Source organism: Molothrus ater (genome assembly GCF_012460135.2).
Source record: "Molothrus ater isolate BHLD 08-10-18 breed brown headed cowbird chromosome Z unlocalized genomic scaffold, BPBGC_Mater_1.1 matZ_random_MA36, whole genome shotgun sequence".
Lineage (NCBI taxonomy): Eukaryota > Metazoa > Chordata > Aves > Passeriformes > Icteridae > Molothrus > Molothrus ater.
The window spans coordinates 120,076-264,254 of NW_026530821.1; the positions used below are offsets into that span (position 1 = coordinate 120,076).

The 144,179-nt window shown below is 43.8% G+C and overlaps 2 protein-coding genes, 1 long non-coding RNA gene and 1 pseudogene across 3 annotated transcripts; 1 reads left to right on the forward strand and 3 right to left on the reverse strand.

Annotated features, from left to right (window-relative positions):
* Positions 1-341: 341 nt before the first annotated feature.
* LOC118699387 (uncharacterized) lies at positions 342-1,836 on the reverse strand. The gene is made up of 3 exons (XR_004982065.2): positions 1,240-1,836; positions 1,046-1,125; positions 342-605 (listed from the first exon to the last, which is right to left on the reverse strand). It is a non-coding gene; the product is annotated as an uncharacterized LOC118699387 (long non-coding RNA).
* A 22,078-nt stretch (positions 1,837-23,914) lies between these two features.
* Positions 23,915-31,865, reverse strand: LOC118699159 (uncharacterized). Its single transcript, XM_036402937.2, has 8 exons — positions 31,739-31,865; positions 30,539-31,213; positions 29,501-29,848; positions 28,491-28,657; positions 27,446-27,566; positions 25,632-26,350; positions 25,158-25,274; positions 23,915-24,909 (listed from the first exon to the last, which is right to left on the reverse strand). The coding sequence occupies exons 1-6, from the start codon at positions 31,863-31,865 to the stop codon at positions 26,280-26,282; spliced, it is 1,509 nt and encodes a 502-aa protein (XP_036258830.2). The 3' UTR covers positions 23,915-24,909; positions 25,158-25,274; positions 25,632-26,279.
* Positions 31,866-36,688: 4,823 nt separating this feature from the next.
* On the forward strand, positions 36,689-46,699 carry LOC118699158 (E3 ubiquitin-protein ligase BRE1A-like; annotated as a pseudogene).
* Positions 46,700-50,004: 3,305 nt separating this feature from the next.
* GRIN3A (glutamate ionotropic receptor NMDA type subunit 3A) lies at positions 50,005-117,884 on the reverse strand. Its single transcript, XM_036403364.1, has 9 exons — positions 117,119-117,884; positions 92,324-92,928; positions 85,532-86,579; positions 70,680-70,825; positions 68,773-68,888; positions 66,484-66,635; positions 55,586-55,750; positions 54,761-54,834; positions 50,005-51,440 (listed from the first exon to the last, which is right to left on the reverse strand). Exons 1-9 carry the CDS (start codon positions 117,818-117,820, stop codon positions 51,104-51,106), a joined length of 3,345 nt encoding a protein of 1,114 aa, XP_036259257.1. The 5' UTR covers positions 117,821-117,884; the 3' UTR covers positions 50,005-51,103.
* Between the last annotated feature and the right edge of the window lie 26,295 nt (positions 117,885-144,179).

Consider the following 144,179-nt stretch of genomic DNA (forward strand, 5'->3'; position numbering starts at 1 on the left):
TCATCATCAAGCTCTGAGCTCCATCTCATGGGTGCTGGCCACCAGCAGTGGCCACTGGCCAAGGGGGCTCTTGCTGCTGGCCTTCAGCTTCTCCCTGCTGGCTCCCGTCAGTCTCCGGCTGTCCTCAAGGTCTTCCTTGCAGCTGTGGCCAAAGTGGAGGCTCTGGAATTGCTTGCAAGGCCTGGCACAGCTGCAGTCCCGGAGCCCTCTGTGCTCCCTGCTGGTCCCCTCCATCCCCTCAGCCCCGCCATGCTCTCGGTGAAGCCCCAGCCCCCTTCAGTTTCTTCAGCCCCTCACAGTCCTCTCACCCCCCTCAGTTCCTTCTTACCCATCCCGTCCCCTGAGACCCGCCAGCCCCTCAGCCTGTGCCACTTCCCTGTCACCTCAGTGCCACCATGGCCCTCGGCTGCCCCACAGCCCTCAGCCCCAGCAGCAGCTCAGGGTCACCGTCCCTTCGGCGCCACCGCCCTCAGCACCCTCAGCCCCCTCTGTCTCACCGTCCTTCAGCAGCTCCTCAGGGGACAGTGCCTGGGGCCAGCGGCAGCTCCCACCGCTCCAGGGACAGCCGGGGCTGGAAGTGCTGCTCTGCCCGGCCCGGCCGCCAGCTGGGACCCAGCACAGGGACAGGGGACACAGGGGGCACCGGGGGAAAAGCAAGAGGTGAAAAAGGCAGCCGAGGCGGGAAAGAGCTAAAAATGCAGCCTAGGCCTACACAAACAGCAATCTATCCATCAATCTCTCCATCTAAACATTCCTATTCCTCTTACTCTATAACTATACACATTCATAAATGTAACGTCATACATATCTATATTTTTTACTCTACACATATAAAAATCTAACTCTGAAAATCTATAAATGTAAATTTATAATAAAATATAATTATATCACATCTATAACTATATACATATCCACATTTAACTATACAGATCTATCAATATATGCCCATATAAATACAACACTATCATCTATAAATGGAACTATAACCACTAATAAATAGAACCACAGAAATCTATAAACATATCTACAAACAGAGGAATTCTACCTGCCCGATGGCCACAGGCTCTCCCCTGTCTCTTCCTGCCATGCAGGGCAGCCCTCCTGGAGATGTTGGTCAGATGGCATCTGGGAAGCAAATGGAACGCTCAGTCAATATTGGGCCTTGTGCACCTTTCCCTTGGGCAGCAACTGTCCTTCTACCAGGGGCTGTCAAAGATGGCCTGAAAGGCAGACTCTCACTTGGCAATTTGAAGCAATCTGCCCCTTAAAGAACAGGGACCATTCCAAGTGTTCAAAAGTGTGTTTCAAAGCATTGAAGTATCTTGATAAAGTCTCAGCCCCCGCAGTGCAAAGGGCACCCAGGAGAGCTTGAAACACAGCCAGTCCCAGCTGCCACAAGGAAGCCCAGCCTTGTTCTTTCTCTGAGCTGACAGAGAGACCTCAGTCCTCGCTGAAATGGCTGAAGCCGAAGGTGTTGGGAGCTGAGTGAATGAACCAGCTCCATTACCTGGCATCTACAAACTGCCCTCTGCAGTGAGCAGCAGCTGCTCCACCTCGACCATCAGCTCTGGCAGAAGGGCTGGGAGGGACAGAGCTCCCTACGAGGCCTGCAGGCTGCACCAGCTCTGCTAAGGAATGGATCCAAAGTGCTCCTTCTCTCCTCTTAGGTCTCACTAATCAGGGGTCATTCAAGCTTTTCCTTTTGTTACTGGAGTTACTGTGATTTTTCAATTGGTTGACCTCTGCTGTTGTGCTCCTTGTTTTTCTTGTGGGTCAGGACCAATACCAGCAGACTGGTATTACATTTAGTCAGTGATTTGGACTTCTACCCTGACTTTTTGCTCTTTTTTTCCCCTGTTCCTTCAAGAGTTGCTCAACCTGGCCTCCCCTGGCACCCTGCAGCAAATTTATCCACCAACTTCAGCACAAAACTGGGACACTCGAGTTGGTGACACAAGTCCCACAAGGTCAGGTTTACTCCCTGCTCTCTTGCCCCAGCAGAGGACTCAGTGTCAGAGCCTCTGGAGAAGCGTGGAGGGCAGGGCTCAGGCAGGTTGTGCCCATGCAGGATTTGAACTCAAGGCACCAGGAAGCACCAAGCCTGCTCAGAGCAGCCATCTCACAGCTCTCTGAACCAGTGGGGGCTCTGTCCTTATCAGGCTCCTCGGACTCCTGGGAACTGTTCCTGCAGCTCTCCGTGCCAGATGAAGCTTCCTCTGCTGCAGCTCTGTTCACAGGCTCCCCTCCTGAAGAATCAGGGGCAACACCAACATTGCCCTGAGCTGAAAAACAGAAAAAAAGGAACCCAAAGATCACTCACTAATTTGCTGGAATCGTATCAGGGATACAGTAACTCTCCTTCTCCACTCCCAAAGGACATGGAGCACGGAGGAGGGAACGCTGCCCACACAGTTCACATGACAAGCCTTTTAAATTCAGGATTCAGGGGGCCAAGGTGAAACTGAAGCTCTTTCAAAATGACCTTTGAGACAAAAGGGGAACACAGAAAACCAGAAGACACAGAGTGAGGGGACGTGCATGGGACACTTGGCCTTCAGTGCCAGTTCTCCAAACACTCTTCTCTGCTTTCCCAGCAAGTAAAACATCTTCTTCAGTTCTTCATTTCCTCTTTCAGAAATCTTTCTTTACCAAGAATAATTCAATAACTAAATAATGATTAAATAAGTTCAATTAAAGAAGCCTTTGCTTCTCAGCCATGTAACAAGGTTCAAAAGCTCAGTCCAGCCCCTTTTATCCCCATCCAATGGAATTACCTGAGCAGAGGGAGATCTTTTAGACAGGGACCTCCTGATCTCCTGAATCATTTTCTCTACGGCAAGGCCCAGATCTGCTGGTGGCCATTCCTCCTCCCCAGCTGTGTTCTGTGCTGAGCTGGAGGCTGTCCATGCTGCACAGGCTGCACTGACGGCAGGAGCGCTGGGCCCTGAAGTGCCCGGGGTGGCTGCAAGAATCCAAATGCACTGGTCAGGCTCCCCAACGTTGCTGTGGGACACAGCTCTAGAGCTGCTGTGGATCAAACATCACGGGAAGCACACAGGGAAACCAGGCAGAGAACCACAGGGAACTTTGGCAGCATTGCTTGCATACTTTCTCTCTCCCAGGCTCATGATCTTGGATGTGTTGTTTCCAGAAGCCAACTCCGGGTACACGGGTGCTATAGCTATCTGCATACCTGTATCATGGAATGAATCAGTCTAATAAAACAAGGAATTAGACATGGGAGAAATAGGATTCCTGCTACTGAACACAGCACAAAGAATATTGTTTTGTTCCACCAGGCCCCATCAAATAATCTGTCCCACCAGGATGATTGTAAAATTGAATTCCATTTTTGGACTGGGACATGGACCACCTTCTTAATTTAGGCTGCCAATCCTCTTATGGTTTCCCCATAATCATCAATTTTGATACAACACTCTGATTCATTGAATTTTCCACACACTCCCCCTTCTTTGGCCAGCAAATAGTCTAAAGATTCTGGTACACAAACGCTTGTACCTGGGTCCACTGCTGACTTAGTAAATCCAGGGCCTCTGAAGTGTGATTTGACACAATTTCCACCACTGCCTGCAACCTGATCAGCTGGTTCAGTAGATAAATTGGAGTCCTATATCCATAGCTCCCATCTTGAGCCCATATGGCTGCCCCATAATAATCAATTATTCTTGCTACTGGCCACTCTTCCTCCCCCCAAGTTTACCTACCACTTATGACAGGTATAATTTTCTTCAGGCTTCTTTGCTCCCTCCTCAGGGTCTCATACAGAGGAACCCCTAGTAAGTTACTCTGTTTGGGGGAGAGTGAAGAAGACTGGCCAGATCATGCCCAAAGTGCATGATCCCTTCCATCTTGGAGGCAACTCACTGTATGCTTTCTTTTTGCAGATCAAATAAATTCCATCTGGGGCTTTCCATCTAATGTTCCTTTTCCCTGGGTCTCCCCAGTATTCTCTCAGACCCTCCAAGGATTGGTAAGGATTGGCTCCAGGACTTTTGACCCAGCAAAGTCCTATTTGTCTGTTCCATTCACAATTTGTTTCATTTCTCCAGCTCCAGTACCCTGTAGGAGGTTCCGGTTGCCAGACTTTGCCCTTATTGTTTGAATTTACCGTCAGGGTAGTTATACACGGAGTGTATCCCACCATTTCCGTGTATCCTTTCCCCCCTTGACTGATGCAGATCGTTCCGATCACCCTTTGATCCAACACAATCTTTCCCACTCCACTCTTTTCTTCCTAAGTTCTGACTCCCTCCTTTTCAACTCCTGAGTAATTTCCCTTATCTTTCCCTCAGGATTCGTTCTGTCTTTGTTTCTTGCAAAACAGACAACCCTATCATATTGCAGGCAGACTCTATCATTGTTTGCCTGTGCTAAATCCAATATGATCGGTTCCCTGCTTAGGGTGAATTTGGTGTCAAATTTCATATTTCTTCCCACCCAGTACATCTTTCTGTTCATCACACACATCCCCAGTTTCGAATTGTCATAACACAATGGATTCACCTGGTGATATGCTACAAAAATTGATTCAGTCTTTCCTCCAACCCACATTGTCCAATTATATTGATTGCAAACAGGGATTGACATTATTTCCACATTCCTTTTCCATATCTGATGTTGGTGCTTGCTTGACTGTCCGTTCCGTGTCCGCACCTCCGGATCTATACAGAAGATCTCTTCGCCCAATTAACATAATCAGACCCTTGTGCCGTTCACCCAACAGTACCTACCAGGCTCCCTGATGCACTCCTCCGGGGCTTGGTATGCTGAGGTTCCCCCATCCCTTCATTCGATTGCGACCATCTGAGTGCACTTATTGCACTTGTCCACGGAGCTCTCATTGCCGTCATTGATCGGGATCTCAATGTGCAGACTCTGCATCCTGCACATGGCTAGGCTCAGGCTAATCAGGATTCCCACCAGGCGTACTCCTCTACCTTTGCCTCCACCTCTGGGGTGCCACCAGCAGCGAGGAAGACCATCTTCGTGGCAGCAGGAGTATTCTTCAGGGAATACATTCTCAGACCTTGCCGCATACCTCCTCTTAAAGGCGTCCCACCATGAGACCTTGACAGCATCTGAGCTGCACGGTACTTTGATTGACTTCCAACACTCCACATCCAAAATCTCTGCCTTAGACCTAAGTTTTCCACGCACCCCGTTCTGAAAAATGTGAAATCAGTCCTGTGAGTCTCATTCAATGATTCTTAAGTTTGTGGCTAGGGTTAGAATACAGTCAGTCAGTTCAAGCTCCTCTTCCAGACACTGAGCGCACAATCCCTTTGGCCTCTGTCCCCTTCTGCAATGTATAACAAAAGTTCCCTGACAATATTCACACTTGAAGTGTACAAATGGATAGCATACAGAATCAGACAGTATACAACCTATCCATTCACTGTCGGTCATTTATGAGGTCGTTGGAGTTTGATTTTCAAGTCGCCTGGGGAAGAAGTGACTCTCCACTTGGGTGCTTCTACCTGGTGTTCGACCTTCTTCACCCTGGACACGTGTCCAACCTTTCTCTGCCATCCGAATGGCTGTGTCTGTTGTCAGAAGGACAAGAAAGGGGCCTTCCCAGTGAGGGGAGAGGGGTACATCTTTCCACACTTTCACAAGCACCCTGTCACCCGGTTGAATTTTGTGGACAGCAAATCCCAGAGGGGTGCTCTGAGATACTATCCCTTGTTTTCTCAGTTCCTGTAAATTTCTGTTTATTGCAACCAAGTATGGTTGAATTTGGCTGTCCTCCAATCTGGGGTGTCCCACCGGCATCCTGTGCTTATATGGCATCCCATATACCATCTCGAAGGGTGAGAGCCCCGTTTCTGAATGAGGCATCATCCTGATATTAAGCAAGGCCAGAGGTAGGCATTTTAGCCAGGATCCGAGTTTCTAAAATTAATTTAGACAACTGCACTTTCAAGGTCTGATTCATCCTTTCAACCTGTCCTGAGCTCTGGGGATGCCATGGAGTGTGGTATTCCCACCAAATGCCTAGCACCTCCGCCATCTGCTTAATAATTTTTGAAGTAAAATGAGTCTATTGATCAATGCAATTCAATGTAATTCACCACCCCATATTGGGACACAATTTCTTCCAGCAATTTCCGGGACACTGTCTGAGCCATTGCCCTTGGACTGGGGAAAGCCAATTCATAAATTCCTCCGCACCTGAAAATTTTCAAAAATTGTTCAGCAAGGTCCTGGGCCCCCCAGTGTGCTCACTGGTGCAGCTTCCTCAAAATCCTCCTGGTAAAACCTTTAGAGACTAGTTCTCTCCCATCTGGTAGTTTCCACTTACCTTCCTCCAGTTTTCCTCTAATCTTTGGGAGGGTTGAGGAGGGTCATCTGGACCTTGATCCCTTTGATCTCCGGGGTACTTACCGTCATCAGTGCTGCGGTCTTGGCTTCCTGGTCTGCCAAATTGTTTCCCTGGGTTCAGAACTGCATCCCTGCCTGGTGTCCTTTCACATGGACAACTGAAATTTCTTCTGGCTCCCTTATTGCTTCCAAAATTTGCCGGATCAATTCCCCGTGCATCAGTCCCTGTCCCCATGTGTTGATCAACCCCCTTTCTTCCCAGACTTTCCCAAAGGTGTGAACCACCCCAAAGGCATACCTAGAGTCTGTAAAAATTGTTCCCTTCTTTCCCTTCAATCCTTTCAAGGCTCTCAGGACTGCATACAGTTCGCAAGCCTGTGCTGACCATTCTGTGTTCAGGAGGCTCGCTTCTATCACTTTTCCTGTTTGCCCGTCCATGACTGCATATCCTGACTTTCTCTTTCTATCAGTCACCCTGCTTGAACCATCTACAAACCATTTCCCCCCCTTATCTAATTCCTCTTCTTCCAAATCCTCCCTAATCTTTGTCTGCAATTCAACCACTTCCACACAATCATGAACAAGTTCCTCCGAGGCTTCCCCAAAGAACTGCACTGGGTCTTGCTGCAATTCCAAATCTTGTGAATGAATCAAAATGGGTTCATACTTCAGCAATCTAGCATCCGTGAGCCACTTATCTACTTTCTGTTGTAGTATGCCCCACACATTGTGTGGTGCAAATACTACCAAAGGTGCTTCAAAAGTTACTTTCTTGGCTTCTTCCACCAACAATGCCACAGCTATGATAACTTGCAAGCAGGTGGGCCAGCCCCTGCTAACTGGGTCCAAAAGCCTAGACAAGTAACCCACTGGTTTCCTGACCCCTTCCCAGTCCTGTGTCAGCACACCATGTGCCGTGTGATTGCTCACATCCACGAACAACTGGAATGTCCGTTTCACATCAGGGAGGCTCATCACTGGTGCTGCTGTGAGTTCTTCTTTGACTGCCCTGAAATTGTCCTTATCTTTTTCTGTCCATTTGATCCAGTCCGTGATGAGTTTCTCATACAAAAACTTCACCTTCTCGCTGTATCCTTCAATCCACTGCCGGCAATACCCCAACAGACCCAAAAGTTGCCTAACTTCTCTTTTTGTCCGTGGGGGTGGTAAGGCAATAATCCCTGCCACCCCTTCCGGATCCAACTTCTTTTTCCCTCTCGTTAACCAATATCCCAAGTACCTGACCTTGGGCTCTGTGAATTGCAACTTTGACTTTGACACCTTTAATCCCTTTTCCCCTAGAAAGTTCAAAAGTTCAATGGTACTTGTCCTCACAACCTCCTCCCTTGGACCTGCAATCAACAAATCATCTACGTATTGTAGGAATTTTGTTCCCTCCATTGGTACAAAGTGACTCAGCACCTGCTCGAGTGCTTGCCCAAAAAGGTCTGGGGAATCCACGAAGCCCTGAGGCAACGATGTCATCTGAGTTGTTCCTTTCTGTTCGTCTCTGTGTCTTCTGTGCAGAGAGAAGTAATCTCTGTTGTCCTCTGCTAAAGGACAGGTCCAAAAAGCATCCTTCAAATCAATCACGCTGTACCACATGTCCTTGGGAGAGATGTTATTCAGCAGGGTGTACGGATTCGAGACTGTGGGGAACAGTGTCTTAGTCCTTTGAATCACAGCCCTAAAATCTTGCACTAGACTGTAGCTACCGTCCATCTTTTTCACTGCCAAAATTGGGGTGTTTTGCTGGGACATGCACAGCTCCAATGTTCCTTTCTTTAGTAATTCATCAATCACTGGTTTCAGTCCTTTCCTCCCTGCCATGGGGATGGTGTACTGTTTGACCCAAATAGGGTCCCCTGGTCTTTCAATTTCAATGTGGATTGGCTTTATGTCCAGCCTCTTGGCCTCCCCTTGGACATACCAAACCTTTGGATCAATTTTCTCCTCATCCTGGGTGGTGAGTTGATACAACCTCACCCTCAGCTGGGAATTCTCCACTGCTAAACCGATTTCCAATGCCACCATCAAATCCCATCCCAGCAAATTAAAGCCTGCATCTTTTATTAATGACATATTTCCTATACACTTTTTAGTTTCTGTCTCTATTTCAACATCCTTTATGATTGGAACCTTGAAGGGTTTCCCTTTGCCCCAATTACCATCATTGTGTCATCGCTCAGAGAGCTCCCTCGTGGTAACTGCTGCACCATGGTTTGTTCTGCCCCGGAATCTACTAAAAACCAAATTTCCTGCCTGTGGGGTCCCACTCTCAATCAAGGGCTCCCTCGGTGTTCCGGACCCCAAACTGAAAAGCCCCTGACACCCCTAATCCTCCTGAAACATCGCTTGATCCTTGACCTTGTTGGGACAATTCTTTTGAATGTGTCCCTTTTGCTTGCAGTAGTAGCACTCAAAGTGCTTTTTCTGGTTGTTTGAACCTTTTCCTTGGGAAGGATTTTGCTTCTTTGCCTGTGCCATTTTCACTGAGTCTCTGACCTGTTCCTGTTTCTGTGCTTCCCTTACTGCACCACCAGTACCTTCGCTTGAATCTTCTGCTTTTCTTCATCTCTCCTCATGTAGACCTTCTGGGCTTCCTGGAGCAAATCCTGCAATTCCCTGTCTTGCCATCCATCTATCTTTTCTTTTTCCTTATGTCTTCCCACGATTTTGCCACAAACTGAGTTTTCAGCAAAACCGGCCCAATTGAAGAATTGGGGTCCGCCCGGGAATACATCCTCAGGCTTTTCCGGAGCCTTTCGAGCCATTCCGTGGGGGTTTTGTCCTTTCCCTGACATTCCCTGAGTACCTTACTCATATTTTGCCCCTTCGACACCACGTCCCTGATCCCTTGGATTATCATGTTTCTCAAATTTATCATTTTCTGCCTCCTTTCCTCCATCTGGGCACTCCAAGACGACTTTTGGTTCATCCACCTCTGGTCTTCCCACTCCCCCTGGGGATTCCTGTGCTCCCAATCCCTGATCGCGGCTTGTCTGATCATTTCCCTCTCCTTGTTGTTGAACAGTGACCTCAGGATTGCATTGCGACCCTTGTACGTGTAGGTGCTGGTTCCTAGGAATTCACCTAGTCTTTCTTCCACCCCCAATGGATCATCCATCAATTTCTCCATCTCTTTCTCGAAAGCCCTCACATCTCCGGTATCAATCGGCACATGTATGAAGCCGATAATTCCCAGAGCTGTCAGCACCTCCCATAAAGGAAGGATGCCTGGGCTTCTCTTTCTCATCCTCACTGTCTCCAGTGGTCGCCCTCCTCGTTCACTGCCACGTCTGATGGGCCAGAGGAGAGCTAACTTTCTTGGGGAAAATTACCTGTTTTTCTTTGGTCTTGGGAAGGGTCAGTGGCTGGGGCTGCTTGCATGGGAGCGGAGGTGCCGCCACCTGCCCACATGGGAGAGAAGGCGCTGCAGCCAGCCCTGGTGGGAGCGGCGGCACTGAGACTGACCCTGCGGGATCACTGCCTCAGGAGGCAATACAGGCACCAGAGGTGCTTGGGCTGGTGCGGGCTGGGGTGGAGGGACAAGGTAGGGAGGTAGAAGGTTGTCCAGTGGTTCCCACTCCTTGCCCCGGTTTGCGGCGTGTCTGAGAGCTCGGATCGGGTATAAACCCATACAAGTGTATCTCCACATCTAGGCATATTCAATTTCCTCAAAGTCCTGCGGGTGGCGATCAACTACATGGTCATACAGGGACTTGCATGTGCGGAACACTGGCCAAACCACGTATTTTGCAATCTCCTTCCCTCCCCACTTTTCCATGTAAAACTGTATCATCTTTTTCTTGGATTTTCCCATTCTCCTGGGGCTGTCATCCCAATGTTCTAACATCCATCCCAACGGGCCTTCCCTCAGGATTTCAGGCAGAACCTTCCCAGGATCTTGGGCAGGTTTTTCTTGGGGCTTTTTCTGGAACCTACTTATTCCCAACTCCATTTTTCCAAAAAACCCGCTTGCAAATTTTCTCACCTTGTCTCCTTCGGTTGGGACTCTTGATGTGAGTCCCCAGTTTCTGTCCAATGTAGATTTCCTGAATTTGTGAAATGCCGCTGGTCTTACTCAGCCACGCGGAGAACCATTCTGCAGGTCTTTCGACTGGTCTCGAGTTTTCTTACCTGTTCCTCCGGATGAGAAGGCAGGGCGGCTCCCAAAATATTCCGGGAACATCTTTTCCCCTTCCTGACCCAACCGTGACTGATTCCCCGAACTCCCTATGAGTCCCGGGTCCCATGTGGGAAAAGAAAAAGCGCTCGCTTCCCCCTTGACCAACCAAGTCCTTTGCGGGAAAGTGGAACTGTGATCGTGGGGTCCACACTTGCTTCGTGATAGAATCACGTCTCACACACATGCTTGATCACACCCCACTCAACCACGCAATACTCACGGTTCCTTTTCCCATGTGGATTCTTCGTGCACGTTGATTTCCGAGTGGAAAAAGCACCTCAGTCTCGGGGATCCTTCTTTGGATCATTCCAAGTTTCTGAGAGCTGGGCCTGTTTTTATTCCTCTTTGGCTGTGGTTCTGGTTTCGGTTAGGTGTTTTGATTGGTTTCGCTGACTCCCAATCCCGTCAGACTGCTGAAATCAGTGGGGCACCTGCTGACTGGGAAGGGGTCCCCGAACCCCAAATTCAAATCATGTCAGGATGTCAACAGAATTGTTATAAATGATCAATCAAAAGCAAAATTATCAAAAATGCGAAAAGATTTATTTATCTTTTTGCACAACCAAAATATGGTCCTCAAAACCACCACAGCCAAAGAGACAGCGTCAAGCCTGGGATCAACGCTGGGTAAACCTGGATCCGACCTCTATCACATCGAAACCTCCCCCTGTCCATGCAAGCCACTTCTAGCGACGAGGTTTTATACAGTTTATTGTGCCTGAGGCAAAGGAGTCCCAATTTCTTTTGTAATTCTTCACATTCATAGTGGGTTCTTTCACTGTGCAGAGCTGGACAAAGGCCGTCTCCTGGTTGATAGCCAGCATTGATTGAGTTTGGGGAAGTCATGTATTCACGTGTATGTTCCTGGCATCCCTGGCTATCTTGATTGATGTCATCCGCAGGACAATGATCGCTCTTCGGTTTCCGATGACTCGAGATACTGGTGATCATTGTGCTAGTAGCATCTGTTCTTCCACTAAAGTGTCAATCTTTATCTAGCCGTCTCCGGGAATCTCAGAGTTTGAATAGACATCTGCTCTCAGGCCGTGTCTGGTCAGAGACACGTTTGTATTTCACAATCTTTATAAAATACATTCTTTGATAGCATGAATTATTTCTAACATATATTGCAGTGGAGAAGGTGCCGGCGCTGAGCCCAGCGGGCAGCGGCAGCTCCGCCATGGCGTCGATCGCCGACTGTGCCCACAACGCCCGCAGCGCAACGGCTGCGGCTGCACCAGCGGCGCGCGGCCTGAGGGGGGCGCTGCGCTTGGGCCCGCGCGCGCCCAGCGCGGCCCCGGCGCGGGCCGGACTTGGCGGGGACGAGCGCGGCAGAGCCGGGGCTGCGGGCACAGCGCGGGCGGGGCGGCTCGGCAGGGCCAGGTGCGAGCCCCCTCTTTCTCTGGCTGCAGTCATCCTTCTGCATTGGCTTTGCGGCACAACCCCAAAGCACCAAGGCAAGGAAAATATAAAAGCCGCTTCCCAGCCCCTCTTGATGCCTGGGGTTATTCCTGCCCAGGTGTAAGACTTTTCGTTTCCTTTCCTTTAACTCCATCAGATTCCCCTCAGGCCAATTCTTTAGCTTTCCAAGGTCCCTCTGAATGGCACAAACATTTGGGCTGTCAGCTGCTCCTGCCAGCTTTGTATTGTCTGCAGACTTGCTGAGGGTGAACTGCTCCTCCAGCCCGGCCATGAATGAAGACATTAAAGAGCATCTGCCCCAGCATCAGCCCCTGGGGGTCAGAGCACCTGTGACTTGCCTCCAGCTCTACTTTGTGCCACTGATGACAGTCCTCATCCATTTTCAGCCTTCCTCACTGGGCATTTTGGCAGTTTGTGTTTAAGGGTGCTGTAGGAGACTGTCTCAAAGGCTTGGGTAAAGCTGGAGTAGACATCATCCATTGCTCCACCCATATCCATCCATTTGACTGTCCTATCATGGGCATCAGGTAGGTTAACCATTACTCCCAATCAACTTCTCCATTTCTTTGGAATGGTTTCCAGGATTAGTTATTCCATCACCTGTCAGGGGATGGAGGCAAGGCTGACTGACCTGTATTTTCCTGTCCTTCTTACTCTCTTGGAAGAAATCAGTCTATTAGAGCAATTCTGGCTGTTTCTAGCTAGGCAATTCCAGCAAAAATAACCAGTAAGAAAAATGAAACTCTAAATAAAGTCTATTAAATTCTTCTTTCTGCAACCATTCTAGGCCACAAGAAAGATCTTGTTTTCTTTCCAGTACTGGACAGATGATTAAAAAAAAAAAAACAAGACAAACGTCTCCTTAATAGAATATAATTATATCTATTTCTCAGAAGACACATAACTTAGATTTTCTTTCAGGATTAGACTGAGATGAAAGGACTTGAGAGCTTCCAGAACTTTGATATTTTCTTGTCTCCAGCTGTTTGGAAAACTGTTAGAACATGTGAAAACACAGTGCTTTTGAAAATGCCATTCTGAAGTTTTGTATGCTTGTATTACATATAAAAGTACCTGCAAGAATTTTAGCAAACCTGTAGCACAGATTCCTTACTTTCAAAATGAGGAAATGCCAGAATTTGTTTGATCTTCGGTTTTTTATGTTGTGTTTCTGATTCCCATATTTTTATATGCATATATATCTTTTTTTAGTATCATGGTTACATACTCCAGTTTCCGTCAGATCCCAAAATCATCAGTGCTCAGAATAGCCAATGAACAACTAATCAATATTCTTTTTCATCTCTTTTATTTCATAATAAACTCAGACACCACTGATCTTTTGGGAATCCAGGACAATACTTGTATGCAAAATTTGCAGGGAAGATTCAGCTCTCAAGCCCTGTGAATTTTCTCTTCTCTCCTTTCCCATTCCCCTTTTCTTTCATCTCTTGCCTGACCTCAGGGCCCTTTCCCCTCCTTTCAGGCCCTCTGTTTGCTGCACTCCAGGGAAGCTCTCAGCTGTGGGTTCCCCAGCGTGGCAGCTCCAGGCTTGGAGCAGCAGAACCCAGCTGTGGCTGAGAGCTCAGACACCCCCTGGGCCAGCTCAGCTTTCAGCTGCCAGGGCAGCACAGAGGGAAAGGGGCAAGAGAGAGCTGAGGATGCTGCCAGAGCAGCCCTTGGGCAGTGCAGGGTGAGAGTGGCTTAAAGTGCTGCTGAGCCCCACTGCAGGGGTACAGGAGGCTGCGCTGGTATGGCTGGGGCTGTGCCACCCATCCAGACAGAAAGGCAGAGCTAGCAGGCTCTGATGGGGGAGAGCAGGCTCCATCCCTACCAAAACTTGGTCAGTCCTGCTAAAACCTCTCTTTGTCCTTCTGTCTGAACACTGATACTGCTTTGGAAAACAGAATGCAGGTGACACAAGACAATCTATCATAACTTGTAAACAAATTTCCGTGGGTTTTTTGTTTGCATGGGGGTTTTTTGGTTTGTTGTGGTGCTTAGTTTGGTTCGGGTTTTTTGCATGTGTGTGAGGCTTAAATGTGTCCTAAAGTTCTTGTGCATCCATGAGGCCTCCACAGGGATCTCCTTCGCTCTGCACAAGCCCAGAGAGCAGCACTGGCACCTCAGGCTGAGCACAAAGGAGCACAGGATGATCTGCAGGGTGGTCTGTGACAACAGGCACTTGGAGCTGTTGTCCAGTGTGTAAGAACTACATCCCCTCTTCTTCAGATTCTCCTAAAAATGCCCACTAATATTGTTTTGTATGATGCAGCTCTCTTAAGCCCCTATTACACTGTATCTGCATGAGCATTCACACAGATGTTTGCTAAAACAATTCTGCTCCAGCTGAAAAGCACTGGGGACCCTGAGCAATAACAGTAGATAAATGGACATAGAGAGACTTCAGGAGCAGAAGCAGCATTGATGTGAAAATACAGAAATCCACCAATGGTAGCACAGCCCACACATCTCCACTGGGTTCTGCAGAATGGCAGCACATAATGCACAGGTGTGGAGACCATGAACTGGTTGGTGCTGCACTTATTTGTCAGTGGGCAGAGCTGTGGGAGGCAGGGATTAAGGGTGATTTTGGAACAGGAAGAAGAAAGGTGTTGGAATCTATAAAGTTAGAGGGTTTTGAGAAAATGGTAAAAAAGCAGGCTCCAAAAGGCCAGCAAGGACAGAGAAACGCTACGATAGCAGAAAGAGTTTTAGGCTGCAGCTTAGACATGAAAAATAGACCAATAAGCCTATGTGGTTTGTCCTTTTTAGTTGCAACAAATTTACTTAATGTATATTTTAGAAGGCTAACATGAACGAGCCATTGTGTTAGAAAGCAAAACACTAAGTGGAGGGCTCTTAACCCATTTAATTTTTTACTAAAATTCAGTAAAAGATACTGTTTTAGCATGTAAAAACTTTAATGTTGAAAACATGAATGTGCTGAGAGATTTTGAAGTCTGGACCAATGACAATTCACTGTTGAAAATCCAAATCTAAAACTTTTCAAATTAAATGACCCAGGATGAAGTAGGAAACACAAGTCCTTCCCTTGAACCTTGACTTGCCTCTTCTAGCTCATTCCTGAAAGTGGTAGGCAAAGAGGATCCCACAGAAATCAGAGAAGCATCAGGGTCTATCCCTAAAAGGCAACTGTAGATGTGAAATAACTTGGGAATTAGAGGGACATCAATGAGCCACTTGTGAGTCCAACTGTTAGTGAAGAGCCCTTTTCTAAAGAAATGCCAGCTTCTCTCAAGGAAGCTGAGCAGCAGGACATTATGGCTCATGTAGCTGGCAGGTATAAAGCAGATAAAGCAGGAAATTTGTGGAAATGAACCCTGGTATTCACTGGTCAGAGCAGGATGAAGAACTCATTTTATCAGACTCTGGCTCTTAGTAAGAAAGGAAGAAAGCTCTATTTATTATATCAGGCCCAGCTGTTCATGGTCAGAGGTGGTATCAGCTGCTCAGCAGAAGGCACAGCTTTAACTCCAGCTCATCATGCCTGGAGGCAGCCCTGGAAGTGCTCCTGCACCTCAGCTGGTGCCAGAGCACAGGGACACCTGCACACCCTCCTTAGACCCCTGTGTGCCATAAAACTAAAGGCATCTCCCCAGCCAACCATCCAATCCAGCACTTAGCACAGAGCATGCCACTGCCAGTGACATCTGAGTGAAAAAATACAGAGAAAAGTGCAATTACAAAACATATTGGGGGCTCAATATAATACAGGAAAAATTCAGATTTTGGTACTTACCTTCATAAATGAGCATACCTACTAGCTCTTTCTCCTAAATCGTGGTTAAACATGTGCAGTTTCCATGGCAGTGTCCTAAAATTCTTCCATTCATGCATTCCCAGCTAGCAGAGCTCTCACACAGCTCTGTTTTTTCTCTTAAGTGTAAGTTCAGATGAACTGTGCTGCTTCCTCTGAAAGCTATAAAATTATGGAAATAATATCTGCAAAGTCATGGATTCTTTAAGGCAGGCCTCTGGTATGTAAAATAGGGAGTGTTTACATTTAGCATCATGTGCACATAAGATAACAATCAAACCGTTTTCTTACCTTCATGAAAAATAGTTTTTGTGCTCCCAGAAGTGGCACAGCCAAATAAGGCCGAACTCAGACACAAATGCGTTCCTCACCATACAAATGGCCAAACCAATGACAACTGCCGGTGACACTTTTCCTGCGGTCCCGAGTGCCCCAAGCGCGGATCCAAGCGGCGTCTCACCTGCCCAGCTCATTCCGGCCCGCGGATCCGAGCCCGTCGCGGAGCGTCAGCAGCAGGGATGGGAGCTCAGCAGCTCGGGCTTGATGCCGTGTGCTCCGATCGAGGCTCCCGAGAGCTCCTGCGGGGCTGGAGCAGCCCCGGGCAGCGGGAGCAGCTCCTGCTGCAGCAGCCGGGCAGCCTCGGGGGCTGCGAGGGCACGGCCCGGGCAGGGCGCGGCTTGGCCCCGGCAGCGCCGCGCCCTCAGCAAAGCTCCGGGCCGGGCGTGGAGAAGGGCGGGATCTGCTCCAGGGATCCCTGCCGTGCCCGAATCCAGAGCCCGCGGGAAAGGTCGCCTGGGGCACAGCGACCTTCCCGTTCGTCCTCCGGCCTTTTGGGAACGCTGCCAAAGGGGCCCGGGTCTTTCCTCGCCGCCTGCGGGCATCGGCTCATTGCAGGGACTTGTCAGTCGGAGCAGGGCTCGTCCAGGCTGGAGACTGCTGCAAACAGGCCGTCAAAACATCCGATCCCCAATTCCTCTGTGCCAGCGCCTGTGCCGGACAGGAGGAGTCCTATGTTATAATTTGTGGTGAGGAACCAGTCACCGACAAGTGAGTCCAAATGAAATGTAATTTATTAATTGGCAGAGCAAGCGATAATAGGCAAATTACAGCGCTGGGTGCAGCCGGGCAGTCTCCGCTCCACCAACGGCTCGCACCCACCTGGCGGTTCAGGCCTCTCTTTGATCTGTCCTGGTTGCGTATTTTCCGGTGTTTTCTGCGTCTGCGCCGATAGTTGCTAGGGGGTCTTTTTCTGCCTTTTGGTGGTCGTTTGGAGGAAGGCTCCCGTCCTCTCTCTCAGAGTTTTGATGACCCTGCAATAGCTTTTACCATATATAGGCGTGTGGCTGCATGCATATTGCATATTCAGCTTTTCAACATATTAGCTTGTGACATATTGCGGTTTAAGCCTTATGACATTTTGCAACATATTAGCCCGTTTTTATAGACTTGATGAACAAACTTGAGAAATTAACCCATTACATCCTACCCCTGAGAAAAACGCCTGCACATTCACAGCAGCCTCAGCAGCCGTGGTTGTACACCATTGCAGAGCAGTGTGCTTGTGAATTCTCAGCCAGCCTGACAAGCATTTTAAAGGTTTCTGCAGTCAATCAGTAAATCGATCATTGATTTTAAGGTCTAAAAATTTAAAAATTAGAGTAAGAATTTAAAACAGTTACATTACAAAAACTTACCTATATCCCAAATGAATTTTTGCATTGGAATTTTTGAGGAGACAAACCTCTCACAAACTAGGATAGCTGTCTTTTTTTCTCTATAGGGAAACACCTTACGAGTAATGTTACAACAGAATTAGTAATCCATGTTTTCTCTGCAGGTTCCATTAAACACAGACTAAAAATATATAAGAGGAAATAGTTGTAAGCTGAGTTGTTAAGTTACAAAATGCAGCAAAGGCCTGTTGTACCTGTCTGTGTACATAAACACATTTGCTCTCTCATCTCACAACTCATTCTGCAAGTTGCCATAAACAGCTGAATGCTCTCAGTAGCTCCAAGTCCTTCCTCTTACCATCCTGAATGGACGGGCAAAAGTAGCAATAGACAATATAAACAACTCTTCAGTTCTATTAAAGCTTAACTCTTAAAAGATCAGTTTTTATTTTGTGTCTTCCAGGGGAAGCAGACATACCAAACACAGAGGAGAACATGACTTTACACAGTGCTGTTTGCTCTGGCAGGTGGTGTGGTCAAGAGCTGCTTTCCTCAGGAACTGGTGGAGAATCCCTCTCTAAGCTTCAAGAGCTGCAAAATGAGTAAAGCCTGAAGGGACCAACTTGCATTTCATGTGTTAGATGGTAATCCTTCCATACTCTGAGCAGTGTTTAATAAAGCAGTTAAGGGATACTGGAAAAACGTCCTCTCCTGACTTGATCTATGATTTGCAGGTAAGAAAAAATGTTGGTTTTCCAAAGAGAAAAAGAATATTTACATTGAGGAATTCCCTAGACCTGCCACAGGATGTTGTACTTCAGAGGAGGCAATGAAGCAATATAGGGATCAACAAAAAACTTAGCTTAGAGCTGAGAATAAAAACACAGAAACACATATTACAAATATTAACCCATTTGATACACTGAATGGCTATGACTCTGTAACTTTTATTTCAAGTTGTACACATTTTCATGTATATTTTCCTCACCTTTATTTTTAAGTAAGACTGTACAAAGAAAGTAAGGAAAAGCATGAAGTACAGTTAATACTGTCCAAAGAGTGATGTTAGATACCGACAGAATCAAATCATGTCAAACCATGTCAAGCAATTTCTGAAGGCATCTGAAGTCTGCTGGTTAGTCGCTGACTGAAAGGAATTATAGAAAAACCAGAAATATATGTAAAAAATACAAGACTGGCTATCACATCTTTAATAAATATCCATGCATAAGTACCTTTTATTATGATAGACAGTTTGTCCTGTTCAGGTCAGTGAAAGGATTCTTGCTGACATGCAGTGGGTTGGAAACTGCATGCTTTGTGAAAAGATGACAGAGAAAACATTAAACTGGTAGCATATCCTTTGTAATCAGTCTTTGTTTTCTCCAATTAAAGTGAGATATATGCTTATAAATCACAATCATTCCTCTGCTCTCTGTAAGTCTTATTTTGTATTTCACACCACTCTTAAAATTGAATTTGCTGTTCTGCTTTCTATTCTTTTAGCTGTCACATGAATAGGGACAAAAATGCTGACAGCTGTGGGAATCCATAAAATCAGAAGGTTTTGGGAAAACTGCAGAAGACAGGCCTCAGTTACAGCAGAATACTGAACACTGCTAAAGCAGCAGAAAAGATATCTAAGCTGTAGCGAAGACACGGGAAATAGAACGATAGAGCTGTGTAGTTTGGCTTTCTAAGTTGCAACAAGTTTATTTAGTAGATATTTAGAAGGTTATGCTTATGAATAGAGCTTTATTCGTTGTCTCTTATAAACGAGCCGTTGTGTTTGAGAATAGGTCACTATTGTTTTAACCAAAGCTACGTGTGCTTAAGGTGATTGGATAGAACTACTGTCAGTATGCTTTTGCTCTATGTAATTGGCTGAGACACATTTATGGTATGTTGTAACATTAAGTTTCTTTGCCCTGCTGCCTGACCAGCAAGCTGTTAGCATCTCTTCATTGCCATAACCCTGTAATGAGATTGATGCTGAAAATAAATAGCTCAGGATGCTGATCCCAGTGGCCCCATCCCATTTGTGTCTGTATATAAACTGCCAGTGCACAACAGCTCACAGCGAAGAGTCAGAAAGTGCATCCCACTTGTGTGGGTTTTTTGGTTTTTTATTGCTACGTCACATACATGTGTCACCCTCTCCTTAAGTGAGTTTCAGCATAACCATTCATACCTGCCAAATATCACAGTGATTCAGCAAAGGATTAATTTGTTTCAAAAGTCAGACTCCTAAAGTCAGTGCCCTCTGTGAAGCTGTGTTCCCATCAAAGGAGACCTCCTCAACAAAGCCTCCTGGTTTTACCCTGGGAGTTACAAGCAGAAGTGCCAGCTGAGCACATCTGCAGCTGCCAAAATCTCCTGCAGCCCCTCACGCCTCCGAGCTGAGCTAGATTTTCATCTATATATCTATATCATCTATATATATTCTATATCTATATTTATACCTATAAATATCTATATCTATACCTATCTATACCTATATATCTATATCTATCTATATCTATATCTATCTAAAGAAGATGAGTGTACCTTCCACCTCAGCAGCTTGTCTCCTGTACCTGAGACCCATGCCCTGCACCCCATGTCTGTAGGGTCTATGTGTGTATGGGAGACCCTTTTTCTTCTGGAGCAGCAGAAAGGCACAACAGATCCCACAGGTTGATTAAATTGATCAAGATGCCCTCTTGAAGGCACCTGAACCAAGGATGAGATCTCCACCAGCTTTACAGGCAGTTTGGACATGCAGCTCCCATGGAGGCACAGGTACATGGGACAAAATACAACTAAAGTACAGCCTGAAATTATTAAATATCAACTGTAATACACCTCATTTTTACTGGGGGAAGTAATGACTGCAACGAACATGCAGTCCTACTACAGAAACTTTATGTAGCTGCATAAGAGTGTTTGAGAGCATTTTTAAGGGGAGATGCCATTTTTATTTGCCTGTCCCAAAGGTCTTGGGTGGTATCTGTAGGCTCTTTATGGAGATTTTGCATTTGAAACAGTATTAGATGGTTGTGCTGAGACCACAGAACTAAATTCTAGATACCTGGTTGACAGAGACATGACAAGCCTTCATATACAATCTTGGAGCAGCCCAGAAGAGCAAAGACAAAAACTTAGGCAAAAATGATTCTTGGTTTAGATGGCTTAAAATAATAAAATGTGAAGGATAAAGCTTTTTTAGCATTGTTTTTCCTAGATGGAAACCGTAAAGTCTGTGATCTAAACTGTCTCTTACAATCCATGGCTGCACTACCCCTATTACCAAGAGCACAAATATTAGCTGAACAAATAAATCGTGCTGCACATGGATAGTCAAGAGATTTTATAACTTGGTCTGAACAATAACAAAGCTTTGATATTGAACTGTATTGCTGCTGCCTCAGCAACCCTCAAACGAATGAGTACAACAATCAACTTTGTAGTTTACTGACTTTTTCTGCCTTTCTAAACAGGATATGATGATACTGGCCACTTGTGCTTACAATTCTGCATCATGTTGCTTAATTGTCCTTTTATGATTTCTTACAGAATCTGTTAATCAGTTTTTTTTCTACTGGCACATTTTCTTCTTTATAGCCATGGCAATTTCAGAGATTTGTTTTACTCTCAGCAAATTTGCTGACAGACTGCAAATCAGACCTGTGTTTACTTGCAAAGCTGAACAGCTCCTGGGAATGCCTCACGATGGCAGTCTGTGTCATTTACAACACTTTCTGATACTTCAGTGACAAATCAAGTGATACTGGTTCCATACTGCAAGCTGTAGCAATGTTTGTCTTTTAAATCTGTGGGCTGAGACTAAAAGAGTCAGCATTAATTATTCAGCAGGATACAAAAAGTGATGAGTTTTCAATCAGTATAAATCTAATCCATATAAAATGCATTTTAAGGTGAGCAAGATAAACTCTTTTTATTGTTAATTGTTATTAAATGATTCTTTGAATCCTCAAGGGTCAGTGTCTCTTATCCCCATCATACATGAGATCTTCATATTAACTGCTATACAACATCCTAGCAATGACAGATGCGTTTACCACAGATGACATGTCACTTTTGTTTCTCTTTGGTGACAATTAAAATTATTGTTTGTACACTCCTAAATCAAACCTCAAGGTTGTCAATATTTTAATGGATTAATTTTTCAAAGAGCAGCAATGTTTTTCTTCCTGATTTTACTGAGAAAGAACAGAACATGAGGCTAGCAAAAAATGTAGATGAGAACTTGTTTATGTATAGCATTTATTCAGCTGACACTTCATACCAAGTACATATATACATGGTTTTTAGGTAATGGTGTATTTAACCAGGTGATTAGAAAGTGATGTAAAATAACTCTCAGGTCACTGCTTTAAAAGATTTCCTCTCTTCCCTTCCTTTAACCTTTCTGTTCCTGAGAGCCATGGGTATTTGTACATGATAAAGAAGTTCCAAGGTATCAATTAGTCCAGTGGATTACTGTCTTTAAAATAAAAATCAAAATTATACGTGTCTTGTTTCCTAGAAAAAAAAAAGAGAAGAAAAGAGAAATCTAGTTTTCTAGTTTTTTATTTCTGGATATTAATCAGATTTCATGGAAATATTGCACAGAATGAAATAAAATTTGGATTATATTTTAAGCCAGCTCTGCAATTCTCATCCTTAACTTTTAACATCCCATCCTTAGTTTTAGCAAAGTGTCTTTCTAGTATAGGAACCTCAGAAAAGAATTTGAAGTAAATTTCTATGAAACCATGCTGTTGTAAAACAAGTACACTTTCTTAAGGTTACCCTTTCTTCACACAGATGAATGTCACAAACATATAAAATTACAAACATATATATATATGAATGTATATAAATCTGCTAAAGCAGAGAAAGCTTGGCTCTAAATGCTGAGCACTACCTTTGGAAACACAGATTGTACTAATGCAGAGACAGTCAAAGAAATTAAAAATCCACTATTAGCAGTGGCCAACTAGTTCTGATGTCTTATAATTTTTATAATTTATGATCAGGTCTGCTTTGTTGGAGTGGTTGGAGCTCAAGAAGCCAAAGGGAGCATGCAGGACAGGTGACTGCGCTGTGACTGCAGCCCCAGGAGGGGTCACCTTGGTGGCTCAGGAGCAGCTCCGCTGTCCATCCACGATGTGCTCACTACTCCTGTGTCCTGCGAGTCCTGACAGCAGGAGCTGCTCCCTGCCGCCGGCCAGCTCCTCTGCCTGGAGTCCCTTCCCATGCTGGCAGTACAAGCTCCCTCTTGCCTGGAGCCAAACGCGAGCCTGTGCCTTGGGCTGGCTTTGCCAGGTCTCTTTTTCCAAGTGTTTGACTCCCAGGCTTCTGCCCCAGCCCAGGGATGTTTGTTATTTCCATCCCCAGGTAGTTTTACATGGTGAACCATTGTGGCTTTACCTAACAGGTGAATCATTAAGGTGGTGGTGCTTTCCTGTACACAATGTCCTGTTAAGACCAAGAAGAAGCTGCTCCTGCAGCTTGGTTTGTGGCTATTCCCACACCATTTATCCCACACTGCATGACTAAAGAAAGTCTGTCCTTTTCCTTACTAAGTTTAGGCTACAGCTGAGTGCAAATATGTATTAAAAGGGAATAAATGCCAGAATCCCCTTACACTTTTCCCCTCCCCTCCCCAGCCACGGTGCTGCCTGAGGGGGTCCTAGAGATGGACACAGCTCTCAGACAAATAACCTCAGATGGATGTTTCACAGACAAGACAGGTCTATTACCCAGAGCTGGACAGACCTGTGAGGAACTGGGTGCCACAGCCTGTCCTACATTCATCAAAGCTTCAGGATCAGTGAAGAAACAGGGACAAACATTGATGTGGTCACTCATCACAGAAATGAGAAGTGCCCCAAAGCCAATGCCAGTTTAAAAGGGAAATTTATTACAGATTGCTACAACTGCACTGCTTAGACACAGAAACCATTGCCTGTTACAGGATGGCTACAGAATGGCACAACTCTGCTGACCCTATAAACAGAGAAAAATCCATTTCAGCTCCCATAATCGAGTATGTTACACGTTACTAAGTGCTGCCTACATATATCTGTGTGTGTCTGTATGTAAAGAACCAAACATGGACTGAATTATCTGCATATCCACAGAGCAGGAGTTGTGCTCTCAGTGGAGTCCGGGAGTTTTCTCAGCAGGCCTCTGCAGCGAGTTCTGAGCCAACGGGGGGCTCTGCTGCCAGCCCAAATCTGCGCTTCCCTTGCCCAGCCTGAGTGCAGGTGGGGCATGTGCTGGGCATGGCTGGAGATTTGCATGGCCAAAATCCTCCAGCATTTACATCTGCTCATGGCTTTGGGGAGCACAAATCACAGAACACCCATCGCAGCTGACAAATGGCATTTCTTGCAGATTGCCACAGCCGCACTGCTGATCCACAAATACACGAGAATCAATTTCAATTGAAAAATGTCATTTATTACAAATTGCAATTGCTACACCCACGCTGACAATAGAGAACTATACAAATCTCAATTTAGGTAAAAACCAGGAGTTTATTAGATTATTACAACCAGTCCATTTAAAATATACAAATACCAAATTCACTTAACAAAACTTAATTTATTGGCAACCTCTACTATACAGAACTCACTAGACACAAAGATCAATTAGGCGTTTAACAACTTAATTTATTACATATTACTAGAAACGTAGAGCCCATATCAAAATACAAAAATACACATTCCCTCTCTAAATAGCCCTACACTAAGAATTCAATAGAGTTACACAACTATACCCTGCATACATCTCTAAATAGAATACGTATGTATATGCACATATATAAATACATATATAACTATAACAATCTACAGATGTAAATATAGATTAAACATCACATACTACATAAAATATACATATAAAAATATTTATATCAGTAGATAAACAAAGCAAACCTATCTGTACCTATACAAATATCACTCTACCAAGCTAAATATCCACCCAATGCATCAATACAAACAGAGCTATACATCTGGACACATATGTAAATATCAATAAATAGACAGAAATGGAACAATATACATATAAAAATACACATATGTCCCAATACAAATACCAAAATACCTATTTAAAAACCATATACCTATACCTTCATCAATATAAAGAGATATGTTCAAAGCTGTAAACCTAGGAAATAGAACTAAAGACAGATATAACAACATCCATGTATACTTAGATACAAATATACACATATATGTAATTACAAACATATATATATATATATATGCTTACATATACACATAGCATACATCCATACATATAACTACATATAGATAGAAATATTCCTATACAAATAGCAACCCACATATGGAAATACATATGAAATAATCCCTGTCCACATGCAAGTCCATCTATCCTTAAACAGCACTTGAAGCAGAGGGATCCCAGCTGCCCCATCTACAAAGCCTCTTGCTCAGTCTCCTCCTCCCGTGCAGAGCAGCTCTCCTGGACAGTGACAGCAGATGGGACATCTGGCAAGCAAAGGGAACACTGAGTGAGTATGGGTTTCCCTTGGCAGCAGCTGCACCTTGGCAGCACTGCTCCTGGGCCCTGCCGGCACAGCTGCCTGGCCCAAGGACTGCCCCTGTGCCAGCCGGGGCAGCTGCGCTGAGCAGCCCCAGCACGGGCAGGGCCTGCTCCTGCCCCGCCGGGCAGTGCCCACAGCCACAGCCCACGCCAGCCTCAGCCCCAGCCTGCCTCCCCAGGCCTGTGGCCTCACCTGGGCTCTCTCCAGCTGGCAGCAGCAGGTCCCCATTCACTGCTCTTGCTGCCGGCCTTCAGCTCCTCCCTGCTGGCTCCCGTCAATCTCCGGCTGTCCTCAAGATCTTCCTTGTAGCTGTGGCCAAAGTGGAGGCTCTGGAATTGCTTGCAAGGCCTGGCAGAGCTGCCGTCCCGGAGCCCTCTGTGCTCCCTGCTGGCCCCCTCCGTCCCCTCAGCCCCGCCATGCTCTCAGTGAAGCCCCAGCCCCCTTCAGTTTCTTCAGCCCCTCACAGTCCTCTCACCCCCCTCAGTTCCTTCTTACCCATCCTGTCCCCTGAGACCCGTCAGCCCCTCAGCCTGTGCCACTTCCCTGTCACCTCAGTGCCACCATGGCCCTCGGCTGCCCCACAGCCCTCAGCCCCAGCAGCAGCTCAGGGTCACCGTCCCTTCGGCGCCACCGCCCCCTCAGTCCCCTCCACCCCCTCTGTCTCACCGTCCTTCAGCAGCTCCTCAGGGGACAGTGCCTGGGGCCAGCGGCAGCTCCCACCGCTCCAGGGACAGCCGGGGCTGGAAGTGCTGCTCCGCCCGGCCCGGCCGCCAGCTCGGACCCAGCACAGGGGCAGGGGACACAGGGGGCACCGGGGGAAAAGCAAGAGGTGAAAAAGGCAGCTGAGGGGGAAAAGAGCTAAAAATGCAGCCTAGGCCTACACAGCTTAATCTATGCATCTAAACTTCCACATACCTCTAACTAAATAGCTATGCACTTTATACATAAATATATATATGTTACTCTATACACATATAAATGTAAATCTCAAAATCTATAAATGAAACTACATATATATAAATATAAAATTCCATAACATCTATAAATGTGATGGAATTATTAAAAAGATATATATATATTGATTTAACTATATAAACACACCTGTATAAATCTATAAATATAACTATATATAAAAATATATACATATATATTTTATAATATGTATATTTAAAAATAAATATATAATTATCTATATTGATTTACTATATAAACACACTTGTATAAATCTATAAATATAACTATTGGGATATACAAATAAACTTATAGAAATCTATAAATCTATGTATAAATGGAGAGATTCCACCTGCCCGATGGTCACAGGCTCTCTCTCTGATTCTTCTTCTCACGCAGGGCAGCCCTCCTGGCGAGGTAGATCAGGTGGATATCTGGGAAACAAAGGGAACACTGGGTCAATATTGGCCTCTGTGCATCTTTCCATTTTGAAGTAACTGTACTTCTATCAAAGACTGAAAAAATGGCCTGAAAGGCAGACTCTTATTTGACAATTTCAGACCTGCTCTTTAAAGAACAGGGATCTTTCCAAGTTTTCAAAACTTCTGAAATTTTTAAGAATCCAAATAAAGTCTCAGCCCTTGCAGTACAAAGGGCACCCCCAAGAGCTTGAAACACAGCCAGTCCCAGCTGCCACAGAGAAACTCAGCCTTGTTCTTTCTCTGTGCTGACAGAGAGACCTCAGTCCTCGCTGAAATGGCTGAAGCTGAAGGTGCTGGGAGCTGAGTCATGAACCAACTCCATTACCTGGCATCTACAAACTGCCCTCTGCAGTGAGCAACAGCTCCTCCAAAACAACCACCAGCTCTGGCAGGAAGGGCTGGCAGGGACAGAGCTCCATACCAGGCCTGCAGGCTGCACCAGCTTTGCTCAAGAATGCAGATCCAAAGTGCTCTATCTCTCCTTTAGTTCTCGCTAATTTAAAGGAATAATTTCATTTTTTCCTTGAGCTACTGGATTTGCGACTGATGATTTCCTTGGCCTCAGAGCTTCTGCTCCTTGTATTTTTAATGTATCTCACTACAGCTATCAGCAGACTGTGGTACTACATTGATTTAATGCTTGGAGACAAAACCTCAGACTTCTACACTGAGTTTTTGCTGGGTTTTTCCTCTCTTGTTTCAAGAGTCACTCAGTGTCAGAGCCTCTAGAGCACTGACACCCTGCAGCAAATTTATCCATGGACATCAGCACAAAACTGGGACACCTGAGTTGGTGACACAAGTCCCACAAGGTCAGGTTTACTCCCTGCTCTCTTGCCCCAGCAGAGGACTCGGTGTCAGAGCCTCTGGAGAAGTGTGGAGGGCAGGGCTCAGGCAGGTTGTGCCCGTGCAGGATTTGAACTCAAGGCACTAGGAGCACCAAGCCTGCAGACAGGAACTCAACTCTTCTCATCTCCCTTGCTGCCAGAGGCAGGCTCAGAGCAGCCATCTCACACCTCTCTAAACCAGTGGGGGCTCTGTCCTTACCAAGCTCCTCGGGCTCCTGGGAATTGTTCCTGCAGCTCTCGGTGCCAGCCAAAGCTCCCTCTGCTGCAGCTCTGTCCACAGGCTCCCCTCCTGAAGACTCAGGGGCAACATTAATATTCCCCTTGAAAGAGAAACAGAAAGGAAGAAACCCTTCTCACCACTTACACAAAACACCCGGTCCAACACCTCCATGGCTCACACAATTAATCCCTTGTTCCTAACAAGAACTCTGGGCCCCAAAGCCCTTCAACAGTCAAAAAGATTTGACTTCTCAAACACAGTCCAAAAGCTGTCTAAGCTGACAGTGTTGAACATGGGGGTGACACTGAACACGTGGAATGGCTGCTAAGGAAGGAGTCCTGCCAGCTCCTGGCACAGGGATGTGCTCCTCCCTCCACAGCCCTGAGCACAGCAGTCTCATCCATCATCAGACAGTCTTGCTGTCTGGCCAGTTTGCCCAGCTGAGGATTTCCCAGATGGAAACTGGGCTGCAGGCAGCAGCTTCCTGAGAGGACAAGAAAGCTGCAGCTCCAGCCCAGCCCCAGCCACGGCTCTGGGTGCGCCTACACGCACGGCAGGGCTCACACAGCAGTAGCAGCTGCAGCCCAGCCCTTGCTTTGCCTTGGCCTTCCCAGCCAAAAGAGGCACAGCCCGCATCTGCTGCTGCAACAGAGGCACCTCTGGCATGCCCCTCCCTGCACGGGACACTTGGCCTTCAGTGCCACTTCTCCAAACACTCTTCTCTTCTTTCCCATCAAACAAAGCCTCTTAGAACCTACAAAGCTTCCTCTTCCTCACCACAAATGCCCCTGCACCAGGGATTCTTCTGAGGAAAACAAGCACCCAAACGTGGCCATCGCCTTTCACCCTCATTTAAGGGCTATCCCCCTTTTTCATTCCCTTTTCTTCTGGAAATCTTCTTTCACCAAGCAAAGCGTTCCCTGTCCATTCACAGCTGAACTCAAGAAGCTTTTCCTTCTCAGCCATGCAACAACATTCACAAGCTCTCAGTCCAGCCCCTTTCTTCCCTGCCCAATGCAGTTACCTGAGCAGAGGGAGAAAACATCTCCTCCAGTGTCTCAAGCACCATGTCCAGATCTGGCGGTGGCAATTCCTCTTCCCCAGGAGTTTTCCACAGCCAGCTGGGGGCTGTCCATGCTGCAAAACCTGCACTGCCACCTGGAGTGCTGGGGGCTGAAGTGTCTGGCCTGGCTGCAAGAATCCAAACACATTGGTCAGGCTCCACGATGTGTCTTTGGGATGCAGAGCTCTAGTGCTGCCTTGCATCAAACATCACAGGAAGCACACAGCAACCTCTGTTCCAGAAATGCATTCAGACTTCCCAGGGGATTGGAGGAGTGAGTTCTTCCTCTTAAAAATATTTATCCTAATTGACATGTAGATAGATTAAAGCATGGACTGGAAATCTGATATAGACACAGACACACACAAACACCTTATAATCACAGCCTTTTGCATTTTCCCAGCAGCTTTAGGATTTGGCTGCTTGACTTTCTCATCACAATCGACCACAGAAAGTGGATTCACCCAGGAACAGCCCAGATCTGCACACACACACTGAAATTAAAGTGTGAGATTTTTCTAAAAACAACCTTGAGGGTGAGGCCATATTCTGCAGCTGCAGCTGTTGTGGGGTACACAGAGCTCATTTCAATGGCACGCCTTGATTTGCAGGGCAGGCAGTCTTAAACATCTGCAATATCCTATCAGAGTCCTAGTCTGGCTTCATTCAAAGAAAGAGGAGAGTGCACCTTACACTGACCACTTGTTAGGCAATATCTTTCACCTTGCCCTTGTACCCCTACACAGAGGCTGTCTGGAAAATGCCCAGAACACCCTCCAAATCTGCAGCAAGGACAGGAAAAGCAGGCAGAGAATCTTTCTGTTTTCAAGGTCCCCCTTCCTAGGCGACTTGACACTTTCTACCTGATTCTCACTTGAGATCTACCCATGATAGAGCACTGCAGGAAAACACTTTAAAGGGTCATTAACCAGGACCTGCTTGGAAAGCAAGGGTAGAAGCTCTTTCCCTACCTGATGGGCTGAGGGCTGGCAACTGCTGCTCTGAAGATGTGCAGCTGCTCCTCTCTGAAGAGACCATGGAAGGGTTGTGATGGTCTACAGGAACCAGAGGAACGATGAGCTCAGGTTGGCATTTAAGCTTCATGGGAACCAGTGGAGTGATGAGCTCATGGCTGGATTGAAATTTGCCTGTGCCTGGTTCCTCCGATGAAATCCCAGGAAGTCCAGATGTGGCAAAGACTTTCTTGGGTGACCTTAGGAAAACATCAGCCTCCTGAGCACCTGCACTTAGCCTGGAAGGGCCTGGAAGCAGCTCTAAACCCTCAGATGAGGCAGCAGCAAGGTTGTGGTACGAGAGCACTGTGTAGGAGTGAGAAGAAGAAAGGAAGAAAAGGGAAGGCTTGGTCACTATTGGTCTTTGGGTGTGTTTCCCTTGGCAGCAACTGTACTTCTGTCAGGGAAGACAAAAGCTCCCATCCTCCCAAGCAGGGTGAGAAAGAAGAAAAAAAGAACCAAACATGTTCTGGAGGTATTCAACTAGCAGTTCCTTGTCTACTGAACTCTCCCCTGTTCATTCAATTGTCTGGGAAAACTGTCCTGCTGCCCTACCCTGGAAGGAGGCAGCTGCCAGAAACCCAACTGGCAGGTTGGGTTTTCTCCGCTGCCCCGGAGGGACAGGAGGCTCGCTCCAGCTGGGCCAAAGCCCTCAGCTCACACGCACTCACGGAGAGCTCCCCAAGCATCCCAGGGCAGGGCAAGGAGCAGCGCCAGCCACGGCGCACCGCTGGGCCAGCTGCAGCCGAGCGGGCCAGGCTGTGGTGAGCGCAGCCGCGGCGGGACTGTCCCGCAGCCCCGGCAGCCCGGCAGAGCCGGCACAGCACCCGGGTCCTGCCGGCACAGCTGCCTGGCCCAAGGACAGCCCCTGTGCCAGCCGGGGCAGCTGCGCTGAGCAGCCCCAGCACGGGCAGGGCCCGCTCCTGCCCCGCCGGGCAGTGCCCACGGCCACAGCCCACGCCACCGTCCTCGCCTGCAGCTCCCCCCCCGTCTCACCGGCTCTGGGCGGTTGCCCGGCGGGGAAGGAGGGCACCGCCCGCTCCGTGTGGAGCTGCTGGAAGCGTCTGGGCTGGCGGCTGCGCACGTCCAGCCCCGCCGCCAGCCGCTGCCTGTTGGCCCTGGTCAGGCGCTTGATGCGGAGCAGGAGGTCGGGGCGGTCGCGGCGAAAGTTGGGGTTCTTGAAGTGGAGCCAGCCCCCGGCATCGCCCGGCTCATCTGAGACAACCCAGCCCGGCACTTTGCGGAAGCCGTAGAGGTTGAGCTGCCGCACGAAGCTGCCGAAGTGCGTGGCTTGGAAGGAGTCCGGGGCTGGTCCCGCCCCCTCAGCGCCCGCCCCGTGGGCGTCGCCCGAGCTGAGCAGCTCCTGCTCGAAGAGGGAGCGGTCGACGAGCAGCCCCTGGGCGCGGCTGTCCCAGCGCACGGAGCGGACGCGGGGGCTGTTCACCAGGCGCCACAGCTTGGCGGGGAAGGTGCTGGCGCTGAGCCCGGCGGGCAGCGGCAGCTCCGCCATGGCGTCGATCGCCGACTGTGCCCACAACGCCCGCAGCGCAACGGCCGCGGCTGCACCAGCGGCGCGCGGCCTGAGGGGGGCGCTGCGCTCGGGCCCGCGCGCGCCCAGCGCGGCCCCGGCGCGGGCCGGACTTGGCGGGGACGAGCGCGGCAGAGCCGGGGCTGCGGGCACAGCGCGGGCGGGGCGGCTCCGGGGCTGGCCGGGCTCGGCTCGGCAGGGCCAGGTGCGAGCCCCCTCTTTCTCTGGCTGCAGTCATCCTTCTGCATTGGCTTTGCAGCACAACCCCAAAGCACCAAGGCAAGCACAGTAACTTTCAGAAAGGTCTAAACTGAGGAATCCCATCAGAAACTCTTCCTCTTTGTTCAGTGAAAGGAAAATCACTGTGTGTTCTGCATAGCCGAAGTCAGGAAAAACGTCTTAGTCTCAATAGCTTCTCTGTTTTGGTTGGGGATGCAAACAGTTCCTCATTTCCAAGCAGACAGGTCAAATGGGGGAAGGGGAAACGATGAAGGGACTTTAAGACATTCTTTTGGACACACCTCAGCCCCTCAGTGTCCTTCCTGAATTGAGGGGCCCAGAACTGGACACAGTTCGAGGGCGTGGCCTCTCCAGTGCCGAATGCAGGGGGACAATCACTGCCCTGGCCCTGCTGCCACACCATGGCTGGCACAGAACATGTTGCCCACATTCACCATCTCCGACGCCGTTCCCGCCCGCTCCGGCCTGCACATGGCTCCATTCAGCGGCGGGCAGGTAGGCGGCCGCTCCGCCAGGGCCGCCTGTGGGCGGGGGCGGCTCCGCCCACACCGCCATCTTCGGTGCGAGTGCCAGCGCCAGCGCCAGCGTTGGGGGGGGGAAGACAAAGCACTGCCCCCCCGACGGGTGAGGGCGAAAGGGTGGCCGGATGGGGCGGTGGTGGATCTGTGGGGACGGCCGGGGTCAGGGAGAGCCGGGAGGTGGCTGTGTGGAGGTCGGAGGGGTCGATGGGGGCTGGAGGGAAGGTGCTGGGGAGAGGGGCAGGACCCCCGCGGGATGTGGGAGAGCAGAGGAGGTGTGGGAGCAGCTGGTGTGTGTGGGAAGCTGAATCACAGAATCGGTCGACTTGAGATCACCCTGTGCAACCCCCCTGCCAAGGAGTCACCTGGAGTGGGTGACAGAGGACCACACCCAGGTGGGTTTGGGATGTCTCCAGAGGGGGTAACTCCACGCTTTCCTGGTGTCAGGAAAATCCACAAACGTTTATGTCCAAAAAGGAGACAGAGGAGTCCTTCGCCTTTATTCGAATAAAGGAAAGGAGTCCACCGGCGCGCATGGCCGTGGGGTTTTCTCTCTCAGGGTTTCGGAGGGCGCAGCCTCGTTTTATCCTGAGCTCCTGGCCGCATGTTGCCCTCTGCCTTTCCCCTTTGGCTGAGGTACAGCCTTCCTGAACCGCCTACCCCATATCCCCCCTTAAACCTCCAGTTCTACCCCAAAGTTCCGAAGTTCAGCCTGGTACAGACCCACTTGTCTGTCTCAGGAGCCAAACTGTCTGAGCTCTGCAGCAAACCTGCTGCCCAAAGTCAGTAGAGACATTAAGACTCATTTCAGTTAATTGTAAAGACATTAGCACAGATCTTTCCTCTCAGTTCCTCCTCTTCTTATTTCTCAATCTGTCTTTACACCCCCTGCTGACTTTTCCTTGTCTGGTCCCTGCACTAGGTGTGGCAAGTAAATTCAGAGAATGAAGTCGATAATAACAGTTTATATAAACTCATTAATCACTTTGGCTACTGATAGCCAGAGTCTCCCATCCTTTTCTTCTAGCTGAGAAGTCCAAATCTCCAGAGTTTTCGTGACCTTGACTGAAGTGGGATAGGTCGATCCGTGTTCAGCTCTCCTGGCTGCTCTCTCTGCAGTCCCGGTTGGATTTTATGAACAGTAAAGTCCAAAGGCAGCATCTGTGCTAACTGGGCTTCGTGTCAAAAGAGATTTCACAAGACACGGTATCCTGGCCACACACTAGTTTAAATAGACATCTCCTCCCTGCTACCTTGAAAATGAATAAGGTAAGAATCCCAAACAATTAAAAGGGGAATAATTGAATATTCCCTCGGCTTTGGCTCTTATCTTGCCAAACCTAATGGCAAAAGCCATGCCCAGGGCATCTTAGTTTCTGTTAACAGCTTCAAAGTGTTTATTCGTCCATTCATCCTTTCTACTTGGCCTGAATTCTCAGGGTGCCAGGGAATATGGAGGTCCCACTGAAATCTCAAAGCAGCTATAATCCCTTGAAGGATCCCCCTGTAAAACCAGCTTCCCCCGTCCAAGTCTACTGCCTTCACAATCCCATATTCAGAAACCATTTGTTAACTGATTGTTATGAATAATTTATGTAGCTATTGGCTTTTGCTATTATTGACTTCAGTAAACTATTTTGATACAGTACAGTTTGTAATCTCTAACTGCCTTTGATACAGTAGAATTTGTCAGCCTTTTATGGTTAATAACCTAATCCCTGCGTAGATTGTGTATCTTGGTGTGATATATATTATAGTTTAGGCTTTGACAGAATATTAAAATAGATACTATGTAATGTGTATTATAACATTAACTTTTGGAGAAGTAATTGTAGCTTTACTTTTGTAACTGACAAGTAGTGAAGCTAATGTTGATAGGAAGTACTTGTGAAAATGGCTACAATGTCTGTATGATAAGGTAACTGAAAAGAACCCGGCGAGTAACACCGAAAGAGCAAGGAAAAATCTACCACTGATCCTTCAGCTATCAATAACTCTAACCACACACCAGGGGGCCTCTTGAGGAAATAAATACAAGACTCTCAAAATTACATCTGCTTTGTTGCATGTACTCTTTAAGAAGTTGAGGTCAGGGGTTGAACTAAGATAAAGAATTCCTGGAACACCTAAACTCAAAGGAAGGTTTGAATATGTGTAATTGTCATAAATATGCATTTGACTAATGCAATGAAAAAGTAACTATATAAGAAGAGTTGTTACAGTTAAGAGTTACAGTTAACCGTGTGCATCTGGCTATGTACCCAATGCTGTTACTTTTGCTTTATCCCTTATTATCTCTTATAAAACCTTTAAAAATTTTAAAGAGTTAGCCTTGTTTCTCACAATGATCAAATAGTTGCTGAAGCAGCTAGAAACTCATCTGGCCACCTTGCTTAGATATACCCGAGCCTATCTAAGCCCTCTTGCCAAGGGAATCTCAGTAAAATATGTCCTATCCTTGGAAAGGACATAGAGCCCAGGGTCATTTCCCTGCCTTGCAATTTCCTTTATAGTCTGGCTATGTACTTTAGCCAGGCACCCCTCATTATTAGCACGTTTTGCTAAAACAAAAATACCCAATGCAGTACATCTTGAAGAACATTGCCAATCCTCGAAAGTCCCAATGACTCACCCCATGGAGCTGTCCCAACACCTGCAGGGTCAAAGCTCCTGGCATCCACTGTTTACTGCCCTTTGTTAATCAGTTCTCCCCTCTTTCTTGTGCCCCACTACCTTTAATTATCTCAAACTCCTCTGGTGGAAAAGATAGCACCAGCACCACCACTTCCCCCCTCTCCCTCAGGCACTAGCTCAGTCACAGGGGGTAAAGGGGGGATCCCAGAGACCTCTGGCAGAAGCACTGCTTTCTGAACATCTCCATTGAGCAGTTTATTACCTGTTGTCTCTTCTGAACACCCTGCCTGATGTCCCTTAACTGCTCTTATTTCTGCCTCTTTAGGCAAATTCACTACCTCCAACAAGTGAGTAATTGAGCTCTCCAGAGGGAACGTTTTTCCCTGCAAGTTAATAATCCTCACTCCTCCTAGCTTTCCAAATGCATGTAAAACCCACAAGCATACTTGGAATCTGTAAATCTTCTACTACCAAGCTAACTTGAGTTTAGAATTCCAGCTAAAGTCAGTGCTACTGCTAAGAGAAGGAAAATGGTTCCATGACAGTTGTCTTTTTAAATTTGAGGTGTAATTTAATGTTTCTGTTAAAAGAAACCTCACAGGACCCCCATATGTGCTGTTTCATTAACTCACTTAGATATAATCTTTATATTATACTATATGCTATATACTATACTGTATACCATACTATACACTAAAGGGCACTGCCAAGCTGAAATGATTGTGAAATGCTGCTGTTTGGCAAAGCAGTGTATACCAACTTCATCTTCAAAAGGTAATGGCCTTGTTGCTTTCAGTAGAACTGCTCAATTAAAGCAGGTAAGAACTGGAAGATTCAGTTCCTAACCCCTGGTTTGACTGTAAATGCCATTATAGGCTTAAATGGAACAGGTCGAATTTTACTGGTATAGTCTGCACTTCATTCACTTCTGATTTCATTCAGTCTGGCACAGCCTCAGTGGCTGTGGGAAAAGAATGCAGCTCATGTCTAGTGATGATCTGATTGGTTCCATTATTCATCTCCAGCTGCTCGTTCAGTTTGCAAAGTCTTTAAGGAGATTCTTTTAGCTTTGCTCAATAATATTTTAGGGAACTACAGGAAATACTGTTCAGACACGAGAAAAGCCTGTTTTAATGTTGAGGGTGATCAAGCACTAGAGAGGCTGCCCAGAGCCATGGCTGAGTTTCTGTGCCTGGAGATGCTCAGGCTGCCTGGACAGGATCCTTGGCAACCTGCTTTGGCTGAGCCTGCTTCATGCAGGAGCACAGGGCAGGTGATGTCCAGTCCTCCCTTGCAGCCCCAGCTGTTCTGTGATTCTCTGTTAGTCCAGAGCTTTTGAGACTGCTTTGAGTTAGGAATAGGTTCTCTTCAAATATGTTTGCATCTCTCCTGGTACATAGCAAAATTCTTGAAATGGGTCTTTACAAGCCTTGAGTCCGAGTTTCTTTTCAGTTCTGTAGGATTTGTGAGCTCTCTACATACAGGTCTCATTTATTTCCAGGGTGTTGCTGCCTTCAGCTTTGACTGGCTTTGTGTGTAGATTCAATAGGAGCAGTTTGGTTGATGTGCAGTGAACTGGTGCACATACACACTGTCTCAGTTGTTTGCTAAAGTCTAACCTGGTTCTTTTTTGTTAATGCAGAAAAGCAGAGATGGAGGATCTCATCTGGAAGATGAAGATTTTTTTTGTGAAGAGGGTGATAAGGTACGGTGCTTCCATTTTAAATGTTACAGAGCAGTGGACATTTTTCCCATGAACTTTCTGCTTGCAGTGCAGATCCTGCTGGTGTCTTTTACGGCTTAATGTTGGACCAGAATGTGTGAGTCAGCACAGGCTGGCACAAACTCCCAGTTAGATGACAAGGAGTAGATTTGTTTCTGTTACCTTGCTCCTTGTGGGATCCCCAAAGCAAGAGCTGGGCAGAGGTGCAGTATTAGACATGTGAGCACTCTTAAAGTCAATCTGTGCCAGAGGATCACTGGCTTGTCAAGGGTTATTCCAGCTGCAAGGTCACTTCAGTGATTTACGGTCCTCCTTATCTGTATTCCACTTTTAATCTATTCCTCCCAACAAATATTTTTCAAAATCTTTTTGGTTCCATGATCTTCTCTGTTTTGGGCATTTTGTTACCATGATGCATCACCATGTTAAAAACCCCAAATGAAATTGACCGCATGGATGTGTACTTGGTGTTTTTTTGATAGTGTTCTTTAATGTTCAGGAAGAACTTGGAGAAGGTGGGAATCTGTACACTTCAGCCACCATGTCTGGAATTGGCAATAAACGGACGGCTGGAGAGCCTGGCCCTTCTGCACCTCTGGAAAAGAAGGCAGGGGTTGAAAATTTGGGCACCACTGTGGAGACCATTAAACTTGGTGGTGTTTCTTCAACCTTAAACTTGGTGGTATGTCTTCCTTGCATACCCTTACTCCACCTTTTGTTTTTTTTTCATCTGGAGGCAGAAATGTGTCTGGGGTCAGGGTGAGCCCTTCTGTGACCTGGCCTGTGTGCTGTGTGCCTGTGCCCAGGAGGAGCTGGACATCCGGACCCTGCAGACCAAGAACCAGAAGCTGTGGAGATGCTCGACCAGCGCCAGGTCATCGAAGATGAGCTGCGGGAGCACATTGAGAAGCTGGAGCGTCGGCAGGACACTGACAATGCCTCTCTGCTGATCATCAATCCCTACTGGAATCAGGTTGGGAACAGCTTTTGTTACTTCATGTACAGTTTGCTTGTCTCCCCTGTACCACTGCACTCCTACACTCCTACTGTTCACATCCATTCCTTACCTTGTCTTGCCTTGCCTGTCCCATCATTCAGTTTGATGAAAATATCCGCATCATCCTTAAACGCTTCAAACTGGACCAAGGTCTTGGAGACCTTTTGTCTGAAAGAAAAGCACTGGTGGTGCCAGAACCTGATCTGTCCAGTCGGCTGTCTGTCTCTGCCCAGACACGCACAGGGTGGTTCTGGGGCAGCCCGCGCTTCAAAGGACGAGTCTGGACTCTTCAGTTTTTCAGTCTTCAGATTGTTTATTATTTCTTATCTACAGAATTTTCTTTCTGCCCAGCAGAGGTCTGACCAGCAAGGCAGCCAAGGGCACTCTGACCACCCATGGGGCGGTCATGTCTTTTTGTACTAAAAACTACGTACATCATATTTACCTTTATATCCCAATACCCTTCACCCATATTAGCAAGTGCACCTTCACCATGGACCAATCCCCAAGTGCCAACATCACCATAGAAAATGGATGAAGAAGAAGAAGAAAGAAGAAGAACATGACATGCCCTGATCCCTCCATCTTGTCTCCATAACCCCCCTGTACTAAAAACCCTAAAATCTATATTTCACCCTGTAAATATATCCTTCTTGCACCATTCACTCCCAAGTGACTCTCATGTCCTCAAACAGATGTCACATCCCTAGAGGGATTGAAATCAAGCCACCAGACGTTCCTGGCAACATTCCAGGATTTCCAAGCCCCCCAAGGGTTCTCTTGGTAACTCTGGACATCTGGAGTGATGTGCTGAGTTCCCACACTGATCCAGACTCTGACAGTAATCAGGAGTGTAAAGATGAGAGGGAATATGGTGAGGCACCTATCTGGGGACAGTGGGAAAGGTGGATTTCAGCTGTGGACAGCACTGATGTCCACTTCTAAAGGCTGACAGACTTTTTTTTGTGACTGTAAAGAACAGTGATATGCTACCTTCTAGAACACACTTTTTTCACCTCTTTATGTTCTATGGGGAGGACTGAAGCTGGCATTCTCCATGCTGGCTACTCTAGCCAGCAGTACCAGTGAGGAGATACAATCTCAGCTGAGAAAAATGACTCCTGAGCAGTGTCAGGAAAAGTTGGCTCTGTGCAATGTGCTGGCTGAAGCACTCCTTTGATCGCAGTCCTCCAAGCTGCAAGAGAGGGTGGAGACAGCAGAATCCCGGGTGTCTGTCCTGGAGACCATGATTGCTGACATTCAGTGGGACATTGACAAGATCCGCAAGAGAAAGCAGAGGCTCAACCACCACCTGAAGACATTCTGGAACGAGTAAATGCTGGCCAGGAGACCTGGGAAGTGGGAAGGGTGTTGGATGGTGTCCAGGATTGCCAAGCAAATTGTATTCTATTTGCCATCTCTATGGCAGTTGTTTTCTGTTAAGTGGGTAGTTTTCCTTATCTCTTCCACAACCACTTCTTTCCCCAGGGAGACATCTGCTGATAACAGGCTACTGAATGTCACTGCATGACTGATAAGAACTATAGCATCCCAGTGTGAGATGCTCCACCCAGAGGGAAGAGCCAGGCATTCCTACCTGAGATATAACCAGCACAGCTTCTCCACTGGATTTTCCCAGAGGAACAGCTGCCTCTTCCACTGGATCTTCAGAGGAAGACTACACTCTTTTCCACAGGATCACTGCTTCAGCAGAACCACACCTGACACTCCAGGAGGACTGCAGCCACAATTCCAATTGGACTGCTACCAGCACCCTGATGTGTCAGGTTGTGTTCTGACTCTGTCAGTGTTGTTTTAGTTTACTTCATTGTTCATTTTATCTTTTTATTTTCTTCCCTAGTAAAGAACTATTATTCCTGCTCCCATATTTTTTGCCTGAGAGCCCCTTATTTTAAAACTTATAGCAATTTGGAGGGAGGGGGTTTACATTTTCCATTTCAGGGGAGGCTCCTGCCTTCATTAGCAGACACCTGTCCTTCGAAACCAAGACAGATGGGTGTGTGACATTCTCTCTGGGACTTTGCTTGTAGAGCTGAGAACCTGCAGTGTTCCTTTTTGTCCATATTTCTGCTGCATCACTCTTGTCAGTATTTCACTGGGTCTTGAAGGAATCCCTTACATGTTTTGCAGGTAAATTCCAAAGGCTACAAGGTGTATGGAGCTGGGAGCAGCCTCTATGGGGGAATAATCACAATTCATGGCCTCAAGGTAAGGCCAGGAGCTTGGCTGTGGGCAAGGGGAAGATTACAGTCAAGAAGAACAAGGGCCACAATTTGAACACAATTTGATACTTATTTTAGATAATTTTTAGATCCTGTGCCACAAAGCTGGGTGACTCTGGGCAAGCCATTTTGTCTGTGTATGAGTTTTCTACTTAAGAAACACCTGGTGGAATTAGACTCTGTCTCACTTGGTCAAGTTACCTGACTGCTCAGTCTGTAACTACTGTTACTGCATGAACAGATAGTTCATTAGCACTCTCAGGAGACATATTAACAGTAGGATTTGCAAGGAGTTTATCTCAACAGTTTGAGGAGATGAATGCAGAGCTGGAAGAGAATAAAGAGCTTGCTGGGAATCATCTTAATGAATCGGAGGAACTATATCAGGATCTCGAGCAAGTAACTACACAGAATGAAAAGCTCAAGGTGAGACATCTGTAGCTGTGTGAGGACGAAGGTGTTCTGTGGGATGGGCTGCCCTCAGCTTTGCAGTGCTGTGTCTGCAGAAAACCTCATTGCAGTGTCTGTTCTGAGCCTGCTCTTTAGCTGTGTTATGCTTTGCTCCAGGTACAATTGAGTGAGTCTGTGGCTCCACTTGCAGCTCAGTGCGTTGGTGACACCGTGTGGCCACCGTTGGAAATTGTAATGGTTTCCTGCCCGTGTCCCGTTCTGATCTTTGAGTCCATTTTAACCATATCTGGTTAAAACTGTATTCGTCTCTTTACAAGTAGTGATCCCTCCTCCACCTTCCCCACGCCCTGTGCAAGTGGAACCAGAGAACAGAAACAATCAGGGAACTTGTGTGGGGAGAGAGGCTCTTGAAAGAGTCAAAGAATTTCTGTCTTTCCCACTGTGGGGGATGGATAGATAGGAAAGAGCCTGTGAGTTTGTGATGTTTTAAAGGTGGTAACACAATAAGCTGTGGCTCTGTGATAGATGAGTATATGGTGGGGAGAATAATCCAAATTTCATCTCAGTGGTCAGTGCCAGTTGTAGGAAATGTCTGTCTTGATAACCTAAATCTGATACTGGGAGCTGTCTTGAGGCACCTCTGAATTTTGTTTATCCACATGAGTTTGTTTAGAGATAAGTGATCTTTAGTTTACAACTTTTTTTTTTCCTTCTAATTGCTTTTAAGCTGAATGCATGTATGTATGTGTCTGTTTCACTGCTGCGAGTCCACAATCATTTGCTAACTATCTTTATTAGGAGGATTCAGATTCTGTACTTCTTTTTCTTTAATTTCCTTTCAGTCGTTATGTCTTACTGGTAGAAGGCTACCATAATGCCTACTTGCACATGCACTTTCTCTATTCTCTCACTTTTCTATGTGTCCATCTTTGTTGATGAGGTGATTATTGTTTATGGCAGGTCCAAGGCTGTCAATGAGCAAGAAGGTATGATGTTGTGCTGTGCCTAAAAATGACCACCACCTCTCCCACACTGCCATTTAGGGGCTACAGTGCACTAGAACATCTGGGTTTTTTCTTTGTTACTGTTAAATACTTGTTCTGGCAGGTCTCTTCATCTCAAAAAACCAAAGCTCTTCACCTTGGAGGCCATGGTTGGGTGTAAAACTGGCATGACTTCTTTTCAGACAAAAGTGTTGTTCTGTTATGTGGCAGAACGATAACAGTCTTATTTTGTTCTTTGTCCTTGTCACTTAGCTTGTTCTCCATCTCCATGAAAGTCCTCAAGAAGGTTGGCAGAAGTGTGGTTTGTTGCAGAGGTGTTCCTGTTTTTGCAGGCCCCATTAATCGGGAGATGCGTCACCTCATCAGCAGCCTCCAGAATCACAACCACCAGCTGAAGGGAGAGGTGCTGAGATACAAACGCAAACTGAGAGAGGCCCAGTCTGACCTGAGCAAGGTAACACAGCAGGAGATGCCAGAAAAGAGGGGAAAGGCTTAGAAGGGGGAATGCTGTCACCCTTGCTAGGAATACCAACCTTTCTGATACGCTGTGCAGGATGCAGTGAAATTTTCTGTGGAGCTCTGCACTCTGCTGCTTCCTTTGACCAAACAAATGCTCTTCCTATGTAGCTGTGTAGTGCTCCATGAAAAGGGGGCATGGAAGCATGGATCTGGGAAGACAAGGGAGAAGGGGGTGAGGAAGACTCCTGGCTAAGAACTTAAACATTTGTTTTCTTGGTCATCTCTCTTGCTGTTCCATGCCAGATCCACTCTCGCAGTGGCAGTGCTCTCCTCCAGTCCCAGTCTAGCACTGAAGACACAAAGGAGGAACCACAGAGATCAAGCAGGAGCCTGATGATCCTTCTGCCCAAGTGACTGTTCCCAAGGCTGCTTTTGAAGATGTTAATGAGATGAAGGCCAGGCAAGATGAAGAGGAACGGGAGCAGGTGAGATGGGAAAGAGAGAGGGAATGAGAGAAGGAAAAGGAGAAGGAGAAAGAGAGAGAATGAGAAAAAAGAGAAAGAGAAGGAAAAGGAGTGAGAGTGGGAAAAGCAGAAGCAGAAGGAATCAGAGAAGGAGAGAGAGTCCTAAGAGAAGGAGAAAGGGAAGCATGAAGATGGAAGAAAGAAGGAGGCTGAAGTGATCAAGCAGCTGAAGGCTGAGCTCAAGTAAGAGTTGCTGTTTTCTGCCTTTCCTGTGTGAGCAGTGCCCAAGCCTGGGGTGTTCACGTGGTCTTGCTTTTACGGGATCAGCATCACTGGAATTTGGAACCAAGAGAGTTTCTTGACACCCTCTGTTTCTGATTGTGTTGTGGTCAGTGCAGTAGCTTAAAGCATGAATTACCAAAGGAGATACTTCATGGTGTGGGTCAAGTAATGTTGATTTGTTGCTGTCATAACAATAGCATAGAAGTTCACAGCAGCAGGTTATTAATAGAGGACACAGCTGTGTTCCCACTCCTATATGGTTCCCAAAGCAGAGGTGGATAGTTTCTAGCTTATTGTTAGGGTACCTCTTTCATCTCCAGCCCACTTCTTGCATTTCAACCTATGTCCCTTAACATGTTTCTTTTCCAGCCTGTATTCAGCTGCTGTTTTATGTTACCAGGATAAGATGACCCAAGGATGACTCCATATCCATGTGGGAGATGAGAGAATATTGCCAGGCTGTGGTGCTGGCTATGCAGCAGTGGCTTTGCTGCTGTGTTCTCACTGTGGTCTGTCTCCCTTTCTCCAGGAAGGCCCAGGAGAGCCAGAAGGAGATGAAACTCTTGCTAGATCTATACTGCTCTGCCCCCAAAGAGCAGAGAAACAAAGTGCAGCTGATGGCAGCTGAGAAAGCAAAAGCTGAGGTGAAACTCTTGCTAGATATATACTGCTCTGCCCCCAAAGAGCAGAGACAAAGTGCAGCTGATGGCAGCTGAGAAGGCAAAAGCTGAGGTATTCCTAATTTCTCTTCCTTTTATCTTTTTAATGTGTTACTTAAACTTTTCAGATACTCTGCAGCAGAACTGCATTGTTTCTCTCCTCAGAATTGAGGATTATTTGTCTTCTCAGCTTTGTCACTTAGATATTGGAATGGTTGGGAGATAAACAGGGACTAGTTGCTAGTGCAGGCACACACACACACCAGTCTCTAGGCTCATAAGCATAGACCCATTTGCAGATTCCTTCAGTTCCAGTGCATGTCCCTCTCTTTGGGACCCCTGTGGTTCCAAGCCCCTCTTGCCTTGTTCACAAGCAGGTCTCACCTATAGGCAGCACTTCCTCTGTGCAGCACACACACATGGGTTAATGAGTTAGATTACATGGCAATACTTAGGAAAAGATACAAGAAGCTAGGACAGGATAGGCTGTGATGATTGTGGGCAAGGCTGAGCCAGACAACTGCGTACTGACTGCCCATATTTCCCATGGGACTGGCTCCTTTTATACCCTTCTCTGTCTAACCCCAATTTGTTCATCCTTGGTCTCCATTTCCCTGCACATTGCTTCTGAATTTGAGCAGTTCTTGATTGCCACAGCTGTCCCAGTTCAGGAGCCATTCCTGCTTTACAGTGTCATCAGTTACAAAGTCCCAGCTGATCCTCCCAGAGGTGGTTCCTGTTATTGTATTTGGATTCTTGTTATTGTAGAACAGAACTGCTCTACCTTGTCAATGCTGAAGTGGCCAAAATGAGTTTAAGGAGCTTGGCAGCCTGTTACCTGGAAGCTGTAAAGCTGTGCACATGTAGAATTTTTGCCCTGGTATATCTGACAGCTGTTCAGCTGCTGGGAATTGGGTGTTGGTTTCTGCCCAGCTCTGGCAATGACTGTGTCAAACCTGATTCTGCCAGACAAGTGACAGGTGACCATTTTTTCTCTGCACTTTCAAATTCAGAGTATCTTTGCTGTGGTGCAGACTTGTAGGGAATACATTTTTCTGGTTGTTGGCATAATGTGGAAGTTATCCCAGGGAGGCTGGGACTAGAGGATCTTTAAGGTCCCTTCCAATCCAGGCCATTCTATGACCCTGTATCCTGTCATCCTTGGAACTGTGGAACTGTTCACTGCATTACAGCAAGTCTTTAAGCCACTGCCCAAAAATAAGACATGTTTGTTGCAAATATTTGACTGCTAACTTTTAAAGTGTTGACCAGAGAGATCTGGGTACAGCTCTCTGGATACAGGCACAGCTGTTCAGGGAGAAAAAGGCAAGCCGAAGGTGTGCTCCCTGGTGATGGGGAAGCAGGGGTAGTTTTAGGCTGCAGCTTGAATGACAGCTCTGAAGACCCACAGAGCATGCATTCATTTGTGCCTCCTGGTCCCTCTGTGTCCCTTTCCAAGGTGGATGCCCAGCTGCAGGTGGTGCGTAAGCTGGAGGAGAAGGAACACTTACTGCAGAGCAGCATTGGAACAGGAGAGAAGGAGCTGGGGCTGCGAACACAGGCCCTGGAGATGAACAAACGCAAGGTGAGCGATGCCTTCCTTTCCTCTTGGGCTGTAAGTGGGAGCTTGGGGAGGCATGGAAGGCTCTGAGCTCTCACTGGCATTACAGAACCTGGTATTCCCTGGTTTTGGATGAGTTTATCAGAAGGCTGAGGAGTCCTGGAGAGAATTATGATTAAATTTAAATTTAATTATGATTAAAATACTGGAGACTGATGTTTTGCTTTGATAAGGAGAAGCAGGTTATATGTTTTTCTGTGTAACCTATGGTAAAGAAAGACACAGCAGCCAGATGAACTGGGGTCAAAGCTTTTATAGCAAAGATGGGGTAAGCAAAAGGAGATATAGGTGGGGACTGTGAACACTTTTAACAAATTCCTAAGATAGTAAAGTAGGTGTGTTACAGTAAAGTAAGACTTAAGACTTGTGCTGCCTTTGTTGTTAAAGTTTAGTAGAAATGCAGAAATTACATTAAAACAGGCAAAAAGGAAAGCAGGAGTATCACTGTGAGGAAGAGCTAGGGAGAATTCAGCAGTCACCTGTGCTTAATATGACAATTGGTGGTATTAGGGCATTTGGTTATAAAGTCAGAAGAGAGGTGGTGAAGAGAGAAGATTGTTAGAAATAGGTATCTTGCAGTTCTGTCTAGTTCAGCTATAGAACTGCCTCTGAACACTTTTACAGAGAAAATATTGAAGCTGGAAGGCTGAAAATACCTTAAGAAGAGATTTGGATGATCATTAGTGTTTTTCTAAGTGATGTGCTTTGCAGCATGCCAAGGTTTGGCTCTGCCCAAAGGAATCTTGAAGCTAAATGATCAAAACTTGTTGATAATAAGGTAATTACAAGGCACTAGAAGCCACTAGAGCTGTTCTTCTATGTTTGGTCCTTATATACTGGTTTTCTTTCTCAGGCCATGGATGCAGCCCAGCTTGCAGATGATCTGAAGGCCCAACTAGAGCTGGCTCAGAAGAAGTTACATGATTTTCAGGAAGACATTGTGGAAAACAGAGTAACTAGAGAGAAAGAGATGTTCAACTTCAAAAGGGCTGAGGTGTCGCAGACATCTTTTCATGAAAATCCTTTCATTAGGATTTTTTCCTGCTGAGAAGCTGAGAGGCTTCAGGAACAAAATGTAAACAATGGTTATCTGCTGCTGTGGAATGCAACAGGGGCATTGTGATTGGCCCATCTTGGATGTTTATAATTAATGGCCAATCACAGCCCAGTTAGCTTGGACTCTCTGTCCGAGACACAAACCTTTATTATTCATTTCTTTCTATTAGCTTAGCTAGCCTGCTGAGATGACACTTTTTCTTCTATTCTTTTTAGTATAGTTTTAATGTAATGTATATCACAAAATAATAAATCAAGCCTTCTGAACATGGAGTCAACATTCTCGTCTCTTCCCTCACCTGAAAACCCCTGTGAACACTGTCACACTGAGGTACATATCCTATGCACAATCCTTCAAGATCTGTCTGCTATGGTGTCCTTCTTGTACATCGAGCTTGCCAAGGCTTTCAGCTGAACTGCTCTTGGTGTCCAGTTTCACTTTGATTTTGGCTTCATCAGGTCTTGGCTCTTTCAGATTTTTTCCCCTGATAACTGACAATACTTGTAGTATCAGAGGATCATGTTGTCTCTTGGATTATAGGGGATGAAACTATGGGTGGCATGACTTAGCCAGGTGTGTGTTCTCTTGGGTCCCTGAAGAAGCTGACAGAGAATGTACTGCTCCTTCTCTTGGTCTCCTGTTTTTGTGCAGGAAGATATTTCTGGGTTGCGCAGAAAGCTGGAGACCACAAAGAAGCCTGACCTGGTTCCCAACTGTGATGAGATCCTGATGGAGGAAATCAAGGATTACAAGGTGAGTATCTGTGTCCCTCAGCTTCCCTTTTTATCTTAGTCAGAAGGTGTGTAGGAACACTTCCAGTATCTGACATCTCTCGTCGTTACTCTGGCACTGGAGAAACCACATTGTCCTTCTGAGGAATGGAAGGACCTTCATGTTCAGACATCTCTGAGCACAGCAGCTGGGCTGCAGGGCCCCTCACAGCTCTGTGTCTGTGTGTCTGTTTGGGTGTGTGTCTCTGTGTGTGTGTGTGTGTGTGTGTCTGTCTGTGCATCTGTCTGTGTGTGTCTGTGTGTCAGTGTGTGTGTGTGTGTGTCTGTGTGTGTGTGTCTGTCTGTGTGTCTGTGTGTGTGTCTGTGTGTGTGTCTGTCTGTCTGTCTGTCTGTGTGTCTGTGTTGCAGGCCTGCCTGACTGTGCCCGTGCTGCAGCATGCACAAGAAGGATGTGGTGCTCACCAAATGCTTCCACGTCTTCTGCTTGGAGTGCGTGCAGACGTGCTACCACACCCGGCAGCGCAAGTGCCCCAAGTGCAGCGCAGCCTTCGGGGCTGACGACTCCCACAGGATCGACATTGGCTGAGGCCTCTGAGCCCCCACTGCTGCCAAGCCAGCATCCCTGCCTCCCTCTCAGCTTCTGCTGCCTGAGCTGCAGTGTCTCCTGGGAGGGGCCTTCAGGGTCTCGAAAGAGACACACTCTGGATCTTGCTTCCTTTCTTGGCCCTGTCCCTTTGATCTTGCCCTCGGTTTTTGTGAGTTCTTTGTGCCTGAGAGGAAATTTCCCATACCTGGCTTTCACACTGCCAAGGTGGGACCATGCCGCTGAAGTGCTGCCTTGGTGGGATGGAAGCTCAGCTGCAGCAGAGATTTGTGAGAGCTTCATTTGAGGGCTCTACCCATCAAGGAATGACCCTGCTCCTGAGAGGGAAGAGTTTCTCAATTACCAGGCCCAATAGAGGCCAAGGAAATGAATCTGTAGTCTCAGTGGAGCAACTCCTTAGGCACCTGGGATCTTCCTGAGCCAGGCCAAGAACCCCTGAGGGCTGGTACACTAGGAAACCCTAGCCCCAAACAAACACATCTAAATATCCAGAAGAGGAGAAAGAAGAAATCTTGGAGACCCTTAGGAAATAGCATTCCACTGAGGAGCCCTGGTTGAGGTGCTCACCTTCCCCTAGGCTGAGGCATTGCTGTCATTGCCCTTCTCAGAAAAGGACTTTTAGTCGTCCCTTTGCTGCAGCTTTACCACAAAGATTAACTTTGTTATGCACAAATTCTTACTAAAGCTGTTGTTTGGTTTATTTTCCTGGTACTCCTGCCTCTGGTACTGTCTGTCTGTTCTCCCATCCTTCCTTTGTCCAGTTCTTGGAAACATTTCTCACAAGCTTTAAACTGCAGTAGAGACATGTGATTTCTTCCTTCTTCTCCTTTCAAAATGTGCTCAGCTAGAGCAACTTTGGTCCCTCTGGCTGTATCCCCAGTGGCTTATTCCTGACACATCAGGAGGGCCAGGACGCTGCATTATTTCTGCAGTCATTTTGTCATGGCTGCTGGGAATTTTGGCAGAGATGTCGTGTGGCTTAGAGTCTCAGTGCTCCCTGTGCTTGGAGGCTGCATTTGAAGTCTGCTCCTAAAATCAAAATGGGAAGTTATTGATTTGTGACATTTCTTCCTAGGGTCTAGTGTTTTCCCTGTAAACCTAATTTGCATGGAAGGTACACCTGTCAGAGGTTTGTCTCATGGGTGTCCCTTCTGTGAAGCAGGGAATCTCCTGCCTTCCTCCATCCCCTCCCTGCAGGAAATACCAGATACAAAGTGAAAGGAGTTCATCCCAGGCTCTCATACGATTCATTATCTTGCTGAAAACATTCAGAATGTTTGAGTAAAGCTTGTAAATGATGAGGAATCCTGAAAAGTGAGAAGGAACACGGCATCCTGCCTTTCCAAGGGGAACCTGGGCTGCTGAGAGTCCCTGCCATGGTGTAAGAGCTGTTAGAAGGAACGAGAGTAGAACCCACTCCCCTTTCCCTGGAAGTTGCTCCTGGGATTACAGGTTCTGGCAGCAAGCTGGCTAAAGTATGGTGTGGTAATGCTGCTGGTAGATTTTGGGGAACAAATGCTTCTTCAACCAGGACCTGGCTCATGAACAAACTGTCTGCATCTTCAAACAGCTTTGCTACAGCAGCAGGAGTTCCTTTTACAGCTGAGAACAGCAACCTGAACTGAACAGCCCCAGCAGAGCTGCAAATCCCCTCTGTCCATCCCCAGTGTATCACCTTTCTATTGAAATGAGCTTTGTGTGCACTCTGCCCAGGTTGGCGTCCCTCTGCTCCTGGCAGGAAAAGGATACTTCCAACAATCTGCATTAGTTTCACAGAGGAGTTTTTGGAAACTTCTGTCCTCCCTTAGCAAGAAAAATATGTTGGTTTTGTTCTAAAGTAATAGCTTATTTCAAGCTAATTTCTGGAATAACTGAGTTTTTCTGTGCTTTTAATTAAACCACTGAGAAACAGAACATATGGAAATAATTAAAATTTTTCAGGACTAGTAAGTATTGGGGTAAAAAAGTAAAGCAGTGACGGTATTCTTTATGAAAACATTCTCTAAATTCAGTGTCTTAGGCAAGAAAGAAAAGCCTCGTCTCCAATCTCCCGTGCACCTTCTGCCACAGCAGATCCTCCCTTCTGCCACAGCAGATCCTCCCCTCTGCCACAGTCTACAGGCACTGGTGTGCCTGTGCTACTCCCCTTCCCACAGAAACTCACAGCAATCTCCTGTGCCCAGGGGATTAGGCTGGAGCCGTGGCTGAACAAGAAAATAATATGCCAAAATATGTCTCTGTTGGGCAGCAGTTACTTGGGTCCTTTCTGAAAAGGCACAGTTGGTGGTGCAGTAATTCAGAGCAATCCCTGTTCTGCATTTGACGTGAGAGAAGCTCCTCAGACAACTACCAGAAATAACACTTGCTTAACAGTAGTTATTAGGTGGTTGACATTTTTTCATTTATATTTTTGCTTTTAAATGAAGTCAGATTTGTTGAAGGATTTGGTGTTTAGAGCCTTGAAGCAAAACATTTTTGCTTAAGATACAACTAACATTTTCAGTTGTTAGTTTGTTTTTTTTTTTAAATCTGTTTCTGGGCTCATGTGTGTAGAGATAAGGACATAAAAGCCTTGATAAAAATACTTATAAAATTGGACTGAAATACTTCTTTCCTAGTGTTTTAATGAAAAGAACAATATTCATATGTTCTAAACCAGTGATGTTGGAGGTTGTGAGGTACCAGGTGCTACACAACGAAAAAGATCTTTCTAGAAATCTGATTATCTAAAGGGGAGAGGGAGGGGAAGGGAAGGCAACAAAAGTAATCTGAGTGGGTAAGGGTCCATCAAGTTTGTCAGGAATGTGGGGACATCCCAGATCTATTAGACCTACCGAGGTGCAGGCCTGTGGATCCCACTTCTCTGTTTTATGTCCTAATTTCTCTTCCCCGTGTTACTGCATTGGAAGGAGCAGAAACACAAAAGCAGAGAACAAGCCCTGAGCAGGGAACAGCTCTCTGGCTAATTAGTCTGGGTCTCATTGTGATCAGCTTTTAGTGCTGTTGCAGAGGTTTTCATGTACAAGAGCTCTTCAAAGGTTAGAGATGCAAATAGGTAGAATGTCTTCCTCAATCTGCCTGCAGCCTTTGAACTCCACCTAACAAGAACACCCCGGGCAACCCCTGCAGGTGACTGGAGATACAGGGAGGGTAAAAATTTGGTGATTTATCTGGGAGACCGCAGTTAAGGGACAGTGTTACCAACTTTCTTTTTCTCTGTACTATGGGATGTGTTGGGAAGTGGTTTTTAAAAATTGGTAGAAACCCTATTTAAAAAACACAGTCAGTTGAGTTGATGCAGTGTTTATTCAGATGCTGAACAGCTTACCCTTCCTTCCCCTCATCACCCAGAAGGGAGAGAGCTCCATTCAGTACATTGCCTCTGAAACCACAATTTCTCATTCTTCATTCACAGGGTGGTTTTGGTGACTTCTTTTGGTTTTGATGGGACCTTGGTATCTGAATAAATCGTGGTCCAGAGCCCCTTTAGTCACCTCATCTGTGAGGAAGGACCTTATAGTCATCTTAAGACAGAGAATATTAAGGGAGTAGTTTCACACTGGCAAATATTTCACTTTTTGAGGTAAATACTGATTTACAGTAGTGCCCCCTCTCCCTTCTCATCCTTGTCCTGTGCCACTGTGAATCCATCCCTTCACCTGTCAGTGCAGTGTTTGCACGGCTTCTCCCGTGGGAGGGAGTGGAAGCCCAGCCTAGGCTCACAGGCAGACAGAAGTGGTGGTTTGGTTTTTGCCAAGTTATTTTAAGCTGGGTGAGTTCCTTCACCACAGCCTCAGAGCAGCCACACCTCCATTTGTGCTGACTGAGCTGAGGGAATCGTGTGTGGTGGGTTTGCCACCAGGAATTTTTCTTGTGAGCCTGTGCCAGGAGAGAAGGGACTGCCAACACAGAACAGCACCTGCCATAAAGAGGCATCCATGAGGAGCCTTCACATGAACAGAGACTAGACCCACACAGAACACAACAAAAATGTACCAACAAAGGGACATATTGCCAATGAACAGTTTAAACCTTTTTTTGGTATCTTTTTCTTTTTTTTTTCCTTAATTAATGCACAGAAAGGGCTAAAAAAGTGAAACTTCACTGTTACTGTCAAGTGGAGAAACAAGGAACTCTCATTGGGATGCTCCTTGTCTCTCCAGTCCCTTGGGAATGGCTGGTGTTTTCCAGGAGAATAAGAAACTTGCTGTAAAAGGAGAACTCAGGAGGGTGGCAGTGGCTGTGGGCTGCTGCAATTCTGCTCTCCTGAAGAGCTTATTGCCTGGTTTATTTTTGCACCCCTTTCTGGCATTACAAAAGTGTGTTACAAATTTTACAGAGGAAGGGGAGAAAGGAAGAAAAGGGGAAGGGCACAGATATGCCAGCCTAGGGCTCTGCAGTTCTGTTTGTCCGTGCATACTCTTCCAGCTCTGATTTCCTGTCCATGGCAAGTTGCAGCTCCTGCTTGATGATTTCGATCTGCTTCTCCAGCTCTGTCAGCTCTTGCAGCACCGAGGTCCTCGCAGTGTTGAGGGACTCTGCTTTCCCATTGGTGGTTAAGGAAGGTGGAGTCTCTCTCCTCCCCTGTGGCAGGGGGATGTCCTGGTGCTGATGGATTGTCACCTCGTTTTGCCCCTCATCAGTGCAGATGTATTTTTTTCGGTGGCAGTTGCCCAGGTTGGCTATGTTCCACACCACATGCTGGCTATTCCCCACATGGGCCCTGAACAGAGAGAGGAGAGTTAACACCACATCAGAGCCTGCTCTTGTCTGTGTGCAGACGTCCACTGGGAGCCATCCTACTGGAAAAATATAAGGCTGCTGTTGCATGTTACATAGAAATATTATTCCTTTATCCCTGAAATTATGTTTTCTTGCAAAGCACAAATCATGAATTTAAATGACCAAATTTTTGTGATTTAACCATAGCAGAGGCTAGCACAGAACCCTGAATGTAATCTTTCCCAAAACTTTTTTTCAGTTATGAAATTACTCAGCTGCAGCTCAGGAAAGTCTGAGTCCTTCAAAGCCTCTGAAAGCTTTTGTGGTTGCAATGTGCAAGTTTATTACAGTATTAGTCCTTTGTGTGTTACTACTCAGTTCTGACTTGGGCATTTGCTCTCATGGAGAAGGAAAGAGACTCCCCAGAGCTGCTGTGGAGAGGTGAAGGGGGAAGCTTTGTCCTTTAGTCTTTAAGTCTTGTTGGGGAGCTGCTCGTGCTCTGGGGGCCGGACACCAGTGATGTTTATCCAAGCCTTGCAGGTTCATTCCTGAGCTTCCTGACACACCACAGAGATTTAAAGGCTGTCAAATTGGAGCACAAATTTCAGTCTGGGAACTTTTTGAAATGCTTCAATTTTTTTTTCTGCAGAAATACTTCTATAATATTTTGATTCTAGAAAATCTTTTCCTACTTTATGGGGAACTTCCCTTTGCTGCCCTCCCAGATCAGGCCATTTCCCAGGACTCCTTCCCAAAGTGAGGTGTAGCCCATGACCTCCACTCTCCAGCTGGAACAGAAGGAAGCACAGAGTTTGCTGTTGTGGGAGAGGAGCTTCCCTTTCCTGCCTGCTTTCCCTTTGGGACAGGTTGGTGTGTGCTCATTTGATAAAGGCAGCTTTAAACTCTGAAGCAGTTGTGTTTCAAACTGCTCCCTTCTCGAGCTCTTCTGTGGGTATCCTTGGACAAAAGGCCTCTTGGTGGGAGCTCCCTGTGGGCAGGTTAAGGAAGGAGGTTGATATTTCAGGGTTGTGATTGCTGAAAGCAGCTGGTTTAAGGGGTGGATACTTTTCTCACCTGACTGAAGTAAAGGAACTTGGAAAGTGAAAATTTTGTTCAAGGAGGTGGCGACTGTGGGTGTTTTCCAAGAGATGGGCCAGCAGAGAGAAGAGGCTGGAGGGTAGGTGTCAGGCAGGAGCAGCAACCCCTGCCTGGATCATGCTCCAGAGAGCTCAGGGAATCCCAGCAGGGATGTGTATGTAGAGTTGTTTATTTTTGTGCAGATCAGCTATATTCTCATATTTCAAAATAAAAGATGGGAACACTCCAGGTCTGGGCAGTTGATTTTAACAAATGCCAGTCCACAGTTAGCACTTCAGTTTCACCAAGTCAATAAAACCATTTAAAATTGGGCTACCGATGCTGAGCAGCTTTTGTAGTTTTGGTGACCTTAAGAAACCCAACGGATTTTCCTCCAGGAGGATACCTGGAGTAGCATGATGCCAATTTTTTCCACCTCTTTTCTGTATCTTTGGTGCTTTTAAGAGTTCTTCAGGGCCCAGCAGGAATGATAGCACATGTGATAATGTAAGTGATTTGAGAGCTCTGTGTTGTGCTGATGGCTCAGGTTTCAGCTTTCATATTTTTCAGATTCTATTCTGCTTTATTGTGTAGTGTTGAGCCTCGTATTAGGGGATTGTAAGCTCTCTTCACAGAATAGGTAGACAAAACAATTCCTTCTCTAGCTGAGGACCAAAGACAGCCGATCCAGATCTCAGGCCCAAGAGTATAAACACTGGTGGACTGAAGAGAGAAAACAAGAAGGATGGGACTTCATGGGCTAAAGCTGTAATTGGACAATTAGCTCCAATATGCTAATGGACCAAAACTTATAAAAGTATGAGACCCCATGACCTGTCATCCATTTTTCTGGCCATTTTGGGTTGTGCTGCCCAAGGTGGATCTATTTAAGGCCTCTTAATAAATACCTACTTTATTCTTTAGCTCCGTCTGGTCTCTGATCTAGGTCAGTTTTCACAAGGCATCAGTGCCTTGCCACATGAGTGTTCATGACAATCTGGACATCCCACTCATGGCTCTAAATTCATCCCGGTTCTGTGCAAACAGCAGGCCTGAGATGCTGAGAAGGGCAAGCACAGTGGGTGGGTGTGCATACACACACCTGAGGGATGACTGCTGTGTGGGCAGAAGGTTTTGGACTGCTGTACATCTTCACTCTCCCAAGTTGGAAGATTATTTGCATGGATCTTTTTCTAAGCCATTGCCTGGGGGGATTATGCACCATCTCCTCCTGTTCCACCCAACAAGGAGGGTGCAGCAGAAGGAAACATTTTGCAGCACTCATGGCCTCTCATGCTGCTCATAGATCAAATGCCAGGAGTGGCTGTGTTCAAGGAGGTTCCATACATGGTGTTCTTTGATAAGATGAAGTAATGAACAAAGGAGATCAATTGCAGGCATTTTTAGACACTTGTGTGTATAAAGGCAGCTCAGGAGCTTAGAGATGCTTACTCATTTATATTTGCTGCCTTTAGCAGAGGATTATCAAAGAAACACGACATAAGTTGACATCTGTAGGTTTCAGTCAGGCCAAACATCCAGTAACATTCTGAAAGACCTTTTGTATTCTATACTCTGTGCCTGAACTTCTCTGTAGAAAAGCAGTGCTGCTGTCTGTGTCCTTACAAAGTGCACCAGTAGGATTGAGTTGCTGAGCACATGCACAGTTCCATGCAATGCCTTGTGTTCCTGGAAGCTGTACATCCCAGTCTCTTCTGCAGAAGACACAGGCTATGAAAACAAGGCCAAGCTGTTACCTACTTTTTTTTTCCAACAACACTTGTTGGATGCAATAATTTTCAAAGGATTGCATTTGCCTCTCCTCAGCTTTCTTAATTAAAGAAGAGGGAGCTGAAGGAGTTTCAGGCATGCGAGTGCCTGATCTCTCTTTCCCTCTAAAGGCTCTGCCTCTCAGAGCCCCAGTTACCTGTCGGTGCGTTGGCATGGGAGTCATTCATTCCCTAAACTCCACTGCCTAAACACAAGTGGACTTCAACTGCAAAGCCTCTCTTTGCCATGGGAGGTTTTTTATTAGCTGCATTCAAAATCATGAAAGAACAAGATTTCTAGATTTAATACTAGAAAAAATAATTAATTTCTGCCTTCTTCATTTGTCACTTCTATCTTGTTTCCTTTTTTTTTTATTCTATTACCTTTGGGGCATAACTGTATATCCAAACAGAAGGCATTTAATTTCAAAGTAATATTTATAGTTTGTGTTTTAAGGCATGGATAGCTTCCTACCTCTTTTCTACTCGTTTTTTCTTAGGCTGATGTTTTTCCTCGATAAATGAACTGTTTAGAGCACGATGTAATCTCTAGAGGAAAAAGAGGAACATAAATTAGTCAAAGTAAGATTAAAAATGGCTCCACAAATAGGTAAACAATTTGGGCTTTGTATGATGGAGCTGAGAATAAATTATTTTGCACATTGAAGGATACAAGCAATTGTCTGTGCTTTGTCATTACAACAGATTTATTTTCCTGTACTTTCCCAAAGAAGGGCAAGCTGAAAAGTTGATTAATAGTTTGGGAACAATCCTTGGTGTTAAATTAGTTTTAAAAGATTTCTTCCTCTGTGCTGTTTTAAAGCAATGGAAGTTCTTTCCTTTTCTGCCTTTTGCTGTAAAGTAACTTCTTCCTTTGGAGCAAACACCCAGAGCAATTCTGTCCCATTAATTTCTCTAGAATAATGAGGGAGGTTACCCAGCATTTCCTGCGTGCCTCACAGGTTTGGGAACCTGTAACAGTGAGATGGAATGTTCTGGTTTGCCAGTTCAGGATAACAACACTGTTGCTTCCATCATCCAAAAGAGCTGAGCTGTGAGGCTACAAGCACAAATGGAGGGGTCCCTCCGTAAGCTTTGCAACCGAATATTTAAATAATTTTCTCTGTGTTTCCCATTCCATCCTTAGGTCAGCCTCTTCAAACTCCAGAAGCTGCTGACACCATTCAAATGCCAACTGTCAGTGCTCTTACAACATTTCATACCTAGTTCTTGTCCAGGCTTTCTTCAGGTCAGCCACACAACTTTCACAAGGTCCCTTCAGAACATATGAAGAACATACCTGACTGGTATGGAGCCAGTACTTCATCTTGGATTTTTTCTTGATTCGTGGCAGGACCAGTCTGTACACGATGTGCTCCCCAATCGTGGTGAGAATGGACAAACCAAAGCCAATGCACAACATCACGAAGAGCCCTGAGAAATGCTTTATCCCCATCTGCAGTGTCTGTGAATAAAATCAAAAGGAAAAGTTAAGGCAGGAGGTTGTTAGTGTACTGGAGCAGATGCTCTGTTTTCTCATGTGGAAATGTGGTCTGACTGAATACAGAGTGGTGAAATAATGCAGAATAGTTTGGATAGAGTTCACAGCAAAGCCTTTCTCTGCTGCTTGGTGTTCAACCAGAGCAAAGGCTCTGTCATGGGAAGAGAATCAGCCAACACCAGGGAAATTGAGCCATTCCCCTAATGAGGTGGAGTGTTAAATGTACAAGAATACGGTGTTTGCAGTGTCTTTGCATTTGTAAAAGCAAGTACTGCTTGATAGAATGCAGTCAATGAGCTGTAAAGCAAGTCCTTCATCAGCAGTTGAGCTACTGCTCTATGAGTGTTCATATTTTCAGGGAATTGATTGTGAACTTTCTCTTTTTGTGCTTTGCCCTTGATGGAGGGTCATGGAGAAAATGTTAAGTAAGTAGCACAAACATGGCACCCCTCCACTCCTTACATTAACAGGACTGAAACTGCGTTAGGAACTCTGACTGCAGCTATTGAAAACAGGAACACTCACACCTTTTTCTGCCAACCCACCCTTTTCATGTAGGATAGAAAGCCTTTAATTAATTTGTCTTATTGGCATTAATCATATTTGAACACCAAGAAACTGTGTAGAGCAGGAATCTGTACCACAGACACCTGCACTGCAATGTGTGGGTGAGGTGTGCATGTTGTACCTTTATTCTCAGGCCTCCATAACTAAGTTTATAAATAACTAAAATCCCTTGCGAAAAATTACTGCTCACAGATTACTATGGAAATATTTCCAGGAATACAAAGTCCAGTTGTGTCTTTCTATTAAACAATGTTACTCACCAAGTAAATGAATGGGGAAAAAAAAAAAAAAAAAAAGAGGAGCAGAGTTTGGGAAGGGTTGTGTGTCACCTGTGATGCTGCTACCCTGAACCAGTTGTGTTCCTTGTGTTCATTTGCTCCATGGGTGGGGGTGGGGATTGTGCTTTATTATGAGTATTTCCATAAGTTGGAAAAAGAAACTGGAATTAGTGAGAAGATGCATCACAGAATATTTGTGAAGTCTTGTTCTAAGGTCGTTTTAAGCCACAGAGTTCGTAACTGATGAGTCCACTGAAGCTGAGGGCTCGGAAGTCCCTCTGTGTACTTTGGTTGGGTGACTGTGAACTGTATTTCTCTCTTCTGGTTTGCATATTTGATTTCTGCTCCTTATAACACAATGGTATGAGATAGCATATCACGGGTTTTTTACAAGAACAGAGCTTCTGCAATCTAGCAGAGTGAGAACTTTCCCATACTGGCACTGGCAATGGATTGTTTTGGGGATCCTCTGCCAAAATCAACCTCCTTGTCCTGAAGCACACTGAGCAGAACTTTTGAGATGAGAATTTTTGTACTAGTGAATAAACACTTCAAGGGTTTTGAAGGGTCTAATGGAGGTGTAAAAGCAATTTCTAAAGAAGCTGGAAACCATAAGAAAGACATAGCAAAATGGCTCTGGGGTAGAAGTGTGTCAAAATTTTGGCACAAGGGTTTTTTTGATATGGAAACTGCATCAATTCAACCTCAAGGCAAAACTTGCCTCTCCACATCACAATTTCTTACTGACCTGCTGTCTCATAGTTTGTTCTTTCAGTTAGGGGCAGAGGAGGGTGACACAGAGATTACAGGTGGTAATGCTTTACACTGCTCAAGCACCAAAGTGTAGGTCTGGCAGTGAAGCCCAACTTTTAGCCCAGGTAGAATAAAATAAGAATGAGGTCCCATGTCTGACCTTTTTCTCAGAGGTCTCAGAGCTAAGGCCTCAGAATGGCTTATCTTTGAATTTGACATCTTTAAGTATCTGTAAGAAGCAAAAAACCTGCTATCCCAAATAGTGGAACATGCTGATTAAAGGTGCTTTTGCCAGTTCTCCAGGAAGTTCTAATGCAAATCACTCCCTTCCCAGAAAGGGTGTTCAAAGGCAAGTATGCAACAACTTAGAGATGCAGAGCTAACAGTAAACATAAGAACAAACAGAACAGTATTTAAAAGGTTATGTGTTTGTTCAGTCATCTGATGAATACACTTATCTACCAGCACTCCCAGGCTCCAGCTGTTGGATGTCACAGAGAGTAACAGCTTGTGGGTGGTTCTTGCCATGGGAACTGGGTTTAATGTAATATCATAAAACCCTAGCCATTCAAAACAATAATAAAAAGCCCTATTGCAGTGGGGGTTCCTGAATGCTTGGGGTCAGTGTTTGATGCCACTCCAGCACTGCTACAGAAAGCACACTTGGCTAGCTCCTTACATGAAAAATAACTCCCTCGTCTTCAGCAAAGCCTCTCTGATTTATGCTGATGAGTGTCTGGCTCCCTGTCCTGTCAGCTCTGCAGAATTGTTTTCTACCTTCCCTGGAAGCAGGTGAAAGAAATTCCAGCACTGTCATCCCACATGAGTTTTTCACCTGTAATGGATGGCTTTTGAGATTGTCCAAACAAGACATCTTTTCCTAGCAAAGGAAGTGCCAAAACAAAGCATCAGTAATATTTCATCTAGCAATGAAGAAGGTAATACTTTGGAAGAGCTGCATGATAAAGGCTGCAGAGTAAAAGGAAATTTTTGAGACTAAATTAAGGGGGAAAACAAGGTAGGGTAGAAATAATTTATGCAGTGTGGAGTGTATGGAGTGATTATACATAGCAGTATCAGTATAGTCACAAACCATTGTAAAATGGCTATTTATCAGCTGTCTGTAATTACTGTAGAGACACACATTAAATAGTAAAGGAAACCATCTAATAGAGGCAGCTCTCATTTTCAGCTTCTAATAGAGGCTTCTCTCATTACAGGAGCAAGCTCAAATACTTATTTTGTTGCTCTTATATGCATTTTTAGGTGCATACATAGAATATACATGGAAAGAGCAGGAAAAAAATGGTTTCTCTGCATTACTGCATTCCTCTCTGCTCAAGGGTTAGGGGCCAGGGGAGTGGGTATGTGGGTTGGGGGTGGCAACAGAAAACAAACTGGTGGATTTCTCTACTGCAATATCTTGTTTTTATTTCCTTTTATTTCAATTTTTTTTTCCTAAGGAATAAAAGCCCGCCATGTGGTGTATTCTGTATTAAACCAGGATAAAAATGCAGTCCTCGCTCCAAGTTTGTAATCATAAATCCAGGATGTAGCTTCCTGCATTTTAGGAGAATGAACTCAGTTATGGTCATGTAATGGTTCTGGAACAATAAGCAGTGTAGTCAATCCTGTGATAATTACTGCTAATGGGTGCTAAGCATGACAGTTGCAACAGCCTCCAAGTTGTTTCCCACTGGCAAATTGGGAAATTGGCATTTCCTAGACACCAAGTACAATAGAAGATATGTGCTTTTTCTTTACATCCTTGAAGAAACTTATTCAATTTATCAACCCATATATGCAGTTGCTTTCTGAATACTTCCTGTTGTTTCCACTCTAGTTATGTGCCTTTTTTTCTTTTTTTAACCCTGAATAGAAGTAAAGGGATGCAGAGAAGCCAGTCTGACATTTGTGTTCACTTTGGAGCAGGCAGTCGAGACAAAACCAGCATTTAGTAATTTCAGCATTTGTTTTCATGGGAAGAACTCCTGTTTTACTCCCTACTACAGGAGACTGTAAATGCTTTACTCTCCCTGGCTGCACTGAATAAGTCATCACTCCTGTGGTCCAACTTTGACTAATTAGAAGCTTGTAAAGATTGTTGTGGATAATCTGCAAGTTGGCAGTGCAGCACAGATATTGGTACTACACACTGCTGAACCCAAATACTAAATATGGGTATCGTGTGTGTTAAGTATAATAATAAGCTGTATTTTCTTGATTGCATTTTCCCTTTAAAAGGTTTGCTGATCTTTGGAAGTTCAGTTTTGCAGCACCTGTGCTGATAAGGAATTAGTAGGGATAAATGGATATGAAGGGTAGAATTCTAAACTCATTTACACATCTCAGTAGGCCTGCAAAATCCTACTGATGCTGATACTTTTATTTAGTCAGCTAAGTGTTATTAAAACATGCCCCCCTCTCCATGTTGTGGCATTTTTTGTAGCTGCAGAGAGACTTATTTTTAGACTTGATTTTCATTCTTATGGCTTTCTGTGCTCTCAAAGAAGTAGCAGCTTAAAAATAATACATATTTAATCTCTTCAGGGAGATTATCCTTAGCAAAGACTGATGACCATGGCTTTAGAGTTTCAAGTGACAAATTTCAAGATATTGTAAGTACTGTCTTATATTGGCAAGACAAGTTCCTTTTCCTGCTTGTTGTGAGGGTTTTGCACAGAGCTGGAAAAACACTGTTTTGTAAGAAATGTTTTATTTTCTACTCATCAATTTTCCAAGCCCTGTCAGTACCTCTTCAGACAGTCACCTTTTTCTTTTTCTTTCTCTTTGTTTTCAGTTTCAATGGATGAATCTAAATCTTTTACTCATTTGCAGGACACATCTTCTCCTAACTCTGTTGACAGAGTCAATACTCATTCAATCCCTTCTGCAGGACTGTTGTGCAAAGTATTTTTTTCCACAGTGCAAGTCCAGAACCCACTGTTTCTTCCCACACTGAGATGACCCCTTTTCAATGCAACATCTGTCACTTTGTGAGACCCTTTTTGGAAACATTCCCAGTTCCTCCTGTGGGCAGGGGCCACATCTCCCCCCTAGACAACATACGTGCAGACTGAGAAAAGTGTCTTGGTACAGCAGAACCTTTTTTCCCTGTTATTTCTGTTTGTTTTTCATGCTCTCACGACAAGGTGCTGTGAAAGGTGACTGATGGGCAGCTGCTATTTATGAGCACATTGCAGTTTGTTTCCTTTTTGGAAGTGTCTGCATGGCCTTCCCTTGACACCTGCAGTGCACCAGGGACAAACATAAATCAGAACTTCAAGGTTGGAAAAGTCACTGTTGAGTTGTCAGGCGATGGGTGTAACAAAAAAGGAAACTATTGGTTGACCTTTAAGGGGACTAGGAAGAAGACAGAGCAGAAAGGCACAATTTTCTGGATGACAACTGGGTGAAATCATGGCAGGATGAATGAGGCACTGTCTGATTGTGTGCCTCTTGAGTGATGCTGAGGCCAAAGATCATAAATTCAGGCAAAAGACCAGTGAATTTGAGCAAGTTCCTTCAGAAACTTGAGAGCTAACAACCATCAACGGCTCTCACCACTGATGGGAGATGAAAAGAGGATTAGTTACCATCCCTGAAGGGATTTAAAAGACCTACGTGGTGGACTTGGCAGTGCTGCATTAATGGCTGGATTCATTGATCGTAGAGGTCCTTGCCTACCTAAATTATTCCATGATTCAAAGATGAAAGGATTTTTTTTTTTTCCTGTGTGGCTTCCATCTGGATCAGATGGAAGGCTGTGGTCAAGGACCAATCCCCACTGTTAGCATGGACCTGTCCCTCAGGCACTGGGAGGAGGCTCACAGCACTTTACCTTCCCCAGCATCACCACTGTCAGGGTCAGTTTGGCTGCAAGGTCTGTGTGCTTTCATACATTGTTATTTTAAATGTCAGGTTAGATACCATTTGTGTGAAGCATCAGCAAGTTCTTGATATTAATAGCTGGGATAATGGCATGCAGCAATATATTTTTTATTCCACGTGTTGGTTGTTATCTGACTGAACTGCCAGTCAACATGGAAATCAGTCTAAGTTCTAGAGTTCTAGCTGTCCTGTGATAATTATGAATATAAAAGGAGAAATACAAACCTTTCAAGTGAAACAGAAGATACAGTTTCAACAGTAACATTTTTAAAAACATAGCTAAAAAAGCTGTGAAAGATTGTGTACACTTAAGTAGCTCTCCCAAAGCATGGACCAGGAAGGGCTCTTCTTTTTTATACTGTCTTGGTAAACCCTGCCCTGGTCATCCCTGCCTGGCCTGAGCAGCCAAACTACTGACTTCAGGCATTTTGCCTTTCAGGGATACCCCTGCCTTCTGCCCTGCTGGCTGAGTTCCAGAGCTGCTTTGCTGCCAGGAGCAGAAAATTGCAAAATTTTTGGTTCCCAAAAATCACAGAATCATAGACTGGTTTGAGTTGAAAGGGATCTTTCAAGGTCACCTGGTCTAACTGCCCCACAGTGAGCAGGGCCATATTCAATTAGAACAGCTTGCTCGGAGCCTTGGATGCCTCCAGGGATGGTTGAACACTTTCAGGGAGGGGGCATCCACCACCCCTCTGGGAAACATTCTGCTCACTTTCCACCCTCTTTGTAAAAATCTTCTCTCTGCAGTATATTCTGAGCTTGGATGGAGCTAATGGGATGGAAAGCCAAGTCCCAAGAGCCTGGCTCCTTCTGAAGAGGCACTGGTGAGAATAACAGTAGGGTAGAGGAAGAGCTGAGTGTACTCTATGCAAAAATAAAAACAAATTACATTGATTATGCCCAGATATGATGTACAAATATAACTCTGTCAATCCCTCATCCTTCCTGCACCATGTTTCACCCTTAGTAGGGAACACAGCAATTTGGCCACAAAGGCATTCCTTTGAAACAAAAACATGACAATTTTAAACCAAGAGTGCTCAGGCAATATTGCTAGAGGCTAGCACTCACCAAGAACAGCCACTGCCACCCACATTACCTGCAGTGGAGAGGGTAAAGTGCAATTCACGGCAGTGTTCTTTCCAAGCCTGAGTTAGCTGCATGCCCCATAAATGAGCCAGTGGGTGCTGATCAGGGCCAGATACCTTGGGTAAGTGGTTTTGCTGGAGAGGTTGATACAAAACAGCAGAGTCAAGCACTTCTGACCTCTGCAATATCAGAAAGTAAACCATCTTTATTGGTTTCCCAGTTTGAAGATCTGCAAGGTTTTCACTGCAAACCTTCCAGCCCCAGACTGAATAATTTCTTTCCAGGACAACTTTGTTTTGAAATGCAGTTTACAATAAGCAAAGTGCTCATCCACTGCCAGATAGAGAGAGATGGGAAAAGCTAGCATTGAGTTCTGCCACAGGAAGTATAATTTCCCAGTGTAAGAGTACTAAAAAATGGTGAGTAGGAAGACGGATCTCAAAACAAATCTATAGAAAAATAACTTCAGTGGGCAGGAGTGGCAGGTGGATACAAATCAGGCATAGCTAAAGAGGTAATGACCAAAATGGATGATGGATATCCCACCAATTTAAAGGCTATACTGATCAGTATTTCACCTACATATATTCCCATTTTGGCATCATTACTCTTGGTCAACAGGTGCAGCATGTCACAGATCAAATTTATCAAATCGGCATAGAAGAATACAAAGCCTTACTCTTGCTGTCAAAAGGCAATTGCTGGGTCTGACTTTGGTATATAATCCATGTGAATGACTACCCACTGAGAAGCTGAGACTTTTTTAAAAAATGAACCATCTGCTTTTGTGTTGAACATTGTCTGCTCTTCAGTGACTCTGTAGAATACTACTGTGACTGAGAGCAGGGAGTAAAGTTACAGAGATTTTTGGGCTGTACAGGAGTAAATGACACAAACCAACATAAAGGTAAGTCCAAGACTAATTCCCATGCTTCTTGCTGTTACAGTGGGGAACCTGTACTTTGGAGAGTGTTTGCTGCTTGGCTGTTAAGTTTAGTAATTTTCTCCCAACTAAGAAATCACACATTCTAAAATCTGCAAGTTCTTGGCCAAAAGGAATGGATGAAGAAGAGGGGATTCATGTGGGAGATACATTAAAAGTGAGGCACCTCAGGAAAATGAAGATCCGGACTTAGCAGACCTTACCCACAAATGGCACAGACTTGCAAGTGGTATTCTGCTTCTGCTCCCTTTCTGATTACATAAGGGTCTTTCAGTGACTTTTTAGATTCACAGAATCCTAGAACAGTGTGGTTTTGAAGAGACCTTACAGACCATCTAGTTTCAACCCCCTGCCCTGGGCAGGGATACCAACCACCAGACCAGGTTCCTCTAAGCCCTGTCCCACCTAGTCTTGGACACTTTCAGGGGTGGGGTATCCACAGCTTCTCTAGGCAACTTATGTCAGGGCCTCACCACCTAAATGTTTCAATTCTTCCTTTTATTTCCTCTCAACCTAACTCTTTCAGTCTAAACCCTTATCTTGTTACTCCATCCCTTGTCCAAGTCCCTCTTCAGCTCTCTTGGATCCCAGTTAGGCACTAGAAGGGGCTCTAAGGTCTCCCTGGAGCCTTCGCTTCTCCAGGTGAGCACCCCCAGCTCTCCCAGCCTGCATCCAGAGCAGAGGCCCTCTGATCACCTTTGTGGTCTCCTCTGGATTTTCTCCAACAGTGCCACGTTCTTCTTATGCTAAGGATCCTGGAGCTGGATGCAGCTCTGCAGGTGGGGTCTCACCAGAGTGAGCAGAGGTGCACTATCACCTCCCTCAACCTCCTGCCACTCTTTTAGTGATGCAGCCCAGGACATCTTTGGCTTTCTAGGCTGCCAGACTACATCGTCAGGGCATCCTGAGCTTCTAATGCACCAAGGTCCCAAGTCCTTCTCCCCAGAGCTGCTTTCAATCCATTCTGTATTTGTGTCCTGCCTGTATCTGTGATTGGCATTGCCCCAACCCAGGTGCAGGACCTTGCACTTGGCCTTGTTGGATTCCATGAACTGAGTCCTTCAGTCCAACTTGCTGGACTTTAGTTTCTGAACAAAAAACTCAGTTGTACATGTTGAATTAATGCAACTGAAGATGGAATAAGGACTATGGTCAGACAACCAGCCTGGGAGTAGCTATACCTGCCCTTCATTCTTCACAAGTACATTATACTAAAAGACTTAATTATGTTAAAACACAACATGTCCTCCATCTGTCACACCATGCTTAAGGCCTCCCATAAATCCTGTGGTTCAAACCTATTCAATAGTGAAAAAAAAAAACCTCAAAGGAATTCCATGGCACTATTCACAGGGCAAAATCTGAATTTTATTTTCAGACTGGAGCAGATTTTTGCCCTACCTCCTCTCCCTTTGTTGGTAGGCCTTGAGGAATCTTGTGTTGATCATGCACCTCTCTTGGTAACATTTTGAACAAGGACCCCCATATATGTACATCTATTTACAATTTTTATAGGCAGGTATTACTTAGGTTCTAACACTTCTGCAGCCCAGTGTATCATCTCATGCCCCTCCCAGGGGATCTAAGCACCGTAGTCCACAGACTTCAGAAGTAACTACATGTTCTGAGAGTAAACCAGTACTAAATAAAATTGTACTTTTGACTGGAATTTATTCTATGACTAAGAATAGAGAGCATACAGCCCCAGATGAATGCTGTAGGGTAAGACATGATCAGAGGAAGCTCCTTTTGTCACATCACTAGGGATTTATTAGGAAGGTAAGTTTTCTCTGCTGTAAGAGTTTTGAGTTTTAAGCAACATTGAGGTAATTTATAGCATTGCCACCTTGTAATTTCCTGAGATTTAATTCAAAAGACTTGTTAAAAAGTAGAGGAACAAGAAGTCATTGAAGGAACTGCTATTTTAAAAAGACAATTTCCTTTTTAGATGATAGTACAATCTTCAGATAAGCTAAATCAGAAAGAGAAGTGAATACACACTTCTATTTAAGTTTGCTTTATTGTGTTGAATTAATCACATAAAAAAGAAAGAAAAAATGAGTAATTTGGATAAAAATAAATTGAATTTTCTTCTATGAATGTCTGATGTTAAAATATAATTTATTTCCTATTGACACAACTGTAATGAAAAAGTAAAGAATGTAGTAAGACCTGCAGAAACACCCCAACAAATTATATATTAAAAATGCCAAATAAAGATTTGCTTTGTCGTATCTCAAAAAAACGCTAATTTTGTAGTGATTTAGTCAGCTGCGAGAGGTTTGCAGCTGACCATTGAAAAGTGGGAGTCAGAGTCCAGGAAACTGAGGTTCTCTTTGATAGGAGAATGCTGCCACTTCCTCAGGGAACACCGTGTGTGTGTTTGGCATTTGACTGAACAGTCTGAGAAGGAGACAGCAGAGTTCTAACTGTTCTGTACCTGTGAGAACACATTGGAAGACCTTCAGCTAAAAGACTATGCTATAAGCTTCACACATTGCTGGTGCTTTTGATTCTTCAATACTTTATCTTATTTTTTCACTTGACAGTCTAGGGAACTTGGTGAAAAACTGCTATTCTGGTAAGAGTTATCTTTTCCTCATAAATAATGGTGTAACTCCTCTGATGTGGTACTTGGATGAAGTACCACATGAAGATTTACTTCCATTTCTCATAGATCTACATGGAAGTGAGACCTACTTCCCCTCTCTTCTTGGCATGGTGTCTTAGCAGACCATTTCTAGCCTGAAATCCTATCTTTGGTACAGGTAGCTGCCACCCATGTTTGGAAGTGGTCAGGGTGTATTAAAAAATTCAGGATGTCCTGAGCTCCCCCTCTCTCTGTGGATAGTGATACACACACAGTTGAGTGGAATCAGAATCAGACAGGTTTCCTATGAAATATACCAGATCACGATTTTTACTGCCCTCCTCATGCCCTGCTTGTGTCCAGAGGAGCTCCCTGGTGCCTCACTCAGCAGCACAGTCCCACTGATGCGCTCCTCCTGTTTTGCCCTGACTGCTGCCTGGGTCAGCAGCTCTTGCCTTTGAAGTCTCCTCCTTCCCTTCAGCTGCCACCCACCCCTGCCATGTGGGTATGCCATTAGGAATGAGGGGAAATAATTGTCAGCTTGCACAAAGCCTCACTTAGGTGACCCGAGTTCATTGCTTACCTCCGTGACGGCGAAGCTTCGTTTTCCACAGGGAACAACCTTGTACCACTTGTCGTGCAGAACATCCATGAAGCCGTGGGATTTGTACTGGCTGATCAGGTCAGAGATGTTTGAGGTGAGTGGAGAGCTGGGGGGAAGACCAATGCCATATCCTAGAAGGGAGAACAGTGCAATCATCTCTCTCTTTCTTTTTTGCTGACTTATGTTCATTTCAGCATGGAAGAGCGAGCTGGCACTCTCAGCCAGCCAGCCAGCTCAAACCTGGCTTACTGTGGTCTGAGAATGCTGAGACAAGACCTTTTTTGGTGCAAAATAAAGTCACCCAATATAAACAGAATAAGCAAATTCAACATTATTATGGCCACACAAGCCATAATAATGTTTTTGAATCTCCATGTAAAACTGGAGATTCAAAAACTTAAAATGGAGACAATGGATTAATAAATATTTTCTCTAGAAACACAGACCTTTTCATGCCCTTGTCATGGATTCTTTCAGCAATGCAAAAGGGCATCAATGTTACATAAATCATTCTGTGATTCCCTTGCATTGTTAGAGCAGTGGATGTGACTGTGGTGTCAGATGTGACATTTTCTTTCTATGCATTTTCTGATGAGGAGCTGTATGCGCATAAATATATACAGGAGCCATCTTCATTGCTATCACACAGCAATTTAAAGCCCAGGGGCTATGCTTTCAGTTTGTGCACTTCTGCTGTGGCACTGACAGGACTTTTCAGATACTAATAAATGCAGTTTTTAGCCACTGTGCTATCTTTCACCATGTTAAAGTGTGGGTAAAGGACTTAGTGTAAGTGAAAATTAATTCAGTAACTCTGAATGTGGTACTTTTACCAGAATCTGGGGTTTGATTTAAGAAATTCTAAACAAATACAATTGATCCCTCGAAGACATGCAGTTGCATGCCAATTGCCTGCAGAGATTAATTTCTAGTCCACTGTGGATTTTTGTTTTTCAGTTCAGAATTCAGAACTTCAGATTGTCTCCTTAAAGAAACCCACAACAACACAGGAAGAAAGAAAAAGCCCTCACAAACAGACAGGTGCTGAATTTTCCAGGACAGTGGCTCACTTTTTAATGAGTGATGAGGTGATATCTGTTCCTACAATGCTTCTCCCTTGCTGCTGAATTTTTTACATTGTGCCTGTAATTCTACCTGAATAAACTTGCTCACATCAAAGGATTTATTTCAGAGTTAGCACAGCTAGAACTTATAAATATCACATTTTCAGCATACATTTTTGTAACTGGGAGAAATAAAGGAAGTCCACTCATCCAAAATCATACAGTTCAGTGTCTATTTGTTTGTTTCTTTTTCTACATTGAAATCTAATCTACTTGATTTGAATTTGTGGAAACTTCTGGTTTTATTTCAGCAGAGCTGACCTTTCTGAAAGGGATTTATCAGGTTTCTGAAGGAGGTTGTTTTACATTGTGATGGGAGCAGCTGGAGCTATTACCCTTGGAGGGGAGGAAAGTGGAAGCACCAGTCCTTTGCACTGTCCATCTATCACAAAAGTGGTTTCTAATGTCTGCTGCTCATGTGCTCATCCATGCTGGAAGCAGCTTCACTCCAACCTTGCTTCCAGGCTGCCTTCTGAGCTGTCCTTGCTAATTTCTCAAGGCTGCAGGAGGCCAAGCACCAGGGCAGGCTCCCTTCTCAATTAACTATAGATTCAGTGGGAATCTTGAGCTCACCTTTAAAATGAGAACAGTATTTGCCTGTTTCAGATAAGAGTGAAACTGCAGAACCACATTGTGAACACGTTAGAACTGGGTTTTGAACAAATGTCAACAAAGAGAACTGGCAGAAAAGAAGCCTCATTTCAGGGGCCTCTTTATTTCATGGTGAGCAGGGAAATGGACTCTGCCTCCTAATGTCTGGAGACACACTGCCTGAGCACTTGGAATAATTTCTGTATAGAGCATGGCAACAGATCATAGAATCACAGCATGGTTTGGGTTGGAAGGGACCTTAAAGAACATCTCATTCCAATGCCTGCCATGGGGGATCTTCCACTAGGCCAAGTTGCTCAAAACTCCACCCAACCTGGCCTGGAAACAGGTGCTAAAAGTGATACGAGATCTCAAAAAAAACCACCAGAAGAAAAGGCTGGAGCTTTTGTTCTGCTCAATCACTGAGGATTTTGCCATAATCCTCAAGGGGTCCTCAGTTTCACCTCCATATTTTCACCGAGAACACCACAGCACAACAAAGCAAATTCAGCACATGAGGAACAGAGCGGTGTGTTATAAAACAGCTTATTACCTTCAATGGCAAAGGGTTTTCCCACAGTTAGGAGCTTGCAGTCAGCATCTATTGACACTTCATAATCTAACAGTGCTTTATCCATGATGAAGGCATCAAGTTTTTCTGGATCATGCCTGTATTCAACACCAAAATCAGAAACACAATCACTTCACTGTCTAAGTGACACTGAACATTTGTCTATGCAGTTTTCTGGAAAATTACTGCACGAAAACAGTGACTGCTATTTGCACATCTGCACTTAAATTGAAAACTGATTTGTATTTTGAAGGACAGCATTGTGCATGAAATGCAAACTTTGTGCATTAAAAGCAGTCAGTGTGTTTAGGACTTATTTTGCTCCCACAAAATACTATTGTTCTGAAAGACAAAAATCACTACAAAATGTTGGACTTTGACTCAATTGAAAGTGGCACAAGGCTTTAGTGGAGAAGATCAAAAATTGCTAAAGTACTGTTGCTATCTTGGTTTCTTTGTGATGTTAAACTTGGGGGATATTATAGCAAAAATCCAGAGTGATAACTTATTCAAAGGTATTTCTCCTCCTTTCTCCTTGAATATGAAGTAAATTATTTCCTTCATCCAAGCAAGGAAATCTATATTTTCTTTGTGTTGTCTTCACGAACACAATGACTGAATTTCACTAAAATAATAATATCTGAACAGCACATTTGGATAAAAATAACAGAGCAGCTGCAATGCCTGATCTCATCTGACCCCAGGACTGCACCCTCCCTTCCTGTCCCCTTAAAAGTCTGGGTGTTCTCCTGATGTGATTACTTCATTGATCTCAATCCATTTACTCCACTTTGACCCAAAGAACTGCCATGGGTCTTGATTATCAACAGGATGGATCTGGGGAAAAATATATGAACAGGAAACAACAAGAAAAAACTTCTGGTGACAAGTTCTCAGGCCATCTGCCAGGCAACTTTTAAGATAAAATGAGTGAATGATTTCAGGCTTATTACTACGTCCCATGTTTCCTGGAAGAGTTGTGTGATGCCCCAGACTGTTAAGCACAAATGTCTCTGAGGCACACTGACACCATGATTCCTTAAGCCAACAAGACTTTTATTACTTTTTACCGGTCTAGTGCTTCTTTTATTTGTTTTTATGATAAATTAAGGTTCCTCTCTGAGAACCTCCTTTCCTCCCACTGCACTGAGGAACCTCATTGGCAGCTTTTGCTTGGACTGGATGTCTTTTTCTGAATGTTTCTCACTGCCTGATGAAGGACTCCCAAGCTCAGGAACTAGCCAGGAGTTTATACACTGCCCTGGCCTGATGGCACCCCCACACCCAGGTGGGCATTCCTCCACATCACCCTTCAAGGTGATGGTCTACACTGCGTTTTTCCTCATTTCTCTTTGTATACAAAAACAAAGGCTACAAGAAGCAGCTGGGATACACTTTTGTCTTTTAAAGCAGAGCACAGATCATCAATACTTTGCTTCATGCCAGACAAAGCAGTATCATGGCACAAGCAATACTACAGAGTACCACAAACAGAAGCAAAGCTGATGATTTTTACCCTCGATGGACAAATGCAGAAATAAGAACAAGACCTGCCATACAGGTTGACTAAAGAGGTGGTGAGGGTTTTAATACCATAAATGGGTATTAATCCATTGAAGTCCCATGTTTTGTGGGACCCTCAGCACTGAGAAGGGGAGGATCAGTGGGACATGGCATCCACAGAGTGGTGATATTTTCTACATCTGTCTCTCTGTCACTGTCTCTCTCACTCTCTCTCTCTCTCGCAACATTTACTGTTAAATAAAATCCCTACTATTGACTTTGGCCTCATTTTCCCCTTAATCTGAGCATCTCCCTTTACAATTTTAATAACCAGATCATAACAAGCAGCCAGGGGGGCAGGTGTGGTGCTGTTTGCAGGGTCTCACTTCAGGTAGGCCACGCCGTCGGTGGTGGCAGGGACGTTGTAGCGCCGCATGTACTCGTGCATCTCGGGAAAGCTCTGCCTCACGTAGTCCTCCGCGCTGCTCTCCCGCACCGTGCCGAACCGGAACCCTTGGGATGGGTGGTGGAGCTGAGGAGAGCACAGGAGAGGGTTAGCAGAGCCATTTTCCTCCCATCACACCTGGTGTCTTGGCCCTAGTGTGCCGACAGCTCCTCAGAAATCTTCGGCGCTCATGGGCCTGCCCCTCTGGGTGTTTTCCTGCAGGCAGCTTCCCACCCCCCAGGAAAAGCCTGGAAAGACTTGCCAGGTGGCTAAATAGCCTGTCTGTCCAGACTCAGGGTTTCTTTACATACTGAAAATAATCCCCATGAAACACCCTGAACACCCATGTGTAGGTGTTTATTGGGATTGTCTCTAGAACAGACAATGTTTCAGGAACTGTTATGAAAAGCCTCTGGGCTGGCTACAATCCACCTTCTGGGCTCTGGGTACCCAGCAAAGGACATACAGCCTAGATTTGTTTTGTCAGAATGTTTTACTTTGTCCTTAGGGGTGAAATTTAGCCTTCTGCAGAAGGGTAGAACCCCCAGTTCATTTCTAGAAGTCTACACACCATATCACAGTTTTGGCTGCCATTGCTCACAGACAAACTGAGGACTGAAAGGTCACCAAAAAGTCTCCCCTGGCAGTGAGGAGGGAGAATTCCCCTTTGCACGGCCCAGGCTGCAACCATTGGTATACACACACAGAGTCTTTTTGCAGTTCTGTGCCCTTCTCTGAACCGACTCCACAGTCTGCAGCCACAAGGAGCCCAGTTCAGGTTTCACAGATCCCTCTTTCTGAAGTTTCTGTTTGCCTTTGGGGCATTTAGTGACTGCTGGGGGAAGTCTCAAGTTGCCATGGAGAAGTCAGGCAGCATCTTCTACTACGCCAAGCACTTCCTTGAGCTGGCCAAGAGCTGCCAAGCCACACTAATTAAAAAGCCTTCAACAATCCACCAGCCTCTAACAGGCCAAGCTTTCAGAGCACAGGAAGCCAAACAGAGCTAAGGCTAAAGCAGTCATCTGCATTTGCTTCCCAGGAAGCTCATGGACATCACAGCAGCTTGCAAAGATGATCTCACCACAGCCATGCTCTGCTTGGCAAAGACCAAGCAAAGAAGCATTCTGCCAGTCCATCTGGCCTCTGCATTATCATCTAAGCAGAACAGAGTGCAGGGCAGCACAAAGCCATAAAAAGACCTTTCCCAGTCTTCTCTTCAATGACTCCATGGATAAAAGAGTGTCTGTAGTTTTTTAAAGAACAGCAGAGGTAGGATGCAAACTCACTGTCACCCAGTTTAGTCTGAAAAGGAACAGAAAAAGGTCTTTTGGATGGTGTTTCTGCTGTCATGGAAGCTATGAATATTCTGTATTTCTGGTAATTTTTACCTGAAATTGAAAATTAAAGTGGGCAGGTGTTTACAACCTTGTGGTCTGCTGATCTGATTCCTGTGTTGCAACCTAGGAATGAGACCTGCCACTAATTCCAAGTCTGTGAGTATGGCAGAGAGTCCTGGTTTTTTTGGTGGGTTTGTTTTTGTTTTTTGTTTTTTTTTTTTTAATGTATTCTGGTGTAGATGGCTGTGGGACAAGCAATGCAGGGTGTGCATCCATCTGGAGCTGGCCATAGTGCTATGCCAGAAGGACTGTGGGCACAGAGGGAAATGTTCTTGCCCGGGAGTGTGGGAGCAGCATTCAGGTGCCAGAAGACATAAATAGCAGGAGCTGGGCTGTGACAATACATCATGGAGACTTCCAGCACAATGCTGCCAGCCCCAGTCTTGAGACCCTGAAGATGACCCGCTTAAAGAAAGAACTTGGAGTGAGGTTCATGCACTCTCTGTCCCAAGAAGATAATCTCCACAGTCAGGACTATTTTTTTTAGGTTTTATTTCTTGGCAGTTTCAGTGAAGAGACTGAAAACCCCATTAAGACCCAACACTGAACCACACTGGCATTTTCCAAGTCAACTTAGGTGCTTGTTGTGAAGTTAGTGGCCCACCTAGTGTTGCCAACTGCAGTGCAACATCTGATTGGCAGATAAAGTCTTCACTGGAACACATCTCTCACTCAGACTGTCACCAATGTCTGCATTTGGCTAATCTTTTACACCTGAATGAGAAAGGCTGGTTCAAAAACAGTAAACTACACCTCCATGCAATTTTCTACCCTAAACCCTTTACTGAGGACTGCCCACGCTTTGCTTTGTGTTGGGCATGCTGTCAATTTTCACCCCAAATGATGACAACACCAGAATGTTCATTAGATCAGAAGTCCATCTGGCTTAATATCTTGTCTCCAGCAACACCGTATGCCTGGTGGGAAGTCTTGAGAAGTCTGTACAAGGGAATTGTTCAGCCATCCCTTGTAACCAGTGCTCTACCTGCTTCTGGTAATCTCTGCTTTTTCTTAAGAATCATTATGTGTCTGCAGCTTTGTATTTGATCAAATCCTTTTATGAAGGATAAATGCTAACACTTGTTTTAACCCTCTATGTCTTTCAAGGACTTCTCTGTTCTTCTTATTGCTGCTCACCCACAGGAGGAAAAGGTTTGCTTGCAGCTCTGTGGATTGACAGTGCAAAATGCTGCCAAAAGCACTTCACTGAGGATTTGCTAAGAATGCTAAGGGTTACTTGCTTCAACAGAAGATAAAAACTTCAGGATGGAAACAAGACTCATCACTTGTCATTGCTGCTTTCTTACCTTCTGTAGCCCTCACCTGGGAAGATTATGTGACAAGATGGAAACCACAAATATCTGTGTCCTGACAGGATAGGTAAATACCATAGTCTTGCTCTGAATATTGCCTTATTAGTTGTCTCTTTTTTCTGATCTTTTCTGTTTCTCATGCTCTCTATCTTTTGTCTTATGTTTTGAAAGCCCTATACTGAAAGAGTCTTTCTGTTTTCTATAAACCAACAATGGAACGCTAATGCCTAGGGCTTCAGAGAAATCATAAAGTCTGAAAAATCAGCATTTGAAGAATCAAGAATGGATTCTATGTATTTTTTTTAACTTGTAATTCAGGGGAGGCACTTACTTACATTTATACCAGTAATTGCAAATATAAAGACCAGCTTACTAGAAGAAATAGCTGTTGAAATCAGAGTAATTTCTGCTATGTGGATTCTCTATTTCTGTGTATATACTGTATTTTTCAATTCAGCATTCAGTGTCAGAGGTGAATAACCACTACAAAGCAGGTAAAGAGCACTAGGAAATGCTGACACTTTTGTATCCAGAGCGCCTGGAGGTTTGCCAGTGACTCCAGCACAATTAAAAATAAATCAATGCAATAATTGCAGATCCATCTGCAGACATGAGTTTTCTTGGCATTTGGCTTAGATAGCCTTACAAAGTCCCTCCAAATTCGGACATCTGTGGCTGTAAGAAATGGAAAGAACAAGGTTTGTTCAGACCTGGAAAAGGCTCTGAGGTAACAGTGGAGTTTATGCACCCTCTGTCCCAAGAAAATCATCACCACAATTGTCCTGGCTTGATAATTCATTGAACAAGATATGAGGATTGTCATGGGTATGGATATTGCAAAATAGCAGTATGTAAAATAAGGTTATTTAAATTTCTTTGACAATCAGATCATTGAATCACAGAATCATTAAGGCTTAAAAGACCCTAAAGATCAGACCCAAACCACTAAGCCAACACTGCTGAGCCCATCTCTAAAATACACCCCCAAGAGCCACATCTACAGGTCTTTTAAACTCCTCTACAGATGATGACTTCACCACTTCCCTGAGCAGCCTGTTCCAATGCCCGACAACCCTTTTGGTGAAGAAATTTTCCCTGGATCTCTCTTCTGAAGATCCATTTGCATTTATCAAGCAACCAGCCCTTTGAGTGTTATCTGGCAAGGCCACTGCAGCCAACTGCAGCTGGCTGTGAGCCTCAGCAGGGAAAAACCAACAGCCTGGGCAGTCCAACAGCAAGGGTAAGAATATGTCAATTGAGTAGCTCTGATAAAAGCTATTAACTGCTAATGTATTTTAATATTTTATTTTTTAGAAGCTAAAAGGGGTTGAAAACTTATTTAGTGCTGCTGGTTAGTGGCTCTCCAAAAAAGGGGTGACAGCTCCAGCAGCCAACAGTATAGTTTTTACATCTCAAGTACTGGAGATCATGGATTTCCTAGCAGTGAACTGTTTTATACCGAAGCAATGGTGTATATCATGAGGGGCCATTCTTTAGGTGCACCCCAAATTTTAGAACCAGCTCCACACTTTACTGTAAGGGAGCTGTTGCACATGAAGTTGTGATGAGGCATGTGGTGATATCCCATTTGGACCTGGTTTAGTGTTTGGGGCAGACTCAAGAGATGAGTGAGACATGGAGCCAGAGGGGCCTGAGCACTTGAGCACTGAGTGCTTGGATTTTACAGGTTCAGGGCTGTGGAATGCCAAGACCAGATGATCTTGCTGTACAGGACAGGGACAGATGGCTCAGGAGCATGTTCCATCTTCTGTGAAGGCAGCAATCTTGAGAGGAAGGACTAGGACATGCTGCTGGGAAGTAGAGGATGCAGATGCAGGAGAAAGGCTAAAGAGCTGTTATTTCTGGAACTGGTGTCCCTGTGAACACTGCTGTCCCTGTGACACTTCTCAGGACAATATCTACTGTAGGACACATGGATTGTGCCCAGCATTTCCAAGAACGAGTCTCACTGCTGAAGAAAATGTATCATGGATAAGGAAAAAAACAAGAGGCACTGTGTAAGAAAACAAAGGGAAATGTGAATGCTGCCAAGCACTGAGGAGGTGAAATGGCTGTTGGGTCCCTTGAGACAGGGAGGCCATGAGGTGTTTAAGAAAACACCAGAGCTTTACAGCACATTCAACTTCTCTAACAGCGCCAGGACAAGCTTTGGGACTTCCCAGAGTTTTCTGTGCCTTGCATAACACGGTGCTCCCAGACAAATGATGTTTGTGCTTCTTGCTGCTGAAAGCAAACACTGCAGTTACCAGTTCCTTCAGCTTAGCCCCTTACTTCCAGACATCCTTGGTTTCTGTTTGCTGTTGTTAAAACATCTGCTGAGTGGGAAGCGGAGAACTTGTGTTTTTTGGGAAGATGTTGAGACGAATTGGGCATCTGCATACATCTATGGCTTGGGGTGCCAATTATGCATGAAAACACCAACATGATAAACATCAATGTGATGAAACCACAGCAGCAGAAACAGGAAAACATGATCCTGAATGACAGCGGTTTTGCATAACTTGGCACATTCCATTTTATGTAATGCATTGCCATTGCACTCAATGCTGTCAGCTGGGGAGAACACCTAAATGCCAACTTGAAAGGAAACAGGCCCAGAAATCTCCAGTGCAGGCTGGGATTTAAAACTGAAAATGCAGCAGTTAACCTTGGCACACTCAAGGCTGTGGTACTGTGGGGTTTTGAGGTCTTTCTAGCAGGTTCTGGCTTTTGTATGACTTTTCAGTGCTGCAAAACCAAATTATTTACCTCAAGCACTTTTCCCCCCTTGATGCCCTGGTTTAGTTTAGTATCATTTTGAGGTTGACATCCCATTCAGTTGTTATTTATTTTTGCAGTAAGAGTCCAGATACAGAAAATTATGGTCTCAGGTCCACAAAGTAGGCAGTAGAATATTGCCTGCTGATCCCATGGAGTTTGAACTTGCTGGGACCTGCGAGGAGACAAGGAACATCTAAACAGAGCAGCTATTGGGAAGGGAAATTGTGGCTATTTTCTACAAGCAATGGTGTAACTGAAATCTAGGAAATTGATTGATGGGGGGCAGCAGCTGCCTCACTGAGTCTGGCTGAGAAGAGTTCTGTGAAATGGGACTGGAGGAAAAATGCTTTGGGAACTCCATTTCTAATCACGATCTCAATTCACGAGAAGCATTTCATCATTCATTCTGTTGGCCTCTTCAGTGCCCAAATTCAACTCCATGAATTATTTTTTTTTGCTGGAAATGAGAAAAAGGCAACCCAGTATGTAGCTAAGGGCAGCGCCAGTGACCACTTACTTCAGTGACAGAGCTAATGTTTAGCTTTTACCCCTACCCATAAAGGTGCTTTTTAATTTAAATAGGGTATAGAAATGAGAAACATGGCTGAAAGCAATGTTCCTAACTTTTATAACAACTTCTGAGGAAAAACTATGGTGTAAAAAGTTTTAGTAGCTTGCTTCCACAACAGTGCTGGTTACCTGTTATAACACCAAGTGCAGTGTTTAATGGGCACCTTGTTATCAGCAGAATTGCCAGCATGATCTCTGCCAGGCAACTACTCCAGAATCTTAAAAATCTGCTCAGTTTCAGCTCCTAATCACTAGAAAAAGACAGCATTAGTTAAAGGACTGATGTGGTTTTAGAAATCTGCTGTTTTACAACGATATTTCTGTCTCTCACACATAAAGCAGTCGTATTTTACTTCACCTTATGTAACCCACACATTTAGGTGGTTTCCCAGCCACCAATAGATTTCCCATAGCCCAATGAGAAAATATAAGCAATTGGAAGTGATACGCAAAATTTCAGGGGAAAGTGAACAAAACAAATGAAATAATAGTAATAAAAAAAAAATCCCAACCACAAACCAATATAAAACTATTCATGGGCTTTCCCTTCTTATCTGCAGGAGTTTTTGAAAACTAACTAGTGAAACTAACTAGTGAATATTTATGGGGTGCAGAGGGAGATGAAAGAAAATTATTCACAGTGAAGCACATGAATTTCAGATTTTAGCAGATGAAAATTCACAGCTCAACTTCTGGAAGTGGAGGTTTTGATCAGGAACTGTCCTACGTGTTCAGGCTTCGGAAGCCGGGAGGTTCCCAGGCCCTCCAGGAGAGGGTGTTTGCAGAATACATTTGAATCAACACTTTCGCTTCTCTGCTGCGAAAAGTGTCGGTGGAGCTGATTCTTTCCTTGTCAGGATAATGACAGATTTCCTTAAAATTCTGTCACTTTGAATCCAGCTCAGAGAGGTCATTAGTTCCCATAAAACCTGACAGCTGCACTGAAGTCAATGAGCAGCTTCAATCTGGACGTAAGTGCAGAGTCCACTGCTGACAGTTTATTCTCCTCACTGCAACAAGGGAATATGTGAAAGGAAACTGTGACTTAGGTCTCTGCTCAAAAATGTGAATCTTTGTGTTCATGGTCCCTGTGTGAGCACTGATAATTAAATATAGGTCTGCTCTGCTCCTTTGTGTGTTGGAAAAGCTGTTCAGCTCAGGGATGAGACGGGACTAGATCTGTGGTTAATTTCTGAGGGTTGCCCTTATGATTCAGATGCTGGGCAGTGCAAAAAGCTCTGTAAGAAGAGCACTCTGGAGAATACAAACTTGCAGGTGTGTTTATCCCTGTTTCTTAATAGCTTTCTAAGAGTTTTCTGGACAGAGCAATCTCAAAGCTGTGATTTATTCTGGGAGAGCTGAGGACTGTAAGGTAGAAAGTGTAAAATATTGTAAGAAAAATGGATAGACTGAGGGAAAAGAAGGGATGTAATTCCCAAAATGCAGTAGACCACTGCTTCCAATTCCATTTCAGCAGAAAGCAGCTGTAAAGATGTTCCAGATAGAGTCACTTCCTCCAGCATGTTCTCCTGCTTGCTCCCTGTAAAATGTGGCTAATGCACTGTCAGGCAGGTGAAATCCTTTTCAAATTACAAGCAAGTGAAGAAGAGCTGTGTGGCTGAGAACATGTTCCAGCTACCAAAGAGATACCAAAGAAGATTTCGGTTAGAGAATTCCTCTTGTCTTTCCATCCTGAGTCTCCAGCCTCTGGAGGAAAAGCTATCACAGATTTCTACAAACATCTGAGGGCGGGAGAAAGAAATCTAATGTGGCAGCAACTTTAAGTAGGTAGTTTACCATCTTCAAAAACACTGTCTTTAAAATCCTTTTTCTTAAAAATTTCTTCTGCTCCACCTGTTGCCGGTTGAAGGTCAGTCCTCCCACCCCCTGGCCATGTGGCAACTGTCCCCTGGGTGCCAGGGCTGGAAACAGTCCTCTGCCTAAACCTGTAAGGCAGGAGTAACGCTCTGTGCTTTCCAGGAAAGGAATAAACAATGGGTTTGTGTTGTAAAGGGGTTGTGAGTAACCAGGATGAAGAGGTTTCCAATTGTAGGAAACTGTAGGTGGAACTGTCTACCTGCGCTGCCCTCATTTCTGCAACACACTATTTGCTATTTGCTTTGGATTCAAGAGCATCAAATGAAGGGAAATCAGAGGGAGTCCTGTGTTACAGACAGATCCAACATGGGAACAGAAAGGGATTTTTTTTTCCTTCTTGGAATCAGTGAGGAATGTGTTAAGCATGAAGTGTAAATGAAAAATTACGGCCGTATTTGGATACCCTGGCTTCTTGCACAGTGAAATACAGACACTAGTATTTGACTTTACCTGGTGTTCAGTCAAATCTTAATGCACGCAGTGAAAACCCCTATTTCTTCCAGAGGACTTGGACTGTTGTCATCCCTGAAATCCAGTGGATCAGTGCAGGACTTCTGTCTCCACGAGGGTGAGCCAGACTAGCACTCTGGTCTCTGTAGATCACCATGGCTGTGACTTTTGTGAACAGAAATAAACATTCTCCATGCTGCTAAGTCAGCTATGCAATGACCTTCCACCTGTCAGGTGATAGGATCAGCTTGTGCACCTTCACTGTTCTCTGCTACTTTTTGCCAGTTACTTCAGTAACTTGTAATTCTCCACTTGCATTATTTCTTGCAAGGGTCTGAACCCCATCTATGATGCAGGTGCTATTTCTGGTGGTGGGCTCACTTTCCTTTTTTCAAAATATATTATGACATTTAGGTATTTAGGTATTTAGCTTGAGAATGAGAAACTGACCCCCACATAGATGTGAAAATGCTAAAACATATTAATTCCTTCTGGTGCTTGAAGAAAAACCTTCATGACCTGCACTACTCGGAATGAAGACAGCAGAACCTCCTCTCTTCCACACCTACCCCTAAATTCTTTGTCTGAAACAATGAGGGGAGGTGAGGAGTGGCCAGGGCAGCCAGTGATAGTGAGGCAGTGTGTGTAGGTGAAGACCTCAAGCAGTAAAGGTTAATATGCAAAGATAACAAAAAGATAATTGTTGGCAAGAAGGCATAAAGAAAAGTGTTTCATCAGGAAAGGAAACTTGATTTGCAGAACACTGCAGGCATTGTCTGATAAAATGGGTATCAGAACGAAGCAGATCTGAGCTGGACAGATTCTGAACCTCCAAAGATGTAACTTTAACAAGAAATCTTTAATGAGGTGATGGGGAAGTTAAACAAGTCAAGTGTTCACCACCATAAATTGCATGGGGAAGCTAAAGAAGTCAAGATTGCACCTCCATAAATTCCAGGTGCCTTTCATTCCTCTATGAGACAGCCTTGCAATTCTTTTTTTCTGGCTGGAGCTTGATACTCAATTTTGCCTTTGTCTGAGAGTTTTTCACTTTCCTCTCTGTGACACTGAAAGTCTTTTTGAGTTCAAATCCTTCACTTACTCATTAATACTCAGAAAGGCACCATGTATTAATTATCAGGCTGTGATGCTGTGAATCATGACCTTCCTGTGCCCAGTAATTCCTGCACAGAAGCACATGCTCTGTAGTTTCTTCTTTTAGTTGTGAAAAGAGCCCTGTGGTCCTGTACAAATACTAAACCCCATGGCAGCAATAAGATTTTTTTAAATTCCACTGAGTTTGTAACTTGATTTTTTGCTATACAATTTAATGCATTTAATGCATATTTAAATAAATGCTACTTTATTATCTATTTAACACATACAGTTCAAGTAGTGCCCTTATAATGATTCATCTCAGGCTGCTGCAGTGAAAGACCACAGCAGTAATTTGCATTAGTGTAATTCCTACAAAAATTCCTTTTTCAGGAAGAAAATTTACCAATAAACACACAACAGTTCTGGCCTCACCTAAAAATTGCTGAACTTGATGGAAAATATCATTAAAAGAAGGAGTATTTGAATCATGCCTCTAATTAGGGACAACATATAGAGTGGCTTGACCTTTCTTTTCCTTTGATTTGATGTTGCTAAAGCTCATCTGCAGTTGCTTACCAGTTTTTTTTCTGGACAGTTTTAATACAAATAACACAAAGTATTCATTATATATATGATATAATAAGGGCCATAAGGCTTCTAACTGAGATGCTCATAAATCAGAAATGAGAGCTTGCACCCTCATATTTTATATATCTAGATACAAATATCTGGGTGGTTGCACATACTGAATTCCTGATTAACAAAACCTCAGAAATACCTTGCCTGGATCACTCAGAGTACTTAGTTTTGTAATAAAGATGTGGCCACCGCATAAGAGCAAGTCTTCAGGCACTGAACTGGGAGAAGATCAGAGATTTCTGGGGACTAATCCCAATGCACACCAAGGCTGTTTGAAGGACTTGCTGGGTGGACCTTGCCAGAATGACTGTAGGTGACTGCAGTGTATTTCTTGGGGCACTTTGCATTTTTTTGTGAGTTTTGGAAACACCATCATTCACGGCAGAGAGAAGGAGGCACTTCCAGGGAATGATTTAGGTGATCTTTTCCTGAAGCCAGTTCCTTAAGAGCAGCCTACCTGTACAAATATAACTGTAAAGATATAGTAGACTGACCAATAATATCTTATCTTTTCTTTGTGGGCATGTAAAGTTAGGAGAGACAATGCAGTGAAATTGCTGGTGATGGGACATAAAGAAGTAGCCCTTTTTTTGTTAAATGAAGCTAAATACGTTCAATATTTTATGTCAAAATATAACGCAGAAAGGAACTTTGCCACTGCCAAGAGGTGTTTTCGAAGGTATAGTGATGCAGGGTAGTAAAAACATAACCACAGTAAATGGCTACTTAAGTGTGTAGTAAAGATGGGAAAGAAAAGCTGTCAGATGTCACAAAAATCACAATGGGTGGATAGCGCCCAAAACCCTCATTAAATTGTTGAAAGAACAACACTTTTTGCAGAAAAGAAGGCCAGGTGTTGGACTACCTTATGCAAAATCTGCCCAGCTCCTCTCCCTTCTACTCCTGTTTGCTTCCATCGTAGCATGTTCGAAATATTTCTTCTGCACTATGGGCTTCCAGAATTCTTTTGCCTCAGATCACCTGAACTATCCAGCACACTCAGGACACCATGGTGCATCTCCACTACGTGTTCTTGCATGAAAAACCCAAAAAGGGACCCATGCAGGTCCCTTTGACACTAAAAAAACTCCACTCTCTGGGGGATCCTGCAGAATCACCTGCCATGAACTGCTCTGCAGAGTAAAATATCTTCTTTCTAGGACTTACACATGGCTGTACCAAAGAGTGAAATACATATAAATGAGCAACTTGGTGGAGGGTATCCCTCCCTATGGCAGATGGGGGGAACAAGGTGGTTTTTAATGCCTCTTCCAACACAAACCATTCTGTAATTCTGTGATCAGACCATCCCCAAGGCAGGCTCCTGGTCTGCATGCCTGGCGGAGGAATATCTGAACCTTGGAAAGAACTCAGCTCTGGCTGAGTACCTGGCTGCTGGGCACTCTGACAAAGAATAATGGTATAATATTTTTGTGCAAACTAAGAGGTGACATTAGAAGAAAAAGTGAGATGAGCCTGTGTGATTCAGATGAGAGAAGAGATAAGAATAGAGGAAATTATACAAATACAATGCTTTTTCTCTATGTCCTCTGTCTATAGACAAGCTTTTAAACTTCTTTGCCACACACTGTAGACAGTTTCTTAAGGGGGATTCAGGACATGGATGCATGCTCCATCTGGGCAGCCAGCACATTTATCCTGTAGCTATCCTGTCTCCTTGTCCTCAAACAGGAGGCTGATCGCGTGCCAGTGGACACAAAAACAGTATTTGTCAGTTTCCACTGGCAAGAGATGATGTCTAAAACGTGTACAGTTAGAAAATAAGGGGGGAGGGGGCAGCTCTGGCCCCAAACCACCCATTTTCTTAGAAGAATTAGATTTTAAGGTGTCAGAACATTGCTTCAAGATCTCAACAACCTGGTGTACCTCCTAGGAAAGGGGGCAGCCACCTTTGATGGACACTGCAGGAGTGTGGCTTTAGTGATCTGCCCTGGTTAAGACTCTTACACAGAAAATACATGGCAAGTTCCCCAAATTCAAGACACATTCCAGTAAATTAATTCTCATTCCTCACACTGCTTTCCTTCTGCTCTGGTTCCTGTCTCGCTGGCTGTTCCTCCTTTCAGCAGCTTGATGATATTTCTATACTCTCTTCTATATCATTAGTGCATTTAAAGGTCCAACTGAGATAGCTCTAATTCTGTCCTTCCTGACTGTTCACAACCTTAGATGGGATTTGCCATTTATGGCTGACAGCCTGAAGAAATTACATGTCTTACATCACCTCGAGAAAGCTGCTTCTCTATTTTGGGCTTTGTTTCTTAAATAAATTTCAAAAGCACAGTACAAAGGACACATGCATACTGAAAGCAGCAGAAGGATGTTTAGAAGTATATTTAAATTAAAAATGTTATTTCTCTCTCCTGCTGCCTTCTTTTTGAAATGAGTCTCCACCACTAAAAAGAAAGAGGTAAATATATCTGGGAAGAAAAACCCAAGCATAACATCTTTTAGTCACATAAAAAATGCTTTAAGTAACCAACTAAAGTGGTGCCTGTAAATGTGTGACTGCTGTGGCCCAAATATTTCCTAAACCTAAGCTTTAACTCTTAGAGAGAACTTTGAATAGCCATAGCTCAGGCTCTTGTGTGAACAAGGTTAAACCAGTGCACTTTCTATTACAACTACTCTTTCAGACTAAGACTTTGGAGGCAAATGCATGAATGACACACACAAAACTACTCTGCAGCTCATGCAATGGCAGGCAATCTTCTTTCCTAAAATCTGTGTAGTCTTATTCCTATGATGGGAGCTGGTAACTACTCAGAGGCTTAGATTCATTCCATAAAGCAGGGAAATGCTTTTCTAGGAAAGGCTAGTAATCCCACTGAGGTAATGGAATCACTGAGGCTACTAACCAGGAGTCATCAGTGTTTCTGTTCTGGACTAAGATCTGTGTCTGCAGCACCTGACACGCTTCAATGTTCTGCACTAAGCTTCAACAGCACAGATTTAGAATAATTTAATTTTCCTTGGGGCTGCAAGAATTTTCCAACACCTGTTTTAAAAACATTGCATGTGGTCACAGGAGTGAGGCTGAAAAATAGGATGTAATCTGATGCAATTTGATGGATGAGGAGATGCCCATGCAAAGGTAGAAGACTAAACTAATTTTTCAAACTAATGTTGTGGCTTCACACAATGGTGTAACAGAGATATCCCTGGAGCTGGGGAAATTCAGCTGAAACCTCTCATCTGCTTCTTCAGAATGCTTTGAGTAAATCATATATAATGGACTTCTATGGCTTGTATTGATCAAGATATTAATGCAATATTTATGATATTTTTTGTTGGGAGGGGAATGGAAGATTATTAGAAGCAATTTGCTTTAAGCCATAAATCAATTTTGGAGCACATTGGGTGAGCCACAAAACTGTTGTTCTTTGTTTATAACATTTTTTGGTAGAAACCATCTTATTAACACTGCAGGGAGTGAGTCAGGCACTGCTCTTGCACAGTTAAAACTGTCTGGTCATCAGCCTGACTGTGAGGTTTCACTAACGGAACAGATGGAGCCTGGCCTTTGTTGTCTGGAGGGGCATATGTACCATTTATCCACTCAGTTTACAAAAGCAAGATGTATGCCCTGTTCTTGTGTTATTAAAGTTACTTTTTTATAGTGGAACAATCTAACAGTTCAGTCCCTTGAGACAAACACATGGTGGATGGTTTCTGTACCAGCAGTTAGGTCACGAGTACAAAACTGGGTAATACAATCACACCTTCACTGCAGAAAGTGCCACATGAGCAAGGGAAATCTGCTGCTGCCATTGTGTCCCTTGGAGTGGCTGCTGGGTGCAGAGGATGCTCTGGTGTCACCTGCAGCCATTCATTCTCTCTAAAAGCCATTCTGCCCCTTGCTTTCCTGATCACTACTTAGTGACAAATAAATTAGGCGTAGTCTTAGAAAAGGACTGGACTAAAATTCCAACTGAAGCCCTCTTGGGAAGGGGGAGAGAGCAGGTGGAGGAAGTTCTGGAAAGTCTGAGTTCTTTGCAGATGGGTTGTCTACAACATGCTCATCTCCTCCCATGATGGCTCCCCAGCAGAAACTGCACTGCAAATCAAATGCCTGACTACTTATAAAGTGAATTCTTCTGTTTTGAAGCATAAGGCAGGATTTTTCAAAATATTTCAGTTCTGCTATGTTTCATTTAGCATTCATGGGGAATTTTGCCAGCACTGCCTTTGCCAGCAGCATTATGACCAGTGAAATACTTGAAAAATCCTACCTAGAGAGGATCAGTGGTTTCGTCTCGTTCTGTGAAGTTGTTTTGTTTGAGTAGATTTCAGGATGGTCTGGGTCATCCAACTGATTTAAACAAGTCCCATCAAAGGGAACTTGGAACTGAACTCAAATCCTTAATCTTCAGGTAGAACCAACTATTCTTTGCAGTGGACAGTATCAGAATACTTCATCTTTCTCCTCACCTTCAATCTTTTAAATCCTTCCCCCTACACTCTTATGGGTGTTTAAAGGTCCTATCTCACTGAACTTTCCTCCTGAAATGCCACCAGGTTGTAAGTAATTGCAACCACAGTTTTCCACAAAGATTACTTTCTGATTTTGTTAGAAACCATAAATTATGCAGCAGTGAATTTTGAATGAAGAAAAGGCTGAGTTAATAACAACAGACATGCTTTACCTTTGGGTCATGTATTCCAGAAAGTTCTTCATAGATCTTCTCTCCCACCATGACAGCAGCTAGGTTGGCTGTGTATGTCGACAGGCAAAACAAGCAGAAAATAGCCCAGAGATTCATTAAAAACCTTCCAGTCCAGCACTTTGGGGGTTTGATGGCAGCTGTTCTTCCAAACAGGATTGCGTAGCAGACATTGAGGGCAGAGGAGAAGGAGAACACTTTGTTCCTGTTCCTTCCCCTAGGGGTCATTCCAAAAGGACTTTTCCACTCATACAAGGTGAGGAATACAGCTGTGATGTGAAGAGCAACAAATATCCCCAGCCACATAGTCCAGTGAAGTGGCCACATAAAGGCTCCAATAGGAGCTGCAGTGTCTTTGGTCCTCACCAAAATCCCCAAGCTGGTTGAAAAGAAAGGGCTGGTGAAATCAATCACTTGGCTTCGGGCAGTGTTGATGCTGAATGATGTCACTGCCATGTGAGCTGTACCAGCAAGAAGGTCTCCCACCAGCCCAGTCCAGTGGCCATTCTTCCAGGCACCGTATTTTCCATCCCCAACAATGTACAAGTCAAAATCAAAATTCATATCCTCAGCCAGCTTCTCCAGCAGGTCAATGCAGTAGCCATAGCAGCACTTCTTCAGCTCATTGGGCACGGTGTCATTGCCCCCTTGGAGGGTTTCAAACAGGTTGTCCAGCACACCTGAATCATTGGTCAGTGGGTCCAGGCACAGCTGCCCTGCTGGGCAAAGACCTTCATCATCTACATCCCTTGTGAAGACAAAGGGATGCTCAATCAGAGTCACCACCCTCAGGTGCAGCCGGGTGGGGTGTTGCATGTGACTTTTGTGTCTCTGTGCCTGTTCTGGCCATATCCCATAGTCCATGATGATCTTCCCTTCTTGCCAGCTCCCCAGGCGTGTCCACATTGGATTTCCAACGGGGTCATGCTGCAGATTCCAGATGAAGAAATTATTTTCTGAGCTGACAATGGATGAGCCCTTTACCTTAATGTGGCCACTGAGACCATCAAAAGTTGTGTTGGCTAAAAACCTGTTGGAGAGAGAAAGCAAAGGAGTCAGAAGCAGACAGGTGAATCATGAATTTGTGTTGAAGAGAGTAGATGGGGATGTTGCTGAACACCTGGACCATTAAAAGAACATAGATCCTATGGTACAATCAACCAGCCACATAATTTATGACTAAATTATATAGGGCTCCCCTACTATCTAATGCAAATGAAAACTCCTCAGGAAAGATGCATTTTTTTATTTACTAGAAAAAATGAGTAGAAGAACAGTAATTTTTTCAGCTACCTTTGCCTCACAAACTGATGAAATACAGGTTAGTTCTAAGCTGAACTCACCAGATCTGCTGTCACTTTCCTAGATAAAAATATATATGAAAATGGAAGAGTGGAAATTATGTATGAAATGTCCTTCCAAGAAAAATGCTATAATCTCAGTAAGATCTAGCTTACATAAGAGGGGCTACTGAAGTGCTGTCAACAGCTTTCAAGCACTCTCAAGTGAACCAATCTGGATTCAAAAATGCAAATTTGGCATTGGTAAATCACTGTTAGACACTTCAGAATAAAGTAAAGGAAGAAAGTGAAAGATGGTTGCTCTAGGACAGTCAGTTTGAATTCTTACCAAAAAAAACCTGAAAAAGCAGTTTTTAAAAAAAATGTGCAAAAGTAATGTTCTTAAATGTGCAGTGCAGTGCTGCCATTGAAGCAGAACTCATGAAGTGAGCCAACTTTGCACTGCACATTTTGCATTGAAAATCTGGGGCTTTTACTATTCCAGATACTGACAATTAAGTTGTATTTCCTTTGTATTGGAAGGCAGTGTTTCCTAGTAGCTGTCCTTCGTGCCTGTTGAATTCAGCTTCTGGCAAGCCACCATCAAAGAGGCTAAAAACGACATGGATTAAAGAGCTGGGAACTCAGTAGGAATTAAGTGTTTGAAGCAGAAAATCCTTTTCAGTGTGAGCACCATGACTAGCTGAACTGCATGCTGCTAACAGCAGAGCTGCTATGCATTTGGCAGGGGCTGCACAAGCCTTAAAACACTGGTTCCATTAAAACAACCGAGTTAAATTGTTGCTAATATGGTGCAAAGCAAGTCGTGTGCATTTTTTTTCAGTAAGAGGCATTCAGAAGACTGACTACTCAGCTGTCGTAGCAGAATATAGCACTTCACATTAATCCTGAGAATTGGATGAAAGTAAGTGTTGGGAGAAGTATAAAGGCTGTCATTCCAGCCTCAATAAGGAAGACATAAACTTTTAAGTAGAGTTAACTGTTTATCAATAGTTACAGAGGAAAAAAATAACCTTCAATTGATTTGAAAACAATAAATCAGTTGCAAGTGTGTGTACATCCATGCTTCTGTCCAGTCTCTACACTTTGTTTTGATGACTTTTGATGATTTTTGATGGGGTTTCAGCAGTTAAAACTCTGCACTGTTTAAGTTTCAAGGTCATACAAATTTTAGTCCTTTGGAAAAGCAAATTTATGAAACTTAATGTTATAGTCTTGAGTGTGGTTGTGTCTGTGATAGCCTTCTCTAAGGCAGCTTCACAGTTCCTGCTCAGTCTCCTTTGAGTAGGTTGACTTTGGAGAAAGATGACACAGACAATACTCTCAAAAGCAGATGATCTGTACGTGTGCTAGCTTGGGTCTGGAAATCACACCTCAAAACACAGACAGGCGTTTATAAATTTAAACATATATAAACTATAAATGCAGTTTTCATGTTTTAAATCCTTTACCATTTAGTCCAGTGTTAAAGGACACCATAGCTCCTGTAATCAGTGGTATCTGCCACTGTTTGCCCACTCCTTCCCTCCTAATCCATGCTTCCTGCCTGATAGTGTAACTCCCTCTTTGTGTATGTAAACACTATCAAGACAAAGTTTATGGGAGCAGGCAATCTTTAGCTCTAAAGGAAGGTTTATGCGCCCATAAACTTGTTTGGGTTTTATCTCTCTCTTACTTTTATCTCCCTCAGTCTCTGTAAAAAATTGTGCAACTTCTTTACAAGCCTTGCTGGGCATACAGGCAGAAGCCATTACTGTGACAGTAACAGTAAAACCATTCCATGTGTTTAGATGGACTTGCATGAAAATGTTTTTAGGAGATGTGCACAAAAAACGTAGCAGTTCACAAAAATGTCAACACCAGAGGGACACAAGTCCTCAGGTGGAATAAGCTTGCAAAGTTCTCATGAATTTGGCCCCATGTTGCTAATACAGCATGACCTGGGCATGAGAATACTGCAAAGCAGGTGCTTTGGGAGTGACTGAAGCCATGGAACAATTCATTACATTAATTTTCTGAAGGTGGAAGGAGACCACTGGAATTAATGCATGCTGTTCCCTGACTTGTACAGTAGAAGTGAGCATCCTCAGGAGGGCAGAACGAGCCCTCTGAACCCGTCCTGTGGTTCTGTTAGGAGCGGGTACCTGAGAGAGATTTAGCAGCATTTCCATGTACAACTTCACCACCTCATGGAATGGGTAGCTTATCTTTGCAGCTGATTTGCATGTTCTGTATTTTTTCATAGAGACAGAACATGAATCAAAATTAATGATGGGAACCATGCTGGAGAAGCATTTTAACAGCATTTTGTTTTATATGCAAGCAGCTGCGGCTGCTGAGCATTTGCATGCACTGTGAGCAGCACCAGTGAAACTCATGCCAGCAACTTCAAGTGAAAACTCCTTTACTCAATAACTTTAGGAAACAGATAAGAGGCTCTGACTACACTTCTTAAGCTAGAAATCTCCAATGTGAATCTTTGGGAATTACAAGTGTTGGGTACTGCACAGACACGCTGGCAGTATCTGAGCAGCGCTGTTTCAGAAGGGCTACTGACAGATCTGTATGGAAAGACAGCCTGCACAAATTTCAGAAGGTGAAGGGCCAAATCCTCAAGTCTGACAGCTGAATGAATTTTCTTGATGCTGTGTCAATATATGGGAGCTGACGTTCACACTGACAGTCTATGATAACTGCATCAAAGCTTTATCAGAGTCACTTCAGTTTGAACAATGAGTCCAAAGTGTGTCATTTGCTCATTTCAGCTTTGTTTCTCATGTGCTTTGTTACAAGAACCGCTCCTTAGACCTTTAGCAGCACTACCACTCTCCAGTAGCAGTATCTTTGTTGTATATTTAAGAATGATTTAATGAAATTATTTTCTCTCAATCTTGATGGTTGGGTCATGATTTAATGAAATAATTTTCTCTCAGTCTTGATGGTTGGGTCATTCCACCTCTCTTTTTGGGAAGCTTACTGGAGGCAAGAACCAGAACTGGCATGGAAAAAGAGGAGGTTCTGGGGCGAACTTTTAGTAGCCTTGCAGTCCCTAAAGGGACTGTAACAGAGCCGGAGAGATCTCTTACTGATAGAACAAGAGGAAATGGCTACAAACTGCCAGAGGGAACGGTTAGATGGGATACTGGGAATAAGTTTTTCCCTGTGAGGGTGGGGAGGCCCTGGCACTGGTTGCCCAAAGCAACTGTGGCTGCCCCATCCTTGGAAGAGCTCAAGGCCAGGTTGGACAAGGCTGGCAGCAACCTGGGATATTGGAAGGTGTCCCTCCCCATAGGAGGGGGTGGAATGATGTGATGTTTAAGGTCCCTTCCAACCCAAACCATTCTGTGATTTTATGGACCTATGAAATAGCAGGTTGATAAAATTACCCAAGAAGCTGAGTTAAAGCTGTAAGACTAATTAAAGCTATAAGACAAGATGGGGCTTTGAAATTTTAATGCCTTGTTCCATCAACAAGGATGCTCCCGTGAGCAGGCAAGAATAGATGAAGGAATCAATCTCATTGTAAGAGGAATAATGGACAGTGACTTACAACAGTAAAATCTTCAGGGGGTTGTACATCTATACCCCTATCCATGCAGATACAAGTATGCTTTGCCATGCACTAGCTCATTATTCTGGTCCTGGGTTCACTTAAATATCTGCACAGCCAAGGTATGAGATCATTCCTGGCAGAAGAAGCTCTGGCTGTGCCAGAGAGTGGGGCTGCTGTTCATCCACCCTTTGCAGAGAGGTGAGGTGAAGGCATTGCTTCTCCCTTATCCCCTTCTCCATCCCCATGCACAGCACCTCCAGGCTTCCCACCAAGACATACGGGTTCATTCAGACAGGAAAATGCACTCATTACTAAAAAGCAGTTAAGCACCAGACAAAATATTCATCTTTGGGGGCTAAAAATGCCTAAGAACCCTGGTGAGATGCCAGGTTGGTCACAGTGAAGCCACTCATCAGCATGCCACACCTGAGAAATTAATGGCAGCACTCAGAGTTAATAGTTGTGCTGCTGACGCAAACACAGTTCTGGCCGTCAGTACCTGTCTCGCTCAAACTCTGCAAAAACAGCTGCACTGATTTAGCACAAGGGTTTCTCTAACCTGTTATTTTCTCTTTAATAGGGTTCACAAGCAAATGTATAGGGGAAAAAATTCTTTCTTTCACTTCCACAATACCTTTACCAATATGAAGGGAAAAGAAATTTCACAGATGTGAAATTGCATATTGTCTCCCAAAATATAACAAAAGCTAATGGTTCTCTATAGAGAGTATCCATGATGAATTATTTTTCATGAATACATTTGTTTTATTTTTGTTTTCCTTTTTTTAAATCTCTTCTTCAAACCTCAAAAAGCCTATTCATAAAGCTGCTGTCCTCTTGTTACTCTAAGAAGTCTCCTGCTTTTACTTTTCAGTTAAAATATCCAGAATAATGTGGCAAAATAAACATCACAAGTCACTGGGTTATTGTGAGTCGGTCCAGTGTTTATTTCCCAAGCCCTCTTCCATTCTTTGGAAACAGGGAGTTTTTGACTCTGAATGGACAAGTGGACTAAGGAAATGTTGGGGTCTCAAATGGTTATGTTTTGAGCAGAGATGTTAATAATGTATTCATTATTGTGCAGACATATCCAAAAGAAATTATGTTTCTCAAAAAAAGCCTCAAGAACTTTTATCCTAACTCTGTCCAACAAAATCTTTAAATTGAAAATCAGATGTAATGGGGGGAAAACATGCAACAGTTGCTGGATGTAGATTAAGTGATGAATTAATGTAGTTACCCAAGATACTTTTGCTTGTTTTCAAAAAGATGCAAGTTTTCCACTCATATGTTAAAAATTGAATATTTCTAAACAGGAACACACAAGTAGTTTTGGGAATAGCTTCTTCATAGTGTCATGTAGCAGAGACAGCACTTTGTACTTTTGAGTGCTCTCACCAGAATAAACCCTCTGAGGAGACGAAGGTGCATCTTTTTCCTCTCTTTTCCATGGAAGCATATTCTCAAGGGCTACTACACATCTTTATATTGTCCGAGGGCTTAGACAGTGCAAATATTCTGTGTTTTGTACACTCAAAATCTCAGAGAATTTGACAGTAGCCCGCCTTATAAAAATAAATATAAATACAAGATTTACTGACCCATTTACTGACCCATTTACAGACCCAGTCTGTAACCTAGCCTATGCTTACTATGTGATCTCTACTTCTGTGGAACATTGTCTTCTTCTACCAGAATCTCTAAATTTTGGCTTCTCTCCCACTGTGGCAAAGTTAAAATTTCATTATCTGCCCAGAAGTAAAGAAGCGGGAGAAAATACTGAAACAAACATGTTTGTGAGGGAGGGTAAGCAGCATGATAGCTAACCCACAGAGAATGGTGGGAGGGAGGGAGAAGAAAATTATTTTCTTGCAATACAGCAAATATTACCTAAGGGGGAAAAAAAAAGGAAAAACTTACTTTGACAAATACTGGCCTGAAGTGATATTCCTCTCTTCTGTGTCCATGCAGTTCATTGTACTTGGAATGAGAGCCAGCTCAGGCTGGATCATGGTGGCTGCTGCCACAGCCCTGGCCACCAGCTCCATGGCATCCTGCACGTAGTGCTCGAAGACCGACTGAGTTGTCTTGCCGTGAGCGATGAGACCAAGGGGCAAACCTTCTGTCCTCAGCTCTTCCACGTTCTGTGAATCCCCAATAATCCAGTGCAGCTCTGGAGGCATCACACCAAACTGCGTGGTTATCTCAAAAATCCTCCGTGTTTTCTCCATATCACACCCAAACATCACCATGGTCGATGTTGTGTCTTTGATGCTCTCCAGGTAAAACTGCAAGTAGTTCAGAAGGTCACTGGTTGAAGTGAGGTTTGCTGTGATGTTTATAATGGACCCCAGGTGGAACTTGGAGCTCTGTTGTGTGAGGAAGAGAAAATCTGTGATGTTCCACTCCTCCTGGCACAGCATCAGGCTGAAATTGTACCAGTTGTTCATTGCGAGGATCGAGAAAGTGACATCAGCATCAGAACTCAGTGAGTTTTCTAAGCTCATCTGCAGGTGAAGGGGGTTCTGTGGTTATAAAAATGAAAGACAATGATCAGAAATGTACTGGACACAAGCTAATGAGTCTGGTTAATTTTTATAGACTCCTTTAGTTCAAAGTAACCACCTGCCAATCAACAGAACTGTGTGAGCAACAGGAAAATTTACACCCACCCAGCCTAAATGGACTGTGATTCATGGGCTTCCTCTGCTAGTTTGACTCAACTGCAGCAGTTATTAATGAGCCTGTTTCTGAGAATATGTTCTTCTTTCTACCCACTTGTCCTTTTGGATTTCAAAGCATTCTCAAGCAAAGATTTCCCTGCACCCCTAACAGGGATATGAAAAGGTATTTCCTTACTGCTCAAGTTCAGCCCATTTACTGACCCATTTACAAATGGATGCTGAAAGGTTCATTGGTAAATAGTAAAAAAAAAAAAAAAGAAAACCCCTCGGTTGTTTTTATTATAGCTCTTTTTTGTGTGCATGTGTAGTGGGGGGATTTTTTACAGACACATGAGTAACCTAATAAAATGGATTACAGTCTACCACCAAGGCACATAACGAACTGCCAACAAGACAGGAGAAGTTACTCAATGCACAAGAGGCTAAGATATGCAGACTCTGATTTCTGAGCTGGAAAACATTTGATAAATAAGCATTTCATACTCATTTCTTTCCATGTCATTGATGCTATTATAGAACTAGACCCATTATGTTTCCCAACACCACTGCCCTTGGCTTTATCCTTTCCAGAAAAGGAAGGAGGATTTGAGGCTAATTCCTCTGTTCTCTTAAGGTGAGTAGTTATTATTTGATCATTCTTTTCCCTTACTCTCATTCATCTCCTTTCCCTGGTCTTAAAAATATTTTTTTATTTAAAGTTTTAATAAGAAAGAAAAAAAGTTAAATAATTCAAGCAATTTCTGGCATTTGCTATGAAAAAATTCTCTGCCCTACAAAAGTGTTTCTACCAGGCTTTCAGCTAGCATATTATATATTACTCCAACTTTTGCTTTTCAGTTGAGAACTTGACAATCTTCCCTGTAGCTTTCCTAAAGAAGTTGTATCACTTTACACTGGCATTCAATTCCAGCCATGAGACTGTCCAAAAAATGTCATGTCTGTTCCAGTGCACCTTCTGGTCTGTGAGATCTTTTTTGTGACTTTATGTCAGCATCTGTCTGTTTTCATGTCCACTCAAATTGTATATTACCCTACACAGGTACCCGGATTTTATCTTTTTATCCATTATGTTAATAAACACTTTAGGTCTGTTCATCCTTCTCTTATGTCCTCTGTAGTTAATATGTATTATGTGAGGAACCAAACCTTTTCAAAGTCGATAAAAAATGTCATTTTGGTTTTAAAAGTACTTTACTGATAATAACAGGCTTCAGTGTGTATGGATCTTAGAAATGTCATTCTGAATTCAGAATAATAAGATAATGAGTCAATTTACACTAGTTTTATTAAATAAAACCCTGGGCACTCCAACACAGATGTAAGGGGTGAAATCACAAAAAAAAAACCCCAAACCCTGAAGACCTATGTACTGGCTATAAGCAGCAAGCCCTCATTGTGTTAATTTGCAGCTACATGAACTCATCATCTGTTTTCCAGATAGTTTAAATTCAGAGCTTGATAAAAAGAATGCTGTAATTGAAGATGTTCTCAGTTCTTTTTGTTATCTCTTGGGTTTGGTACCTGTGGCCCTTTTTTTTTTTTTTTACCAAGATTTAATTAGCAAGAAAAGCTAATTAAACAGAACACTGTCCACAATCAATGCACATCATGTACTGCCAGCAAGACACAAGAGGGATGACTCTTTGATAAAGGACAAGTTACTCAATGCACAAGGAGCTCACCTGTGCAGAATTTCTGAGTTCTGAGTTGGAAAGCATTGCCTACTAATTAAAACACATGATAAGTTTAGGAGGGAAATAAAGCACTGTGCATAGAGGGTTTGGGAAGCTGGCTTGAATAAACTAGTCCCTGCAAACTGAATCACAACAAACTTTTTTTCTGAGATTATGAGATATTCGGGTAAATTTACTCCAGTCAGTCTCTCCCTGTAAATAGATGGGAGTAGAAAGGATTTGCCTTGTCCTCTTTGTCCAAAATTAGGGAGAAGTAGAAATATTTTGTACACAATGATTCACCTCCCATCAGCCAAACTCTGCAAGCTTTAGTTAATTCGAGTGTTAATGCCAGTGAGAAGAAATGCTTTTCAATATACACAGAACACCCTCTGTGCACATACAAAGGACAGCACACAATCTGACCATTCCTCTACAGGGAGCAGCAAACACCTTCAGTATTTCAGAAGGATAACATCTCAAGCACAGTACTATGGCTGTTATGGGATGGGCTCAGGGATCAATCAAAGAAATCTACCAGATGCAGAAAAACGACCAGAGAATGACAGATGTTTGTAGTAACAGCTGTGTCCATACTGCTGCATCAAACAGCCCAGAAAACAAAAAACAAACGGGAGTTTTTGTACAGCTTACCCTGTCCTGGGTCTGGTTTTGGCACCTCTCAGACCCAGCACATTTGGGGAGTAAGAGTATCCAGAATATCCCAGTAGGGATAAGACTGTGTGAGCGAGCACTTTCTCTCCACCTCACCCTGCAGAAGATCTCTACGTCCTGATGCCAAAACCAGCACACATGTGCAGTTTCACAAATGCAAGACTGCTTCTGCTCCTCTACAGAACCATTCTTCCTATATTAGAACACTCTGAACTGATGAAAACCCACACCCAAAGATCACTGAGCATTACCCTGCCCCCCCCCCCCCGCCCAAGCACACACAGTCCAGAGAAGGTGCAACTCTGCCTCAGGGTCAGAAAAATGGAAGCAATTTTACTCGGCAATGCAGGTGAAGGCAGTTTCCACCTGACTGGGAGTTCTCAGGTTCTTGAAGGGCTGGACTCCTACAGAACCACACCCAAGGCATTAGTCCTCCGGAGCTCCAGCACTGTGATCCCAGTCCTATGTGCAGCACACCCAGATGTGTCAGCACGGCCCAAAAGCCCATTCCCATGCTGAGACACTCCTCCTCCCTGAACAGAGGAATTATTTGGGATAACCTGGCTTGGACTAAGCCTGCGTGTAGAAGGGCTCCTCGGAGTGAGACCATCTGTGCTTCAGCCATCACCTTCAGGAGCCCACATATGCATTGGCAAAAGCACTTATCATCACTGTGATTTATTAGCTGCTAAATTCCCTGCTAGGATGCTTGAAAGATAAACATTCAGCTCTGGAAAAGCAGCAGAGTCTCTCTTCTCTACTACAAGTATTGGACTGCAAACCTGTCTTCAGAATTTTTCTGATAAAATAGTGTACATAAAATTTAGTCACCAGGCATTACTTCTGCTAAGGTTTCAGCTCATTGTCTCTGCATACCATGAGAACATCCCTGTAGGTGTTGGGGAGGAAGAGTAATCAATGTTTCCTTTGTACTGGGACTGAGGGAAGGGAATGCTTTTTTTGAGATGTTTGGATTTTAAGCCTTCCTAATTATATTTTGAAAGGTTTATTTGCAATCTGTATGGAGGTTGCAGTTGAAGAAAAATACACAGAAGCCACATTTCAGTAGAGAGCCTTTGATATTATAGTGTTCTTAATGCTTTTACATATCTCTTGTTGATTTGTCTCTCTTCAAAGGCAACAATTACTGCTTTTTAATGAAGAACTTCTACAAATTATTTATTAAATCATTCAGTGGTAATTGCTGAGACAGTGTAATTTCACAGAGAAGGTTCCTGACAACTGAAATGATAATTTAGATGTATACAACTTCATGGTAATAACAGAACAGAGATTTATGAGATTTCATCTGTGTATTGAATTCTCCTCCACCCTTATTAAAGTTCTCAGGCAAACTCCTTCTTTACTTCCCTTTGAAATTAGCAGAGTTTGACTACTTCTGTTTAAATGACAATTAAAACTCACATGGAAATTCAGTTTAAATGTCTTTGACTTTAAGCTGCCATTGAAGACTAGTGATCTACACCAGTTTTTCTTCAAACTACACAATTCAACCTTATTTGAATAATGCTAATTGCTATCTGTTTTTAGTAATGTGTTTACACAGCGCGATTAGCAGAAACATCTTCTATGGCCATGAGTGCTTAATTTTTTATTTGATGTCACTAACTCCTGTTTTATAAACCAGCCACGGCCACCTGACTTCACTGTTTACTCGGCAAAGAACAGGCCTCGAATCCTTAATTTCTGACTAACTGCCTTTGGATCAGATGCTGACAGTCTTTCCACTGCCTTTCAGTGGGCTCTAGACCAAGCCATTCATGGAACATTAAGCTGTACACGGTCTGATGAGTCTCTTCTCCTGCCCATCAGCAGAGACTGCAACTACTGATTTGCTTTTTGTATCCCAACCAGAGCAGTTTTTACAGGTTTTTCGCATTGCCTGAGACACCTGAAGAGAGCAGGTTCATTTAGCAGCTGAAACACGGTTTGCATTTCATTAATGCAGCAATTTCCAGGCCTCCATTTCATCTGTCTGCAGACCCATCCTTGTAAATCTTGTGAGCACAAGCGCCTGGAGCTGGGCTGACTTGCACCCTGAAGGATCTGGTCATTTATCGCTTCAACCGAATTTGTAATGCTAATTAGGCATAGTCACGGTGACATTTTATTTGACATTATAATAGCTTCATTAGCAGAGTTAAAAGCGTAGATGTGAACATTGTTTTGCTAACTTTGTTTACTTTTGTGTAAAAGTAAACTACACAAAGAAAATATTATTCCCCTCTGACTCTTGGGGAAAAGGCAGTGATTACATATATATATATATATATACATTTTTAATAAGAAACACAGAAGAGAAAACAGGCTATATAATCAGATCAGAGAAAGTTCCACTGAAGGAAAAAACCCTCCTGGCTTGCAGTGCCACTGTGGGGACTCACAGCTCTAAAACAGAACTCAACAGCAGCTGTGAGCAAACTGATGCCACAGATTCAAAATCCAGGACTGGTTTTTTCCATGGTTGAAATTAGAAAAATTTAAGCCCAAAGCCCAATTCCTTAAAGTCTATGGGCACTTCCTCATTTCATGCTATGAGAAAAGGTGCTATGAAATGCTATTTTATTTTTTTAATGTGTGCTGCCTCTGCTGAAATGGCAATACTTGAAGAAGGAGTTTGTGCTGACAGCTGACAGACTGTGGGAAGTTCTGCCCCCCTTCCTGACCAGCTGCAGAGGTGCCCCCTCTGCACCAGATCCCAGCCCCTGCCCAGCCCACAGGGCTGCTCCGGAGGGAAGGTGAGCTCCTGTTGCAGCAAAAACCTGCTCTGCCCTCAGACTTCTGGTTTGCTGCTTCTGCTATGCAGACTTCTGGTTCTCTGGGGAAGAAAATCCCAGACCTGCTTTGGACCAAAAACCAGTGAGATGATGTCAGAAATTCCTTTTTTCCTTCTCTTGTACATCTGTCTCCTTATACACCCTTGTTTGACCAAGACCGTAATTTCAAAAAGGGTTGGTCCCCACACTAAAGACCATTTTTTGCAGAGGGTTTAAAAGCTCTGAAAGAAAAGCTTTCTTAGACTAGCCAGAGCTATCCTGATTCCTGCAGTAAAAGAAGCCTGGCATCCATCCAGGCAATGCTTACATGCAAATCCTAAAAATGCACTGACTGTTGATTTTAAAAATCACTATACCACAGGAGTTAGCTTAATTTAAATTTTGACTTAGTTTGTTTTGAAAATTATTTCTTTTATTAGACCAGACAGACATGACTTGAGGTTGCTTTCTCTAATGCTACACAAAAATACTCCAGACTAATCTGAATATGTACAGCTCTCTCTACAAGGTCATGGAGGCAATGTAAAATATGAACTTTCAGCTGCTCTTGGAAAGTAGGGTCACTTATTTTATCTGAATAGCCACTTATAAATTATCCTAAGTAATATTACTTCAAAAACTTCAAGGTGTTCTTTGCTTCAGCAAGAAAAAAAAAATTCCAACATTCAAAGTTCAGTGAAGAACATTTCATACAGATCCCAGGGAGAGAACATTTTCCCTTCCCTAAAATTTCCCTTTATGATTTAAAAAAGGGCATGTGCAGACAGACCAGGGGGAGCTGTGCTAATTCTCCATGGCATTTCTTTAAAATGGCAGTACAATTCGGGTGGAAGTGGTGTGGGTCCATGTCTGTGGTGCTCACTCCCAGCTGCCACAGAATTGTCATCAGAGTCTAAAAAGCCCTTGCAAAAGCTGCCAGGAGCTGCTGTGTGTGGAGGTCAGAATGGACTACTGAAGTAGGTGAGGACTTGCCAGAAGGAGCTGCCCCACTACCAGTCTTCCCACATCTGTTAAGAATACAAACCACAGTGGCTGTTCCACTAAGAGCATATTTTGGGGCTTCTTCTGATTGCCACTATGGGACTGGATAGCTGTAATATGGTGTTAAGCAGAATTTAATCCTACCCTTAAGAAGAAACCGCATTCTTCTGAATCAAAGGCCTTCAGCAGACTGTTTAGGGATGTCTGAGTGCTTTTCTGTAGAGAAGCACCTCACAAGCACTGGTGCTTTGCACATCCTGACTTTCAGTCCAAATGGATCCATTTGGAAAGAGTTCTGAAGCAGGCAGTCTTGAGTTTTCCCACTTGTTATTCAGGCAATGGACAGGGGAGGGGCTTTTTCCCCCAGTTTTTTGGTTCAAGCAATTCAGCTTTTGACAGCAGCAGAGCCAAACCAGCAGCAGCAGGTTGAAGCAGATACTACTTTAACTAAAGTTCTTTGAGCTTGCTGGAATTTGTCTCCTTGCTCCTCACATCTGAGGCACGATAGAGGAAGATTCTGTTGTTGCTAAGAAATTTTGGTAACACACTAGTGCTGCTGGTTTAACTTGAAGAAACTATTTAGGCAGATACAAGGTTGCTCTGTGTGTGTGTCTGTGTGTGTGTGTGTGTGTGTGTGTCTGCTAATGGAAGAACTCTCCTTAGCCTTTTAGAGTGATTACCTACAACCCCAGATCAAAGATAAAGCTGTGGCCAGGCTGCAGGAATAAAATGTGAGTTGGATTATGGAGAAATAAGAGTTTGAAGACTGACGAAATAAAAACCAAACAGGGTTATATTGAAGGTCCCTAGAAGTGACATCACAAGGTAATAGCAAAAAACACCACTGCCTGCACAGAATGGCACCAGGAGGTGCCAGGGCTAAAAATCACCACTCACCAGTGGTCAGCTACTGGCCACTAGGAGACTGCAGCCTTGAGAACTGAGTAGAACAGGATTTACACAGAACAAAGGACAACTACCCAGTGTGTACCACATGCCACAAATGTGGATATAAGGTAGAACTGCAAACGAACGAGGAATGGGCAAATAAATACAGTAGGCATGCAGGCAGCATTAACAAATATACAGAAGAGACCAAAAGTGGGAGAAACTCCCAAAATCAACATAATGCTCCTGCCTTGAGAAATCCTGGAACACAGATTACTTGCCAGTCACAACCCCCAGCCCCCAAAAACACACAGGCACATGTGCTCTGTCTCTCTAAAGATCTGGGAACCTAGAGGATGATCCCAGAGATGCAGGGATTCTGGCTACAACATTTTGAACTGTGTTGTTACTGAGAATGAGCTGTGGCACTTGCATAATTCCCCTGTATCATTGAGACAAACAATATCACTTTGCTAACAGTGCTGAGACCTTGATTAGGCTAACAATGAATTCCTGGCTTTGCACATCAGAAGGGTTTCTAAAGCTCACATTAGCTGAGTGCAATATTTGCTCACATGCCTTGCTCTTGAGGACCCCTGCTAACACAGCACAAAAGCTGACAGGGAATTTGGCAACCAGGGCTGTAATTATGATGCACATTGCCAAGCACTGCTCCACACTGGGCTCCTTGGCGTGTCACCCCTGACAGGCTCCTCAGCATCAAGGGCTCTTGAAGCAGCATTCCCCCCATCTTTGCCCTGTTTCGGCAGCTTCCACCTTCCCATCAGTAAGATGGACATCCTGCAGCATATTGCTGGAAAGGGCTGCTTTTTCAGAGGCATGACAGGCTGTGAGTACTCTTTCTGTATGACTTAACTTTTTTGGTATAAGCAAAACAGTGACTGAATAAGAAGAAATTAATTCTGGAAGGAAATGGAGAATAAAAGAGAGGGTATGGAGAAGACCGCTTGATGCTGTGCTGGTAAAAGAAGTCTGGTCCCATTTTACAACAGCAGCTGCTGCCCTTTCTGAGATGTACCTGGTGTATGCACACAGCATTTAATCCAATTAGATTATATTCACAATTAACACCTGCAACAAGGAATAAAATCTGACAGAGCACCATTTTCACTCACCAGTGCAATTACAGCATGGCTTGAAAGTGTTTTCAATCCTTCCTGAGCATTTGCATTCCCCATACCCTCAGCAGCTGTGTCCCTGAGAAGAAGTTTCCTTCTTCTCTACAGTTTCCTCCTTCTTCTGCCTGTCAAAGAAATACCCATGCAGAGATCCACAGGGCACCCCTGGAATGATAGCTGAATATAGCAATATACAGCAGGGGAAATTGATGCTGACCCATGTCCCATTCCTCAGAAAGCCAGCACCAGCTCATCATTGCATCCTCTTCTGCTGGGCCTTGCTCCAGGCATGTTTCACAGGATTAATTTTAGCTACAAGGGCATTTTGTTCTATATTGATTTTTTTGTATGAAAGAAAGCTGAGAATTAAGCTTGCAAAGCCTGATCTCTTAACTCTATAAAATGAGGCCAGGGTAGATTAAGTTAGTAGTTCATCTTTCTGAGGCTAGGTATTAAAAACATGGCTCTAAGGTGAATTCTTGGGTGTACACGGCTTGGCTTAAAACCAGGATCAGAATTTAAGCACCTTCACTTGAGGTTTCTTATTTAATACACCAAGGATTTAATTAGAAAGATGGGAAATTAGGAAAAAAAAAAGAGTTAAATTGGCTCTCAGGGCACAGGATGAGGAGGGAAAAATAAAATCAAACATCTCTTTTAAAAATAAATACTGTCTCCATGTGATGGGATGCAGGCAGCTGACAAAGGGGATGGGCCACTGGAATGTGCTGTCCTGAATGGACTTGAAATGCCTCTTCCTGCTGACCTGAGGCCCGCAATGCTGGCCAGGGTCAGAGGGTGTCATCCTGCACAGGCATCCTCAGCTCACTGGGTACCTTTCACTAATCAGGCAGTGATGCTCCTTCCTCAGCAGGGGGCAAACCCAAATAAACTGGGAGCTGTGGTGTTTTAAGGTCCTCAGCTGGGGACTTACCACCTTCCAACACAAGACAGAAATCTGACCTTTCGAAAATGCACCAAAGCCTAGTGGCTTCTACCCACTGCAAATGCTTTAACCACTGCTCCCTACTTTTAATTCCCAATGCTGAATTAAAATACTGTCATTAACAAACAAACAAAAGCCTGAAAGACAAGCCAGCGTGTAGAAGTTTTGTGGCTGTGTTTTGAAATTGCTTTTTCTGAGCGTGCAAACCACAAAATCAGGCAAGATCCCATAATCAAGAGGCGCCCACCACCCACCCCCAAAGGCAGAAGCATTTGAGTTTCCAATAAAGTGTTATAGCAACGACCCACTAAAGTGTGTGACTGCACAGAGCCCGTTACCAGGCACACAGGAGAGGAGGAGGAGGAGGAGGAGGAAGAAGAGGCACCGTCTGGCTGTTGAATATAGAACCTGAGCAATCTAGTTTGAGATCCCTGCCTAATCTCAATGAGAAAACCCCGCTGTAAAGTGGGGATAACCCCCTCCACAGTGCCCCAGAGGGACACATCACCACCAGGCTTCTCACCCATCCTAAGGCTTACAGCAAGATAAATACTTCACAGCCTTTTACACAGCCACGGATCAGAGGGAAAAAGGGGAAAAAAAACAGATTAAGTAATACATCAAGCCTTTGCCAGAAGCAAAATCTAAGGCCGAAATCTCCACTTCTTTGCTGTGCTAGACACAACTGCCTTAATATATAAAAACTATGGGAAGTAACAGCCATTTGTTTTATGTGTTGTTAAATCATTTGGGTATTTGCACCATTATACTGCTCTGGTGCATCGGCGTGTCCTTCCAACATCCCACTGAAAATCCCCTCATCAGGACCCCATGTCTATGGGTATTTTGGTATTGTGATTTCCTCATTAGTTTAAAGGAGATAAGCAAGTTACTAATGGTCCACAGTATTCCAAATGAGTCCCGGATATAGCGATGAAACAAGATCTTGCCGTAGTAGGTGCCTCAGAGGACAGGAAGCGGTTTTACAGCCAGTATTATGGGAAGGTTTGGGAGAATGTGTCAAAAACCATCAGCCATCCCTGTCTCACTCTTGGATTTATAATGTGCAAGATCATCAAGTGAGCATTTACAGCTCCTACTTGTGACTCAATCTTCTGGGCTCATCTAAATGCCTGACAGGAAATACACAACACCTTCACCTCCCTGCTACACACAAATACTTGCATGACTACTGCTACCAGTTTGGTTTCTCTCTGCACCTATCATAGTCATTTGGACCAAGAATGAAGTGACTGCACAAGATTTGTAAGCAACAATGGCATATGAATCATACATATTAATCCCTCCTTTGAGTAATGTTTAGATTCAGTGGAGCAGTGGTAAGTGAGGCTTTAAGCAATGCGTCCGTCCATAAATAACTCAGCATAGTGCTCTTACCAGGCAAGGCCTTTCATGGCAGGGAAGTTCAATACACTTGTAGGAAAAAGACAGTCAGAAGAATGTGGACAAATTGTTGAGACACAATTAAATACCAATTTAACTTCTCTGTAAACAAAGTTTTTCAACCTACCTATTTATGTAAAAACTTATGTGTACTGATACCTTACATTGTTTGAGGGGAAAATTGTGGCAGGTTAACAGGGGTTGGCCTTGTTTATGAGAAAATAATGAAAGTAACAGCAACAATTTAATAGCCTGGATGTTAGGGATGGGAAGAATGCTTTGCAGCATGGAAATTATGAAAAAGGCCTACAAAATCTAGTTTTGATACTGGTTTTATCTTCTCTGTTGCAATTCCTTAAAATTTCCACTGCCTCCATTTCCTATTATGAAATAATATCTTATAATCTCCCTTAAAAATTAATGTACCTCCTCCTTAGAATTACATAGGGTTTGAAAAACCCTGTGACAGCTGAAAAGCCACTACACTCATTGCAAAGCATCAATTACCCAAGAACATTGGGCATTTAGTTAACTTAAGAGCTTTAGCATCTGCTTGGGCTGCACATTTCTGTGAGTCAAAAGGCTCCTAAACATTCTGAACCAAATGAATCAATAAACTCTTGTCTGTGCTTGAGACTCCTACAGACGTGCAAGATCTTTCTTCCTCATGGCTCAACTCTCCCTGCCCTGATCCATGGGATGATGCCTACGGATGCTACGCTCTCTACAAGTCAGCTTTTTGACCCTGAAGACAGCTAATAAACTGTTACAGCTGGCAAAGAGGCTCTCAGCTCTCAGAAATGAACTCTGAGAGTGTTTTGATGCACTTGGGCAGCCAGTGTTCAGGCCTGTGGGTCTTCCGGGTGTAGTTAGGGCAAACAGCATCTTTATTTGTGTCACTGAGAATCTGAGAGCATCAGATTAGTAATGCCTGTGTAGCCTGTCCTCCTCTGCACTTAAAAACTTTTAAGTTAACTTGCAAGTGACTTAGAAACTCTAAAAACACAGCAGCTGTTACTCCTCTTAAACAGCTCCTCAGTCATCAGAGCCACCATCACTCCAACAGCTTCTCCAGTCCGGTGTTACCAAGACTAATAAACACAGTCAAGTCTAACACTACAAGTTCTACGGGCTCGAAGAAATAATGATATTCATGAATTTAGCAAACGAGACAGAAGTTATGAATTTAATGATCTCGGAGCCAGTCTTGAGTTATGCAAAACACACTGAGTTAGGTATTCACAAAACTGCTCCAGTGTAATTGTCGGCACGTGGATTGTTTGCAAACAGCTTGCACAAACTACTTAGTGTTAATCATTTGTTCCGTGACATAGTTAGTCATGCACTATTTCTGCTCCTTGAGTGGGTGATTGTATCATCCTGAAGGAGAGGGTAAGAACCAGAGAAAATGAGGCACACCCCGGGAGTTTAACACGGATAAGCGCCTCCAACAAAATACGGGAGCGTCACGTCTCACTAATCTCTGCAAGATGCTTGCGTCTCTCCATCCCCATGCAAATAATCCATGATGACTCTGCAGAGTCTGGTGAACCAAAGCCTGGGGACAAGGAATTCGCAGTGACTATTTCTGGCACCGCGATTCTTTTTAACACTCCAAACAAGGGGGAGTGTTGCAGAGGAGTATCTAATTCCCCCAGACAACCTGAGAGGAAGGGATGACAGATCACCACTCCTAAGAGTTTGGCAAGAGCTTGCAAACTGCTGTCGCTCTCTCTGCAGGAAACAGTACCGCTTCAGGGAGAGAGAACCTCCAGCAAAAACTGCCACAAAAAGAAAGTATGTTCCCTGAAGACACAGGAATGTTGGGATTTTATTTCTTTCCACATTTCAGCTTTCATTGTTTATATGATGTTAGCACTTGAGTGCAAGTCTTGGTCAGCCTAAGATACAGAATCGTAGAATGGTTTGGATTGGAAGTCCCAAGGACAGGGACTTCTCCCACTAGATCAGCCTGCTACAAGCCCTGTCCAGCCTGTCCTTAAACACTTGGGGATGGGGAATGTACTACAGTTATTACAGCAATGTGCAGAATTACACATTTCAGTCACCTGGGATGGAACTAAAGAAAGTGAAAAACTATAACCTGAATTGATTTTTATTGCAATAAAGCTTTGATAACCCAGAAGTGCTCTGTGAGGTGTGTGGCAAACTGGAGTGAAACAGACAGCCAGCAGTGAGAATAAAAGCAACAAAGGGAGACTCAAGAAACAAGGATCTTCTGTTAAAGGATGCCACAGCACCACAAAACATTTTCAGTGGCAGCCACATCAGTGTCACACTGGGCAGTCATTGTTTATAGACAGGCAACATGTCATGGGTAATTCCCTGGCAACTTTTAATCTTCCAGAGGAAACTTCTGACAAAGCACAGGAATACACCTGGACTTCATGCCTGGACTGGTAGACCAGCGGCTATTCCAGTACTCAGTCCAGTGTATTTTCCTGTGATTTTAACTGTATTGAAGAGGAATGAATTTCCTGTTTGAGTCCCCTGTTCAGTGGTTGGACTGCAGACTCATTTCTCCTCATCTTACTGACAATAATAAGCCATTTTGCTGCTTATTATTCTCCAATAAAATTGTAATAATTTTGTATGACTCTCGGAAGAAAGCATTTGCTTCACAGTGCTGGCCTAATATGGATCCACAAAAAGATGGATTGTCTGAATTATTCTCGATCATAGTTAGTGAATTGCTTTCTATAGGATTTTAGGCAAAGTGGGAACTCTCTGGTGAAAATAAGTCAATTTCAGGTAAAATTAAAGGTTAGAGTTGACAGAAGTCCAAAGTTTGCTTATGAATATATTTTTACTATCAGAGCAACAAACCACAGATCCTATTGGACTAGTTTCTCATTCAAAACAAAACAATACCACACTTAAATGAAGTCTGAATGCTTTTTTTAAAAATCATGCCAATTGCATCAGAAACAGCATGCAGACACTCCTACAACTGAAAATATTCACTTCAGCTGTTTTTGTTCTCCTCAACAAGAACATTTTCCCCTTTTGATGAACACTTCAGTAATCAAATTATACTAGGACAAATGCTTATAGAAAACGCACAGTAAAACCAAACACTTGAAGTATTTGCAAGTTCCAGATTCCATGTATATCACCAATTCCTGTATTTATTGGACTGGGGAAAAAAAATCATGGGCCTAGTTAGACAACCAAAACTGTATCTCAAACTGGTCCTTACTCAAAGCCAGTGAAGTAAAAGGAAGTACTCCCATAGATGTTTTGTAAGGCTCTGGGATACTGCCATTCCTTTGTTCTGGCTTGTTCCAGAAATTTCAGGTGGTTTTCAGGCAGAGAAATAAAATGTCTGTGATTATCAGATGTATTATTCACTGTGAATTCTCACTTCATTTTCCTCTTAAAGTACAGTTCTGGGCAGGAATACAAGGGCAGTATGAGCTGGTCAACAAGCTCCTATTCCCTGTCAAACAGAGCATCTTTCTTCTGCTAATCATGTGGCACTGCTGCATCCCACCATCGGTCTAAATTTGCCACTTATAAACCTGTAAGGGTTGTGAACACCCCAGGAGGACATTGTGGCACAGCTCACTTCCACATAACTGCATGTTACATATTTATATGCACTGTCAAAATGGTGGGAAGATACAAAACTGTGTTTCACTGGAATCCAGCAGGCTGAACTATTTATAAATAAGTGCCTTATTTTTGGTGCTCTTCAGTGCAGATGAACAGTGAGTGATGAGCAATTTATGTTGCTGATCATTTGTATCACAATAGAGCCTTGCAGTCTTTTCCTGCAGTTCATAGACTCTGTAAGTTCAGGATCTGTAGTATCCAACAGTGGAAGACAGGACCTCAGAACAAAGACCAGTGGGCAAGATAAAGAAAGGATGAAATGAGCATGACACACTGAAAATGGAATACAGATAGATAACAGAGCATCTGAAAAAATATTTGAGCATTCCTGGGGATTCTGGGCATCAATATCCAAAACAGACCCACGACCCATCTATCTCTCAAAAAATAAATTCTCATTGTGAAGGAATCCTTTCCCAAGAGTACTCCACATGAAGGGATTCTCAGTTTAGACAACGGAAGAAAACATTAAACAAAACATGGCTTAATGAACATGAAATAAAAGTCTTTAGAAGGATGACATGCTTGGAAGAAATCTTAGGGGTATAACTGAAGTGAAAAAGGAGGTTTTAATTAACAAGCTTGTAAGCACCCTGTACTCTGTAAATAATTCATGTATATAAAAAGACGATCATAAGGATGACTGAATAATCATCATTTTGGCTTCCCTGTGTTGACTGCTGATGTAAGATTCCTAATCAGATGCCACGGGAGTATTGTTAACCATACCAGCTACCCAGGATATTTCTGTACTGATACATTGTGATAGGAACTTTTATATAAATTATTAATAGGTGTTTTTTCTCTCCCCATTATCTCTGAGGAAGAAACACTTATGCCATGTTTTACCATTTCCCTGGTCATGAACTCTGCAGCAGACACTTTCACAGACCACAGAATAATTTGGGTTGGGAGTGACCTTGAACACCATTCCATTCCAATCCTCTGCCATGGGCAGGGACACCTTCCACTAGACCAGGTTGCTCAGAGCTCCATCCAACCTGGCCTTCAACACTTCTAGAGACAGAAGATGAAACATCTGAAATTGTCATGCCTTGACACTTAAACAAAAAATAGCAATGCTTTCTGCTGTAACTATTTACCTGTGTTTGCCTCAAGGCTGTCAGTGGGTATCTATTTGTTGCCTCTGTAGTTCATCACCTATCACACACAAAACTTAAGCAGAAGAAGCCCAGGCACATAAACCTTCCATCTTGTTGCCATCTAAGGCAGGGGTAAAATCAGCTCTATAGTATTAGCACACTAAAACAATGTAAATCACAGTTAAAACACTTTCAGTATATTCTCAAAGGAGGGCAGCTCCAAATAGAGGTCAGATCTGGTTTTCTCTCTTTCGATACTTACACTGAGTACAGGAAATTCTTAAAAACAACTGCTGTCTTACAGAAAGCAGTTACATATGAGTGAGCCTTACACACTCAGAAAGTGATAAATAATTATGCATTCACCTAAAATAGCACTGGAAAATTACCAAATTGTGAACTTAATAATACCAACTTTTCACCTGATTTGCAAGATAAAAAGATCTTTTTAAGCCAGTTTGAGTGAGTATGCCATTAAAATTAGTGTAATGCAACTGGTTTATCAGTAGCATCAATGAGAGAGGCTGGTGCATAATTCAGCTGCTCTTTCTGGTTCTTATTTGCTATGTCAAATAGCTCCTTCTTTTCAAAAAATGCAAAACTTCATTTTAAAATCTCAGTTAATGCTTGAAGATCTGTCTTGTCTTTTGACTCTGTCTCAAGTTAGAAAGTCTTGTAAAATGTCGTATAGACAGCATGGGCAATAATTTCCTTCACAGTCTTAAAGAAGCTGGAAGTGGGATAGCATGCCTTCAGGGAAATACTAAGAGTATAAAATATGCCTGTGCAGCACATTCATAGATTTTTATAATCCACTTCAAATACTTTCCACATTGTAAAACAGGCTTCGGAAATGATCATCATAGATGAAAGCGAGTGAAAAAAGAGTAATAAAAATACTGTAGAAAGAAGAGGAAAAAATGGCGGCTGCTTCTTCTGAGCTCCCCAATGTTTGATTTTTCCTGTATAATAATAAGAACTGAATGATCACAGTAATTTCCCCATTTTCTGTGGTTCAGTGTCAACTGAGGGTGTTGACACTGTTTCTGTGGTTCAGTGTCAACCTGTCCCCACCTGTGCCCTCCTCCTCCACCCCCCTCTCTGCAGCCTGAAGGCACCCAGGATGAAACATTTCAGATAGAAGTTAATTATCCAGCACTAAACTGCACACCAGACCTTTCCAAACTGCTGCCAACTGGAAACCTTCCCATCAGCTTCTGAGGGCTCTCCCAGCTCACCATTCCTGCAGCAGGGAGGATCTGAGAGGTTCAGCATCATCTCCCTGCTCACTGACAAGGCACTCAGAGCTCGCAGAGGCACAGGATGGCAGCCTGGCATGAGGGGTGGCACCTGCTTTCTGCTTGTACCTTGCTCCAGGGATGCAAGATGCTCATCAGCGCCTGCATGGACCCACACTGCAGGGAAATGACACACAGAGCTCAGGTCTGAGGGGTGAACATCAAGCCTGAACAGAGAGATTCTCTGGAACCCTGTCTGCAGCCCAATCCAAGTCTCAAGGCCAACTGCACACAAACTTTTGGTTGCAATGCCCTACAAGTGCAGCATGTAATGTTACAATGGCTGTGGTATGCCTGTCTCAGTTCTTCATGAAGAATATTACCAAGAGCAGTGTTATCAGCTTGCTGTGACAGCTGCAAAGCACTTGGGGCCAAGCTATGAACTTCTGAGTCACATTGATGAGGAGCCCCTTGAACAAGCAGCTTTGCTCGAGTGTGACTCCCTTAATAAATGAGTCATCCATCAGCGCTGCCTACTCAAGCTTAAATCCTTCTCCCAGTTCTCCTGCTACTTCCACCATCTGCACATCCTTTCCCTGTGGTGGTGAGAACCAATTTGGCTGACTGACAGGGTTTTGGGGAAAATGTGGAGTCTTTCAGGGCCAGAGCAGAAGTAAAGTACAGTCACTAATGTCCAAAGCTCCAATCGTTAAGTCCCTGTCCCTGAACCTGCTCCCATTTATTAGGAAATCCTTGTTGGCTACCTACTTGGTATGATGCTGCATGCATCCTAGTAACCTGGTGCTCTGAAATCCTAACCAGTCTGACCCTTTGTCCCAAACTATCATGAGGGACTCTCAGCATGAAGTTTGCGAAAAAGGCTTCCATTAATAAAACCCAAATACACCAAGGCCTCACACCCTTTGCAAGACATCCCTCTGGCAACAGCATTATCTACATTTGATATTAATTCCTGTTCCCATCACTGCATCCTAGATGCTGGCTTAATCAGTTTCCTGAGAAATCTGCAGGAAAGACAATGCATTTTGGGGGGGCGGGGGGTGGGGGGGGAATGCTTTTTTGGGCAAGCATTACTCACTGGAAGTAACTATTCTTAGCCAGGGATCAAGACAGCCCTGTGAATTCAACTCTGATTTGGGCAAGCCATTCTTCTCTGTGTTCGGTGATTCCAGCTCTTTGTCCAGTGCTTTCCTACAAAATTCAGTTCCCTTGTTTTTTGCTGCTAGAACCACAAAAAGTAAAGACATAGGGAAGGGCACTTCTTCTTTCTCTTCTCAGTTCAGCTTATTTTCTCCTTCTCTTCCCCTGTGTCACTGACATGTGACGTTTCCAGTTTTCTTGCTTCCTTTTCTTGTTCTCTTCCTCCTCTTTTCTCTGGGTGCTTTCAGCTCTTCAGAACAAACTCTGCAATGCACAGCTATTTGTATTGCAGTGAGACCTGATGCACTCTCATTTCATCAAATTGAGAAGACAACCCTTCCACTCTTTAAAAGCCCTTCAGTGAGACCTACAGAAACATGGGTTTATAGTCTGAGTCTTTGTTGGAAGGTAAATTTAGGTTTTTTTAAAAGAAACTGCTTTTTCCAGTTTTTTGTTGATTATAATAAATATGTAAATTCCAGACATGTTATGCCTGATTTTCTTCCACATTTAAAAATTGATTGGGAATCCAGAGAAGAAAATAATACAACACAATATAAACACTTTATTTGAGGGCTTAAAACTGTAACTAGATCCAGCACAGTCTTAAGTCCTAAAACTATGTATTTTCAATATTTCATGGGTTTAAATAGTAAACAATTTATTAAATATACCCTAAATGAGAACTTTCTAAGGTAGTGTGTGAATTTAATCACAATAAATAAATTGAATAACACATCACAAGATCTTTTATTGATTTCTAGTTTCTGGAGCTCTACTTCCACTGGCTTTCATGAACAAATTCTTGGGGGAAAATATATTAAATACTCCAACTTACTTTTCTTTGTTAACAATCTGTTCAGTACTCGTAACTTATGTACTCATATAGAATCTGACAACAGGTTGTCTTTAAATTTGTCTATTCTAGGCAAAATTATAATTTTTACTTAGTGGATCAAGCCAAGTATTCTTTGATGTTTCTTCTGATGATGCCTGTCCTTCAGCAAAGTAATAATCAATGATTTAACACTGTCATAATTTAGTCACTCATCACTGACAGGAGTTTGTGCGGTGCATTATGAAAGACCTAGCACCAAGAAAGACATTGTTTTGTGAACACCCAGAATAGAAAAAAAGAGCCAAACTCAAAATAAACATCATGTATGGCACTGAATTTGATGTTAACTCAGCTTTTCTGCATCAAAGAATCAGCATGAGATAAGGAATGAGAAAATCTTGTTACTGGGCAGCTCTGAATGAGTGCTATCCCAGCAGACTTCTGGCTCTTTCTGTCTCCAAAGGCTTTAGTATTAAGAAACCTGAGGAGAACTGAAGTTAAACATTCTCACCACTTCCTTGCATTCTGAAAAGGGATTTTTCTACAGGTTTGATTAATTGGATCTTCCTTAAACCTTTAACTCCAATAAAGAGACTAGTTTGGGTTTTTTCTCCCTTTCTTTGTTCCATGCAAAGATTTTTGATAGAGGAAATATCACTGGGGTCTCTGGCTGAAAGAGAAGCAACTGGGCATTTGTTTGCACATCCTCTCAATTTCTGTCCTTGATTCCTCTCAAGACCCCTCTCATAAACCCTCCTGAAGTACACAAAAGGCAAGTGCCACACACTATTTACTCAGTGCCAGGTCAAGAGGGTTGCTGGCCACAGGGAAAGACTGAACATATATTCCTCATCTACACAGAAACTAGCACAAGCTCCCAATATCTGGACTAAGACAGATTAGCTGTGGCAGTATGAATGACCAGAGCCTGCAGCCAAATGTGTGTGTTGCATTCTCTCCCTGGAAAAAGGAATTATTAAAACTTTCTCCAAAATCAAACCCCCTTTTCTGCAAAAATGAAATTCTGTCTCTGAGAAGGAAAGAAAAAAGTGTCTCTGGGCATTTAGTTGGGCAGAAGCTTTCCCACATCTTTGTCCCTTTGCTGTAATTTCTGCCTGCCCTCACTGGTGCAATGCATAGTCTGTGTCTTGCAGGTCAGTATGACTTCTGAGGACACTGTATTCACAGTGGTACTCCTGTCTGTTTCCAAAAAGACCTGTAATTCCTCACCCAGGCTGGTCTGATATATCTATAAATTAGGAAGCTGTTAAAAAACTCAATTCCTTTAAAAACAAAAAATTAAATATTACAGGCAGTTTCTTTTGACAGCATCTCTTCTGAGGATGAGCTTGCTTTTCACTGGAAAATTCAGTTTAATCTGGAACTTTGATTTGGTTTATTTATTCTTTTGGCCCCTTCTGAAGTCATAGCAGTAATCAGCAGCACTGCAATTTCAGTTCCTTTAAGAAACTAGGTAAAGCACAGACTGGCAGGGACCGATGATTTGGAATTACTTTATTCAGTTTAGTTACTCTGAGAAGATTCCTTTTCATGTTAACAGACATCAGAGGTCCTGATTTATCTGAAACCCACTAAAAATACTCCTTTGAATTCAGAGAACACTGCTGCGAACATGACCTCCCCTGTGTTTCTGATACTATCACCAACAAAATGGATATTATGGGCTATTCTTCCCAGACTCAGCTCTGAGCTGTACTACTAGAAGCAATATCACTGTATTTATTTATGCTTCATGTTCCCTGGATCTTTTCCCTGTTCCATCCATGGGAAAATTAATGACACTGGTTATCTTGGAAACAAAAGATAAAGTGCTTCTCTTGATACAAACATACATAAGGTGACAAGCCTTGCCTCAGTGGCATCAGTGCTTGTGAAGATGCTTTCTCCAAAATAATGAGCTGTCAAAGCTTCACTGCAATTTGCATTTGTATTAGTAGTGAAGAAATCCAATGCCATTTTTTTTCCCTTGCTGAATGACAGTGTTAAATTGTTACTTTTGCTCACTGAGTGTGAAAATGAAATGAAGCGTCATTTCAGTGAGTGTGAAATGACAGTAAAGTGAGAAAAGTAAACAGCATTTTTTCAGGTCACAAAAGCACTTGGATATACTGTAAGTGTACATTAACAATTAAATCACAGATATAAAATGAAAAAAGTGTGTCACATTTTACTCTGTGTAGCCTCCCTTGAAACCAACACACTCCTGAACCTCTAGAATAAGCTGTTGCTTTGTGGGAGAATGAGTGTAGTAGCACACCTTGTGGTGGCTGTTGCCTTGTGATCATTCATGGCATGTGGAAAGACTTTGCTCTCTTTTTTTATCCTCAGGGTGGTAGAATTTAATGAGAAATTGATTTTTAAATATGTGTGAGCAACCACAGAACTTTTGAAAACACTGTCTAGGTATCTTTATGTGACTGTAGCTGCCCGTCTGTGGTGCTTCATATTTCCTCTGATGTTACACGTCTGAAGTATTACTGTCATCAAACACCACAGAGACAAGAGGCAGTATTGTTGAAATGTATTTAATTTCTGGATCTTTACCTTCCCTTTCATTCTATTGCTTTTTTCCATGTTAGAGGAGATTTGATCCAAGATCAACATGCTTTTCAATTACAGTGAACATTTGCCTGTTATAAACTTCTGCATGAAATAATGACATTAAGAATCAGCAGCAGTACAAGACATTGCATGTGTATGCTCCCGTCCTGTTGCAGTGTGGAAAATGAGACTTTGCTAGACATTACTACCTTAAGATCACCCTAATAAAAGATTTCAATATTAAGGAGAAGCAGTATGACACAGCATCTAGTAAATACTGGGTTTGTTATGCTTGCCATGGTCTTCACATGAACACAGTACAAAATGTTCTCCAAGGGCAAAACAAGTTTTGGGTATGCTCCTATGCCTGTGTGGAAGGAAGATACCTGCAGGCACTCCTAAGGGCATGCTGCTGTGATTTTGTGGGAGGGAAGATGCTCTGTCCAAGCATCAGCAGGAGGGGTGACCCCAGGGGTGCCAAGTCAGAAGCAGGATTAGAAATCAGTCTTCTTTTCTTCTCTGGATATCTGCATGTTGGGCCTATCAGTGAAATCTGCCCCGTCTATAATGATGTCATGTACAACTGCCTCCTCCAAGATTGCCAGTCAGTAGAAAAAGGCAATCTGCAGCTCCAGGTCTGCAGAGACAGGAAGGTGACAGGTCTGTGGCATGTTCATTTCATGTCAGTGCTGGTATGGGACTGTGAGGAACACAAAATCCCTGCCTGCAACAGAGATTGCCAACAACTCCAGGGACTCCTGGGTCCAATATGCTCTTGGAAATCCTGTAACTCTAGAAGTATGCAGGGCAAGGCTGCTGTAGCACTGCCTCCAGCATTAGCCTAAAAATGGTATGTAATAAGTGAAAATATGAAAAAAAAAAACAGTGTTCAGAAAGATGTCAGCCCTTCCAAGACAACCTTGATAGACCAACACACTTGAATACAAGTGCCGGCTGGCCTTTGAGTAAGTCTGAGTTGTTTTTTTAAATCCACAGATCCTTGAAAAGTAATTTTTTTAAAACTCAGCCCAAAGGAAAAACAGAGTCTGTTCAGCACAGGTGCAGTGCCAGGCATTGGTTTCACTGTCACTGAACACAATGCCAGTTAAAGCCTGCTTAAGAACAAAGTCCTGATTTGGACGACTGATCCTTTGGGCTCCACACTGAGAACAATCTGAAAGTTAAGCAGGAGCTTTCAAGTCTGTAGAAAGCAGCAATGAAATATAACCCTGTGCTGCATGTGTTGAACACATCTTGTGAACTCAGGCAGCTTTGGGTGACCTTAGACCTTTCTCTGAGATGGAAGATAAAATAATGCTAACAGTCAGAGCAAATCCTGGGTTCAGGATTTGGCCCTCAGGGAGCTTTGGCTGTTGCCTCCAGCACCATTGTGACTGCAGCTGCAAGGCTGGTAGATGTAACAGCAAACTTGGATGCTACTGGCACCATCAACAGCAGAATTCAGCAGCACTGATTACCCCTGAGTTTCATCTTAAACCTAGAGAGATCTGAGTTTTGGGTTTTGCTGAGGTAGAGAAGCCTAGCTGAATTAGAGGGCTACAAAAGAGCTGGAGAGGGGATTTTGACAAGGACACAGAGTGACAGGAGGAGGTGCAGAAGCTTCAAAATACCAGAGGGCAGGGCTGGATGGGATATTAGGAGGAAATCCGTGACTGTGAGGGTGATGAAGCCCTGGCACAGGTTGCCCAGAGAGGCTGTGGCTGCCCCATCCCTGGAGATGCTCAAGGCCATGCTGGGTGAGGCTTGGAGCAGCCTGGTCTGGTAGAAGGTGTGGAAGTGGGTGGAATGAGATTGTCTTTAAAGTCCCTTCTGACTCCAACCATTCTGTGATTCAGACCAGGATACAGCAGTCACATCTTCAGTTATAGACTAGGAACTGCCTAATGCAGACTTTTTCTTCCTTTTCTGTCTCAATTCAAACACACAAAAACTGAAAAAAACCCAAACCCATAGAAATTAGATTCAGGCTGTGGTCTGTATTTGTTTTTGCAAAGCAAATTCACTTGGCAATGTGTTTTCTAATTATATTTTGAAAGCAAAGTTGAGCTACCTCTTTTTACATCAAACAGCTATTTATCCTGTACTTAAAAGGCAGCTGTATCATTTTACTTATGACTTTCCTTGCACAGGCTTTACAGAATAGAGCATTTTCTTTCAGCTCTTTTACCTGGAGATGATTCCTGACATCAAATGCAGTTTCAAAATACTGTATCTATCACCCTCCTCCAGAGTGTGTAACACTAAGTTACATGTCTTTGTATAATAGAAAGTTTAGCTCCTGATGCTACTTCTGCTTGTGCCTAAGAGTTTTGTCAAACAAAAAGAATTCCATTTATACTATTTGTGCTACAAAATCAAGCAAACAGGATGGGCAGCAGTTTCCACTACTTTAGTTAGGCAACTCGAATTGGCAAAAATCTGATCTAGTACCAACGCATGAACTACAAGTGAAACTGAACTACAGAAAATCCTGGCGCTTCAGCTCAGCTCGATGCAAAGTCAAGTTACACTGAGCAACTTCCCTGAGAAGTGTCACCTGGTGCCCAACCTGCAATGGCCGCACACAGACCACAGCATTAAGTCCCAAAACAAACAGTCTGAAAGCCGTTTGGGTTTTTTTCCGTTTGCCTTTTTTTTTTTTCTTTCCCCCTTAACAACCTTTCCTTGATATGCAAAGCATGTCCTGGACCCCCTTCTGCTCTCGGCTCTGCAACTAATCGCAGTGTATGGCTTCGGGCTAACAACTTCGCTTGTGCCACCGAGCTCTTGCCTGCCTTTCCACGGAGAGGATGTTTCTCCCCGTCCACCCCAGTGCTAAAGCGGAACAGGGCGCTAAAGGAGGGAGGGACCGAAAACCGATGCCGCCGGCCCCGGGGTTGGAGCGCTTCTCCCTCGGTCAGAATCCTCCTGCCGAGACCCCTGCCCTTCCCTTGCCCCCCGCTTTCTCCCCGTGTCCCCAGCGCCTTACCAGGCTCCGCCGGGGGAACTCGCCCAGCACGATGCTGACCACCGGGATACGCAGCGCGGCCGAGATGAAGTCCAGCTCCAGCATCTCCCCACGGCTCTGCGGGAAGGCGAGGATGGCTGAGACCCCCTGCACCACCACGGTGTGGCAGAGACTCTGCAGGAAGGAGACGGGGTCGTTGCTCCAGGAGGCGCTGGCTGAAGAGAAGGGGAAGAGGGGCAGGTCTCCCAGCCCCGCCTCGATCGCCATCACCACCTCCAGGGACAGGTTGTAGGGCAGCAGCCCGGGCACACCGTTCAGGTTGGCCACGGCCAGCAGCAGCGCGTCCCGCGGCGAGGGGGGCGCCCGCCGCTGTCCCCCGCCGCCGCCCCCCGCCCGCCGGCCCCGCGGCCCCTCGGGGCGCCCGCCCGAAGCCTCCCCGGGCCAGGCGGCGGCGGCGGGGGCGGCCCGGGGCTGCAGGTGGGTGGCCCCCACTCGCACCGTGTGCCCGATGCGCCGCAGGATCTGGCAGGGCTGCGGGTGGGACGCGGAGCCGGGCACCGCCGCCAGCACCAGGGCGCAGGGCGGCAGCAGCAGCAGGCACGCCCGGCCCAGGACCCCGCGCACCCCCGGCCGACACATGGCCGGGAGCCCCCCGCCGCCGCCGCCTCCTCCCCCGGCCCCGCCGCCCGCATCAAGCGCCTCGCGGGCGGGCGACAGCGGCATCAGCCGCGGCGGGCGAGCCCCGCGCAGAGCCGCCCCCGCCGCCGCCCATGGGGCCGCCGCCGCCTCGCCCCCGCCCCGGGGCTGCGGAGAGGCTCAGCCCCCGGACCGCCCCCCTCGGTTCCGCGGGGCCGGGAAGCACCCGACCCCCGCCCGGCTACCCCGCCGGGAGCGGGATGCTGCCCTGCCCGGCTCCCCCCGCCCGCCGCTCCTCCGCAGCCCGGGCGGGCTCTGCGCCGCTCAGTTCCGCGCTCTCCGCTCCGAGTCCCCCGGCGCGCCCCTGCCCGGCTCCCTGCGCTGCTCCGCGCTCCCGGCTCCGCTCCCCGCCTCGCAGCGTCTCCGCCCCGTAATCCCGGCCCGGTTCCTTGCACCAGCCCCCTGCCCTTGTCCCCCCGCAGCCCTCGGAGCGCTCCCCGCCGGCTCCGGAGCCGGGCAAAGTTGCCGGTGCGGCTGCGGGCGGTCGCTGGGCTGCGCTGCGCTCCCGCCGGGAGGGACGGCGAGCGCCGGCCCCGCTCGGCTCCTCCCCGGGCCGCCCAGGGGAGGAAGGGGCTTGGGGGGCCGCCCCTTTGCACCCCCGGGGGAGCGTCCCGGGACGGCCCTTACAGAGCCCTTGGTGCTGCCGCGGGGCGCCCCCCTCACCCCGCCCGAGCGGAGGAAGTTTTCCGTGTCCCAAGGGCTGCGAACCGAAGGTGGGGCTTCGGTTCCCCCTCGGATGGAGGGGGAGCTGTGTTTGCCGCTGCCGCTTGTTGTGGAAAGCAGCGCTGGCAGTGCCCGGTGCCTTCCCGTGCGCTGCTGCTTCGAACGGAACCGAGTTCCGACACGTGTGACCCGAGATCCTGATTCCGCAAACCCGGGGCACTGCCTAACATAGCTTTTGGGACAGAACACCCTTGTCCTAAGGGAAAACAGGGCAGAGCTGAGATGGACGTTTGTGTGCATGTCTGAAAGGATCAGGGGAAATCCCCGTCCTTGTCTTAGTTCTGGTAGATGTGTTTAATCCTGGGCTGTCGGAGCCGTGCAGACCCCGGGTCTGAGACTCCAATACTGTGCGTGGGGCATTACACGTTCCACTCCTGTGGTGGATCGCAGGGATCTTAGAGGAATCCCTCTCCTCAGCCACGCGGAGGAAATCATCTGACGGGTCTCCTCGGCAGCGAGGCGGAGGCTGCCAGCTTTAATACACCTGGGTGTATTTTCTGCCCGTGGGACTCCTGTCTTCTTTCCCTGTTTGAGTCTTAGGTGCAGTGCATGTCCTGCATGGGAGGATGGTTTGAGACATTCACTCCTGGAGTGTTTAGAGGTTTTTTTGCACCTCCTCCAGCAGTTTACCCTGACCCAGTGTTTTAATTTAAGACCTTCTATGAATATTAACTTTCTTTCCCCTTTCTTTGAGGTTTATCTTATAAAATAATAGAATCACAGAATGGTTGGGGTTGTAAAGGACCTTTAAAGGCCATCTACTCAAACACTCCTGGCATAAGTGGAACATGTTCAAGTAGATGGGTTTGCTCAAAGCCCCATTCAGCCTGACCTTGACTGTTCGCAGGGATGGGGCAGTCACCACATCTCTGGACAACCTCTGAAAATGTTTTACTACCCTTGCTGAAAAAACTCTGTTGTCCCCCCTTGGTTTTTCTTCCATTGGTATACACAAAATCTGCATAGAAATAAATACTTCCCACCATGCTGCATGAAAGGAGGTCACTGCCTCCCAATAGGTCTGAACTGTGTGTTTTCTGATTTAAATTCATCTTTCTTGAGCAGGGGTCACCAGAGGTGTACAAAGTCTTCAAAGCAAGGTCTTACCCCGGTCTTGGGCAGTCGTGCTGCTGTTTCTCTAAGTCCTTTCCCCCTTCATGTCCTTATCCCCAGCACACTGACATCACACCTGCCTGCTGTTACCTTCCCAGCGCCCTGCAAGGCTAGTGCTTCTCTCACACTGCTCTCTCTAAATTGGTACAAGGTTTCAAAATTGGTTCCCAGCATGGAAAAGTACAGAGGAGAGCATGGTGGTCTGCAGGCCAAGAGTGCACCGTGTTCCAAGTGTAGAGGTGAGCTGATAGTTTGTCTGAGTTAGCAACAATTTCCTATTTCCCCTTTTCTTTTTCCTTTTTTCTTTTAGCCTTGTAATCACATTTTTATTTCTTGTCTGGTCATCCTGGCTTCTTCCTGTCACTTTTTCTCATTTTCTTTGAAGGAATGGGTGGATTGTGTTAACACAGGTGTTCCAAGTCTCCTCTGTTAGAAATAAGGAATTATTGGCTGGGAGAATTGGCTTTGGGTGTAGTAAATCTCACACAGTGTGTAGAAAACTTTTCTTTTTTCCTGAGCCACAGGAGTTACCTTTCAGGTAGTGAGAAAGAGATCATTTGAGATTTGTACAGTTCCAGAGGTGTTGTCCTTATCTGCATCTTGCTTGTCAGGTTGGAAAAAAATAACTGGTAAGCACATAAATTTTCTGTTCTGTAGCTAGATAATTACTAGTGGGAATTATTACTTTTCATGTGGGAATTATTTTTATAAGAAATGGTGACTCTTCTGTGTCCTAAATTGTCATTCATTTAAAGCTTCATTATACGAGCAAATCTTCCTCTGGCTTCTGGGCACAGGTGACACTAATTTAAAAAAGCACATGCTTCAGGAAAGGTAATCAGCCTTATTATTGAAAGAACTCTGAAAATTACACTAGAATCAATTAGAAAAGTGAAATCATTCAGTATATATTTTTTTCTTCTTGTTTGCTTGCCAATTTTCTAGTGAGTTTTTAATTTGTTTAGGTTTTGTTTTGTTTTATTGGGGTTTTTGTTTGCTTGTTTGTTTTTCATTTGTGGATAATTTATGACCAGATTGTGATATGATTTTTTTTTGTTCATCAATGCTACTCTGGGTATTATGGCTGCAATGAATTTGTGCTCTGGATTCAGTTTTGAGCAAGTCATAGCAAGTTGTCACTGTTAGAAACCTGAACTGTACAGAGTGGTCAGACTTTTGTTGGTAATGCTTGTGACTCAAATGGCTCTTCATCTTGAAAGTATCTTTTCAGCTTGATTATTTATACCAATAAATAAATTATGGATTTGTCTTCTCTGACATTTGTGTTTATTTTTACTCTTTGCTCAAATATTTCTGCTAATAAAATTCTCTGCAATGTCCCTGATATAAAAAAGTGCTTGAACACAGGCTTTGTTTTTCAGAGGACATTAAGTACTCCTTAAGTAGTGCTCTGTGAGAGGCTGGAATATTTCCAGAAAGTGCCCTGAGAAAGGATATAAATGCCACCAAAGTTTATATATTTGGAAAGTTGTGTCATTATTTTTTCTGCCTTTTTTTTCATAAATATTCATGTGCAAAAGAGCACAATTGTTTTAGTCTAATAAAATACTTGGAGACTGCTATCAGTTGCACTCTGCTTTTTAGAAGTACTGCAGTCCCTCTTCCAGGGCTGAATAAAATACAGAATATAATTTTTGACAGAGTTGTTGACTTTTTTCAACTTCATGCTGAGGACTGGCTGCCTTCAACACTCCTCCCTCATTTTCGCCTTCTCACGGTGGTTGCTGTCATAGAAATGTCCATTCTGCTCTTTTTTTTGTGTGTGTGTGTGTGTTAGTTATTCAACTGAAACAAGACCAGGCAGTCCCAGGCAAGTGGATTCACCTCCTCTGAGCTGGTTGTCACCCTGTGTAACCATTAGCAGAGCAGTGCTGGTGGCGTTGATTGCTGGAGAACTGTGGCCACAGAATTTATCCCTCCTTGATTTGTGTCTGAGCATCACAGTTAGAGTTGGCGAAAGCCCTTCAGCAACAAAAAATGCAGCAGGGAATTGTGATTAAAATCACCATTCATATTTCTCTTGCTGCTCTTTCCGCTTGCTTGGCTCACTGTCATTTCTTTGAAGTAGGGTTGGTTTGTTTGCTTTCTGGGCTACAGAACATTTGTCCTGTGTATATCACAGTGACCTTCTACAAAGCATTTATCCTCTGAGCAACTGGGCTTGTTTGGAAATAGGTTATCACAGTCCTTCTGTCCAGCTCTGTGCTCTTCTGCTCCCATTGCTGAGAAAAAACCCCGAGGCCTTGCAGAGTGTGATATTGCTTAAATTCATGCTCATCTCCCTCCTTTTTGGCTGCTCACATCTTCTGAAAGGCCCAAGTCACGAGCTGAGATGCAGGACACCTCTCACTGTCCCTTTAGCCTTGGAGTGGGTGAGAGACTTATTTTGGGTCAGCCTGGGATGATTTCCCCCCCCCCCGCCCCCTACCATTTTCATAATCATAGTTAGAAAATGAGAGAGAAAAATAAACTGTTCAAACAAAGTTAAGCCTTTCATTTACTAGGAATGGACTATTTTGTTTCTATTAAGATGCTCCAATTTATCTAAACACAGTTTCCAAGATTTCAAAATGCTATGTTTTTCATTTGCATTGCCACTTGAAGGGAAAAAAATAGTCATCTGGATGTTCCTTACTTTCTGTCCTCTACAGTCTTTCACCAGCCAGGAAAAGTAAATTTGCAAATATTTTCAGATATCTAAAACTGCATTAGGGGTGTTGAGTGTTATGTTTGAAAACCTTCACGTTCCTGTGGTGGATCATCAGTGCACTGGCTGCTCAAGCCTTACTGTGGGATGGATGCTGATCCCTGAAGGAGTCAGAGAGGGGCTGAGGCTTCCTGTGTGCAGCACATGCTGTGCTCGTTCTGTGTTATCTTTGCAGATGGAGATCTGCATGGCTGACATCACGAAAGGCTGAGCTGGCTGTGGGGGGAGGTCCTGTGAGGATAAGATGTGAGGAACAGAACAAGGCTGTGTGGCTGAAAATTTGAAGGACAGCACAGACAAAAAGTGAGTTTTGCCTGTGTTTTAAAGTTCTCATACCTGCATTCTCTAATAATCTTCATGAGGTAAGTGCTACCACATATGTGACTGAAGTACTCAACTGTCCACCCTGATCCTGCTGTTTGTAAGATGGAGGAGGGGGTTAAGTTTGGGCTGTCTGTCAGGAGGGTAGAAATTTCACCTAGCTAGGAGGGAGCCCCAAAACAAACCAAATGGAGACAGATGACTGGATACTTTGCTCTCCCTTCTCTCAGGGAAGGACACCTTCTTGGTAAGCTTTTGTGTAGGATTACTATTACCCAGGTTAATACAGTATTATGGTTTTTATTAGAGTTCTCTCACAGCTGGTATGTTCATCCATGGCAGTTCTGAATCTGTTATTTCTGTTCTTTCAATAAACTGCATTATTTGTGAATCTGTGATCATTACTGTTCCTACCAAACGTGGCCAGGCTGATGGTGTGGAATTGCTTTTAACCAGAACTGAAGCCCATGCACACCCAGCCCCTCTGATCTGCAAGAGGGTTTATTTTCTGCCAAAATTCATACATTAACACTTAATGCCTGCAAATATCCTTCTGTGGGCAGGCCTGGTGTCAAATCCATACAACTGCTTTGAAGTTAAATGGATTTTCACCAGTAAGGGCTGTGTGCTACTTTACTGCCTTGCAGGAGAGGCTGAGACAGTTCTTGCTACCTGAACAAAACTTCCACTTTGTTTCTTTTGGCAGTATAAATCCAGACAGGCTGATCCTGTCAGAGGGTGCTCAAGAAGTGAGTGAAAAAAACAGGCAGTCAACCACATTGTCCCTGTGGTCCCTTTCAGCTAGAAGAGCATCAGGGAACCTTGTAACATTGACAGGAAGTGTCACAGAGCTCACCACCCCCTCTAGCTTTGATAGTCTCCTCTCTAAAGCTAATGCTACCATGGAAAGACCTCAATACATTCCAAGTACCCATAAGTAAAACAAAAAAAAAAACAACCAAAAACCCCCCAAACAAACAAACAAACAACAAAAAAAAACCCCAAACCCAAACCCCTGAATGTCACTAGTACTCAGTCACAGCTTCATTATACCACTGGGACTGACTGAAGGTGTCTAAAGGAGACACAAATACTCGCAAACACTCTGTGAGCCCTGTTTCCACTGCCAGGATGAGGGAGGAAGTGTTCAGCTGCATGTGACAGCATTGTTCTCTCTGTCAGTGTGAGTGATCCAGTCGATTGTTTCTATTGCTCCCTCTCCGAGGTGGCAGTGTATATTTTTCTAAACAACTAGCTGTAAAATCCTCTTGAGATCCCCACTTGCCACATATTTTGTTCATGCTGTGTGCTTTGAGTTTGACACTTAGTCAGGTTTTCCTCCTTGCCCGTTGTTTTTAATACTCCCTGTTGTTCTCATCTTGGAGATGCATTAATCCCAGGCAGAGGGACAACTGGAAGAGAAACCACTATACTGACTTGGTTGGTTAGTAAACATTTGGCTTAGTACCTTGATCCTCTATGTGAAGTTTCTGTCAGTGTCTTTAGTTATTTTATTTGTGAATCTATTCCATTCTGTCATATCTTCTGTCTTGTTTATTCATGTGACAGTGATGGAAACAGCTCCAGTGGACAGGATTGGTCACAGCACAGTTTGCAGCATCGTGGTGGGTGGCACAGAGAGTCTTTAGAAGGTTCTGGTCTTAGGCAGGTCATCTGGGAACCAGGAGATGCTTGGATATAAAGGCTCTGTCTTGGGTCTTGAAGTCTTGTGGAACCAACTGTACAGGAAAAGCTGTCTGGATATTCCAGACCTGAAGGTAAAGCAAAGACCAGGCCAGAGCCCTGCCAAAGATGAACCAGCTTTATGCCAGAAAGATGCTATCCCCAATATCCACAGTGAGTTGTTGAAGAAGAAAAGTCATCCCCACTGCTCATTCCCTGAGCTGGCACACCCTGGCCCGAGGCATGGGACTGGTTCCTGGAGTGGTGTGCTCATGTGCTTGTGTCTTTGCTGTGAGCACATCAGTTTTCTACCTGAATTTTTTCAGCAGAAAGGCTCACAAAAAAAAAGATTGTTCCCCCAATTTTTGTTCCAGTAAGAGATCCCCTATCATGGCCCTGCTCAGGACATCCCTTATGAAAACAGGATGCCATTCCATGGACTTTTGTAGGATCAGACTGGATTTAATGCAACTTTCCCCGTATGTTTTACTTCTTTATTTCAAGATGACAGTTTTAGTGCTTGTGAAAATTCAGGGAGGTGGGAAGAGAAAAACAAAAAATTTGTTTGAAGTCAGTGTCAAAATTGTTACCAGCATCAATGTCATTTGAGTAGTGAGGTCAGACAAACACCTCACAGAGCAAACACAGAATTTTGAAAAAAATATCAATACTGCTTTGCTGGCACCATGGTGCATCTGCATTATATCTCCCCCCTGCTCTGAATTCTGCAGCAAATATAAAATTATTACAGGCTGTGTGCAACCCTTGCACTGCTCTGGTTGGCTTCAAAAGGCCACTTGGTGTAAACACTCAATAAAGATGAATAAAGACTGTTTAACTTTCAGGGGAAGGCTTCAATTTCCACAAGGTTGGGAGGGCACCCCACTGCTGCATCACTCTGGCAGGATCACAGGCTTCTTACTGTTTTTCCCCTTCTGCTCCCTCCATCTTAGAGGTGGGGCAAACGAGGTGGAGGAATAGTAAGAAATCACAAGGGTTTATCAAAGTTGAATTATAAGAGTGGTGAAAAAAAACTGGAAAAGATGGAACAAGAAAGCTAAGGGAAAGGCCACAGCATGTATTTAAGAAATAATTTACCCCTTTTTGTCCAGCTAAACAATTCTGTCAAGTTTACTGAGGGCTGCAGAATTGGCAAATTGCCTTGTCTCCTCGGAGAAGCATAGAGGCAATGGGGGCTTAACCCTTCTGTTGGCTGCTTTAGAAACTGACTTTGTAAACCCTTCCTCAAATCAGCTGGGGTGACTTTACCTAAATTACTGGCTTTAATGAGGATTTCTGGTACAAGCAAAAATGGATTTGGGCAGGAGTCAGCTGCATTCTTGGAAGTCTGCGGGCTCGCTCGTGCTTCTGGGCACTGTCTGGAGCTGCACAGCAGAAAATGCAGCTTGCCAGGAGTGCCACCCTGAAAGAAATGTGAGTCCCTGTGAGGATCCAAACCTCGTGCAGAGCTCCCTCCCAGCCTCCCAACAGCAGAAAATACCTCCTTGAATCCAGTGTGTCCATTCTAGCCTCCAGCCAAACGTGGTACCCACACCTGTGGATTGAGTCCTATATTGGTTGTGGTGTTGAGGAGCAGGCTGCTGATCTCTTCAATGATTTGTTTTGTCTGCTGTGGTCTAGATTACAGTTAAATCCCCTTCAAAGGGGTATCAGAAAAACATACATGACAAAGAAAATGTCTAAGAAGGCCAAATAATTCTGAAGTTTGGCAGGATTAGGCTCACATAGGAGATTATGCTGGCAGAAGGAAAATGTCTGTAAAATGCTGACACATGAGATAAAGTACAAGTGAGAATGGCACTCACCCAAGGTTGTGGTTTTAGGAGGAAATAAATGAACTGGATATGTGGCTTTTGTTCCAAGGAGCCTTTAAATAATGTGAGGCTGGATGCTCTCCTGGTAAGGTGGTGCAGGAGAAGCAACCAGACATGTAAATATGACAAATGGTTTTTGTCATACTCCAGAAGCAACCTAAGAGCTGAAGAATTTACACAGGCTGCCTGATGAAAACAGAGCTTGATCTTTAGAAAGTCTGTTTTGGAAAACACAAGTCCCCTTTAACAACACATTCACAAAATTTCCAAGCACAAATGCTGGTGTCAAATTATTCCTGTTGTGCAAGTGTGCACTCTCAGAGCAAGCTCAGGTATTTTTAAAGTGATGCTGGATAGAAGAGGATAGATATATCATGTGAAAAGAAAGAACAGAGACATCTCAGGCTTTATGATGTAATCCTGGGCTTTGAAATTGTGAGAGTGCTTTCCAGCTCTTTTATACACTCTGTGAGTCTTTTATGAGTTTCCATTTCTTGCTCTCACAGAGCTCAGCATTCCTCTGGCCCATCACATGGGTGACCCTGGGAATCAAACACCTCTGAGAAAAAGAGCACCACTTTTGCAGCACCAGAGAATCTTGAATCCAACATCCTCTTGGCAATTTGCTTTAAGCACCTGAGAGCTCTGTGATAAAGAGGAAGGAAGTCAAGGTTTTCCTCTCTTGTTTGCAAACCTGGAGGAAAGCTAAATGTCAGTTGTAACTCTTATAGATGGAGATGCTAATGTGTGAATCTCCAGAGAAACCCCCAAAGCATCAGAAATGAAGGGACAGTCATAACATATTGAACTTATGGTTTTGTATGTGTTTATCAGAAGCTTGGGTGTCCCTATCCCTTGACAAAGGGCTGTGGAAAAAAACCTGCATTTTTGCTTTTCATTAAAGGTACTGAATAGGAAGATAAAGCAGTCCCTGCTCATTGCGGGGAGATTGAACCACATGACATTTAAAGGTCCTTTCCAACCCAAACTAATCCATGGTTCTGTAATTATTAAAAAAGGCTCTTCAGTGAGCTCACTCTTTTGTCTTCTGTATTTTAAAAAGTTTTTTATGTGAGAAGTTGGTTGGGTTGATAAGACCATGGAGAGTTTAGATGCCAGGCCTCCAGAAGAAAGCAGTTTTCCTGGTCATTTCCACAGCTTCTGTAACTGAGCTGAGAGTGAATCTGCTACATGCCTCTAGGAATAAAGAGATTGCAGGCTACTGATGATCCAGTACTCTGGATTAGTTTAGCTGCTTCTCTCACTTGTAGAGAAGCAAAATTATGGTCTGTCCTTGCTGTGTTTTATCCCCAGCTGGCAGCCACAGCCACACAGCTCCTTGCTCACTCCCAGCCCTGTAGGATGGGAAGGAGAGTCAGGGGAGGGAAATCCCCCAACACCTCATGGACTGAGATGAGACCTATTTAATAATTGAAATGACAGTTCCCATCCCTTATGCACCATTTAGGTCACACCCGGTCTCACACTTCCTAATGCACCATTAACTTTCTGATCTTTTGATAGATTTTCTCACAACTATTTTTCCCTTAGTTTATGGACCATCTCTATAAAAGCCCACTGAGTTTATTTTTAAAATGCCCGGAATATTTAATTCCTACTCAAATTTATTTAATCTACTGTAATTAAAATATTGCCATTCCAGCCTGAAAATCCAAGAGTAAGGTGCAGAGTTTGTACAGTAAGAGCATAATCAGGGGCTACTTTTTTCTCTTAGTGGCCCCAGTTTGGTGTTATTCCTGTGTAAACTTGTGTTTGTAGCACATTTAATGCTATTTTACACAAAGCAAAATTCACACTTAGCACACTTATTTCAGATTAGTGGAAGTCTATCTATGGCAAACTGAATGCAACAACTTGTAATTTTCAGGCCGAAAACTAGTCCCAACCACAGTAAATCATGGAAAAAGTGACAAACATCAGGGTTTAAATATATGCAATATGATGAAATTTTTAGCTTTTCAGGCTAAGACAACACTTTCACAACTCTTATCAGCCACAGCAATGAAATTATACAGCTTTCCAATTATTTTTAAAATCCTCCTTTATGCCCAGAGCAGTGTGCAGTTTTAGCGTGACAATGACATAGGCACAATAAACAAAGCACTGTAAAAACCCCCCAGTACTTTATTACTTGACTTGGTGTAGTTGTTAAATCCTTCTCATCTTCAATAACCCTCAAATCTACCAGTGCCCATTTCTGTGATATTCCCCGAGCACAAAGGTTATGAGTGTATAGCTTATTTTGGTTTTAAAATCAAAAACCCCAGGATTTTTGCTGCAGTACAGTGCCAAAAAAAATTACAGCAGGCAAGGCTAGGCTGCTCCATGTTTTCCAATTTAAGTTGTACCATAGTTGGCATTTAATTTAATTTAAAGTTAATTTAAAAATGTGTGTACCTGCAGAGACACTCACAAAATGCATTCAAAACCCCAGACCTGGGGTTCTCTTGGAGAGGTTGTGACCCAACAGGTGCCAGCATGTGGGAGAAGGCTGATTTTGAGTACTACTTGGGGGGTCACAGGAAGAGTTGGAGCATGGAAAGCCGACCAGGACCCAGAGTGGGGAAGGCAGATGCAAACATCCCATTAGTGCAGTTCTAAGCCACCTCCATCTCCACAATTATAGAAAAAAAAAATCCAGAAACTTCAAAATATGCCTGCAAAGGGCATTTTAAAACTGCCTGTGGGTCCCAATGTAACCAGCCTTTAATTTCAAAGGAAACATTTCACACAGTCAGCCCTCCCCATGCACGTTTTAGGCTGTTGCTTCTGTCTGAGGCTGCTGTTAGAGCAAGAAATAAAAATTATTTTACTCAGGAAGGAAGCCAAAGAGTTGAGATTGTCTCGTGCTGATAACACCAAGGTTTGATCCCTGTGTGGGGGATTCACTGAGGGGTTGACCCCCCTGATCCCTGTGGGTCCCTTCCAACTCAGAACATTCTGTTATTTAGACCTTGCCCTTGGGAGGGTCTAGCAGTCTTTCAGGGCAGGAGAGGTGGTGTGTGGTGATGGATTGTCACCTGCTGAAGCCAGCCCCAATTCCATTGCTGCAGCACATGTCTAGTTTGGCCACAGCTCATTCCTCATGGTATGCTTGGGTAGCTCATTCCTCATCAGTGTGGTTGGGCTCAGGTTCCCAAATGTGGAGTGGCAGAGATGGGCACTGCCAGGTGCCAGGTCTGGTGATGGATGCACAGCTGGTGCAGGAGACAATTCTCACCCAGAATCAACCCCATTGAGGCAGACACCAGGATTCCCTGTCCTCCCCAGTTACCCACAAGTACAGCCAGGTCCTTGAGCAAAATCAATCTCACAGATGGGTTTGTCTTTGCCTGAGGCAGGAGTAACCCAGGCTGCTTTCCCCAGCATATTTTTAATGTGTGCTGCAGGGACTTTATCCCTTTCTACCTTACATAAAAGTTTTGACTGGGCAGGAAACCAGAAGAATCCTTTACTCAGTTTTCATAAAAGGATTCAGACTCCCAACGAAGGCCAAATCCTGCTGAATTTGTGCACTGCTTGCCCCCAGCAAATTGACCTCAGTGGGAGCAGGGGTGGAGTGAGGCACCACTCAACAGGAGCAAGCAGTTTGTCAGTGACATTAACAGCTGGCCACCTGGGAATTGGCTCCTAAATTAATGGAAGAAGCATTTTTATAGCTGACAAAGGCTGAAGTGAAAGAAAAATTTTGGAATCTGTTCAAAATGTAGATCATATTTAAGTGATCAGGGTCTCCTACCTCAGACTTTTTCTGCAGGCAGCAGGAAACTCCTTAGGAACATCACTTGGGGAGATATTATTTTAGCTGCTGAATTTCAATATGAATGGGAAAGATGTTCTAGATTCTTAGAGGCATTTTTGCCGTGGAGGAGGCATCTTTAATTGCAAGCAGAATTATTTCCCACAGGCACACAAGTTGTTCATGAACTGAACCTGAATAAATATGTAAGGATGACAGCAGAGCTATAATATAGCCACACAGATTAGTTAAATGTCCTAAAGTCCTCAGCTGTTGGGGCTATCTCTTATGGATCTGTAAGCTGGGAGTACACAGCTGCTTGGTTTGGCTAGGAGTCAAAGTAAGGGAGAAGACAAATGCAGGAATTTACCCACTAAAGAAATAATAATTAAAAACAGAGTATCTGATGTGACTTGGATAAAATATCTGTCTAATGAGGAATCATAAGTATTTTAGGGTGGAGAAAAGTGAACACAGGAAATCCAACATTCAACAGCCTCAAGACAAATTGACATGATCTGAGTCTACCAAAAATAACAGGTGGTTTTTGCAGCTAGTATTTTGAGAAAACATTTGTTTTGTTTTGTTTTGTTTTTTTTAACTAGGCTACTGGCTTGTTTACATGCATGGATTCAGTTGTGTGTAACAGAGTTCTTGTACTCCAACTGAGTGAATTGTGTGTATTTTGTCCCCTGAAATTACTTACAAATTTAAGTTTATTTGTCTTGGGTTTGCTTTGCTCTGTAGATATCCTACCAAATTAAGAAGAAAAAAGTCCATGCGGGCACTAGACTTCTTTGAATACATTTTTAAAAAGTAAGTATTTCATCAGTTCAGATGTGATCAGAGCCCTGAACAATATTGATTAGTCGGAAACTGCACAATTGTGTCCTGTGGTCTGAGAGTGGAAAGAAGAAACTAACATTCCCTTAGTCTCCCTGCTAAATCCCCCCTGGTTAATTAAATGAATAAGTTCTAACTCAAATCCGTGTCTTCCAATCATAGTTTTGCAATTAATAGAATAAGAACGTTGTCCTGAGCCCTGTGTGTCTGATGAAACCTACCACGAATTTGAATTCTGTCCAGCAGCTATTTACAAGAAGCTCCTTTTGATAGATCTTCAAGCTGAGACTGCATCTGACAATTTTTTTTGGGCAACAACAAATATTCCAGAAAGAAACATAAGCTGATTGCAGAAAATAAAAGAAACAAGATTCACTAAGGCTGCCATGAGTTAGTCACTGATGACTAATAATAATTTAAAACCCTCAGAATTATTTGTCTGGGTGTGCTGTCCCTGCCTTGGTAACAACCCACAGCTGATAGGGAGCACTGCAAGTTTGTCAAAGAGCTAAACCTGTCTGCAGGAAGAAGTTGAATCTCTTTAGCCTAATATAGGAATTGTTAGTTAGTTACAGTGGTGCCAAACACCCACGGAAACAATCATAATCCAAAATAAGCACTATTCAGACTAAAATATGAATGTTTTTATTTTATTTATGAATGCAGTGCTCCAGACTGGCTTAAATAAGTCCTTTAGGGGAAAAAAAAATCACATTTTTGTTTAAAACAGTACTATTTGTTCCTTGTTCAATGCTTATATTCTTTTGTGAGCTAATCCACAAAACTTGAGGTTGTGATGAAAATGGTCACGTTGACAGCTTTTAAACAAAGACAGAGCTACATTTTTAGGGCAAGTTATATATTGCATTTTCTGTGTGGAAAAAGGTCAAATTCAAATTCTAGGCTGGTCATGAGCCAGAGATTGCTGTCCATGGTGTTACTCAAAGGAAACCAGGCAGAGAGTGTGACCATTGTGTCTTTCTGAACTGCAAGTTAAATTCTGAAGAGTCAAGGAAAGCAAAGAGTGTGACTGAGCTTATTCTGTGTGTTTAAAGTTAGCTTGGATACAGATGAATCATATGTTAATGGAATACTAGACCTAAATGAGTTTTTGAATATAAAGCCAATAAGCATTCAGTAGAAACCAGGTTCCCTTTGACTATTCCAGCAAGAAGTCATCAGCTGTGGGAGGAATAAGCATATGAGTGTAGTAATGCTTTAATCACACTGAACACATTAAATTATCCCAGCTGAAGGCCTTGTCATCCAACCACATAACTTGTACTACAGCAGGGTCCTGGCAGAATTAGGCAAAGTGGGGAGAGTCCATGATGGTTTATTTGCTGCTCTCCTGTGGTCCATGTGGTCGCACAGATTCATGGCACCTGCTGAGGACTGGGTAGTTTTAAATATTAGAACCCTCCAAATGGTATTCATACACTGAATTAAGAAGGAAGAGCAAACATTGAATTCTGCTGGTACCATGCCAGGGAAGCATATAATGTAGAACATTCTGCAGAGGACTGCCATAAAATCAGTGAGCATTTGCTGCTAAAAAGTTGTCAAAATACTCTTGTAAAAATAGACTTATTGTGAATAATGAAAAATACAGGTGAAAAGTGTATTCAGCTAATGAATGAACAAAAAGCCAAATGAATTAAGAGTGCTTTAAATGCCATTTTTCTTTTTGTTAGATGAGGGGCAGCTTTCTAACTCAATCAACAATTATAAATAAGGTAGAGATTTATTTTTATGTCCATGTGAGGATCAGGAGTTTAGAAAAGATAATAATCTTTTGTTAAGGATTCAGAAGATTCTCAAAAGCTTTAGAAGCAGCTTGCTTCCAAAAGACTGCAGGTTTTCCTGGAGCAGACATTACTGTTGTGGAAAACAGATGGCATTTTGTGGGGGGGCTCTTTGACTCTGCTGCGGGCTGCTATTGCATTTGAAAACTCACAGTGATGGGGATATAGATTTTAAAGGGCAAGAGTTTGCAAATGCTGCAATCCATGGTGACCTTGAACCAAACCTTTGATGGCAAATTGAAGGAAAAGTTGCTCTTAGGTCAGCCCTTTTCTAATTGGAATGGCTTCCTTGAGGAAGGGCCATGTAGTACCTGGTAAATGCACAGCTTTCTGATTGATTCAGCCTGATGTTTTGATATGTGCTCATGTGGCTCAGAGAAAGGTCACGTGAAAAATCCCACAAATATGAAAGAGTAAAAAGATTTACTCATCCCCTAATCTGTCTGTTTTTCTTCACACAGAAATAGAATAGATAGTTTTGCTCCCTGCTGGTGGTTATGCCTTTGTCTCCTGCTGCTAAGTCCTACAGGAGAAGAGAAAGCTCGAGAGAGGCTTTATTGAGGCCATTTAATACCTTAAGACAATCTGTGAGAAAGATAGAGGCTGACTTTTTAGTAGGGCCTGTAGTGCTAAGACAAAGGCTAATGTTTTTGATCTAAGCCAGGCTAGATTGTTTATTAAGAGAATGGAGAAACACTGGCGCAAGTTGCCCAGAGAGCTGATTCCATGCCTGGAAACCGTCTGGTTTGTCAAGTTGGACAGAGGTCTGAGCAACCTGGTGTGCTTGTAGATGCGCTTACCCATGGCAGAGGGCTTGGACTATATGACTATTAAAGGTCCCTTCTAGCCCAAACTCTTCTATAATTCTTCTGTGTTGACAGTTTTTCGCATCTAGATGTCTGAATGTGACATGTAGATTTTGCAGTTCAGTGGTGGAAATAACAACAGTGATATGAGTGAGTCAATCAATCAATCAATCAATCAATCAATCTCTGGTTTCACAGGCATTTCAGAATATTGCCTTATTTTTACCCCAACTCAGATGAGCTCAGTAACTCCCTGGTGGTGGGCAATTATTTTCTCACTTAAGAAAGCATGTCAAAGCACAGTAGAGGCTTGCTGCAGCTGAGCTTGTCAGACAGTTGTGTCCTTTCCGTGTTTCTTTCTCACTCTTGCCTTGTTCTGTTACTGTTTATATCTCCACAGCCTAAGATCTTTCAGCACTTTGCCTTAAAATTTTCTGCCCTCTCCAAGCACCATCAGCAGTCACCTCTCAGATAGTAATGTTTCTTTTTCTGTCCTTTTTGTAATTCATAAATCCATTTTCTACCACTCTGCAAACCTTGAGTGAGCTAGTAATTCTACTCCAAGTGACATGAGAGTGAAGTTGCACAGATGAGTATGTGCACAGTGGATTTTTACAGCTCTGTGAGGTATGCCTGAAAAGTTCTGGAGTATTTCTGTGTCTGAAATACACCACACAAATTATATTTGCAGTCTACTAACACATTGTGTTAGCCATAAAAGATATATGAGCAAAATCGATCCCAAGCTTATTGCCTCACAAAATGGTAAAAGATTGGATTCCGGATGTAAATATTATTTATTTCTAGCCTATTCTGGGACCTGGTTAGGCTTATCTAAGCAATTTTCACGTTGCTGTCTCAGTCTTCTTTAAAACTCCAGTACTTTTCCTTTGCCTCACTGCTTCTCTTTTTATTTAATGATCTTCACAACATGGAAACCAATGGGAAAATTGCATGCCTTGAATGTATTTCTCCCACTCCTTTTTTTAAAGCAGAAACTGCTTGAGAGAATATTCCTTGTGCTGGATTATTCAAGGGACTGAGGATTAAATTCCCAGAGGTGCCTCGACTTACTTGTGCAGCTCTCACATACCAAGAGACTGTCACCTATTCATGATTGCCAGAACTGAAATGAGATTCTCAAAAACACTTTTCTAATGTCCCCAGAAGACATTTTCCCCCTCATTTTCATGACAACAACCAATGACTGATGTGTGTCAGTATTGGGGCGATGAAGATATTTTCCTTCATTACAGAGAAGCAACAGTGCATATTGGGTTATTTAATAGGAGCAGGCCTATTTAATAGGAAAATTAATTAGAGGAATGATGACTCTGCAGGAATATGACTTATAAGGTTTGTACTTTAGTAGCAAGAAAAGAGCTGCAAATGCTAACATTAGGCATTCCTTCTACTTTATGAGTTTAGGGTTTGTCATAAGAACAGAAAGCCTTGAGCCAAGAGATTGCAATCAGAATTTACACACCTGGGAGTGTGATGAGGCAACACTTTGAATTTACTGTTGAGCACATAAACCCTAAGAAAATTTCACATCTTTTCACAACAGCTTCTGAATTGGATAGAATCTCTTCCAACTGTTAAAAGATTTTTGCTTAAAAGTCAGCTTTCAGACACTCAGATGAAAAAGTGTCAATATTAATGTCTGGAATTTCATAACAGAGAAATGTTTTAAAACACCAGAACATCAGAACTTCTGGATTTAGTACCCAGAAGAGTTAAGATTTTTAGTTTGGAGGTTTTTTTGTTGGCTATTTTTTTACTAAAAACTTTTCTATTTAATTTATGGCACTTTGTAGAAGGATTTCCCCCTTATGAAAAGTTTGTAGTGGATTCATATTATAATACTTTTTTCCTACCTTTTTATATTCCAGACCTGATAATTTCACTTTCCTCTCTTCAAGTTTAGTGTCAGTGTGGCTAAGGGATAACCTTCAGCATCTAATCTAAACAGGGGAATCCCCCCCAGAGTTCAAGAATCCAGAATTCCAAAGGTGGAATACTGAGAAAATAGAAGTTTGTAATCAAAAAGGAAATGAAATACAAAATAAAATGAGAGTGAGAAAAAAAGGTGAGGATATAACCAGTTAAGAAAGCTGCAATACTGATATTTTTTATCCTAAGCTTGAAGACGGCAAATACTTGTGGGCAACAGAAAACTATGAAACGCAAAGCAATTTTATTTAGACCACTCTGATTCCTTTTTTTTAGCTGAGGTGTTTGGTTCTAGTGACAAGGAAAGAGCAGCAGATGCTGCATTTCTGACTTCAGGAATGAAACAAGTACTGGTGAAGGGCACAGTGACCGTGTGAAGACCAGGAGTTTTAGCTCTTGGAGCTGGAGGAATGAAAGGAGGGCAAAATCATTCCACTTCTGAGAAAAAAACAGAAAACTTGCAAATCCCCAAGATGTGTTTTGGTTGGTTTGGGGTTTTTTTTGTCGGGGGTTTCATTTTTTTTTGTTTTCATTTGTCTTATGTTCTACTCCTGTCCAACCTATATGCTTTAGTCCTTCTCTAACCACCTGCACAGGCACTGCTGGCAGAATCAAAGTTTGATGGGTAGATTAGATTTGCTCAGCACTGGAGTCAGAAATCTTCTAAATATACACCTTGTATAAGTTTAGGGCTTTTTGAGAATTAGCTTCACCTTTGTTATTTGAGTAAATTTAGCTCTTACAGGGCCTGAAATAGACAGGATTATATCTATTTCATAGGCAAGAAATACCATCAAAGCTGATTTGATCACAGCCAGGACCCGAAGCCTCAGCTCACTCAGGTGATTATCCCTGTCACAAGTTGGAAAATGAATAGTCCTGGGGGCTTCAATCACTCTCTAATGCCACCCCAAGGGAGGAGGTGTTCAGAGGAAGGGTTTTCAAAACCTTGAGTTTTGAACCATGGCCTAATCCTCTGTATAGGGTATAGGGTTTTATCCCCTTATAAAATTGTTTCAGTTATTTTAATCATCATGATAAAGTGGTATGAAGTGGGATTTCTTTTCCAGTCTGAGGGGAACTTTTAAAGAGACACTGATATAATTTGTGTTGATTTTTATTTCTCTCTTTTTTTTATAATATGTGAGGATTCCTGAATTCTTCTCTTCTAAACAACAAAACAAGGAAGTTTGGAAATTTATTATGTTCTAATTTGCATAGAGCTTTAACTAACTATTTGGCCTTTATGTGAACTCAGTTCTCTTGGGAATTGTGAATAACCAGTATATGGACTCCTATTTCCTTTTGTTGTCCCTGTTGTAGTAATTTCTTCCACCTGTATGTGTGGAAATCATCATAATCCTCTAGCTTCTGCTAGTTCAATACTAGTTCAATACATCAGATGATGGAAACTAATAAACTAGTTTTATTTGTTTGTAACAGATACAAGAGATTCTGAACAGAACTTCCTCCTGAATAAAACTTTCTGAATAAGGGAAGCTCGTTCATGCTTCTTTGCATGGAGTCCTTTTAATCTGCTGACAGAAACATTTGTGGGAAGAACTGAACTTGTTTTAAGGGTGGAGTTTGCTGCTTAGAATGTTCGTCGTGAAAAAAAGGCACTTAGCATGGTCTGTGGTAATTACCTGAAAATCTAATTTTATTTGGGTCTCCTGACACTAACTTCTTGTGGTGTTGCATCCATATAAATCATTGTAGACTGCTTTCGTTCTAGTTTTCCTTTGTGGGCTCCATATATATTAAGTAACAGAGTGAACTTTGCCATCCAAGTTTTTTGTGCTTTTGCAAATTATATTAAACCTACTATTGCTGATCCCTTGCTTGTCCTTCTTTAAGTCACCTGAACCACTCACTTGCAACAGATGCAAACAAAATGTGAGGATCATTTACCTGTGCTTTATTGGATTTCATAAACATGAAGCTCTTTCAGACCACTTATCATTGGCATTAACCTTTTGAAGAACTATGACAATGATTGTACCTGAGAGACACCACAGTCATCCAAGAGAATCAGAAAGTGTTTTGAGAATATAATATTCACCATGAGTTTTGGTCCATAAGCTGTTATAATGCCTTCAGAGGTAATCACTATAATTTTCCTTCTTCTTGAGAATTCTGAAGAAAGTTCATTCATTCCTTGTTCTTGCAACAGCTCCAGCTTGTAGGATAAACCTCAAATCTCTTTCACTTTTCTGTGTTTTCGATTTCCTCCATACCCTAAGAAAGTCTCATCTCAGATTCTTCTTCCCACCCTTCTTTCCTCCACATTGGGTCTTGATTTGGCACTGCAGGAGGAGTCTGCCTATTAATATTCAGATCAACTGCTTCAAACTCTGTCAGCTCTCTACTGCTTCCTCTGGGGACGATCTGCCAGGTGGTGATTTCCCAGGTCTGTTTTGGGGGAGGAAATCCTCATGGCTACTGCACAGAATTCTTCTAATATCCATGTGTCTCATGTAATCTGGTTTTTTTCTCTGATATTTTGCCTCGTGGAACATTGGCAAATGGAGGATGCGGATCTCTGAGCATCAGCTCTTCCCTGAAGGTCGGACTCAGGCAGACGCTTTTTGTGATGGATCATGTTTCAGGATCTCTATCATACAGAGCCAGACATAAAACAGGCTCTGAAAGGTTTTAGTTTTTGTTGTTTTGGTTTTTTTTAATCGTCTATGTTAGTTTAATTTGTCTAATGCAAAGCATTATTTAAAGATAACTTTAAGGATATTTTTGAAGGTGAAAAAGGTGACAGCATCCTGACATGCTGTTGTTAAGGACAGTTCAGTTCCTTTCATTAATCCACAGCAAGACAAAGTAGGATCATCCTACTGCTAATACACAGCCAAAGTTGATGCATTACAACCCTATGACTCACCAGCTTCCTTTTCCTTCTCAAAACTGAATTTTGGATTGAAATCCTTTTAGAAAAATTCCTGTAGGCAATAAATGAGGGTGTTCTTCATCAATCTGTGATGGGTTGGATTTAGTGGAGCCCTAACTCCAGAGAGTCATTCCTTGCAGACTCAAGTCTGACTCATGGTTCATTGCTGCTTCTTGTTTTTTTCTCTTGTGTCTTGGTTCACCACTTTTTTTCCTTTGATGGGTAAATGAATATGTCATTGAAGAAACAAATCCAGTCTCTCTCTCTCTCATCGAAAAAGAGATTTGTGGCCGAGGGGCTAGGGAGTAAAATAAGAACTGAGGATGAGTGACTGCTTAACCTGAAGGTCCAATTTTCCAAGTCTGAATACTGAGCTATTTCAGAAAGTGAGGTAATATTGATGTATCTGATGTTGGACACACTAAAATGGAGACACCAAAATTACTAATTGATTTTGAAGGATTGGATCTTTGCTGAAAAGGCCAGTATCTTAGGGCCTAAATAAAAACAGCAAGAACCAACCAAACAAAAAAACCACACCAAACAAATGAAACCAACCAAACACCAAAAAAAAACCCTCAAACAATCCACCAAAAACCAAAAAAAACCCACCCAAATCCAAAAAACCAAACTAAACCATCAAACAAAAAAACCCATACACCCATACACCAAAAATGCCCTAAAACCACACAACCAAGCAAAAAACCCCCAAACAAACAAACAAAACCACAAACAAACAAAATCCCACAAAGCCAAAAGCAAAGCAAAAGAAAAAAAATTAAAAAAGAAAGAAAAGAAGAAAGAAAAATAAGATTTAGACTTTCCCATTATATAGCACACTGGCAAATCTAGATAAATTTTTTTTTTTTTTTTCAAACAGACAAGCACCAAAACAGCTGCAATTAAAAATTCAGAATAAGCATGTGGACTTTTTGTAGCCAGAGATGGGGTGGACACCAGGGCTATGCCATTCTCTGCAACTGGAGAGCAGGGAGGGCACTCCTGCTTTTTTATTCAAAGTCTGTGGACTGAGAATTGCTCTGTCTGCTGTGATTAACTGAGTGAAATAAGTGGTTCTGCTGCAGAGGGGAAGCCCTCTGGGCAGTACTGAGGTTTGCCCTGTGCCATAGGTGATCTTGAATGTGGGACAGTAGGTGAAAAACATCTCTCAGATAATTTAGAGGATGGTGACCTGTTGCATTCACCATGCTAAAAACTGCTTGTAAATCAAATTGCCCCAGAGTAGATTTAATGGTCTGGCATCCTGGTCTTCATTCTCAGTGTTTCATCCTTTACTGTGCTGCCATAATTCATGGAATTATGTGAGAAAGGCATTGCAGACATCAGGTGCTACCCAAACAAGTACTTCTTCCACAAGAAGCAGGCTGCCTTGCCTGCTAAAGTCTCCAGAAGTGGTACTGCCTGAGTGTGCTGAGCAAAAGCCTGGTGGCAAAATGATGGAAAAGCACTGTAAATCTGTATTTTTCCATTATGAATTATTCATGGCTGTTACTCAAGTCACAAACAGGAAACTCGTGTATAAAGTCAGCTCGACACAGGCATTCATTTATGAAAAGAGCTCAGTCATGTGAAGTTTTGCCATATGGTCCCCACCTGAAGAAGCAGATCCAGAGCCATATTTTCTCCTGGTGTGCACAGGCCTGGATACACTGATTTTAATGAAGCTGCAGTTTACATGAGCTCAAGGTTTGCCCTCTTTCCTTTGAGAGGTTTTGTTGTTGTTTCTCTACTGACCCATGTATTCTTCCTTGAGTTGGTTAGAATGTGGTTATAAACTCAGGCTCATAATGTCTCCCCTAAAATTGTTTTGGGTTTTTTTTTTTTGTCTCTTCTAATCCATTACAGGGATATTTCATGAAGGATGCTGCATATTTTGTGCTTGGCTTGATATTCAAGAGGATTCAGATGTTTAAACAATGATAAGAAAAGGGGCTTGAAAATATTACTTATATGGTAGTAATGGCTACTGTAATATGTTCAGATTAGGAAGGACTTGTTTCAGAGGACAAAATATCTTTTAAATTAGCAGTTCCTGTACTAAAAATGAGCAGTATGTTATCACAATGGGTTCTCTTTGCCTCCCTCCTAATCTTCCAGCAGTGCCCTGGTGCCATGAGTTTATTTTTTAGAAGATGCTCCACTTCTGTACTTTCTCCCTGGCAGAGGTTTCCTGCTCTTTGTTACTTGAGAGCACTGTGAGGGCAGGGTTTTGGTTTTTTGGGCCAAATGAAGGGTTTCTCTCATGACCTCACAAGGATGGGCAGTGGGCAGCATGTTGAAAGCTCTGGCTGCAGGAGCCCTCTATGATCTGTCAGTGCTGCCTGGATCCAGATTGTGCCTCCAAAAGCCAGAGTATTCAGAATGTGTGAAGTTTAGTGAATTGTAGCAATTTATGGCAGGCCTCACAGTTTGGAGATGGAGATGCAATTAATAATAATTAAACTTTCTTGCAATATAATGGGATAATTCCATGCATTTTTATAGCAAAAGACTGAAATTCCTTAGTTAGTCCTTAGTTAAACAGGCAAGGACATTAAAGAACAAGATGCACCTAAATGCATTGACTTATGCGATGATGCACTACCATTTTTCCTGAGCTGCTGGTCAGACAAGATAGCCAATAGCCAGCCAAATACAAATTAAAACATATCAGGTACTCAAGGCTTAGTAGCATTGCTACTAAATATTCCTGTCCTTGCCTAGGCAGAATTGCCCAGGATGCTAATTTGCAAAGCAAACAAAAACTAGTACGCATAAGAAAAATCTATGCTGTCATTGAGTGCAGCTTTTTAATGTCAAACATTTGTGTCTGTTCAGCTCTTAGCAAGCAATGGGCTTTAAGAGTAAGGTTTAAGAGTAAAATAGAATGATTCTCACTCATAAGATACTTCTCTGAAGCATACCCCGGAAGGATTTTTGAGATGAGAAAGGCAGAACCACGTGCAAACATGAGTCTTTGTTAGTGCTGCAGCCTTGTGCTATGCCAAGTGTAGGAAGAGGCTGCAGGTGAGAGGAATGAAGAGCTGAACTGCATAAACCCCAGCTCTGATGCTGGCACCTGGAGAAGGTGAGACCAAAATGAATGGAGTCCTGAGGAGGGCTTTAGGTGTCCTGGAGGGATTTAAAAGACAGATGGATGTGGCCCTTGGGGGCATGGTTTAGTGGCAGGCTGGGAGTTGCTGCATTCATAGTTGGACTCAGTGATTGGAAAGGTCATTTTTAACCCCAGTGACTCCAGGATTCCCTGGAGTTCTCAGAATCTGTGGGTCAACTTGCTCTTGCCATGGAGCACAGAAGAGCAGGAAGGGCTGCATGCTGCAAGCTCTCAAAGGTGGTTGAGCTTCCCCAAGTCCCAGGTGATCAGTGGATCTGAGCAGGCCGAGTAAAGGAAACAAAAGGATCAAAACTGGCATTCGTGAGGAACTGTCTGAGACTATTCCTAGCAGCTCCATACAGATCCTTGCATGGGAAAGCAAGGAGATATTTCAAGTCTTGTAACCATGTCAACACCAGCAGCAGGTTAAGGAAAACATGGAAAACATGGAATAACTGCCACACTGCTCTGGTTTAACTGATGCCTCATATAGCTGGCACACCATCCATGCCAGGAAAACCTGACTTCTCTTGTTATATGACACTTTGCAATACTAAAACAACAGCAGTTTTGAAAATTTGCCTATAATTCCAGTTTGACTTTTCTTGTTTCTTTTTCATTCTTGAATAATGAAGCTAACCTAATAATTCCATTTTGTCTCCCAGAAAAAGTTTTTATCTGGATGTGCAGTAATTCAATACTGTTTTTGCATCTTGCACAGATCTGGGGACAAACCAGCTTTACTATTAAAGTAAAAAGGTGCATTTCTTTTCCTCCTTGCTTGAATAGCATACCATTATCCTGATCAATTTTAGTAAAATCTAAATAAGTGGGGCATGAAATAGCCAGTTACATATTTGTTCGTGGTGTCTGAACCAGCTAAGAACATCATGGTTGGAAAACAAGTGAATTCCTCACAATAAAGCAGTAAATCTGCATCTGAAATATGCCTCCTATACAGTATTTTAGCCACATGGATTTGTCTTTGACTACAAAAAAAGATTGCCACAGTGCTGAGGTCTCATTACTTCCTTTAGACTCTTGATCTGACTCGGGCAGCTCTAAGGATTTGGAAATGAGAGCTGTGTACTACTGGTGTGACAGGGAACCTCTTTTGTTTCCATGTGTTCCCTGTCATGATCCTGCTCCACCACCTGATCCAGGCTGGCAGGAAAGTGAGCTCTGCCACTCTGCTTGCCGCTGCTAATCAAATATCTCCATTTCTGGGGGCAGGTAAATCCAGGATCTGCTTGGAAAGTATATTCTAATGCAAATTAAATTACTTGTTTGAAGTTCCATGGCAGTCTCTAAACTGGTAGAAATGTTGCGCATCATGCCTGTGTGGGTAATTCTGGGTCCAGCTTGCTATGAGCAGTTGGAAGCATATGGTGACAGCTTTTGTGTCAGTTTTACATAGAAATCAGGAATCACAGTAAAAGTTAACAAGGAACCTCAATTCACATCCAGATTTGGACTTAAATTTTGTGTCTGCTGTTTCCCTGCACTATTTTCTTCATAGTGAACCAAGTAAAATGAAACTAAACAATAAATCCTGGTTCTCTGGAACATCTATTATTAGAATCAAATGCCTTTCTTACACTTTAAAATGCTTTCCTATACCTAATATATCAAGTGTACCTGGACTGAAGAAAACTCTTCTGTGTTCGTAACAAATTAAGTGGGAAAACAGCAATGGAGTATATACTCAGTCAAGATCAGGTGAAACAAAGTAACATGGCAATACATGAAAGAATAAACCAGAAAACACTAAATTCTGACATTCAGAGAGAAAACAGTGGAAATTATTTGTCACCTTTTCCATGTTGTGAAAGGTCAAATGCCAGACTGGGCTCAAGACAGAGACTGGTTGTTATTTGAAGGAAACCAAGAAGAGAGTGTGACCTTATGTTTTTATGACCTGCAAGTTTAAACTCTGAAGAATCAAGGAAGGGAAAGATTGTGATTGAGCTGATATCCTGGTAAAGCTAACTGAGACCATGGTGGTTTAGGGAATTTTCTGGTGGTATTTACTGGAAGTTTTCCAAGGCAGATACTTCGGTTCACCAACTTCTGACCACTGATGTGACACTTCATTCAGATTTCATGCTAAGGCAAAGACACAATAGAAGCATCTCCTTTTTAGAGTCTATTTAAATAAACACCCTGCGCATGCCTGACTTAAGTGGAAAAGCTGGACTGTGAATTTACAACACATTTTTCCATGCAAGATAGAACTTCCTGTATTCTTTCAGCCTGATCCTTAAGACAGGATTTTCATGCAAAATGAAAACTAAAAAATGTGGTGCAGTTTGTTTCGCTTGTTTCAGAGCCCCCGTCTCTTGAATGAGATTTTAAGTAAATACACATATTTACTGCCTTTATTTCCTTACCCTTTTGGCTATAGACACAAAAAACCTCATACTGTTCATTTCAGATATGCTTTTTGTAGATTTTGGTTAGATTTGTCTTTGGGCTTTTTTCTGGACTAAAGTTGGAGGGTTGAAATACACCTTCCACATGAAAAACTTTCCTTCTTCAATTCCCATCATTTTCATGAAGCTCCTGAATGAGATGTGGGATTGTTAACCACGAGAGTCAGGCAAAGATATGTTTCTAGAAATGCACTAGGGATGGAACATATATTCTCATGTGGCTAATATGTCAGGAGCTGAGACAGCCAGAGGCCACTGGCCTGAGAAAATGGGCAGTGACTCATGGATGTTCACTGACATTTGTCATAATGTGAACAGACTTCTTAGGAATCCTTATGGTAAAAAATCATCCAGTTTAAAGAAAATGAAG

What these genes read in the sequence shown, in the direction of transcription:
- LOC118699159 (XM_036402937.2), bottom strand. Translation starts at nt 31,865, where the DNA reads ATGGCGGTGTGGGCGGAGCCGCCCCCGCCCACAGGCGGCCCTGGCGGA. An exon ending in CGGCGTCGGAGATGGTGAAT is followed by an intron (nt 31,214 to 31,738) that starts GTGGGCAACATG and finishes CTGTGCCCGCAG; the next exon opens with CCCCGGCTCTGCCGCGCTCG. An exon ending in CCAGGAGCCCGAGGAGCTTG is followed by an intron (nt 26,351 to 27,445) that starts GTAAGGACAGAG and finishes TTTGTTTCCCAG; the next exon opens with ATATCCACCTGATCTACCTC.
- GRIN3A (XM_036403364.1), bottom strand. Translation starts at nt 117,820, where the DNA reads ATGCCGCTGTCGCCCGCCCGCGAGGCGCTTGATGCGGGCGGCGGGGCC. An exon ending in CTGGAATACATGACCCAAAG is followed by an intron (nt 70,826 to 85,531) that starts GTAAAGCATGTC and finishes TGCTCTCCTCAG; the next exon opens with CTCCACCACCCATCCCAAGG. An exon ending in AAAAAACGAGTAGAAAAGAG is followed by an intron (nt 51,441 to 54,760) that starts GTAGGAAGCTAT and finishes CTCTCTGTTCAG; the next exon opens with GGCCCATGTGGGGAATAGCC.